Genomic DNA, 144,179 nt, shown 5'->3' on the forward strand with positions numbered 1-144,179 from the left:
AAGCAAAAACTCATACGCGGACTGCAATACAACCAATTTATTTTTATTGTTTCGACGTCATTCTGCTATACATAGAGCGCATTGAGACTAAAAAATGGGTTAAAACGACATGCATAGAAGTAGTTCTTTGGAGTTTGCGGTCTTAAGACTACCTGCGCGCATGCGCAGAACGTCTAAAAAGATACAGTGTTGGTAAATCTCCCTGCATTGTTTAGTTTTGTTGCTATTCTTTTTAGATCTGCTTTCTGCGGTTAACGGATCTTTATAAAAAATATTATAATTATCGAATAATCTTTTTAATCAGATTTCTTGTGTGTGAATATTTTTTTGTATTTGATTGTTACAATAGTGAACATAGCTAAAGGACATTTAAACATTGATTTTAATGTACTATTTAAAGCTTCAAATGAGGTATATTTTGAAATCCAAACGACCTTTTTGATAACTAATGATATCACAAGTCGTTTTATTTGTTTCATGAATTACTTATTGTCAAAATAGTTAGCACAGACGAGGATATTGAATAAGGAAAACCATTTTAATCCTATCAGCATTCTTTATTGTGCAATAACGGTCAAACAATAGTAAAACATCAATGTATAATAAACAAGAGCTGTCACAGTATGTGACGAATGCCCCAGAATGTGACATTGACCTACGAACAAGGTCAGTACATGAAAATTTGATATTTCCTTTACGTGTCAAATACATGTGGCAAGTTATTTTAAATTGCCTCTGAACATAAAAAATACCACCCATACTTGACAACCTACACTGTTATGTCCTTATATTCAGAATGCCCTTGTGAATAAACACTAGTGTATCTTTCACCTTAGAGGTAGGGACACGGGTCTTGCACGCGACACATGTGGCAAGTTATTTTAAAATCTGTCCATACAAGGGAAAGTTACAGCCCGGACACGACAACCTATACTCTATGTCCTTATATGCAGCACTCCATTGTGAATAAACACTAAGTGTGACCTTGACCATTGAGGTAGGGACACGGGTCTTGCACGCGACACGTCGTCTTGGTATGTGGAACACATGTGGCAAGTTATTTTAAAATCTGCCCATACAAGGGAAAGTTACAGCCCGGACACGACAACCTATACTCTATGTCCTTATATGCAGCACTCCATTGTGAATAAACACTAAGTGTGACCTTGACCTTTGAGGTAGGGACACGAGTCTTGCACGCGACACGTCGTCTTGGTATGTGGAACACATGTGGCAAGTTTTTTAAAATCTGTCCATACAAGGGAAAGTTACAGTGCCGGACGGACGGACGGACGGACGGTGCGATTTTAATATGCCCACCTTCGGGGGCATAACAATGAAGCATGTTCAGCAGTTTATTGACACACGTTCATCATCGCAATGATAATATATAGTGTCGATAGTTAATTATGCTGTTAACGTTATCGTTGTTAATTTGGGAATCTTCACTGCTCTGGAACTTTAAATTTATGGATACTGGATGAGTATTTCTAACAAGATTTGAGACAAATATTTCAGCTGGACTTGTTTTATTGAAATGTATGATAAAATCATGAAAACATTCAAGTTAACAACGATCTCGTTAATCACGTTGAAAACTTTATCAGTTTTTAACAATTGGCCAATTGTTAATAAGTGGCAACACGAGAAGTGAACAGTAACGCCTCTCTCAAAGTCTTGCAATATCGGCAAGCGACACTAATTACAGTTATGTTGAGCAGATATCAACAGGTGATCCACTGATTCTACAAGATTATATTCAATATCACACATCAAAATCACACATCAGTTTTATATATAAACTAAATATAATGTACATATATCTTAAGTTCATTTTGATCATATATCACATACATTCAAAATATTATATTTCAACCATATGTTTATATGTTGTATGTACATCAACGGGAGGGAATACATCTCAATTAGTAAACTCCACTATTACATACATTTACCACATGTTAACTAATATCACATACATTATAAATATTCATCCTTAAGTTTTTAAATATCACACAGTTACCAAATATAAGACACGCATTCCCATATAACAGAGTCCCAGCAAAACATCACACTTGACAATATCATATAAATCCCAATAGCACATGCACACCAATTGCGCATACATCACAATAGCACATGAACGCCAATGGTACATACAGCCCAATAGCACATCAACGCCAATGGCGCATACATCCCAATAGCACATGCACACCAATTGCGCATACATCCCAATAGCACATACAGCCCAACAGCCTATACATCACAATAGCACATACAGCCCAACAGCCTATACATCACAATAGCACACACAACCCAACAGCATATACATTACAATAGCACACACACCCCAACAGCCTATACATCACAATAGCACACACAACCCAACAGCATATACATTACAATAGCACACACACCCCAACAGCCTATACATCACAATAGGACAGACACCCCAACAGCCTATACATCCCAATAGCACATACATCCCAACAGCCTTATACATACCAATAGCACATTCACCCCAACAGCCTTTACATCACAAAAGCACATACATCCCAACAGCCTTTACATCAAAAAAGCACATACATCCCAACAGCCTATACATCCCAATAGCACATACATCCCAACAGCATATACATCACAATAGCACATGCATCCCAACAGCCTATACACCACAATAACACATACATCCCAACAGCCTATACACAACAATAACACATACATCCCAACAGCCTATATATCCCAATAGCACACACACCCCCAACAGCCTATACATCCCAATAGCACACACACCCCAACAGCCTTTACATCCCAATAGCACACACAGTCCAACAGCCTATACATCACAATAGCACATACATCCCAACATTCTATACATCACAATAGCACATACATCCCAACAGCCTTATACATCACAATAACATACATCCCAACAGCTTATACATCACAACAGCAAATTCACCCCCAACAGCCTATACACCACAATATCACATGCTATCTATGAGCTTCACCAGTTCTGTCTGTGACCTTATGAGCTTCGGTCCTTTTTTCTTGCTTTCGATACTTCTTAAACTGTTCATTTCCGGCAAATATTGGTCAACGTGGCAACGGTCTCCAAGTAACGTGGGCAACGAGGGTTTGTGTCCTAACAACAGCAGTATATTGTCAACTGTATCGCACAACTGTCCCTCGAATTTGTGCATACGCCTGAAATAATTTAGCATGAACTTCAGGCATTTTTATTTAAAGAATTCATAAAACAATTTATTGCAGATGAGAATTTAGAAAAAAAAAACACTGGCTGATTTTGCGCGTAAAATACATAGTCGAAACAAAGGCTAATCGAATACGGTGAAATTGACGTTTTCTTTTCTGTAAATTAAGAGCTACACCTTCTTGTGCAGAATTAAACGGCAAGAATGATTGAATAAAGGGATTTATTTTTTAAAATGTTAAGGAAGAACACTCTATTTTGTTTCACATTTATGTTCACAACTTACACGGTGAGTGAAGTGAGCTTCCTGTCGATTTCCCCCCATTCGGTCGCGCAGTCTGACTCCGTAGAGAGCCGACTTCCGGTGTAACTGGATACAGACAACGGTCGTCGTGCAACGGAAGCTGTTAGGAGATGATGAATAAATGTCGTTGTCATTTACATCAGACGATTTTATGTTCATTAAATGTGTTTCTACGAGAAAAATGATTTTAAACCTTCCTATTTTGTTGCAATTATATATCCACCTAAAATGTCGTCTTCATAAACATTCAATCGATGCAGAAAGGAGTGCTTGTTTCTTAGTAGCGAGTTCTGTTGGTAGTAGCAGTAACTGTACATGTATTAGAAATGCTAGTGGATGCAATACTTCTTAAAGCAGTCGACAAAGAAAGACAGTCCTGTAGAAACTTTAACAGCATTTATAGAGTAGAATTATGAGAAATATGAGTAACAATATTTTACAGTTATGCTTTAATACTAATGAGTACCGGAGTTTTCGTCACCCGCGTTTTTCATGAATATTCTGTTATCTATGATTTTAGTTCCGGTTGTTTGAGACTCCCGGAAGGAGACACGCTCCTGCTTCGGACGCCTGCATACCATAGGATTAACATCCGCCTTCGACCCTGCAACGATCCCATAGTGATAAGGTGTTGATAATGTAGTGGAAACTACAAGGACAAACATATCAGCGGAACGCTAGCTGGAATCTATTGACACCTAAACAGATTTTAATCCTTATCGTTTGCATGCTTACATGTACATTGGATGAACACGCGGAAAAAATGACAATGAAAGACTTTCATAATATTACAATGACAATGAGGAAAAAAAACCGTACCAGCCATGCTATGGTTTAACTGAATTTGTTGGAAACTATTTCAACTATTTAAGAAATGAAATGCGTGATTTATGTCATTATCTTTGTATGAACGCAGATGGCTGGGTTAAGTCTGTGGAGTCCGACTTTAATCAGACAAACTGCGTTCATATCCTTGATAATGACATCAATTACGCAACTCATTACATATATTTACACCAATAGTTCATTATGTATTTCCAGAATTGTTAATATAATACTTAATTTCATTTAAGAAAACTTTTTAGTAATTCTTTCTCATCCATACCGTACATATAACGACCCGACCGGTTTGCACATTATATTTCTACGGCCAAAAAAGTCCCAAAATAAGATCACATGTTAACGTAAATTTTAAACGCTTATGGCAACAATACATGTAACTATTATAAAATTACACTTTAAAGGGGCTATACACCCTATGATGAAATAGCGATTTTTTTTATCGAAAACTGACAAACTTGGTACCGATGTGTACAATGCACTGAAACTAACTAATTGAAGTACCACATAGTTTACAATTAATTTATTTTTGCAGTTTTTTCGTATTTTTCCATTAAAAAAGATTACTAGGTATGTCTATAAAGAATTGATTTTTATGCGTGATTGGCTAGTCGATGTTATCACGTGATAATTACCAAGTAAGGTATATAGCATAAATATACCAACGGTTTAGAGTAAGACATCGTAGCACAGTGGATACAACACTGGACTGCTATTTCGGCGACACCAGTTCGAACCCGGTCTTCGACTCGTTTTGGTATTATTTTTTTTTACAATTATGATATCAAAGAAGAATTAAACATTTTATTAAGTAACTGTGCCGAGATTAAAAAAAACTTTTTTTGGTGCCAATCTGGTGTATAGTCTCTTTAATACGTAAATATTCGCGATCCGGACATTTCCGAAGATGTCCATTGAAGGAATGGAAGTTGTGGTGTAAATATTGGAAATTCAGTACAATGTAGACCATTGAAGTAACAGACGTACTTTGTTCACTTCTATCTTCAAACTCTACATCAATGTCCGTGAACGCTTGCTGAGGGGATATTTCATGCACCCGAGTGACGGCCTCACCTTCTTCCTGTCGTGGGGCGTTCTGGTGTCGCCCCAGCCGTCGCAACCCCGTCCGCCCGCCGCGCTCTGTAAAATGATAATGTACACACAAGTGTGCATAGTTCACTTACTTGCTATTGTGCTTTTCACGATTTGCTTTAGCGAAAACGTTTTGCTAACACTCATTGAGACGAAGCTTCTAAATTATCCCGTATATACTCGTACATGCATAGCATAGTTAATTACGTAAATAAATTTTGCGTAATTACTGGTGATCCCTGCCATTGACGTTGTCCCTCGGAAAGTAGCTGATTAAAGCATGTTTTGCTCTAAATAATTGCACGGAAGACCTAAAATTAATTGAAATGAACTGACATGATCAAACGATCTATTCTCATTAACATAAATTATTAAATGTCTTTCAGGTCTGAAACATTTACTTCGTTGTGTACAGTGGCTTTACACGAATCAAGTTCATGTGTTCATCTCAAATATAGCATATGTATATTGCAGACATTATTACATCTGACGTGTTTTACCAGTGTAGTATGAAAGCTATAAAGTTCTCGTGTTTTACAGAGTGTAGTATGAAAGCTATAACTCGTGTTTTACAGAGTATAGTATGAAAGCTATAACTAGCGTTAAAACTCAGGTAAAAAGAAAATTTAGTATGAGGTCATGACCCATTATCTGAATCGACATAATCACGAAGTCTACAGGGAGCATCTAGTACGTAATCACGTTGTCTACGTGGCGCATGAACTACTTAAGCACGCAGTCCATAGAGAGCATCAATTTCTTAATTACGTACTCTACTGCAAGCATCAACAACTGAATGACGTAGTTAAAGGGAGCTTCTACTACTTAATCATGTAGTCTACAGGGAGCATCATCTTCTTAATCACGCAGTCTACATGGAGGTTCAACTACTTAATCACGTAGTCTATAGGGAGCATCAACTACTTAATCACGTAGTCTACAGGGAGGTTCAACTACTGAATCACGTAGTCTACAGGGAGCATCAACTACTTAATCACGCAGTCTACATGGAGGTTCAACAACTTAGTCACGTAGTATACATGGCGCATCAACTACTTAATCATGCAGTCTACAGGAGGCATCAACTACTTAGTCACGCAGTCTACAGGGAACATCAACTTTGTAATTACGTAGTCTACAGGGAGCATCAACTACTTAGTCACGCAGTCTACAGGGAACCTCAACTTCGAATTACGTTATCACGCAGTGTACAGGGAGCATCAACTACTGAATTACGCAGTCTACAGGGAGCATCTTCTACTTAATCACGTAGTATACAGGGAGCATCAACTACTGAATCATGCAGTTTACAGGGAGCATCAACTACTTTATCACATAGTCTACAGGGAGCACCAACTACTTAATAAAGCAGTCTACAGGGAGCATCAACTACTTTAACATGAAGTCTACAGGGAACATCAACTACTTAATCACGTAGTCTACAGAATTGACTACTTAATCACGTAGTCTACAGAGAGCATCGACTACTTCATCACACAGTCTACAGGGAGCATCAACTACTTAATCACGTAGTCTACAGGGAGCATCAACAACTTAATCCCGCAGTCTACAGGGAACATTAATTACTGAATTACGCAGTCTACAGGGAGCATCTACTACTTAATCACGTAGTATACATGGAGCATCAACTACTGAATCATGCAGTCTACAGGGAGCACCAACTACTCTAACACGAAGTCTACATGGAGCATCAACTACTTAATCACGTAGTCTACAGCATTGACTACTTAATCACGTAGTCTACAGAGAGCATCGACTACTTAATCACACAGTCTACAGGAAGCATCAACTACTTAATCACGTAGTCTACAGGGAGCATTAACAACTTAATCACGCAGTCTACAGGGAACATCAATTACTGAATTACGCAGTCTACAGAGAGCATCTACTACTTAATCACGTAGTCTATAGGGAGCATCAACTACCTAAGCACGCAGTCAATAGGGAGCATCAACTACTTAAACACGCAGTCTACAGGGAGCATCTACTACTTAATTACGCAGTCTACAGGGAGCATCAACTACCTAAGCACGCAGTCAATAAGGAGCATCAACTACCGAAACACGCAGTCTACAGGGTGCATCTACTACTTAATTACGTAATCTACAGGGAGCATCAACTACGTAATCATGCAGTCTACAGGGAGCACCAACTACTGAATTACGCAGTCTACAGGGAGCATCTACTACTGAATCACGTAGTCTATAGGGAGCATTTACTACTTAATTACGCAGTCTACAGGGAGCATCAACTACTTAATCCCGCCTCTACAGGGAGCATCAACTACTTAATCACACAGTTTACATGGAGCATCAACTACTTTATCACGTAGTCTACAGGGAGCACCAACTACTTAATTATGCAGTCTACAGGTAGCATCAACTACCTTATCATGTAGTCTACAGGGAGCACCAACTACTTAATTACGCAGTCTACAGGTAGCATCAGCAACCTTATCATGTAGTCTACAGGGAGTACCAACTACTTAATTACGCAGTCTACAAGGAGCATCAATTACTAAGTCAGGGAGTCTACAGGGAGCATCAACTACTTTGTCACGAAGTCTACAGGGAACATCAATTACTTAATCACGCAGTCTACAGCATTGAGTATTTAATCAAGTATTATACAGGGAGCATCACGTAGTCTAGAGCATCAACTACATTATCAAGTAGTCTACAGGGAGCATCAACTACTTAATCACGCAGTCTACAGGGAGCATCAACTTCTTAATCACGCAGTCTACAGGGAGGTTCAACTACTTAATCACGCAGTCTACAGGGAGGTTCAACTACTTAATCACGTAGTCTGGAGCATCAACTACTTAATCATGTAGTCTACAGGGAGCATCAACTACTTAAGCACGCAGTCTACAGGGAGGTTCAACTACCTTATCAAGTAGTCTACAGGGAGGTTCAACTACTTTATCAAGTAGTCTACAGGGAGATTCAACTACTTAATCACGCAGTCTACAGGTAGCATCACCTACTTAATCACGCAGTCTACAGGGAGGTTCAACTACCTTATCAAGTAGTCTACAGGGAGGTTCAACTACTTTATCAACTAGTCTACAGGGAGATTCAACTACTTAATCACGCAGTCTACAGGTAGCATCACCTACTTAATCACGCAGTCTACAGGGTGGTTCAACTACCTTATCACGTACTCTACATGGAGGTTAAACTACTTTATCAAGTAGTCTATAGGGAGGTTCAACTACTTAATCACGCAGTCTACAGGTAGCATCAACTACTTAATCACGCAGTCTACAGGTAGCATCAACTACTTAATCACGTAGTCTACAGGGAGCATCAACTACTTAAGCACGCAGTCTACAGGGAGGTTCAACTAAGAAATCACGCAGTCTACAGGGAGGTTCAACTACTTAATCATGCAGTCTACAGGTAGCATCAACTACTTAATCACGTAGTCTCCAGGGAGGTTCAACTACTTAATCACGTAGTCTACAGGGAGGTTCAACTACTTTATCACACAGTCTACAGGGAGGTTCAACTTCTTTATCACGTAGTCTACAGGGAGGTTCAACTACTTAATCACGCAGTCTACAGGGAGCATCAACTACTTAATCACGTAGTCTACAGGGAGGTTCAACTACCTTATCACCCAGTCTACAGGGAGGTTCAACTACTTTATCACGCAGTCTACAGGGAGCATCATCTTCTTAATCACGCAGTCTACATGGAGGTTCAACTACTTAATCACGTAGTCTACAGGGAGCATCAACTACTTAATCACGTAGTCTACAGGGAGGTTCAACTACTGAATCACGTAGTCTACAGGGAGCATCAACTACTTAATCACGCAGTCTAAATGGAGGTTCAACAACTTAGTCACGTAGTATACATGGCGCATCAACTACTTAATCATGCAGTCTACAGGAGGCATCAACTACTTAGTCACGCAGTCTACAGGGAACATCAACTTTGTAATTACGTAGTCTACAGGGAGCATCAACTACTTAGTCACGCAGTCTACAGGGAACCTCAACTTCGAATTACGTTATCACGCAGTGTACAGGGAGCATCAACTACTGAACCACGCAGTCTACAGGGAGCATCTTCTACTTAATCACGTAGTATACAGGGAGCATCAACTACTGAATCATGCAGTTTACAGGGAGCATCAACTACTTTATCACATAGTCTACAGGGAGCACCAACTACTTAATCACGTAGTATACAGGGAGCATCAACTACTGAATCATGCAGTCTACAGGGAGCATCAACTACTTTATCACATAGTCTACAGGGAGCACGAACTACTTAATAAAGCAGTCTACAGGGAGCATCAACTACTGAACTACGCAGTCTACAGGGAGCATCTTCTACTTAATCACGTAGTATACAGGGAGCATCAACTACTGAATCATGCAGTTTACAGGGAGCATCAACTACTTTATCACATAGTCTACAGGGAGCACCAACTACTTAATAAAGCAGTCTACAGGGAGCATCAACTACTTTAACATGAAGTCTACAGGGAACATCAACTACTTAATCACGTAGTCTACAGAATTGACTACTTTATCACGTAGTCTACAGAGAGCATCGACTACTTCATCACACAGTCTACAGGGAGCATCAACTACTTAATCACGTAGTCTACAGGGAGCATCAACAACTTAATCACGCAGTCTACAGGGAACATTAATTACTGAATTACGCAGTCTACAGGGAGCATCTACTACTTAATCACGTAGTATACATGGAGCATCAACTACTGAATCATGCAGTCTACAGGGAGCACCAACTACTCTAACACGAAGTCTACATGGAGCATCAACTACTTAATCACGTAGTCTACAGCATTGACTACTTAATCACGTAGTCTACAGAGATCATCGACTACTTAATCACACAGTCTACAGGAAGCATCAACTACTTAATCACGTAGTCTACAGGGAGCATTAACAACTTAATCACGCAGTCTACAGGGAACATCAATTACTGAATTACGCAGTCTACAGAGAGCATCTACTACTTAATCACGTAGTCTATAGGGAGCATCAACTACCTAAGCACGCAGTCAATAGGGAGCATCAACTACTTAAACACGCAGTCTACAGGGAGCATCTACTACTTAATTACGCAGTCTACAGGGAGCATCAACTACCTAAGCACGCAGTCAATAAGGAGCATCAACTACTTAAACACGCAGTCTACAGGGTGCATCTACTACTTAATTACGTAATCTACAGGGAGCATCAACTACCTAAGCACGCAGTCAATAAGGAGCATCAACTACTTAAACACGCAGTCTACAGGGTGCATCTACTACTTAATTACGTAATCTACAGGGAGCATCAACTACGTAATCATGCAGTCTACAGGAAGCACCAACTACTGAATTACGCAGTCTACAGGGAGCATCTACTACTTAATCACGTAGTCTATAGGGAGCATTTACTACTTAATTACGCAGTCTACAGGGAGCATCAACTACTTAATCCCGCCTCTACAGGGAGCATCAACTACTTAATCACACAGTTTACATGGAGCATCAACTACTTTATCGCGTAGTCTACAGGGAGCACCAACTACTTAATTATGCAGTCTACAGGTAGCATCAACTACCTTATCATGTAGTCTACAGGGAGCACCAACTACTTAATTACGCAGTCTACAGGTAGCATCAACAACCTTATCATGTAGTCTACAGGGAGTACCAACTACTTAATTACGCAGTCTACAAGGAGCATCAATTACTAAGTCAGGGAGTCTACAGGGAGCATCAACTACTTTGTCTTGAAGTCTACAGGGAACATCAATTACTTAATCACGCAGTCTACAGCATTGAGTACTTAATCAAGTATTATACAGGGAGCATCACGTAGTCTAGAGCATCAACTACATTATCAAATAGTCTACAGGGAGCATCAACTACTTAATCACGCAGTCTACAGGGAGGTTCAACTACTTAATCACGCAGTCTACAGGGAGGTTCAACTACTTAATCACGTAGTCTGGAGCATCAACTACTTAATCATGTAGTCTACAGGGAGCATCAACTACTTAAGCACGCAGTCTACAGGGAGGTTCAACTACCTTATCAAGTAGTCTACAGGGAGGTTCAACTACTTTATCAAGTAGTCTACAGGGAGGTTCAACTACTTAATCACGCAGTCTACAGGTAGCATCACCTACTTAATCACGCAGTCTACAGGGAGGTTCAACTACTTTATCAAGTAGTCTACAGGGAGGTTCAACTACTTTATCAAGTAGTCTACAGGGAGATTCAACTACTTAATCACGCAGTCTACAGGTAGCATCACCTACTTAATCACGCAGTCTACAGGGAGGTTCAACTACCTTATCACGTACTCTACATGGAGGTTAAACTACTTTATCAAGTAGTCTATAGGGAGGTTCAACTACTTAATCACGCAGTCTACAGGTAGCATCAACTACTTAATCACGCAGTCTACAGGTAGCATCAACTACTTAATCACGTAGTCTACAGGGAGCATCAACTACTTAATCACGCAGTCTACAGGGAGGTTCAACTAAGAAATCACGCAGTCTACAGGGAGGTTCAACTACTTAATCATGCAGTCTACAGGTAGCATCAACTACTTAATCACGTAGTCTCCAGGGAGGTTCAACTACTTAATCACGTAGTCTACAGGGAGGTTCAACTACTTTATCACACAGTCTACAGGGAGGTTCAACTTCTTTATCACGTAGTCTACAGGGAGGTTCAACTACTTAATCACGCAGTCTACAGGGAGCATCAACTACTTAATCACGTAGTCTACAGGGAGGTTCAACTACCTTATCACCCAGTCTACAGGGAGGTTCAACTACTTTATCACGCAGTCTACAGGGAGGTTCAGCAACTTAATCACGCAGTCTACAGGAAGGTTCAACTACTTAATCACTTAGTCTACAGGGAGGTTCAACTACTTTATCAAGTAGTCTACAGCGAGGTTCAACTACTTAATCACGCAGTCTACAGGGAGGTTCAACTACTTTATCACGCAGTCTACAGGTAGCATCAACTACTTAATCACGCAGTCTACAGGGAGGTTCAACTACTTTATCACGCAGTCTACAGGGAGCATCAACTAATGTATAAAGCTGTCTAGATGGCGCAAACGCTGGTAAATCGAAAAGTCTACAGGGACTATCGACTACTTTATCAAATGCCTACAGCATCAACTAAATCAAGTAATCTACAGCATCAACTACTTAATCACGTAGTCTACCGTAAGCATCACGTACTTTATCAACTAGTCTACAACATCAACTTCTTAATCACGTATTCTACCATAAGCATCAAATACTAAGTCAAGAAGTCTAAAGCATCAACTAGTTTATCAAGTAGGCTATAGCATCAACTAGTGAATCACGTGACGCAACAACTTATTTTTAAAGTAGTCTACATAAAGCACCAACTACTTAATCCCGTGATCTATATGGCGCATCAACTAGTTAGTCACTTAGTCTACAAGGAGCATCAATTTCTTTATCAAGTTGTCTAAAGTGAGAATCAATTACTAAGAAACGTAGTCTATAGGGAGCATTAATTTCTTAACATTGCAACCTAATACCACTTTCCTTCACTATATAGAACGCATTTCGAACAGTTTTTACTTGTTTTTTCCAAAGACCCTTTGTTCTACAAAAATGTTTGCTTGAGCAACTTCAAGGGCCTAACATCTTTAACGCTGCAGTATGTGATGGGGGAGGTAGCATACCTGCTTCTGGTCCATGGCGTCTCCCCCGGGACTGCATGTGTGGCCGCTTCTGCCGAATAAACTTGAGCGTCTCGTCATCAAGTTTTGAATTCCGATCGTGCTCATAAAGCGTTCCCTGTGGGATGATAATAATACAACGACTATATAATATAAAGATACGACTTATTTCAGCATGATTATAAACCTTTCATATGGGAGAATTAGAAAAACAACATTTTTTGCTTGCGAAAGCCTATTACATACAAATGTACATTGAATGTCCGTGTTTTAGATACTGGATTATAAGAATATTGATATACTGTACTATTTGATTAATATAATGATATTGTATATAGAGACTGGTTTTATTTATCTTTAAAACATGTATTCATCGTCGTTAATAATGAGGTAATTACCCTAAATTTTTTGATTGAGCTTTGCATAATTTAGCACATTTCACTGACACTAGTTTTATGCTCCAATTTCAGTAAAATTTGATCCATGATAAATGGCTTTTAATGGATTTATATTGTAATTTCAAGTATTTCTGTTTTTGCTAGACTAAATTTATATCTTATATCAACTGTTGTCAAATTCTATTATTTTCTTGATTTAGGTGTGAAACCATTTTATTGTTTTACAAAAGATATTATTTTTACAGGAAGTCACTTTCCCACTATGCATACTGAAACACATTTAGGGAATGGGTTGACTAAGATAACATAGTAGCCCTTTATCATTCTGATTCTAGGCTTTAAACTTATAAGGTGTACCTTTAACTTGAATGAACTAAACTTGCGTTACAAGACAAAGAATTAAATTGTGCTACAATACATAACTTAAATGTATTATAAGGTTTTTATTATCATGGCAAGTCGTACTACATGTAACAACACTAGAATCTAGCTTTGAAAGAGGCTCATACCCGTTTTAAGTTGAACGTGACCTGGATCTTGGACATAAACTCCTGGGCGAACTCCGGATACGTGGTTAGCGTCTCTCGGAGCACCGGAAGTTCTATCTTGTTAATGTCACAGTAGCTGAGCGCCCGGACGAAGTAGAGTGATTTGCCTGAGTTCGTAAGATCCTCGAGGTCACCGCCGAAGATATCGTCTTTACCTGTACACAAATACAAGGTACTTACTGAATTGATTAATGTGATTCTTTTGCTGATAAAAAGTACAATGAAACCTGTATTCTAATTCCACACGGTGAAAGACCAAGAACACGCTACCTAGTATTGCTATGACGCTGTTTTCCGTGACTATCTCGAGCGATCCACGCGCTATAAAGTAGAGCGCCGTGAGGATATCACCCGGGTGTATGAGTGTGTCCCCCGGGGGCGCATGCGTAGTCTTGAATTGCATGGACAGCGCGCGTAGACAGCCTATCGAATATACGAGTATATATGCATTTTGATAAATATTTTCTGAGTAGTCTTTGTCGAAGTGATTGCTGATTTACAGTAGCAATTCAAAATCTGCTAGTGACTATTTAAGTAGTTTTAGTACTGATAGGCCAGAAGGTCGACTTAGGCCACCCATGATTTGGAACATATTGGTAGTTTCAAAAATTACAACGATGTATGAAATACCTCTCAAAGAGTAAGGAACGAGATTTGCTTCAGTTTTTTTTTCTGTTAATTTACCAAATAATTACTGGTGTTGTTGAGGAGAAATACAATCCAAGCCCAGTATTACTGGATACGGATATGGTTCTTAAACGTAGCAAACCTGTGGACGCTTTCTGGAAGGCGGGGCAATTGCTGAGCAAGTTCCGGTTCAGGTGGAGGCAGATATCCGCCTGCAGGCACTCTGGGAAACCCTTCAGAACCTGAAACACGTCACTTCCACTAGTAAGCATGAATATCAAGTAGAAATGTGGTACAAGACCATTACCTGTATGGTCTAAGACCACAGATATTTTTATTATACGTTTCATATAGACACTAACCTGGCTTTTCACTTAAAAACAGTCCCAATTGAAAAACAAGTAATGGCTGCTGTAGAACAATCCAAGACACAAATATTAATCACCCGTTTCTTCTCTTTCATTCAACTTAAAAGAGTTATTGATACTTGTACACAAGCACTCCTTTTTCTGTATTAACATCCGGATCAACAGGGAGGGAGAGGGGGGCGAACGGGGGCGGTCAACGGGGGCAGATAACTGCGGGGTCAATGGGGGCGGTCAACAGGGGGTGGGAGTTCTGAGATAACTGTGGTCTTGAGCCATATGGCAGAAATTCACTTAACACGTAAGTAAGAATAGGCAAGAGATATAACGGCGTTAAGGCCGAAACTGTTTCTGTGTTAATGAACATACTTATATTTAATTGACAAACTTGACGTCTTAAATTACGTTTGCTGCAGTTCATAGCTAGGCGTATTTTAAAAACAATTCACGCATTTTATAGCTATCTATAAATTAATACTATATGCCTCATACGTTTTAGAAGGCGGAAAGAGTTTACAGTGGTACTAATGAGAACATGGAAAGGTTTTACAGTGGCTTATTAGAAAGCGGAAAGGGTTTACAGTGGTAATTAAAAGAAAGGTTTTACAGTGAATTATAAGAAGGCGGATATAGTTAACAGTGGAAATTATGAGAAGATGGAAAGGTTTTACAGTGGATAATTAGAAGGTGGAAAGGGTTCACAGTGGAAATTATGAAAAGACGGAAAGGTTTAACAGTGGATTATTAGAAGGCGGAAAGGATTTACAGTGGAAATTATAAAAAATGGAAAGGTTTAACAGTGGATAATTAGTAGGCTGAAAGAGTTAACAGTGGTAATTATGAGAAAATGGAAAGGTTTAACAGTGGATACTTAGAAGGTGGAAAGGGTTCACAGTGGAAATTATGAGAAAATGGAAAGGTTTTACAGTGGATACTTACAAGGCGGAAAGGGTTTACAGTGGAAATTATGACGAGATGGAAAGGTTTAACAGTGGATTAATAGAAGGCAGAAGGGATGTCGAGTTGGAACTATGATAAGACTAAAAATGTGTAACACTGGATTATTTAGAAGGCGTAAAAGGTTTACAATGAAAATATTGAGAAGATGGTTTTACAGTGGATTATAAGAAGGTGGAAATTGTTAACAGTGGAAATTATAAGAAAATGGAAAGGTTTACAGTGGGTTATTAGAAGGCGAAAAGGGTTTACAGTGGGAATTATGAGAAAATGGATATGTTTTACAGTGGATGATTAGAAGGCGGAAAGGGTTAACAGTGGACATTATAAGAAGATGGAAAGGTTTAACAGTGGATTATTAGAAGGCGGGAAGGGTTTACAGTAGAAATTATGAGCAGATGGAAAGGTTTTACAGTGGATCATTGGAAGGCGGAAAGGGTTTTCAGTGGAAATAATGAGAAAATGGAAAGGTTTTACAGTGGATTGTAAGAAAGCGGAATGAGTTAACATTGGAAATAATGAGCAAATGGAAAGGTTTTATAGTGGATTTTAGCAGGCGGAAAGAGTTAACAGTGGAAGTTATAAGAAAATAGAAAGGTTTAGCAGTGGAAATTATAAGAATGTGGAAAGGGTTTTCGTTCTCTCGAAGTTGTCAGCACCTCGAAATAACGAGATAACGAAACTTCGAGATATGTCCTAAAACAAGATATTGAGAAAAATCTTGATGCGCGGATATAAAATGTTTGTTGAGTTCTTTACTCATTTATATAACATGCGTTTTTCTCTTGGTTTATTCATCTTTCTTTTACTAAAATCATACAACACTGCAATGTTATTTTCTGTGTACACATATATATATAGATATACATGTAATACTAACAGTGTTCATATCGATGCCGTTCGTGTAGGACCACGCGTGTTGGAAAGACTCCTGGAGGCGGGCGGCCAGGTTTTTAGGCAGGTGGTGGAAGTTTATAAACTCCTTGATGGACTGGGTTTTCTCGTGGTACTCGTCCGTGCCCTGATATACTCGCATCATTATCGACGACACGTTCCCAAATATCGCAGCGCTGAGTAGCGCTGTAAGGGAAGAGATGTATTTTGGTCAAACTTAATTAGGTAAAGTAAAGGTGAACAAGAACTATCTTTCAAAAAGATAAACGGCGTAAATGAAAAGATGTTTTGGTTGAAATAGAAAAAATCAAACTCAAAATGAAAAACAAAATCTTGCGCAATCATCATAATTTGGTTGTCGAACAATCTTAATTACTCGGCTGTCTCAGGGAAACATCTATCAAAAGATTCGCTCTGGTTCGGAAATTCGTTTTAGCCAGAGGGATATGCAACAGCGTATGGCATATATTTCGACGTTACACTACTCACAGCTATGACATTCCTAAGGCGAATAATAAACTGCATAACTTGGTTATTCAAGTTGGCTGGATGGTTGAGCACCATTGTATAAAGTATCAATGGACTACATGAAGTAGTTGCTAAGCTATTAACCTATGTGTGCTTACATGAAAAACCTTAACCGGATTTTCTATGTCGAATAATGAAGGGCCATTATATGCAAAATAGAGTTATCTAACTTGGTTTTACAAGTAAATTGGATTACAGAGTACCGTTGTGCAAAGTCTCAGTGCAATACATCAATAAGTTGCTGAAATATTGGAACCTATGTGTGCTTTAATGCAACACCTTAACCAGAACGTCTATGTTGAATTTTAAAGGACAATAATTTGCATTATATTAAAGATATATTTGCCTATTTTAATATTTTAAGGAAGCTGGATGGTTGGGAACAAACGTCTAAGGTGGCAATGCAATACAATATGTATTTGCTGACATATTGACTTAAATGTGATTACATGCAAAACCTTAACCAGAATTTCTGTGTCGCTCGATTAAAGCCATTTTGCTGAATTCTGTTCAAATTAGTGTTATCTAACTTCGTTCGTTATGTAGGTTGTATATTGGGAATACATATCTTTAGTTTTAATGCCATACATGATGTTTTTGCTAAGATAATGACTTGAAGGTGCAAATACTTTACCAACGTGTGACGCCGCCGTCAACGCCGAAGCTATGGCGAGAAGTATAGCTCTCCTTACTCTTCGAATAAACAAAATAAATATCGTGCTGGAACGACATATGTCATTGAATATTAAGAACATGAATGTTGTGATGGCACGACATATGACATTGAACATTAAAAACATGAATGTCGTGATGGCACGACATATGTCATTGAATATTAAGAACATGAATGTCGTGATGGCACGACATATGTCATTGAATATTAAGAACATGAATGTCGTGATGGCACGACATATGACATTGAATATTAAGAACATGAATATCGTAAACATGAATGTCTTGATGGCACGACATATGACATTGAATATTAAGAACATGAATGTTGTGATGGCAGGACATATGACATTGAACATTAAAAACATGAATGTCATGATGGCACGACATATGACATTGAATATTAAGAACATGAATATCGTAAACATGAATGTCTTGATGGCACGACATATGACATTGAATATTAAGAACATGAATGTTGTGATGGCAGGACATATGACATTGAACATTAAAAACATGAATGTCATGATGGCACGACATATGACATTGAATATTAAGAACATGAATATCGTAAACATGAATGTCGTGATGGCACGACATATGACATTGCACATCAAAAACATAAATGTCGTGATGGCACGACATATGACATTGAACATTATGAACATAAATGTCGTGATGGCACGACATATGCCATTGAATATTAAGAACATGAATGTCGTGATGGCACGACATATGACAGTGAACATTAAGAACATGAATGGCTTGTTGGCACGACATATGACATTGAACATTAAGAACATGAATGTCGTGATGGCACGACATATGACAGTGAACATTAAGAACATGAATGTCGTGATGGCACGACATATGACATTGAACATTAAAAACATGAATGTCGTGATGTCACGACATATGACATTGAATATTAAAAACATGAATGTCGTGATGGCACGACATTTGACATTCAAAATATGTAAAAATGGATGTCATGTTGGCACAACATTGAACTTTGGACATTCAAAGCATAAATATTAAGCCAGGATGACATTAGACATTCAAAACTATTTAAAACAATATTTAAATCATGAATGCAAGACATTGGAAATGGAAAATAAAAGATTACCGTGCTGGCATTTTTGAATGTTTAGTGTTGTGCCAGTACGATCATTACTTTTTAAAGTCCAATGTTGTGCCAGAACGAAACTCATGTTTGAATGTCCAATATTTTTTTCTGGCACGACATATACCAATGGGAAATCAAAACATGAATGTCGTGATGGTACAACATTGGGCATTCAAAAATATTCAAAATATGAATGTCATGCTAGCACAACATCGGATATTCGACATTTAAAAATGAATGTTCTGCTGACAAGACATTGGGCATTCGCTGACAAGACATTGGGCATTCAAAGTTGAAAGCCGTGCTGACAAGTTATTGGAAATTCAAAAATGTATGCCGTATGTCGTGCTGGCACGACATTCATGTTCAATGTCGTATGTTCAGCTGACTTTACATATCTTATGAAATAGACGAAATTTCTTACCATGTTTTGTGTAAACACGCCGTTTACAACCCCAGCACTTGTTTCCGTTCACATTACATTAGTATTCGATAAAGACGAATGTACCGGAGGTATTCGACGATGGAGGAAACAGAGTCAATGCTTTTTTATTTTACTATTCAGCCTTGGCTTCATCTTTATGAAATTAAGGCTGAAAACATTTAAAAAGACAATAGCACCTTGAGCACAAATTGACTTGTAGACCCTCTATACTTTCGGGCATTTACTGGAGATTGAAATCCAGAAAACATGAGATGAATACTTACATCCAAGCATCATTGCAAATATGGAGAAGATTTTCTCGGCGTTGGTGTTTGGAGAGACGTTTCCGAATCCTATTGACGTCAGTGACGTGAACGTGAAGTACAGAGCGGTTATGTAGTACGTCCTAATACTGGGGCCGCTGTCGGTAACATTGGCGACGTAAGGTTCGTGAAGATTTGCCGCCACCGTGTCCAGCCAGCCTTGGATTTGTATCAAGATACACCTTTAGCTAGCGACTCACCAATTATAAGATCTATGCATATAAACAACCATATTGTGTCAAATGTAATTCTTGAGTGCTATGATTAAGAAACAAACAGTGACATGATGTTGCCAGGTCACTATAAGAATGTACATATTTCGCACACCCTAATGCTAATTCATTTAATTTCATCCTTCACTGGTATGCAATTGTTTGTTTTAGTTGTGTTTTTCAAAGTCTGTCCGCGACCATTGGCTGCATTATGGGTCGACCCCGTCGTGACGCCATCACTACTAGTGTTTAAATGCCATGAGTGACATGATTTAATTGCGTTTGTATTTTAATTCATTTTTGAAAAAAAAACATCCGAAGATCTGGTAGACGACTAGTAAGAATGCCACCGTAACGGGCCAGCCCAAGATCTAGTAGCCGACGAGTGGTAGTGTTACCATAACGCGCCAGCCATCGATCAAGCAGCCTACGAGTAAGAATGCCACCATAACGCGCAAGCCCAAGATCTAGTAGTCGACGAGTAAGAATGCTACCATAACGCGCCAGCCCAAGATCTAGTAGTCAACGAGAGGGAATGCGACCATAACGCGCCAGCCAAAGATCTAGTAGTCAACGAAGAAGAATGCCAGCATAGCGCGCCAGTCCGAGATCAAGTTGCCAACGAGAAAGAATGCGACCATAACGCGCCAGCCCGAGATCTAGTAGCCAACGAGAGGGAATGGGACCATAACGCGCCAGCCCGAGATCTAGTAGCCAACGAGGGGGAGTGCCACAATAACGCGCCAGCCCAAGATCTAGTAGCCGACGAGGGAGAATGCCAGCATAACGCGCCAGCCAAAGATCTAGAAGCCGACGAGAGGGAATGCGACCATAACGCGCCAGCCAAAGATCTAGTAGCCGACGAGGGGGAATGCCAGCATAACGCGCCAGCCAAAGATCTAGTAGCCAACGAGAGGGAATGCGACCATAACGCGCCAGCCGAAAATGTAGTAGCCGACGGTGGGGAATGCCAGCATAACGCGCCAGCCAAAAATGTAGTAGCCGACGGTGGGGAATGCCAGCATAACGATCCAGCCCAAGATCTAGTAGCCGACGAGTGGGAATGCGACCATAACGCGCCAGCCCGAGATCTAGTAGTCGACGATGGGGAATGCGACCATAACGCGCCAGACAAAGATCTAGAAGCCAACCCAAGATCTAGTAGCCGACGAGTAGGAATGTTACTTTAACGCGCCCTCCCAAGATCTAGTAGCCGACGAGTGGGAATGCGACCATAACGCGCCCGCCCAAGATCTAGAAGCTGAAGAGTGGGAATGCGACCATAACGCGCCAGTCCGAGATCTAGTAGCCGACGAGTAAGAATTCCACCCATCGCGCCAGCCCAAGATCTAGCAGCCGACGAGTAAGAATGCCATCATAACGCGCCAGTTCAAGATCTAGTCGCCAACGAGTAAGAATGCCAGCATAACGCGCAAGTCCGAGATCTAGAAGCCAACGAGGGAGAATGCCAGCATAACGCGCCAGCCCTAGATCTAGTAGTCGACGAGTGGGAATGCCACCATAACGCGCCAGCCCAAGATCTAGTAGCCGACGAGGGGGAATGCCTGCATAACGCGCCAGCCAAAGATCAAGTAGTCGACGAGGGGCGATGCGACAATAACGCGCCAGCCCAGATCTAGTAGTCAACGAGAGGGAATGCCAGCATAACGCGCCAGCCAAAGATTAAGTAGTCGACGAGGGGCGATGCGACAATAACGCGCCAGCCCAGATCTAGTAGTCGACGAGAGGGAATGCGACCATAACGCGCCCGCCCAAGATCTAGAAGCCGAAGAGTGGGAATGCGACCATAACGCGCCAGTCCAAGATCTAGTAGCCGACGAGTAAGAATTCCACCCATCGCGCCAGCCCAAGATCTAGCAGCCGACGAGCAAGAATGCCATCATAACGCGCCAGCCCAAGATCTAGTAGTCGACGAGGGAGAATGCGACCATAACGCGCCAGCCAAAGATCTAGTAGCCAACCCAAGATCTAGTAGCCGACGAAAGGGAATGCCAGCATAACGCGCCAGTCCAAGATTTAGTAGCCGACGAGGGGGAATACGACCATAACGCGCCAGCCCGAGATCTAGTAGCCGACGATGGGGAATGCGATCATAACGCGCCAGCCCGATATCTAGTAGTCGACGAGGGGGAATGCCACCATAACGTGCCAGTCAAAGATCTAGTAGTCGATTAGGGGTAATGTCACCATAACGCGCCAGTCCAAGATCTAGTAGCTGACGAGTAAAAATGCCAGCATTACGCGCCAGTCCAAGATCTAGTAGTCGACGAGGAGGAATGCGAGCATAACGCGCCAGTTCAAGATCTAGTAGGCGGCGAGGGGTAAAGTCAGCATAATGCGCCAGTCCAAGATCTAGTGGCTGACGAGTAAGAATACCATCATAACGCGCCAGTCAAAGACTTTGTAGCTGTTGAGTGTAAATGCGACCATAACGCACGACGAGAGTGAATGATACTATAACGCGCCAGCCCAAGATCTAGTAGCCGACGAGTGGGAATGCGACCATAACGCGCCAGCCCGAGATCTAGTAGCTGACGAGTGGGAATGCGACCATAACACGCCAGCCCAAGATCTAGTAGCCGACGAGTGGGAATATCACCATAACGCCCCAGCTCAAGATCTAGTAGCCGACGAGTGGGAATATCACCATAACGCCCCAGCCCAAGATATAGTAACCGACGTGTGGGAATATCACCATAACGCCCCAGCCCAAGATCTAGAAGCCGACAATTCGAATGCAACCATAACGCGCCAACCCAATATTTAGTAGCCGGCGAGCTTAAATGCGACCATTAAGCGCCAGCCCAAGATCTAGTAGCCGACAAGAGGGAATGCGACCATAACATGCCAGCCCAAGATCTAGTAGCCGACAAGAGGGAATGCGACCATAACATGCCAGCCCAAGATCTAGTAGCCGACAAGAGGGAATGCGACCATAACATGCCAGCCCAAGATCTAGTAGCCGACAAGAGGGAATGCGACCATAACATGCCAGCCCAAGATCTAGTAGCCGACGAGAGGGAATGCGACCATAACATGCCAGCCCAAGATCTCGTAGCCGACGAGTATGAATGCCACCATAACGCACCAGCCAAGAGGTCTAGTAGCCGACGAGTGGGAATGCAACCCTCACGCACAAGCCCAAGATTTAGTAGCCGACGAGTGGGAATTCCACCATCTTGACCTAGTAGCCAACGAGTAAGAATGCGACCATAACGCGCCAGCCCAAGATCTAGTAGTCGACGAGTGAGAACGGTTCAATAACGAGTCAACCCAGAGATCTAGAATCCGACGAATGAGAACGGTACCATAGCGAGCCAATCCAAGATCTAATTGCCTACGAGTGAGAACGGTTCCATAATGAGCCAATCCAGAGATCTGGTAGCCTACGAGTGAGAACGGTTCCATAATGAGCCAATCCAGAGATCTGGTAGCCTACGAGTGAGAACGGTTCCATAATGAGCCAATCCAAGATATTGTAGCCTATGAATAAGAACGGTACCATAATGAGCCAATCCAGAGATCTGGTAGCCTACGAGTGAGAACGGTTCCATAATGAGCCAATCCAAGATATTGTAGCCTATAAATAAGAACTGTACCATAATGAGCCAATCCAGAGATCTGGTAGCCTACGAGTGAGAACGGTTCCATAATGAGCCAATCCAGAGATCTGGTAGCCTACGAGGGAGAACGGTTCCATAATGAGCCAATCCAGAGATCTGGTAGCCTACGAGTGAGAACGGTTTCATAATGAGCCAATCCAGAGATCGGGTAGCCTACGAGTGAGAACGGTTTCATAATGAGCCAATCCAGAGATCTGGTAGCCTACGAGGGAGAACGGTTCCATAATGAGCCAATCCAGAGATCTGGTAGCCTACGAGGGAGAACGGTTTCATAATGAGCCAATCCAGAGATCGGGTAGCCTACGAGTGAGAACGGTTTCATAATGAGCCAATCCAGAGATCTGGTAGCCTACGAGGGAGAACGGTTCCATAATGAGCCAATCCAGAGATCTGGTAGCCTACGAGTGAGAACGGTTCCATAATGAGCCAATCCAGAGATCGGGTAGCCTACGAGTGAGAACGGTATCATAATGAGCCAATCCAGAGATCTGGTAGCCTACGAGTGAGAACGGTTTCATAATGAGCCAATCCAGAGATCTGGTAGCCTACGAGTGAGAACGGTTCCATAACGAGCCAACCCAGAGATCTAGAAGCCTACGAGTTAGAACGGTTCCATAATGAGCCAGTCCAAAATCTATTAACCAACGAGTGAGAACGGTTCCATAACGAGCCAATCCAGAGATCTGGTAGTCTAAGAATGAGAACGGTTCCATAACGAGCCAACCCAAGATCTAGTAGCTGTCGAGGGAGAACGGCTCCATAACGTGCCAATCCAAGATCTAGTAACATACGAGGGAGAACGGTTCCATAATTAGCCAATCCAAGATCTAGTAACATACGAGGGAGAACGGTTCCATAATGAGCCAATCCAAGATCTAGTAACATACGAGGGAGAACGGTTCCATAATGAGCCAATCCAAGATCTAGTCACATACGAGGGAGAACGGTTCCATAATGAGCCAATCCAAGATCTAGTAACATACGAGGGATAACGGTTCCATAATGAGCCAATCCAAGCTCTAGTAACATACGAGGGGGGACGGTTCCACAATGAGCCAATTCAAGATCTAGTAACATACGAGGGAGAACGGTTCCATAATGAGCCAATCCAAGATCTAGTTACCTACAAGGGAGAACGGTTCCATAATGAGCCAATCCAGAGATCGGGTAGACTACGAATGAGAACGGTTCCATAAAGAGCCAATCCAAGATCTAGTAACATACGAGTGAGAACGGTTCCATAATGAGCCAATCCAGAGATCTGGTAACCGAGGGAGAACGGTTCCATAATGAGCCAATCCAGAGATCGGGTAGCCTACGAGGGAGAACGGTTCCATAATGAGCCAATCCAAGATCTAGTAACCTACAAGGGAGAACGGTTCCATAATGAGCCAATCCAGAGATCGGGTAGACTACGAATGAGAACGGTTCCATAACGAGCCAATCCAAGATCTTGTAGCCTACGAGGGAGAACAGTTCCATAATGAGCCAATCCAGATATCTAGTAGACGACGAGTGAGAACGGTTTCATAATGAGCCAATCTAGATATCTAAAAGACGACGAGTGAGAACGGTTCCATAATGAGACAATCCAGATATCTAGTAGACGACGAGTGAGAACGGTTCCATAATGAGCCAATCCAGAGATATAGTAGACGACGAGTGAGAACGGTTCCATAACGAGCCAATCCAAGATATTGTAGCCTACGAGGGAGAACGGTTCCATAACGAGCCAATCCAGAGATCGGGTAGCCTACGAATGAGAACGGTTTCATAACGAGCCAATCCAAGATATTGTAGCCTACGAGGGAGAACGGTTGCATAATGAGCCAACCCAGAGATATAGTAGCCGACGAGTGAGAACGGTTCCATAACGAGCCAATCCAGAGATCGGGTAGCCTACGAGGGAGAACGGTTCCATAACGAGCCAATCCAGAGATCGGGTAGCCTACGAGGGAGAACGGTTCCATAATGAGCCAATCCAGAGATCGGGTAGCCTACGAGTGAGAACGGTTCCATAATGAGCCAATCCAGAGATCGGGTAGCCTACGAGTGAGAACGGTTCCATAATGAGCCAATCCAGAGATCTGGTAGCCTACGAGGGAGAACGGTTCCATAATGAGCCAATCCAGAGATCGGGTAGCCTACGAATGAGAACGGTTGCATAATGAGCCAATCCAGAGATCGGGTAGCCTACGAGTGAGAACGGTTCCATAACGAGCCAATCCAGAGATCGGGTAGCCTACGAGGGAGAACGGTTCCATAATGAGCCAATCCAGAGATCGGGTAGCCTACGAGTGAGAACGGTTCCATAATGAGCCAATCCAGAGATCTGGTAACCGAGGGAGAACGGTTCCATAATGAGCCAATCCAGAGATCGGGTAGCCTACGAGGGAGAACGGTTCCATAACGAGCCAATCCAGAGATCTAGTAACCTACAAGGGAGAACGGTTCCATAACGAGCCAATCCAGAGATCGGGTAGCCTACGAATGAGAACGGTTCCATAACGAGCCAATCCAAGATATTGTAGCCTACGAGGGAGAACGGTTGCATAATGAGCCAACCCAGAGATATAGTAGCCGACGAATGAGAACGGTTCCATAACGAGCCAATCCAGAGATCGGGTAGCCTACGAATGAGAACGGTTGCATAATGAGCCAACCCAGAGATATAGTAGCCGACGAATGAGAACGGTTCCATAACGAGCCAATCCAGAGATCGGGTAGCCTACGAGGGAGAACGGTTCCATACTGAGCCAACCCAGAGATATAGTAGCCGACGAATGAGAACGGTTCCATAACGAGCCAATCCAAGATATTGTAGCCTACGAGGGAGAACGGTTGCATAATGAGCCAACCCAGAGATATAGTATCCGACGAATGAGAACGGTTCCATAACGAGCCAATCCAGAGATCGGGTAGCCTACAAGTGAAAACGGTTCCATAATGAGCCAACCCAGAGATATAGTAGCCGACGAGTGAGAACGGTTCCATAACGCGCCAGCCCAAGATCTAGTAGCCGACGAGTTAGAACGGTTCCATAACGCGCCAGCCCAAGATCTGGTAGCCGACGAGTGAGATCGATTCCATAACGCGCCAGCCAAAGATCTGGTAGCCGACGAGTGATAACGGTTCCATAACGTGCCAGCCCAAGATCTAGTAGCCGACGAGTGGGAACGGTTTCATAACGCGCCAGCCCAATATCTAATAGCCGACGAGTGGAAATGCGACCATAACACGCCAGCCCAAGATCTATTAACCGACGAGTGGGAATGCGACCATAACGCGCCAGCCAAAGATCTAGGAGCTAACGAGTGGAAATGCCACCATAACGCGCCAGCCACAGAACTAATCGCCGACGAGCGGGAATACGACCATAACGCGCCAGCCCAATATCTGGTAGCCAACGAGTGGGATTGCGACCATAACGCGCCAGCCCAAAATCTAATAGCTAACGAGTGGAAATGCCACCATAACGCGCCAGCTACAGAACTAGTTGCCGACGAGCGGGAAAACGACCATAACGCGCCAGCCCAATATCTAGTAGCCAACGAGTGGGATTGCGACCATAACGCGCCAGCCCAAAATCTATTAGCCGATGAGTGTAAATGCCACCATAACGCGCCAGCCACAGTTTTAGTAGCCGACGTGGTAGAAAGCGACCATAACTCGCCAGACCAGGATAGTAGCCGACGAGGTAGAAAGCGACCATAACTCGCCAGCCCATGATAGTAACCGACTAGGTAGAAAGCGACAATAACTCACCAGCCCAAGATCTAGTAGCCGACTAGGTAGAAAGCGACCATAACGCACCAGCCCAAGATCAAGTAGCCGACGTGGTAGAAAGCGACCATAACTCGCCAGCCCAAGATAGTAGCCGACGAGGTAGAAAGCGACCATAACTAGCCAGCCCAAGATAGTAGCCGACGAGGTAGAAAGCGACCATAACTCACCAGCCCAAGATAGTAGCCGACGAGGTAGAAAGCGACCATAAATCGCCAGCCCAAGATCTCGTAGCCGACAGTTGGAAATGCGATCATAACGTGCCAGCCCCAAGATCTAGTCGCCGACGTGGTAGACTGCGACCATAACGCCCCAGGCCAAGATCTAGTAGCCGACGAGTGGGAATGCGACCATAACGTGAAGCAGGGCTTCCGCACTATATATATTTTAACGCGAACTCTCACCTATGGGATCCTCCAAGTGCGGCCGCTCCCAGTAGGCGATTGCGTAGAAAGCGCATGCTAGCCAATGACCCACCAGGGAAAATGTGACCATGAGGAGAAGCAGCACCGCCGCTCCGTACTCCGCGAACTGCTCAATCCTGCGGACGACCCGTAGCAGACGTAGGAGGCGCGCCGTTTTTAAGATACCAGCAATTGTCATCGTCTGAAGTAAAGGTCAAGTACAGCCATTTTGATTTAACTTAAATCAGGGTCTTTATTCAAGAAATATCACAAACAAGTTGTATTACTAACTTTAAGTGGTCGACAACATTCCGAGGAAAAGTGCATTGTATGCGTACACAGTTTATACAGCAAGAAGTTTTTAAAGTAACATGGATAAGACCGTATATTATATTTTATGTAAACACTCAAATGCCGGTATTTAATCCGCATATAGAATTTCTATGTGAACTTATTTAGTTGCTGACAAGGATAATTGCTTCAATATAGGCCATTGTTTTATTTTTGAATTTCAGCTTCTATTTTGATTTGACATTTTTCTTGAAACATACCTTTCTATTAGATGGAAATCTTTGGCCACAGATAAAAGTAAATATTCATAATATGTTAATATTTCTTAAATTTTCAGCTTACTCATTTTCCAGAATAAATAGCACAAACGCAAGCAATGTGTTTGTTAATAAACGAATGGTAATCAACGATATCTGAAAACAATATTTATGCCTGCTTTCCGCTAACGACCAATAAAAGTTCAATATCGGAAAGCCCCCGAGAAATTAACGCAATGTTTGTCTCTTATTTTATGCATCGCGGTCTGTCGGGGATCACACGGCGGACGCTCCAGGAAGCTATAAAGATGGACTTCGAGATTTCGCCAGACCTTGAAAAAGCATCGTTATTTTCATTTTCGCGCCTATCCAGATTTTGGGAGAATAAATCCTTGTCCATATCGTGTGACAATATCAGTCAATCTGGACGGGGCAGGCTTCGTATAGGATAAAACGATTAATAAGCTTAGGAAATGTGAATTGTTTGCAGTAAAAAAAGGTCATTCTTCTTGTCTATACATTAATCGATTCCATTCTATCCCATAAATGCAAATCCCTTGCACCAGCATGTAAGTTTAACAAAGTGTCACAAACACGTTTCATATGGGAAGCATTTGAGTTTTAAATCATACACCACAATGCATCATTTAGAACCAATGACTCGTATTACAATCTCCCGAAGCCATTCACCGCCTCTAAGCCATTCACCCCTCTAAGACATTCACCCCCTCTAAGCCATTCAACGCCTCTAAGCCATTCACCGCCTCTGAGCCATGCACACACTCTAAGCCATTCACCCCCTCTAAGCCATTCACCGCCTCTAAGCCATGCACCCACTCTAAGTCATTCACCGCCTCTGAGCCATGCACCCCCTCCAAGCCATTCACCCCATCTAAGCCATGCATCTCCTCTAAGCCGTGCACCCCCCTTATCCATGCATCCCCTCTTAGCCAAACACCCCATCTAAGCCATGCATCTCCCGGTCTAAGCTATTCACACCTGTACGTCATGCATCCCGTCTAAGCCATGCACCCCTCTTTAAGTCATGCACCCCTCTTAACCATTTACCCCCTCTGAGCATTGCACCCTCTTTACGAATTATCTTAGTCATGCATCCCCTATAAGCCATGTGCACCTCTTAGCCATGCAATCCCTCTAAGACATATACCCTTCTCTAAACCATGCACCCTTCTCTAAGCCATGCACCCTTCTCTAAGCCATGCACCCCTTGTAAGCCATGCGCCCCATCTAATCTATGTATTCCCTCTAAGCCATGTACCCTTCTAAGCTATGTAGCCCTCTAAGCTATGCAACCCCTCTAAGCAATACACCCCTCTCTAAGCCGGCACTATTCTCTAAGCCATACAACCCCTCTAGGCCATGCGCCCCCTCTAAGCTATGCATCCCCACTAACCCATACACCCCTCCCTCACTATGCACCCTTCTCTATGTCTTTCCACCCTCTAAGACATGCACCCTTCTCTAAGTCCCCCCCCCCCCCCTATAAGCCATGCACCCTTCTCTAAGTCATTTTCCTCCTCTAAGCCATGCGCCCTTCTCTAAACCATGCATCCTTCTCTAAGCCACGCGCACTCTTTAAACCATGCATCCACCCGCTCTAAGCCATGCATCCTTCTCTAAGCCATGCGCCCTCTCTAAGCCATGGCTTCCCTCAAAAGCCATGGCTTCCCTCAAAGCCATGCATCCTTCTCTAAGCCATGCGCCCTTGTCTAAACCATGCATCCTTCTCTAAGCCATTTGCCCTCTCTAAACCATGCGCCCTTATTTAAGCCATGGACCCCCTCTTAACCATGACCCCCCTCTAAGCCATGCATCCTTCTCTAAGCCATGCGCCCTCTCTAAACCATACACTCTCATCTAAGCCATGGACCCCCTCTAAACCATTCACCCGCTCTAAATTATGCATCCACTCTAAGCTATGAATCCCCTCTAATCCATGGACCCTCTCTAAGCCATACATCCGTTCTAAGCCATGGATCCCTCTCTAAGCCATGTATCCCATCATAATCATACACTTATTTGCATGTATAAAGAAGTGTTGTTGCCATAATCGTCCTCTTCATTTGCATATAAGTTAACGTTTTCTTGGCGTCGCCTAGAAGGCGCCTACTTTGGTCGTGATACTTTACATTTCGATGAATTCCTAAAATGTTGGTCGCGATACTCATCAATAATTCTCTAAATAAAAACAAGAGCGGTCACAGACAGCTATATCCCCCGCCTCATTGGGACATTTTTGTAAGGATAGCCAATCAATGATAAGGGTAGTTTCTCAGGAAAATAAGAAATGCGTAAAATTAAGAAAGGGCAATAACTCTTTCAAAAAAGGTCAACTTGCAAAAGCCTGACAATATGCGCTGCGTCACTATATAGTCATAAATGTAAGGAGTTGCGAAGAAACCAATTTTAAATGTATAATAAAGAAAGGGCAATAACTCTTTCTTTCAAAAATGGCCGAATCGACAATATACCTGCGTCACTATATAGTCATAAATCTGTGAAAGTTTGGTAGAAATCGCATGAAAAACGTAAAAGGATTTGCGAAGGAACCAATTTTAAATGTAAAATAAGCAAAGGGCAATAACTCTTTCAAAAATGGTCAAATCGCAAAAGCCAGACAATATGCGCTGTGTCACTTTATGATCATCAATTTGTGAAAGTTTGGTAGAAATCGTATAAAAACCGTAAGAATAGTTGCGAAGAAACCAATTTTAAATGTAAAATAAGCAAAGGGCAATAACTCTTTCAAAAATGGTCAATCGGGAAAGCCCGACAATATGCGCTGCTTCACTTTATGATCATCAATCTGTGAAAGTTTGGTAGAAATCGCATGAAAAATGTAAGAGGAGTTGCGAAGAAACCAATTTTAAAGTTAAAATAAACAAAGGGCAATAACTCTTTCAAAAATGGTCGAATCCTAAAAGCCCGACAATATGCGCTGCTTCACTTTATGATCATCAATCTGTGATAGTTTGGTAGAAATCGCATGAAAAACGTAAGAGGAGTTGCAAAAAAAAATGAATGTGGGACGAACGGACGGACGGACGCACACACACACGCACGCGCACGCACACGCACGCACGCACGCACGCACGCACACACACACACACACACACGGAATCGCGCCTATAATTACTATATCCCCTCGCCTTTTCAAGGCGGGGGATAAAAATCCGTTCATCTATAAATGCAAATTTTGCAAATAATGATTTAAAAAAAAATCATTTCAAGTGCACGTACGTATAGAATATCAAAAAGTCAGTGATTAAATAAAATGCATAAGCGATATCGTAAATGGATTAATATAAACAAATATTTACGAGTACTGTGTCCTCAGATGAGACTCAAGTAATTATTTAATAAACTATAAGAATAATAACATTTAGAGACCGAAGAGTCAAATGTAATGTTACTGAAGTATTTATTTGCGTGACATAACGAATACGCTATTTTGTTTCATATGACTTTTACCTGTCTTTTATCAACTGCGTCATTTTTGTAATACTGTTCTTGTTCAGGAAAAAACACAGTCTTAGGCGGTAACTTGCTTGTACGTTATGTTACTCTTGTTCAGTGTCTGTGTTGCTTGTACGTTATGTTACTCTTGTTCAGTGTTGCCTGTACGTTCTGTTACTCTTGTTCAGTGTTGCCTGTACGTTCTGTTACTCTTGTTCAGTGTCTGTGTTGCTTGTACGTTATGTTACTCTTGTTCAGTGTCTGTGTTGCTTGTACGTTACGTTACTCTTGTTCAGTGTCTGTGTTGCTTGTACGTTATGTTACTCTTGTTCAGTGTCTGTGTTGCTTGTACGTTATGTTACTCTTGTTCAGTGTTGCCTGTACGTTATGTTACTCTTGTTCAGTGTCTGTGTTGCTTGTACGTTATGTTACTCTTGTTCAGTGTCTGTGTTGCTTGTACGTTACGTTACTCTTGTTCAGTGTCTGTGTTGCTTGTACGTTACGTTACTCTTGTTCAGTGTCTGTGTTGCTTGTACGTTACGTTACTCTTGTTCAGTGTCTGTGTTGCCTGTACGTTACGTTACTCTTGTTCAGTGTCTGTGTTGCCTGTACGTTACGTTACTCTTGTTCAGTGTATGTGTTGCTTGTACGTTATGTTACTCTTGTTCAGTGTCTGTGTTGCCTGTACGTTATGTTACTCTTGTTCAGTGTCTGTGTTGCTTGTACGTTATGTTACTCTTGTTCAGTGTCTGTGTTGCTTGTACGTTACGTTACTCTTGTTCAGTGTATGTGTTGCTTGTACGTTACGTTACTCTTGTTCAGTGTCTGTGTTGCCTGTACGTTATGTAACTCTTGTTCAGTGTCTGTGTTGCTTGTACGTTACGTTACTCTTGTTCAGTGTATGTGTTGCTTGTACATTATGTTACTCGTGTGTGTTGCTTGTACGTTATGTTACTCTGTTCAGTGTCTGTGTTGCTTGTACGTTATGTTACTCTTGTTCAGTGTCTGTGTTGCTTGTACGTTATGTTACTCTTGTTCAGTGTCTGTGTTGCTTGTACGTTATGTTACTCTTGTTCAGTGTTGCCTGTACGTTATGTTACTCTTGTTCAGTGTCTGTGTTGCTTGTACGTTACGTTACTCTTGTTCAGTGTCTGTGTTGCTTGAACGTTACGTTACTCTTGTTCAGTGTCTGTGTTGCTTGTACGTTACGTTACTCTTGTTCAGTGTCTGTGTTGCTTGTACGTTACGTTAATCTTGTTCAGTGTCTGTGTTGCTTATACGTTATGTTTCTCTTGTTCAGTGTCTGTGTTGCTTGTACGTTATGTTACTCTTGTTCAGTGTCTGTGTTGCTTGTACGTTACGTTACTCTTGTTCAGTGTCTGTGTTGCCTGTACGTTATGTTACTCTTGTTCAGTGTCTGTGTTGCCTGTACGTTACGTTACTCTTGTTCAGTGTCTGTGTTGCTTGTACGTTACGTTACTCTTGTTCAGTGTCTGTGTTGCTTGTACGTTATGTTACTCTTGTTCAGTGTTGCCTGTACGTTACGTTACTCTTGTTCAGTGTCTGTGTTGCTTGTACGTTACATTACTCTTGTTCAGTGTCTGTGTTGCTTGTACGTTACGTTACTCTTGTTCAGTGTCTGTGTTGCTTGTACGTTACGTTACTCTTGTTCAGTGTCTGTGTTGCTTGTACGTTACGTTACTCTTGTTCAGTGTCTGTGATGCTTGTACGTTATGTTACTCTTGTTCAGTGTCTGTGTTGCTTGTACGTTACGTTAATCTTGTTCAGTGTCTGTGTTGCTTGTACGTTACGTTACTCTTGTTCAGTGTCTGTGTTGCTTGTACGTTACGTTACTCTTGTTCAGTGTCTGTGTTGCTTGTACGTTATGTTACTCTTGTTCAGTGTCTGTGTTGCTTGTACGTTATGTTACTCTTGTTCAGTGTCTGTGTTGCTTGTACGTTACGTTACTCTTGTTCAGTGTCTGTGTTGCTTGTACGTTACGTTACTCTTGTTCAGTGTCTGTGTTGCTTGTACGTTACGTTACTCTTGTTCAGTGTCTGTGTTGCTTGTACGTTATGTTACTCTTGTTCAGTGTCTGTGTTGCTTGTACGTTACGTTACTCTTGTTCAGTGTCTGTGTTGCTTATACGGTATGCTTCTCTTCTCCAGTGTTGGTGTTACTTGTACGTTATGTTTTTCGTGTTTAGTGTCTGCGTTGCTTGTGCAATGTGTTTCTTCTTTTTTCGATATATTTAGGCTTTAGCCTTATTCCATAAAACATTATTAAAATAATAACTAACCGGATAAAATTCTGTGACCAAATCACCAGAATTTTACCAAAGAATATTAATAAGTGTTATTTTAGTATAGCATAGGAGTTGCTCTTGGTCATTGCATAGGTCACTGAACTGCGAACCTATGTCATGGCATAGGTCAATTGACTGCGATTTTAGGCAGGTTTTTTTACTAAAATAATTTTACATAAAATTTTCAATATTTGTTGCGGTGATACCTTAAAAATGAGAAAGGGGACCACTGACACCTATACCACAGTATAGGCTAGGCCTCAACCTAGGTCATGGCATAGGTCAATCGGTTGTGATTTTAGACAGGCTCTGGGTTTTGGATATTTTAAGGGTATACCCTAAGCATTTTCCATCAAAATTTCATTAATGTGTAGCGTAGATACCTTAAAAATGAGAAAGGGGACCACTGACACCTAGACCAGAGTGTAGCCTAGGCCTTAGCCTAAGTCATGGCACAGGTCAATTGGCTGCGATGTTAGGCAGGCTCTTGGTTTTTTATGCTTTTAGGCTATTACCCTAGGAATTGTTTCATAAAATGTTCAATTATGTGTAGCGGTGATACCTTAAAAATGAGAAAGGGGACCACTAACCTAAGACATGGCATAGGTCAATGGGCTGCGAATTTCGGCAGTCTCTTGATTTTTGATACTTTTAGGCTTTTACTAAAATAATTTACATCAAATTGACACCAATTGACCTATGCCATGACCTAGGTTTAATCATAGGCTACACTGTGGTATATGTGTCAATGGCCTCTCATTTCTCATTTTTAAGGTATCACCGCTACAAATAAATGAAATTTTGATGGAAATTCCTAGGGCAATAGCCTAAAAGTATCAAAAACCCTGAGCCTGCCTAAAATCGCATCCAATTGACCTATGCCATGACCTAGGTTGAGGACTAGGCTATACTATTCAATAGGTGTCAGTGGTCCCCTTTCTCATTTTTAAGGTATCACCGCAAAAAATATTGAAAATTTGATGTTAAATTATTTTAGTAAAAGCCAAAAGCATCAAAAACCAAGAGCCTGCCTAAACTCTCAGTCAATTGACCTATGCCATGACTGAGGCCTAGGCTACGCTGTGATATAGGTGTTAGTGGTCCCCTTTCTCATTTTTAAGGTATCACCGCTACACATAATTGAAATTTTGATGGAAAATGCCTAGGGAAATAGCCTAAAGGTATCAAAAACCCAGAGCCTGCCTAAAATCGCATCCAATTGACCTATGCCATGACATAGGTTCGCAGTTTAGTGACCTATGACCAAGAGCAACGCCTATGCTAAACTAAAATAACACTTATTAATATACTTTGGTAAAATTCCGGTGATTCGGTGCTAGCACCGCGGTTGCGGGGATATTACCGCGGTGCTGCAGTGTTGCGGTGCTAACTTCACGCTCATGCACTCACAAAACATTTCGGTGATATAATCTGTGAACGTAAGGCGTCAAAAGTAAATGCATATGCAGATTTCTTCTAATTATTCATTTCTATGTACAGTTCATGTCATTTTGGTTTCACTCTATGAAACTGTTCTTTTAACATTTCAAAACATTTACAGGTAAAAAATGTAGACAACATTACATTTCGAAACCCCCTATTATATAAAGAATTGAATTCGTCTGGAAGACTATTGTAACTTAGAGAAGCAAAATCCCTCCATTACCGTTAACAGTCAATGTGGTCAGCGTACTAGTTTACGTACCAATAGGGTCAAAAGTCGCCTTTTATTATATGTTACGTGCACCACGATCTAATAATTATCCCTGCACGTCTATATTTAGACCTGTTGCTATGAAAATAGCGGTTCACCTCTACAATATACATCAATGCACCTCTATATTAAGAAGTGAAATTATTCGGCACAATCGGTTTTTGCCATTATAGGAGACTTTAACACAAATGGTACGCCATTACTAAATACTAACGTCGCTTGTTCCAGACCCGAAAAGCAGGAGATCACAAGGCAAGGCGGCGATGGTGTCGATTACAAACCAGCCCTTGAGGTAGTTGAAGGCGATCCGCTTCTGGTCTACAACAACCTCACCGTTGTGAACGTACGTCGTCCGGAAATTGATCAGAATGTCCGCTACAAGGTGCAATGGTCAAGCAAAATCTCAAGTTATATATATATATATATATATATATATATATATATATATATATATACGACAAGTGGACTATCTCGGGAGCTTACTTATACATAAACATGACGTTAACCGTGATATCAATGAGATATACATGTACTCGTATTATGACGATTTGGTTACTAGTATCTTGGGAGATTACCTACAAACATAATACCAACTACGCGATCTATGATGACGAGTGGATTGTTTTGGGGTATATGCCGAGTGCGTTATCTCTGGAGCTTACCTATAAATAGTTATTATGAGGTAAACTATGAGTTTTATGATGACGAGTGGGTTATCTAGGCAGCTTCAAAATGAGAATATTGTCAATTATGCGATAAAGAGTAGGATATATCGCGATCTTACCTACAAACATGAGGTCATCTATGTTATAAATGATGACGAGTAGATTGTCTCATGAACTTACCTATAAGCAATAGTTCATCTATGAGATCTACGGTCAACTATACGGTGGTAAGTTGGTTATCTCGGAAGCTTACCTATAAACATGATGTCAACTATGAGAACTATGAAAACGAGTGTGTTATCTCGGAAGCTAACCTATAAACATGATATAAACTATGAGAGCTATGAAGACGAGTGTATTATCTCGGAAGCTTACCTATAAACATGAGGTCAACTATGAGAACTTTGAAGACGAGTGTGTTATCTCGGAAGCTTACCTATAAACATGAGGTCAACCATTAGAACTATGAAGACGAGTGCGTTATTCTGGAAACGTACCTATAAGCATGAGGTCAACTATAAGAAAACTATAAGACATATGAAGACGAGTGCGTTATCTTGGAAGCTTACCTATAAACATGAGGTCAACTATGAGAATTACGAAGACGAGTGGGTTGTTCTGGAAGCTTTACCTATAAACATGAGGTCAACTATGAGAATTACGAAGACGAGTGGGTTGTTCTGGAAGCTTTACCTATAAACATGAGGTCAACTATAAGAATTATGAAGAAGAGTGCGTTATTCTGGAAGCTTACCTATAAACATGATGTCAACTATGAGAATTATGAAGACGAGTGCGTTATCTCGGAAACTTACCTATAAACATGAGGTCAACTATAAGAATTATGAAGAAGAGTGCGTTATTCTGGAAGCTTACCTATAAACATTATGTCAACTATGAGAACTATGAAGACGAGTGCGTTATCTCGGAAGCTTTACCTATAAACATGAGGTCAACTATGAGAATTACGAAGACGAGTGGGTTGTTCTGGAAGCTTACCTATATGCATGAGGTCAACTATAAGAACTATGAAGACGAGTGGGTTATCTTGGAAGCTTTACCTATAAACATGAGGTCAACTATAAGAATTATGAAGAAGAGTGCGTTATTCTGGAAGCTTACCTATAAACATGATGTCAACTATGAGAACTATGAAGACGAGTGCGTTATCTCGGAAACTTACCTATAAACATGAGGTCAACTATAAGAACTATGAAGACGAGTGCGTTATCTCGGAAGCTTACCTATAAACATGATGTTAACTATGAGAACTATGAAGACGAGTGGGTTGTTCTGGAAGCTTACCTATAAACATGAGGTCAACTATAAGAACTATGAAGACGAGTGCGTTATTCTGGAAGCTTACCTATAAACATGATGTTAACTATGAGAACTATGAAGACGAGTGGGTTGTTCTGGAAGCTTACCTATAAACATGAGGTCAACTATAAGAACTATGAAGACGAGTGCGTTATTCTGGAAGCTTACCTATAAACATGATGTTAACTATGAGAACTATGAAGACGAGTGGGTTGTTCTGGAAGCTTACCTATAAGCATGAGGTCAACTATAAGAACTATGAAGACGAGTGGGTTATCTTGGAAGCTTTACCTATAAACATGAGGTCAACTATGAGAATTATGAAGAAGAGTGCGTTATTCTGGAAGCTTACCTATAAACATGATGTCAACTATGAGAACTATGAAGACGAGTGCGTTATCTCGGAAACTTACCTATAAACATGAGGTCAACTATAAGAACTATGAAGACGAGTGCGTTATTCTGGAAGCTTACCTATAAACATGATGTTAACTATGAGAACTATGAAGACGAGTGGGTTGTTTTGGAAGCTTACCTATAAACATGATGTCAACTATGAGAACTATGAAGCGAGTGCGTTATTCTGAAAGCTTACCTATAAACATGATGTCAACTATGAGAATTATGAAGACGAGTGCGTTATCTCGGAAACTTACCTATAAACATGAGGTCAACTATAAGAATTATGAAGACGAGTGCGTTATTCTGGAAGCTTACCTATAAACATGATGTCAACTATGAGAATTATGAAGACGAGTGCGTTATCTCGGAAACTTACCTATAAACATGAGGTCAACTATGAGATCTATAATGACGAGTGGGTTAGCCCGGGAGCTTTCGGGACTCTCTGTCCGGGTGGCGGCATCCTTGTTCCTCGTCATTGTGGCGTCCTCTTCGTTCAGGAGGAAGGCGGTCTGGTAGGGCGTGAAGACCGCTGTGTACAGGACTAGGATAAGCACGACCCAGTCCCAAACGGCTTTGAACGGACTGTTGGTAGGATACGACACAATTAAAAAGATGAACAAGACAAAGTATTATAGAGATACAAGTGAAGTAGTGATTGTTTTTAAAAATGTAACTGTAAAATAAGGTTTGTACAAACAACACTTCACCATAAATAAGAGATAAACTATAAAACCTCTTTTAAGCAAACTTAAATGCGGTATACATGTTTGCTGAGATTTCCCACCAATCCCCGCCCGTTTGGAGTTATGTTTATATAAACAATGTTGGCTCGACCAGGCGTTAAACTAATTACGGTTTATGTAAACTTAGTAGGGGGTAACCTGTAGTGGAGGAATATGAACTCCGGTTGACGTCGTGGCATAGAGGACTCCAGATCGGCTTTATCCAGCGTTGAGGTCCCCTCACTGCCTTCTTTGATCTCGTCCGATCGCGAGTCCTGCGTTAAAAACAGACATTGTAAGGATATGAGTGGTATATAACAACATGTTCGTAACACTTTGGATGCGTTGTCAATTGAGATGCAGAGCTCCGCGCGAAATGTATTAGAAACCTGTGAAATATATATATAACCTAGATAAATTACAGGGTTTGTTCAAGTAAGTTGAATGAATTAAAATGAGTTCTGACAGCGGCGTGAAACCAGTGTAAGATTACAATTGAATTATGGTGTCTTAAGTCTGCATATGACAAAGGAGTGAATTGAATCCACTCAGAACGACATAAATTTATGAGTGTGAGATGTATCGCCGCCGATCATGATATTAACATGCAGCCGTCTCGCCCGATACGTGACCTCGACAGACGTGATATAATTCAACTCAAAAGCATGCTATCGTAATATTTATTTTATTATTTGCCTCCTTTGATTGACTCCACGTTTGAACGCACTGTTCGTAGTCTTAACCAACGAAACTGCACTTTGCTTTTACACGACATTTCCCGGAATTTTCATTCGAGAAATAACGGCTTAATTCTTTTTTTTTTCTTGTTGAGATCTCGAGCACCGAGACTTGAGTGTATGATTCAGACCCCAACAGCGGCTTGATTCAATTACATGGATGATTTAGTTCATTTTCTTGAACAAACACAATTCAGCAGTTGAATTCCTTCTGAATAAAATGAAATAATAACATTTATATACATTATTATAATCATTTGAAAGGTCTTCAAAAATGCAGAGCAGTAGTTTTTAGGTATGAAACTATGTAAATATTTGTTTTGTTTTGTCTAAAATACAGAATTCTACCGTTTTCTGAAAGCTAAAATATCCAGCATCATCTTCAAATCTTAAGTACCAAAATACGTTTATATACATTGTTATATATAATTTTACAGGTCATCAACTATCGATATAAGTTATCGTGAACATATTTAGTGTGTTTTTCACTGCTGGATATTGGATACATATAACATAATGTCATTGCAGTGTATTACGTTGATTTAATGGTACGTTTGACTTAATGTGTACGTTTGACTTAATGTGTACGTTTGATTTAATGTGCACTTTTGATTTTATGTGTACGTTTGTACGTTTGATTTAGTGTGTACGTTTGATATAATGTGTACGTTTGATTTAATGTGTACGTTTGATATAATGTGTACGTTTGATTTAATGTGTACGTTTGATATAATGTGTACGTTTGATATAATGTGTACGTTTGATTTAATGTGTACGTTTGATTTAATGTGTACGTTTGATATAATGTGTACGTTTGATTTAATGTGTACGTTTGATTTAATGTGTACGTTTGATATAATGTGTACGTTTGATATAATGTGTACGTTTGATATAATGTGCACGTTTGATATAATATGTACGTTTGATTTAATGTGCACGTTTGATTTAATGTGTACGTTTGATATAATGTGCACGTTTGATTTAATGTGTACGTTTGATATAATGTGCACGTTTGATTTAATGTGTACGTTTGATATAATGTGCACGTTTGATTTAATGTGTACGTTTGATATAATGTGCACGTTTGATTTAATGTGCACGTTTGATATAATGTGTACGTTTGATTTAATGTGTACGTTTGATATAATGTGTACGTTTGATTTAATGTGTACGTTTGATATAATGTGTACGTTTGATTTAATGTGTACGTTTGATTTAGTGTGTACGTTTGATTTAATGTGTACGTTTGATTTAGTGTGTACGTTTGATATAATGTGTACGTTTGATTTAGTGTGTACGTTTGATATAATGTGTACGTTTGATTTAGTGTGTACGTTTGATATAATGTGTACGTTTGATTTAGTGTGTACGTTTGATATAATGTGTACGTTTGATTTAGTGTGTACGTTTGATATAATGTGTACGTTTGATTTAATGTGTACATTTGATATAATGTGTACGTTTGATTTAATGTGTACGTTTGATTTAATGTGTACGTTTGTTACGTTTGATTTAATGTGTACGTTTGATTTAATGTGTACGTTTGATTTAATGTATACGTTTGATATAATGTGTACGTTTGATTTAGTGTGTACGTTTGATTTAATGTGTACGTTTGATTTAATGTGTACGCTTGATTTAGTGTGTACGTTTGATATAATGTGTACGTTTGATTTAATGCGTACGTTTGATATAATGTGTACGTTTGATTTAGTGTGTACGTTTGATATAATGTGTACGTTTGATTTAATGTGTACGTTTGATATAATGTGTACGTTTGATTTAGTGTGTACGTTTGATATAATGTGTACGTTTGATTTAATGTGTACGTTTGATATAATGTGTACGTTTGATTTAATGTGTACGTTTGATATAATGTGTACGTTTGATTTAAAGTGTACGTTTGATTTAATGTGTACGTTTGATTTAATGTGTACGTTTGATTTAATGCGTACGTTTGATTTAATGTGTACGTTTGTACGTTTGACTTAATGGATACGTTTGATTTAGTGTGTACGTTTGTACGTTTGATTTAAGGTGTACGTTTGACGTTTGATTTTAGGTGTATGGTAACTTAAACAAACCTGGCGACATTCTAAAACCAAACTGCATACACGTACGACTTAATGCAAATTACTAGTAACTGCATCATATCATTTCGTACACTGTGTTATAATCATCACTTTGCATTTGTCAAAATATTAGCAATTTCGAATATGAAGTTATGACTCATCTAGCATTCAAAGCAAAACTGCGTCGTACCGGAAACTCCAGAAATATGAAAGAAATCTCTACTGGTTGAGAAGCAGTTTCCGACGGAAAGCAGTTTCCGACAAATCGCTTTTTCGCGTACCTTCCTTAGATCTTCATAAAGAATGTACTGCAATTCAGCTATATGGTAACTAGGCAATCAAAAGTTGAAATTCTTACCGAGACACGTAAGAAACTTTTATTATTATTTAATGTTTAATGTTTATTTTTCATTTTGTACACAAACTTGCACGTGGGGGATCTGCACGCGCAGCGTATTTGCGCATGCGTGTGAACCTAATTTGCATATCTATGAATAGCTACAAGGTTTTCCTTAATTGACTTATACAAACGATGATCATTGTGTACATATTTGTGAACACTGGTGTCATGCTTGTTTCGCATCCACATTCACTTAAATGTATACAAACACAAGTTTCCATCAGAAATGAATAAAAAAATCATTGATATTCAGTCTCTGCCTGATTTCGAGTATGAATTGAATGTCGTAAATTTTAAGGTTTAAATTTTTTGTAAATGCTGAAAAATTAAATAACATTTCTCTTATTACAGTCTTATATTTAGTTTATTAAATAAACGGATAATACAAACACACAACAGGCACCTCAAATATGCCCCGCATTCAAATTGTCGGAAACTGCTTCTCATTACAAGCTAATCAGAACAACGTAAGTACCCACTTTGCGCCCCTATTAGATACACTATATGTGACGTCACACATGTTAGAAATATATCGACAATAGCAACTTGAGCTGTAGTTATATAAAATGTGAACACTTTCAGTAGATATTTAAACACGTATAAATAATTCAATAAAAACGTTTAAAAACTGTCGGAAACTGCTTCTCAACCAGTACAGTAGCGTTTATCAGAAGTTTAACTATAAGGCGCGCACATAAGGTAACGAGAAAAAGTTTGATGCATAGCATCAAGTCGGCGCAATAAAATTAGAAGAAAAACGTATATGTAGATAACCAAAAAATGGTTATTATTTTAATGGTAATATGTTGGGTATACATATGTTCGAAGGGCAAATTATAATTATGATTGATAATATTGTTACAATAGTTTAAGCCCGGAATTATAGATATTCTGTTTTTTTCCAAGCTATTCCTCCGGTACGAACTAATTATACTAAAATATACACACGTTTCTTCGGAAGAAATAAGAGGCATTGGTCTAATACATGAATTTCAATAGCATGAAATTCACCTTTAATTTGTACCGGCATGTTATGTGAATTTCTGGCTTTATATATTGTATATGTCTTTCTAACACATTTTACTCTTATGAGTCAATAGAACGGGGATTAAAATACTATACATTAAGAGGGAATTATCTGGAGTTCATTCTTTCGAACGACATTTTTAAAACAAACAATTAAGTTCATTGTTAATTTTTCAAAACTCGCCTTTTTGCTTTAATCAAGGGAGATTACTGCGTAGGAGGTTTATAAACATGAAGGATATTGTAATAGTACCGTGTAACCTTCATCTATTTGGAAGGAAGTTGGATTATTTGAATCATCTTCCTTATTTTATTCTAAAATACTTTTCATGATATGCTGATATGTTTGTTTGTTTTGTTTTTATTGCTGTTCATCTTCATATTTATATTTTTTCTTGCTGTTTTATGTTTTGATACATGTTTTTTACCTCTCATGCCCATGTGGACCAAGAGTATGAATAAAATTTGAAAAACTTGGTATCAATCGGAACACCTCGGCCTGTATCTATCTCAAGTTTGTCGGAGATGGCCCAGTTGTTATGATTGAGTTGGTATTTAAAATCAAAATTTTCAAAATGATAAGCAGGGCTATTATAATTTAAGGTTTCATTATCAATTAAAGTGTAAAGTTTTATAAAACATACGAAACTTCACATTTTATCATGCAACGTGGAAAATATTGAAAGCATTGTTCTGCAATTTATGAACTAGTCCCTTTGTTGGAATAATTCTAAAGTAATATAAAATATAGTCGGCGCCGACTAATAATGGCTAGTTATGCTTGTTTAGTTATAACTCCAGTCCAATACAGTCCCGATGTTTTGCGGAAGGGTTGCCGATAAATGTTTGCTAGTTTCGAGAACCGTTCGGGATCATTAATCAAATAATAATGGGCGAAGCCTTGCCATCGGGCCCGTTCGGCATGTATTCGCATGTATACGCGGAGTAGCATATGAAAGATTGAAGGTTGAGTTATAAACGACGACACCTATCCGAAGTAACCGATTTGCGGAACAATGCCGACAGTTCGGAATTGGCTCCCGAATGTTTCCTGATCATGCGGATAGGTTGCATTAACCTTGCAGAACATGCTGAAAATCTGCCGAATCGTTGGCGATAAAATTCTGGAATGTTGGATAGGTTGTCGAGTTAATTGCGATGGTTTCTCGAACGTCCCAAACAGATGCCGAGGATCCTGAAACCATTCCGAATAAAACAAAAGTTTTAAAATTTGGGTGCCGAAGTTTTTTCGATCCCGATTTGGCCCGATTCGGCGTTTTTTTCTTTCTAAAACTACAATTTACTGTCTATTTATATCATTTGAAGGCATACAATGAAAAGAAAAAGTTTGTTTCAGAGTAAAATCGCAATTGATTTTACCGAGTGAGCACAAAAAACCTCGAGCCACGAGATACATATTGTTTCATTTACTTTTGGTGTTCACGAGTTGTTTCGGTGTTATCCTCTATATATTAATCTCTCACGAGTTTTGTACCGAAACAAGGTAGGAAACACGTTTGTCCGGCTCTTTTACTACAAACCAAACTTACATAAGCCATAATTTGTGACTACAAAACAAATTCACATACGCAGAAGCCGAGAATCGAAGTTTGTTTATTTGAGTTTTACATAATGGCTTGAAGAAACAGAGTGAGATACAAGAGATCCAGGTTCGAAACCCTAGCTCTTTGCGAAGAGACCTTTTGGTTCTTTAACGTGCTCGGTATAAAGCACTGAGCATTTTCCCATAACTTCCGTTTTAATGCCAAGCGTCAAGCAAGGGAGCTACTGGTATGATATGTTAATACCATATGTTGACTAATGTGTTAACTTCTTTCGGTTTGACACGGACCAGTGAGCTTCCGGGGAGGTGAGGTCAGTCATTTGCAAATACCCCGGAGTGACGTCTGAGTTTAGTTTATGACCACAAAACTCTGTGATTGAGAAACCTTGGTATTTTACAATGCAATGGAGTGTTTCAGATGGGTTGTAGCGTGTTTATGGTCTTCCGCATGCGCATATGTTTTTTTTTAAATATTTCTTTCGACAATAAAGAAAACTGTTCAGTTCAATACAGCACATATTTTGACAACAAATCGACACTGGCTGCCATCGGCGTTTCGACCCTTCACATAAAGGATATATTTTAATCGGAAAATGAATATTATCAGTCAAGACTGCAATAACCAATGATATATAAAGGCAGATATACCAATATCAGATCTTATTTTCCTTTATATCTGATATATGAGGAATGTAGAAGAATTAATGTTTGTGAGTGAATTTTTAATAAAAGTTACAACATTACGGTGCGGACAAAATAATAATCGGTTTTATTCACCTGTCTTTATTGACCGCTACTGCCTCCTGAGCTCATAAGCATAAGTAGTAGTTTCACCATCCGTGACCGCTACTGCCTACTGAGCTCACAAGGCATATGAAGTAGTTCCACCATCCGTGACCGCTACTGCCTCCTGAGCTCATAAGCATATATAGTAGTTTCACCATCCGTGACCGCTACTGCCTCCTGAGCTCACAAGGCATATGTAGTAGTTTCACCATCCGTAACCGCTACTGCCTCCTAACCTTACAAGGCATATGTAGTAGTTTCACCATCCGTGACCGCTACTGCCTCCTAACCTTAAAAGGCATATGCAGAAGTTTCACCATCCGTGACCGCTACTGCCTCCTGAGCTCACACGCATATGCAGAAGTTTCAGCATCCGTGACCACTACTGCCTCCTGAGCTCACAAGCATATGCAGAGATTTCACCATCCATGACCGTTACTGCCTCCTGAGCTCACAAGCATCTGCAGAAGTTTCACCATCCGTGACCGCTACTGCCTCCTGAGCTCACAAGCATCTGCAGAAGTTTCACCATCCATGACCGCTACTGCCTCCTGGGCTCACAAGCATATGCAAAGGTTTCACCATCCGTGACCGCTACTGCCTCCTAACCTTACAAGGCATATGAAGTAGTTCCACCATCCGTGACCGCTACTGCCTCCTGAGCTCATAAGCATGTGTAGTAGTTTCACCATCCGTGACCACTACTGCCTCCTGAGCTCACAAGGCATATGTAGTAGTTTCACCATCCGTAACCGTTACTGCCTCCTGAACTCATAAGCATATGTAGTAGTTTCACCATCCGTGACCACTAATGCCTCCTGAGCTCACAAGCATATGCAGAGGTTTCACCATCCGTGACCGCTACTGCCTCCTGAGCTCACAAGCATATGCAGAGGTTTCACCATCCGTGACCGCTACTGCCTCCTGAGCTCACAAGCATATGCAGCGGTTTCACCATCCGTGACCGCTACTGCCTCCTGAGCTCACAAGGCATATGCAGTAGTTTCACCATCCGTGACCGCTACTGCCTCCTGAGCTCACAAGCATATGCAGTTGTTTCACCATCCGTGACCGCTACTGCCTCATAACCTCACAAGTCATAAGAAGTAGTGTCACCATCCGTGACTGCTACTGCATCCAGAGCTCACAAGCATATGCAGTAGTTTCACCATCCGTGACCGCTACTGCCTCATAACCTCACAAGTCATACGAAGTAGTGTCACCATCCGGGACCGCTACTGCCTCCTGAGCTCACAAGCATATGCAGTTGTTTCACCATCCGTGACCGCTACTGTCTCCTGAGCTCACAAGCATATGCAATAGTTCCACCATCCATGACCGCTACTGCCTACTGAGCTCACAAGGCATATGAAGTAGTTCCACCATCCGTGACCACTACGGCCTACTGAGCTCATAAAGATATGTTGTAGTTTCACCCCATCGGTGACCACTACTGCCTCCTGACCTCACAAGGCATATGTAATAGTTTCAACATCCGTGACCGCTACGGCCTCATAACCTCTCAAGGCATATGTATTAGTTTCACCATCCGTGACCGCTACTGCCTCCTGACCCTACAAGGCATATGTAGTAGTTTCACCATCCGTGACCACTACTGCCTCCTAACCTCACAAGGCATATGCAGAAGTTTCACCATCCATGACCACTACTGCCTCCTGAGCTCACAAAGGCATATGTAGTAGTTCCACCATCCGTGACCGCTACTGCCTCATAACCTCACAAGGCATATGAAGTAGTTTCACCATCCGTGATTGCTACTGCCTCCTGAGCACACAAAGCATATGGTGTATTTTCACCATCCTTGACCGCTACTGCCTCCTGAGCTCACAAGCATATGCAGAAGTTTCACTATCCGTGACCGCTACTGCCTCCTGAGCTCACAAGCATATGCAGAGGTTTCACCATCCGTAACCGCTTCTGCCTCCTGAGCTCACAAGGCATATGTAGTAGTTTCACCATCCGTGACCGCTACTGCCTCCTGAGCTCACAAGGCATATGTAGTAGTTTAACCATCCGTGACCGCTACTGCCTACTGAGCTCACAAGCATATGCAGTTGTTTCACCATCCGTGACCACTACTGCCTACTGAGCTATCAAGCATAATATGCAGAAGTTTCACTATCCGAGACCGCTTCTGCCTCATAACCCCACAAGGCATATGTAGTATTTTCACCATCCGTGACCGCTACTGCCTCATAACCTCACAAGGCATATGAAGTAGTTTCACCATCCGTGACCACTGCTGCCTCCTGAGCTCACAAGCCATATGTAGTATTTTCATCATCCGTGACCGCTACTGCCCCCTGAGCTCACAAGCATATGCAGAAGTTTCACCATCCGTGACCGCTACTGCCTCCTGAGCTCACAAACATAATATGCAGAAGTTTCACCATCCGTGACTGCTACTGCCTCCTGAGCTCACAAGCATATGCAGTAGTTTCACCATCCGTGACCGCTACTGCCTCCTGAGCTCACAAGCATATGCAATAGTTCCGCCATCCGTGACCGCTACTGCTTACTGAGCTCACAAGGCATACGTAGTAGTTCCACCATATCTCCATAACAACAAAAGATATCGTATTGATATCTTAAACATTACTAGATAATGTATTTAGTATACATTGAAATCGCTCGATTCAGTTTTTATTCTGATTTTCAATTTGACGTTTTATGTTTGAAATCGTACCACATAAATCAACATTTGTGAGCGATTATGCAACTTTCTGCGAGAATTGGGCTGTTATACAAAAGAGGAGACACATTTCCATCATACTCGTATATTGCACAGGATCAAGTTATTCAAAACTCTTCGATTTTGATAAATATATTTATCACTTTTTGAGCTATATCCGGTGTCCGTTCCCACACAGTGAGGAGGCCCAATTGCGAAATACGTAAATGAAAAGCTATTGTATCACAGACGAATTGCTATCACATCGCAGACTTTCACTCAAATATAATTCTTTATAAAGTAAGCGTCCATTGTATATTCAAAAAATAATAAAACGGGGTCATACTAAACATTTTTTAGTTGCTAAGAACGAGTTTTGAAAAATAATTTCGAGCACTATGCTGTTAAAACTTTGTTAATTTGTTTATTAAACTTAAGCGGTCGCCCAACATCAGCGCTGTGCCTGCAAATAGGCCTTGTCACAATTACATTGGCATATGCATATAAACAAACATTAACCAGCCTTTACTTGGCAGTACGAGAAAAGAAATGCTAACATCCTAACTAGCATCGGTGTTAACGGTATTCTATTTAAGAGTGACAACAAGACGAATTTTGATGCAAGACATCAAAGACGCGGCTGAATATGTTTAAGCGTTAATATATATGTTTGTTATCATAATGACAGTAAACATACGTTTAAATATTCTAACAATTGTTTACATTCCGAATAAACACGGACATAGCCGAACTATGACGGTTTAATCAACTTTCTAGATCGTAGTTACTCGGTCGTCTCCGGCATTCGTAAATTATTTAGACCTTGCATTATCACAGATAAAATTATTGGTGTCGGGTCGATTCGGCCGAGATATCATTTCGGCCTGATCCTTTTCGGCCTACTTTTATTCATTAATGTTTGTTCTAAATCGTGTGAATTACGCTTTGAACTTTCATCTAATATCACTTAAATTTAAAATAGTCAATTAATGTCGTGTTAAGGCACTTATCTGTGTTATCAAATGCATAATTTAAACTAATATTCACAATATGCCCGTAAATTCTCACATGCTTATTTACTACCACAGAGTGTATATAAATCGTTTTCACAGAAAGTAAATTTCTAAAATAACGAACTCGTGTGACCGGCGACCAGTCAATACAAAAACACAGAGAATAACTTTTTTAAATTTCCTGTTTTAAACATTAGGCTTATACGGTGCTGTTTTGTTTGTGGTGTGTCCGTGTTGTTTTGTAAGCGGCATGTCTCTGGTGTTTTGTGTGTGGTATGTATGTGCTGTTTTGTGTGTGGTGTGTCTGTGTTGTTTTGTGTGTGGTATGTCTGTGGGGTTTGTTTCTGGCATATCTGTGGTGTTTTGTTTGCTGTATGCCTATGCTGTTTTGTATGCGGCATGTTTGTGGTGTTTTGATTGTGATGTGTCTGTGCTGTTTTGTTTGTGGTGTGTCTATGCTGTTTTGTATGCGGCATGTTTGTGGTGTTTTGATTGTGGTGTGTCTGTGCTGTTTTGTTTGTGGTGTGTCTATGCTGTTTTGTTTGTGGTGTGTCTGTTCAGTTGTGTTTGTGGTATATCTGTGTTGTTTTGTATGTGGTATTTCTGTCTTATTTTGTATGCGGTATGTTTGTGTTGATTTTATCTTTGGTGTGTGTTTTTGTTGTTGTTGATTTTTCTGTGTTGTGTCTGTGTTGATTTGTCTGTGGTATGTATGTGTTGTTATGTTTGTGGTATGTCTGTTTTGTTTTGTATGTGTAGTGTCTGTATTCATTTGTTGTTTTGTTTATGATATGTAAGTGTTGCATCAAGTGTGGTATGTATGTGTTGCTTTGTCTGTGTTATGTCTGTGATGATTTGTTTGTGATATATCTATGTTGTTTTGTATGTGGTATGTCTGTGTTGTTTTGTCTGTGGTATGTCTGTGTTGATTTGCCTTTGGTATTTCTGTGTTGTTTTGTATTTGGTATGTCTGTGTTGTTTAATAGGTGATATGTCTGTGTTGTTTTGTTTGGGGCATGTGTAACCAGGTGTTAAATTATAAGTAGTGCGAGTGTTTCTCAGGCGTGTATGTTCCGTTATATATGATTAGCTTGAGTGTGAATACTAATTATCCTGTCATGGCAGTGAACACCTTTTACTTACATAATTGTTGTATTCACGGTCTATGCACAATTTATTAAATCCTTTTCCCCCTTTGTCCCTTTCCTTTCTTCTTTATGTCATTTCACATTTGCTTCTCGTAAGAGACAGATCGTATTTCTATACTAAATTTGACTATATTATAAAAAACATCATAGCTGTCCTGATAAGCTATTTATCTTTTCAATTGTCTTAAATTCCATTAAGCATGTCGTTCGTAATTGTGTATTTTGTATATGCGAATTATTCTCTTTAAAATGTCTCTAAAATACAATTTGTTTGTTATAGGTTTTTTCTCCATATATAAATAAAATAAATATCGAACCCATCAAGGCGTTTACAAAGTGAATAAGCACGAAAGGTTACACATGTCTGCGCGTTTTTGTCTTTGGTATTCTGTCTTGATTTGTCTTAAGTATGTCTGTGTTGTTTTATATGCGTTATGTCTTTGTATTTTTTCTTTGGTATGTCTGTGTTTTTTGACTATGGTATGTATGTGTTGTTTTGTCTGTGGTATATATGTGATGATTTGTTTGTTATATATCTATATTGTTTTGTATGTGGTATGTCTATGTTGTTTTGTATGTGGTATGTCTGTGTTGCTTTGTCTGTGGTATGTCTGTGTTAATTTGTAAGTAAATGTATGGGTTGTTTTGTCTGTGGTATGTCTGTGTTTTTTTGTCTTTGGAATATCTGTGTTACTTTACACATCCTTGTTGATTTGTCTGTGCTATGTCCGATAGTTTTGTCTGCAGTATGTCTGGGTTGTTTTGTTTCTGGTACATCTGTGCTGTTTTGTATGCAGCATGTTTGTGTTGATTTGATTTCGGTATATTATGTGTTGATTTGTCTTTGGTATGTTTGTGTTGTGTTGTCTGTGGTATGTCTGTGTTGATGTGTCTGTGGTATGTCTGTGTTGTTTTGTATGTGGTATGACTGTGTTGTTTGTAAGTGGTATTTCTGTGTTGATTTTTTTTCTGTACGTCTGTGTTTATTTGTCATTGGTATGCCTGTGTTTTACTTTTTGGTATGTCTGTGTTTTGTTTGTGGTTGTGTGTCTGTGCTGTTTTGTCTGTGGTATGACTCTGTTGTTTTGTCTGTGTATGTCTGTGTTGTTTTGTTTGTGGTATATTTGTGTTGTTCTGTATGTGGTATGTCTGTGTTGCTTTTTATGTGGTATGTCTATGCTGTTTTTATGTGGTTTGTCTGTGTTGTTTTGTTTGTGGTATGTCTGTGTTGTTTTGTATGTGGTATGTCTGTGTTGTTTTTTATGTGGTATGTCTGTGCTGTTTTCATGTGTTATGTCTGTGTTGTTTTGTCTGTTGTATGTCTGTGTTGTTTTGTATGTGGTATGTCTATCTTGTTTTGTTTGTGGTATGTCTGTGCTGTTTTATGTGGTACGTCTGTGTTGTTTTGTTTGTGGTATGTCTGTGGTGTTCTGTCTGTGGTATGTCTCTGTGGTATTTTTTATGTGGTGTGTCTGTGTTGTTTTGTGTGTGGTATGTCTGTGTTGCTTTTTATGTGGTATGTTTGTGTTGTTTTGTCCGTGGTATGTTTGTGTTGTTTTGTCGGTGGTATATCTGTGTTGCTTTTTTATCTGGTATGTTTGTGTTGTTTTTGTTTGTGGTATGTCTGTGTTGTTTTATATGGGGTATGTCTGTGCTGTTTTGTTTGTGGTATGTCTGTGTTGTTTTGTTTGTGGTATGTCTGTGTTGCTTTGTATGTAGTATGTCTGTGTTGCTTTGTATGCGATATGCCTGTGTTGTTATGTATGTGGTATGTCTGTGTTGTTTTGTATGTGGTATGTCTGTGTTGTTTTGTATGTGGTATGTCTGTGTTGCTTTGTATGTGGTATGTCTGTGTTGTTATGTATGTGGTATGTCTGTGTTGTTTTGTATGTGGTATGTCTGTGTTGCTTTTTATGTGGTATGTCTGTGTTGCTTTTTATGTGGTATGTCTGTGATGCTTTGCATGTGGTATGTCTGTGATGCTTTGCATGTGGTATGTCTGTGATGATTTGCATGTGGTATGTCTGTGTTGTTTTGTCTGTGCTGCGTCTGTGTTGCTTTGTATGTGGTATGTCTGTGTTTTTATGTTTATGGTATATATGTGCTGTTTTGTTTGTAATATGTCTGAGTTGATTAGTCTGTGCACATTCACATCAGGAGCATATCGGATCGAAAATATTTTGCGAGCCTTTATGGCCACGATCACAATTTTTATTAGGTGTATCAACATTATATATAAAGTAATAAATTAAAAAAAAAAACAAAAAAAAAAAAATCAACAGTTTTTAATTTATGTTTTCTGTTATTTTCTATCCTTCTCAAACCTTTAATACAATAGAGACAATTCGATGTTTTCATAGATCACAAACATATATATACTTAGCAACGAGAAATTAGTATAGTCAGACCCGTCGGCTATGACGCTTGCTATGCTATACTCAGACAATTGCGCTAATTTCAGATTGTCGTTGCTTGTATCTGGCAAATTAGAATCTGAATAAGTATAACTGTTCATAAACTTTTAGTAGGATCTTCTTTCGCATCAACGACATATTTTCCAGGCGGTCGAAATAGTTAATTATCGATGAACTATATTCACCGAGTTCAACAGCAAAAAAGACTAGTTTGGACTCGTCATAACGATTATTAGCGATAACCTCAGGTAAAGCCGATTTGTGCAAAACGATGTTGTTCGTTTTAAATATTAAGGTACTTCATGTGCATTACAAAAGCTCTAATTTTGGATGTAAACAAAGCGTCATTTAATCCTGATTTAAAACTACAAGTAAAGGACAATAAGTTACTTGTTCTATGTTGATAAATGTTTGCATTAAACGAAATGAACTCATTCCGAAAGGTAAACATCATCCATTAAGGCGCTCCCGAAATGGATTTTGGGATAATTTGGCCAAATACAAAATAAATCAAGAAAACTCGACTTTGAAATTGAAATGGCACTGTGTTGGAAATTGTATAAATAAGCAATAAATCTCCACCGCTTGTCGGAAGGTCGGATTTTAGAGTTGGGATTATGCTATGCCGCGAATATTAGGTAATTGCTATTGAAGCTCGTTGGACAGATTCCATTTAGAGACCGGTCTCGGTAGAAATAACCAAACGAATTGCTATTGTATTGTAGGCATTCATTTTGACGTCTGTCATTCAAAACCGCGGATATTGTGTATGTTTATCTTTATTCCTAGGATTCGGAGCTACTCTAATAGGCTACATGCCGCCCTTACACATTTATACAGCAAAAGACACGTTTCACTAAATTGTAAGAAACGTTCAATCCAGTGCAGACTATTACAACCAAACATATCCTTTAAAGGGGTCAAAAACATTGCAATTAAAAGATAAATTAAATAGACAAAGATATAATTTGCATGTCCACAGGAAATGACCAACATGTGTACATCACAGACGTTATTCCTGTACGGCTGTGTACTAGTTCTGGAATGAATATTTTCAGTGCGAATCATCCTATCCATATCCTATGTAAATAACTTTACAAGATACTTTACCGAAATGAGTTTTGCGTCGCCAATTGCAATGAGAAATGCGGACATGGATGCCGTTCTCCAGCACCACAATTCATGGCAAACCCAACATTCAGTGTCCCGCCAACTTGATGTTTCAACAATGGTAAGCAAGATGAGTGTGGCTGAATTTTGTCTTGAAACTACACATTTACCACTGAAACTACTTGTTAATAGCCATATCTATGCCATATAAAAAACCTTCTGTGTCAATGCTTACGCTGTTTTGACAACAAATCGAAAACGAATGCCATCGGCAATGCAATTCGGCTCACTGACCACAAAGAAGGGTTAACTCAGGAATATTAATGTTGTCTGTCACATCGGCAATAACCCATGATATATACCCACAGATCTGCTAATATCGGATTGACAATACTTGTATCGTTTTCCGTTTTATTTGACAGATGAGTAACTAAACGAAAATAACTATTTGGTGGAATTCTATCTTATTTATTACATATTTACTAGACGGGTCGTAACAAAGACATTTTAAATTTTGACAAGGAATTTCAAATTCCTTTGCGATTTGGATGCAGACGATTCTGATTACAGAATGGAAACGCGTGTATCTTCTTCGGTGGACATGCCAGATTAAATACACAACGAAACGAGACTAATTTTGATGAAACGCATCAAAGACGCCGCGAATGTTTTTGAAACATGATTAAAAGGAAGCAGATGCAGTTACCAGCATACCACGTTAGAAGAACCTGGATACAAACTTTATTCAGCAATTGAACGAAACCTGATTTTTAGCGCAAGGTCAACAAACGACCTTGACTAACTGGCGTCAAAATAGTTAAGGTGCTGGTCATGTTTGAAGAACCATTTCCAAATTCGTTGTCTCCAGGCCTAGGCGTTTTCAAATTATCGGTAGGAAACTGCGCATGTTCACCTTACGGTCATAACAATCTTGACCTTTTACCCACATAATATAATGACATTTGCACATAATATAATAAAGTATGGACATAATATAATAAAGCATGCACATAGCGTAATAAAATGTTTACATAATATAAATATGTATCCGCATAATATAATTACAACTGGCATAATATAAGTACAAAACCACAACATATAAAGATAAACTGACATAACTGTGTTTGTACACCATGTAAAGCACTTGGTACATAGTGTAATAAGAATCAAACACAATAATAAAGTTTTTGGACTACGAAAGACAGTGCCGGCGTTCCATAAGTCGTTCCATCGATTCCGACACATGTATCTTTTGCATTTTACCAATTCGAAATTTACAAGGGTCTGTCTATCGTGTCAGTCCTAGTAAATTTAAAAAAAAGAGTCGACATATTTATCTGTACTAATCACGTGACTTTCACAAGCTAAAGATATACACGATAAACTTGGAAACCGTAATCTTGATGTTTCATTGCTCTTTAATCAGTTTATACAATTGTTTGTTCGTGAAGTTTGCTTTTTTTATGAAACATATTTTATAGTTTTATTTTACAAAAAGATATGTTGGCTGGTCCTTTTTTATCACGTGACTCATGGTAAATCATTGAAACACTTCAAAATATCTCGAAATCGAGTTTGATGAAGCAGTTCCTCATCAATTTGCCTCGACTTAACCATGTTAACACTGCAGGTAGAAAGAGTGTTGGTTTCTTAACATTTCGCCTCGATCTAACACGGCAAGTAGAAAGAGTTTTAGTTTCTTAACATTTCGCCTCGACCTAACACGGCAAGTAGAAAGAGTTTTAGTTTCTTAACATTTCGCCTCGACACGGCAGGTAGAACGAAATTTAGATTCTTAATGTAATGTTTATTATTAACTAAAAACATCTGAGTCACATTGTGGATTTATCTCAATTTTATTACAAGTAAAAGAGTAATTAAGGCAATGACGACAGTGAGCTAATCAAAATGTCTTCAACTATTTTCTCCTCACTTTTAAGTCGCAATCAATTTGTACCATAGTTTTTTCTAATGATCGTCGTATTGAAAACTAAATTCAAATTTGTTGACGAGACCTGAATACACTTGCATATCAAGCAGGCATCCATTGCGAAGGAACACAACTCGCTGGCAATTCAGTTTGAATCGCGATATCTGTTCTGTATTTAAAGAACAGTAATGTTCTTTTTAAAGTAATTGCAGCGTTTGAGCCAATGCGAAATGATGTGTAAAAAATTGATTTGTGAGACAATTAAGCCAAATGGAAAATAAGAGATATTAGAAAATTTTGATTTTAAGCTGTAATGGAAGTAGGTCTAGCGGTGTAACACCGCATAGTGGCATAGCCGCATAAACGTGTTTTTCTGTTTATGCGTTGATTTTCAACGCATAAACAAGGCGACCACGTTTATGCGTCGACGCTCAACGCATAAAGCAGAAGTTGCTTTTATAGGTCGCAACAGTGCCTTCTTGCCACATAAAGATGATTAACTTAACCATTTATTATAAAGCTAAAAAATAGAGTTCTAATATTTCAACAAAAACGATGGTGATGACGTTGATGATAGTTGAAAATAAATTATTACTCCCCATGGAGTGTTCACATCTACATTTTCTTGGTTACAAATGATTAGTGCATAAAAACACAATCAATGAAAGAAAGACGTCCATGATGACCCTATATCGGTCATCTGAGTCCTCTTTTTCAAGTGCCCAAAACTAATGTTGTGTTGATTTTTTTTGGAAACAATCAAACTTTCAAAAGTTTTCATTTCGTCGCCCTTGTAACCAGAGATATACGCTGATGACCTAGACCTGAATAAATTTCACAATCGCACAATTACCAGTTGTTCTTGACAAGGAAATAATTATTAGCTAATCTGAGCACAAAGAGCACATGTGGAGCTGTGAGGATTGTTGGATTTCTGTTTTTGTCCGTCGTTAACAATTGACTTTTCTAGAAACGTTTGAAATGACGTTGAAATTTAAGTGCACAATGTCCAGGGCACATGCCCGTCAGTCTGACAAAAAGGCGAGAATATATGTTACGTCATACGACGATTCAATTTTCTGATTGTCCCAAGTGACGGTGTTTTGCGTTGTCGTAACATATATTCCGCCTTTAGTCGGGCCAAACGTCATTTCAAACGTTTTCGCAGAAATATCAGTTGGTTTGGTTCACATTTAAACCGATCTTACTTAATCGTTGTCAGAATTTACGTCTCTAAAAGTCTAGTTCACAGATTGGTTAAGTGGACGTAAAAACTAAGTCCGATCTTGATGAAACATCAACCACAATTGTACTAGTATGTGTTTTAATTGTTTTTATGCGGCGAAAGTGTGCCTTTTGGCCACATAAGAAAGTCCTGTTTATGCGTTGAAAATCACCGCATAAACGTGGTCGATTTCGTTTATGCGGCGATTGTATATGGAAGTCTTTCGTCTGGCAGGATTCCTTAATTGCACTGTAATGCCTCATCACTACGGAGTGTCGTTAGGGTCATCGCCTGTGAATGTGTTGATCTGAAACGCGATACTCGAAAGTTCGATGGTAAAAGCGCGAAATCACGAAACTATGATGGTGAAAAGCAACCGTACGATGATGAAAACGCATAGAAAGATAAAATAATAATTGCGTTTTGAAAAAAAGTTGTGCCGTAATAATAGCATCTTTTATGAAATCTTACAAAGCGTACCTTTTTGTGAGACCGCATCCATCTTGTTTTGTTCTTGTGCTATTCACGTGAAATTAACGCGACGTCTTTATTGACGTCATTAACGTCATTACAATAGCTATCCCACCATTTTCGTTAACATTATAAATTTTATGCAACTTTTTATATCTTGCATTAGACCGCCTTGTAACATCTTACAGCGTCATTTTGGCACGTTCTATCTGTTCAACTGTTCATCAATACTCGTTGTCCTCAACTAATTTATAAGAAAAAATATATAGAAATAAAGGCCAATTAATTTTCGTTACAATAGTATTAATCTCATGATTCGCATTATAAAAATGACTGAAATCTATGCAAAACAGTGCTGACGCGAGGGGAAATCTAATGTGACCCCAAACTTTTGACGTTACGTCTATAATACGACAGTACGATGAAGATATTGCGATAAACTATCGTGTTTTCACCATCTTACTGCCGCGTTTTCACCTTCGTAGTTTCGTGATTTCGCGTTTTCAACATCGTCGTATCGTACTGAGCTAAGAGCTGGTCACATTATAATCAAATGTCAAATATACATGCAACTATATTTTAACATTTTCAGAGATGCCCGAATTGGACCGGAACCTTCGACCCTTACTATTTTTAAGTATTTTATGAAGAATAAGTGATATGATACAGTGTATATTTTTATATAATTTTTTAAAGATTCATTAAAATTATTGTTATTGATCGATAAAACTTATCGTCAAACATGCACGCAACTTTGCTTTTCGCGACTTACAGATAACGACAAAACTTGTTTGCATCGATGATTTTTGTTTTACTGATTGCAGACTTAGTTAAAAACATCTTTTTGCTGGTCAATTGTAAAATCACGGATACATGCATATTAAGTATATTAAGTATTCGATGCTATTGAGAATTTTGATGTTTTATATGTGAAATTTCGAAATATTTTGTGCCACAACAGTCGCTAACATGTTTGATCGCACCAAATGACGGTTATGATGTTGAATGGCGACCGAAAATAACGAGAATCTTGCGAGAAAGCGAAGACAAGAGGAGAAACAACAGTTCTATGACGGGACGTTTCTTCGTCGTAGTTACATGCATTCATAAGTCTGAAAGAACAACTGGTGTTTTAAAAGACATTTTAAACATTATCGTTTATTTACTACTTGTCATCTGTTATAATAACAGAAGTAATAACATATCATAGGTCGAAACACAAACAACAGGGGACAACAAAAGTTGACGTTACACTGGCGTCGCAATATCCATTAGTCAGCAATCGCAGCCAATTAGCTACGACCCACGTTCAAATAATCCTGACACTTTGCCGCGGAAACCTTCAATCACAGTCTGATTTTGCTGAATTAATGAGCTTAACTAAACCAAAAGATCTCGACTCGATCTGTATTGAGGAAAGAAGGAATCCTCTTACGAATGAAGCTCAACCAGGAAGTCCCTACTCGGTCGGTATTGAAAAGAGAAAAAAACGCTTGCAAATACGACTCAACAAAAATGTCTCTACTCGATCTGTATTGAGGAAAGAAAGAATCTTCTTGCAAATACGACTCGACAAAGAAATCTCTACTCGATCTGTATCGAGGAAAGGGAGAATTTCTTGCAAATACGACTCATCAAAGATGTCTCTACTCGATCTGTATTCAGGAAAGGAAGAATCTTCTTGCAAATACGACTCGACAAAGAAGTCTCTACTCTATCTGTATCGAAGAAAGGGAGAATCTTCTTGCAAATACGACTCAACCAAGATGACTCTACTCGATCTGTATTCAGGAAAGGAAGAATCTTCTTGCAAATACGACTCAACCAAGAAGTCTCTACCTGATCTGTATTTAGGAAAGGAAGAATCTTGCAAAAACGACTCAACCAGGAAGTCTCTACTCGATCTGTATCGAGGAAAAGGAGAATCTTCTTACGAATACGACTCAACCAGAATTGTTTTGCATATACGACGCAACCAAGAAGTCTCTACTCGATCGGTATTGAGGAAAGGAAGAATCGTCTTGCAATTGCGACTCAACCAAGAAGTCTCTACTCGGTCTGTATCGAGGAAAGGGAGAATCGTCTTGCAAATACGACTCAACCAAGAAGTATCTACTCGATCTGTATCGAGGAAAGGAAGAATCTTCTTGCAAATACGACTCAACCAAGAACTCTCTACACGATCTGTATCGAGGAAAGAAAGAATCGTCTTGCAAATACGACTCAAACAGATGACTCAACTCGGTCTGTATTCAGGAAAGGAAGAATCTTCCTATGAATACGACTCAACCAAGAAGTCATTACTCGATCTGTATTGAGGAAAGGAAGAATCTTCTTATAAATACGACTCAACCAGGAAGTCTCTACTCGATCTGTATTGAGGAGGGAATAATCTTCTTATAAATACGACTCAACCAGGAAGTCTCTACTCGGTCTGTATTGAGGAAAGGAAGAATCTTGCAAATACGACTCAACTAAGAAGTCTCTACTCGATCTGTATTGAGGAAAGGAAGAATTTTCTTGCAAATACGACTCAACCAAGAAGTCTCTACTTGATCTGTATATATAATATACGCTCGGGTCGGAATGAACCTATCTTACATTCTCGGCCATGGAAGATACTTATATTCATGTACGTGAAGTTAGCGGCCTAGCGGCCTAGCGGCCTAACGGCGTGAAGTTAGCGGCCAAGCGGCCTAGCGGCCTAGCGGCGTGAAGTTAGCGGCCTGGCGGCCTAGCGGCCTAGCGGCGTGAAGTTGGCGGCCTAGCGGCCTAATTATTTTTTCTATGTCCAAGCAATTGTTAATGCGTTTTTTTTTAAAACAATGATAAATCAAGGTTTTTTATTCATATAGTTACATAGCGGCCTTAAATTGTTATCTATTCAGAATATTTTTCTTTATCTTTTATTCTAAAACAATTTTAAATTAACTGTTTTATGCACATAATATCACTCTGAAGCGTTTTTCAACTTTTTTTCAAAAAAGTCGATCGAGCACTTCAGCGGCCTAGCGGCCTAGCGGCCTAGCGGCCTAGCGGCGTGAAGTTAGCGGCCTGGCGGCCTAGCGGCCTAGCGGCCTAAAATGGTATCCTATTTCAAAGCATAAATACATGCATTTTCTTCTAAAACAATGACATCTTAGCTATTTTTATGCACAAATTAACACTTTGAAGCTATTAGCGATTATCAACATTTTTTTTTTAAAAGCGTCGATTAAGCAGTCAGCTATTTCAAATCATTAAACATGCCTGATCTTCTAAAACAATGATATATTTACTGTTATTATGCACAAATTATCACTCTAAAGCGTTTTTTATTTTTTTTTCAAAAAAGTTCATCGAGCACTTCAGCGGCCTAGCGGCCTAGCGGCGTGAAGTTAGCGGCCTAGCGGCCTAGCGGCCTAAAATGGTTTCCTATTTCAAACCATGTATACATGCATTTTCTTCTAAAACAATGGCATATTAACTGTTTTTATGCACAAATTAACACTTTGAAGCTATTAGCGATTATCAACAGTTGTTGTTTTTTAAAAGTGTCGATAAAGCAGTCAGCTATTTCAAAGCATTAAACATGCCTGTTCTTCTAAAACAATGATGTATTTACTGTTTTTATGCACAAATTATCACTCTGAAGCGTTTTTCAATTCTTTTCCAAAAAAGTCGATCGAGCACTTCAGCGGCCTAGCGGCCTAGCGGCCTAGCGGCGTGAAGATAGCGGCCTAGCGGCCTAAAATGGTTTCCTATTTCAAAGCATGTTTACATGCATTTTCTTCTTAAACAATGACATATTAACTGTTTGAATGCACAAATTAACACTTTGAAGCTATTAGCGATAATCAACATATTTTTTTTTCAAAAAAGTCGATTGAGCAGTCAACTATTTCAAAGCATTAAACATGGCTGATCTTCTAAAACAATGATGTATTTGCTGTTTTTATGCACAAATTATCACTCTAAAGCGTTTTTTTTTTTCAAAAAAATTTGATCGAGCACTTCAGCGGCCTAGCGGCCTAGCGGCCTAGCGGCGTGAAGTTAGCGGCCTGGCGGCCTAAAATGCTCTCCTATTTCAAACCATGTATACATGCATTTCCTTCTAAAAAAATGATATGTCAACTGTTTTTATGCACAGACTATCACTCTGAGGCGATTATCAACATATTTTTGAGAAGGATAGGCATGTTCACATGCTTTGAAAAGCTGACTGCTTGTTCGACTTTTTGAAAAAAAGGTTGATAATCGCCTCAGAGTGGTAGTGTATGCTTAAAACAGTTAATATATCATTGTTTTAGAAAACAATGCATGTATACATGCTTTGAAATAGGATGCCATTTTAGGCCGCTAGGCCGCTAGGCCGCCAGGCCGCTAACTTCACGCCGCTAGGCCGCTAGGCCGCTGAAGTGCTCGATCGACCTTTTTGGAAAAGAATTGAAAAACGCTTTAGAGTGACAATTTGTGCATAAAAACAGTACATACATCATTGTTTTAGAAGAACAGGCATGTTTAATGCTTTGAAATAGCTGACTGCTTTATCGACACTTTTGAAAAAATCGCTAATAGCTTCAAAGTGTTAATTTGTGCATAAAAACAGTTAATATATCATTGTTTTAAAAGAAAATGCATGTATACATGGTTTGAAATAGGAAACCATTTTAGGCCGCTAGGCCGCTAGACGCCAGGCCGCTAACTTCACGCCGCTAGGCCGCTAGGCCGCTGAAGTGCTCGATCAACCTTTTTTAAAAAAAAAAAAAAAAAAAAAACGCTTTAGAGTGATAATTTGTGCATAAAACAGTAAATATATCATTGTTTTAGAAGATCAGGCATGTGTAATGCTTTGAAATAGCTGACTGCTTAATCGACGCTTTTAAAAAAAAAATGTTGATAATCGCTAATAGCTTCAAAGTGTTAATTTGTGCATAAAAACAGCTAATATGTCATTGTTTTAGAAGAAAATGCATGTATACATGGTTTGAAATAGGATACCATTTTAGGCCGCTAGGCCGCTAGGCCGCCAGGCCGCCAGGCCGCCAACTTCACGCCGCTAGGTCGCTGAAGTGCTTGATCGACTTTTTTGAAAAAAGTTGAAAAACGCTTCAGAGTGATAATTTGTTCATAAAACAGTTAATTTTAAATTGTTTTAGAATAAAAGGTAAAGAAAAATATTCTGAATAGATAACAATTTAAGGCCGCTATGTAACTATATGAATAAAAAACCTTGATTTATCATTGTTTTAAAAAAAACGCATTAACAATTGCTTGGACATAGAAAAAATAATTAGGCCGCCAGGCCGCTAGGCCGCTAGGCCGCTAGGCCGCCAACTTCACGCCGCTAGGCCGCCAGGCCGCTAGCTTCACGCCGCTAGGCCGCTAGGCCGCTAGGCCGCTAACTTCACGCCGCTAGGCCGCTAGGCCGCTAGGCCGCTAACTTCACGTACATCTTATATTCTTGTTTTTCATGCACATAGTACATCGGGCATCGATCTGTCTTTCACCTTAATTTATGTTTCATACGTTTCACACACGAGAGCTGTATAAGAAGTTTGTTAACTCCGTGACATCAACTTACGAACGGAAACACTTCCTGTCGATGGGGAAACATAGGATCCAGTTTGCAAATTTTGCTGTCTTAATCCAAACAGTTAATTTCCTAAGTTTGTCTTCCGGACCTCGCGGTGCCGGGTGAATGCAGTGTTTTTATCTTCGCGCCAAATATAGCGGGGAATGGGCCTTACCTAGGGTCCCTTGGATGCGGGGGCAGCTGGCGGGGATTTTACCATCAGTTTGTTCCCGTAGGACGGTGATTTTACTCGGGCTTGGTTGGACCGAAAGTCAAAGTCCCCGCTATTCCCCGGACCTGGGGAGGGGGGGGGGGGGCGTGGTAACAATTGACTAGTGCATAATCCCGACTGTCGGGAATCACCTAAAGTTTTGCGATATTATCGTTAAAGGGATATTTTAAGTAAAGGAGTTAGAAGGTGGCCCGATATGGGATATACGGGGCAAAGGAAACAATATGGAGTGAGAGCGAACCTCGAACCCGATACCGGTTTCTTGCGCCCCGTATATCACCTACTAACCCCATAACTCATATATCACGTCGACAACCCGTTAACATGTTTAAATGTTTCATTTATTCATCGGAATATTCATCGGAATTGGAAAATAGACGCCATTTTGGTACAATATAAATTTGGTGTCACCGCGTAATCAGTCTTGGAGCAATGGCGTTGCGTCATCTATGTTGGAAGCGTGATATACTGCGATACAGAACATTAGAAATAGGTATTCATCCGTAGGGGCACTCATTTTGATATTTATTTTTGCGTAATATCAAATTTGTTTTCCCCACTTTGAATGTTTATTTACATTTCCTGATAATGATAATCATTGACATGTTTATTATAATGAACAACATAATCATTTTATATTTAAGAAATATTACACACCACCGAGGGTCATATGACATTATAATGACCGGCCAGTCAGCCACCAAAGGTGTATATGGACCGAGGCCTTAATCCGGTCCTTATAATGCCATATGACCCGAAGTGGTGTGTAATATTTCTTATATTATACCGAACACTTTTCATTACAAGACAAAAAAAATAAAGCGATTTAAATGTGCTTTATTTAACAATCTGATAATGTTTACTTGCGACAAATTTTCGCCGTTGTGAAAATAGCAAGCCGCACTAACCAATCGTATGACGTCAAGTCCATATTACATTTTTGGCGAGGTCCGGACCGGCCCAAAATATAACATGGACCGCTGACGTCATAAAACTGGATTTTCATCAAAATACAGTGATATACGGACCGATCGAGATTGTATACATAAAGAAGGGACAAATTGATGTGAGGTATAATAAAATTATACAGTAAGAGATTACAGTAAAGTATTTCATTGGATATTGACGTCATACCATTGCAATTTCTGCGACGTAACAAAGATGCAAATCCGAACGAAGATGTATATTGTTTATATAGATTATCTTTAGAAAAAAGGCGAAAACATAAGATTTATGTATCAATGACCAGTTGGTGATTGTTGGTGGTTGTTACCTTATCTAGGTATAGTATCTACAACTGATGGATAATTTAGTCAAACTTTTAAAATCTATCAGGACAATTTCAAGCTAGAAGGCTGTGCTCAAGCTTAATTAAGATTCGGTGTATCAATGACTTCCTGTCTTTGTTTGATGTACAAAATATTCCGATGTTGTACGATGACTGTGAAGTATGGTGTTTACATGATAGTATTGAAATAAAAATTGTTCATTTGAAGTTTTGTACGGACAATCTAGGTGTTAGAACTCAAAGCAAAAATAACTTTGATCATGGTGAACTTGGTAGAACACCATTTATCACAAGAAGAGTTGTATAATTATGTAATAAAGTATTGGCCGGTCCTTATAAAGCCATATTGCCTAAAATGGTGTTTCATATTTCTTCAATTTAATTGTTTTAGATTAGCGAAAGGATGAATGGATATCGAAAGCAATGGTTCTTATGAAGGAAACCGTGTTTTATTTGAAAGAAAGGTGCCCAAAACACGATAATAAGGACCCACAAGTCATTTAATAGTTGTGCGTTTTCAGCTAATTAGTACACGGTTACAAACTTGTAATCAGTAATCAGCCAAGCCCGGGTAAAATCCCCGCCCTGCGCGGACAAACTGATTGTAAAATCCCCGCCAACTGCCCCCGCACCCCAGGGACTCTGGGTAAGGCCCATTCCCCGCTATATTTAGCGCGAAGACAAAACCACCGCATTCACCGGCACTGCGGGGCCACCTAGAAGGTAAATACACGGCCCATTTCCCCGGCTATCCCTGGTATGCCCCCGGACCGGAGGGGGGAGGGCGTGGTTACACAATTGACTGGTGCATTTAAAATATCAACTTATGTTTACTTAGACAATATTTCACCGTTGTGAAAATCGCAAGCCGCAAACAGTTTTATGTCATCAGCGGTCCATATACTATTTTTGGCGATGTTTGGACCGGCCAAAACTATGATATGGATCGCTGAGGTCATATAACTTGATATGAATTAAAAAAATAAACATAGATATGCAGGCCAATCGACCTTTGCGATTACATATCGTGATACTCTGATTAAATATCGTGATATATCGCGATACGTTTTTGCCAACGATACTCATCCCGAGAATCACACAATGGTATGTTGTTTTATAAGTGACTTCATCTTTAAACGAGTTTTCCTCTAAAGATTTTACTACCACAAGTGTGTTTTTTTTAAATAAATATTGACATTCACTTTAAATCAAAGTTCAACTTATATGATCAGGATATTGAGGACATAGTTTAGCTAGTGCGTGGACTATAGGTATGTGTGGTGAAGTTCGGTCTATTATACGGCAACTACTGTTGGTATACCACAATGCTCAGTAATTTGCTGTTCATCCGATAGTCATCAAACTTCAACTTAAAGAAGAAATGATAAATACGGCTCACTTCTGGATATACCCATTAAGATATCAACCGATAATCCAACTTTGATCAACACACAATACATCTATATACTCTATCTATGCAATCGTTGTTGGATATACAATAAGACATTTCTATTTTTGAACAACTTATCCGATAGAAAATAATAAATACAATCATTCCCTTGATGTATTCTTCTTATGAATTCCGATCCAAAACAAGCTGTTTTTTGATAACCTCATTAACAATGATGTTAAACCTTGATGCCCGGTTTATCATGTTCGCTATCACATTGAACGACAATGGCTTGCTGATCAAATACATCATCATAAATACAGTTATCAACATGTGTAGTCTTGCCTAAAATTGAATTGAAATTACATGACAAAACAGTCAAAAAAGCATGTTATTTTAGGTATAACATGTGTATATATGTATAATATATGTATAGATATCTTCCAAATAATTCCTAACTAATCTGTGATCACCGGGCATTGGAAAACCTATATCTTGTATCGGAAACATTCAAATTAAATCGTCTTTTAAGAACAATACTTTTTATTAATTTTGTTAAAGTTAAATCTAAAAGATTTAGATCGGAATCGCTAAATGGATCAATCAAATACAGCAATCGCAAATGAGCTGCTGGGAAGTGATTCAAATAAGAAGTAGTAACTTTGAAATGGCCGACATTCTTTCGTCTGTATTGTGATCAATAAGCAGACCTTTGAGAAAGGTACGTTTTCCAGGGAAACACAGTTTATATATGATTATTTAAAATTATCGTCTTTTGCTAAAAAAGATATTTTTTTAACATCTAGTGCTTGACAATTACTACACCCATATCTAATAAGCCAAGTGTTATCGCATTTCAGACAGCCACTGTGTTACAGCAAATCGACAAAACGGCTTTTTGACTCAATGTTTACAAAACATTTTTTTACTCCAACATTTACAGACAGAAACCATTAATATGGGCGATATTACATATAAATTACGCTTTCAGCATTTTATCGAAATCCGGGTGCAAGAAAATGGTTAAAGGCAAATTAATGAAATGTCATGACCACCGGTCGTTGATTGAATTTTAACGATACATGAGGGTGATTTTTTTTTATCCTTTCATCTACGTGTTTGAACCCCAAAGAAGATGCTACCAAAGACTAATCTATATTAATAAAACCATCAGCATGCATGCAATGTTTCGTTGAACTTAATAATTGAACGTCAAAACAAATTACATGTTACATCAACAATACTTATATTCGTCACCGATTTCCTGATCCATGCATAGAGAAACGACCTGAAGCTGCCAGTTCGATGCATCCTCACAACAACAGCAACTGCTTATGGTTAGCATGGAAACACACCGCCACACTTGTTAAGCAGCAAAACACAAGAAAACAGTTGACACGTCTACCATTTACGGCTTTAATCAACGTAAAGCTTGTAGGGAACGCTATAAGGATGAGTATTCGTAAAGATGAAAGCAACTGTTTCAAACAAATTATGCAACCTATATGTAAAACAAACGTGAATGTATTTGAATTCCGTCTTGAATTACTATGAAACACTTGACCATCTTCTAAAACCCTTACGATGGACAACTACTGTTTCTCATGGCACAACCCTTGACCAACTATCCTCGAGTTCGCAGTCTGTAGTACATGTTCAAGACAGTCTGTACCATGTTCAAGCCAGTCCGAACCATGTTCAAGCCAATCCGTACCATGTTTAAGCCAGTCCGAACCATGTTCAAGCCAGTCCGTACTATGTTCAAGTTGCAGCATTACTTTATAATTTTACAATTCAATCCATGTATTTTAATAACGCCAGGGTGACAACCTAATGGTATGAATATATCATAATATAATTCATCGTTACAGTAAAGGTATATTTTTTCTAACAATATAACACAACATTGTAAATCCTAACACTTTTTCCAGTGAGTCAAAACAACACCAACCAATAAAGCATCAACATGCATGTAGTGCTTAGTGTGTCGATAGCTGAACTGTCACTGCACATATCCAATACTCTCTTGTTCTCTCCTTCGTACCGTCTCTTCTTTTTACCGTTCATTATTGTTAAAAGAATTGGCTCATATTCAAAATTATGGAGATTTACAGACCCGTATCTGTCCTGAAAGGAGCTCCAAGGAACGTTGACGTAAAAGAACGCCGAACGTTTATAGAACGTTAAGGACGTTACTGATATGGAAATACAGTAACAATCACGGCATGAACGAACGTTATTATATGCTTTATTTTTTCCAGTTATTCACTAGTTAACGTGTTATTTAATCAAATGAGGACTGTTCCGTAATGGTCATAAGGCGATAATACGTAAACTACATAACCAGTAGATGCTTTATAATTCAAAATATAGTAACGTCTGAAACAGACTACTGCACACTAAACCGTCCTTAAAATGCGTAAAAAGTAAAAGCCAACCGACGAGTAGTGACGGACGACCAACGGCCGCAGCGGAAAACGGACAAGTATCGATCACACCTAAAGTTGAGGCTGAGGAGAGATAATTAAAGCTTACTTTTAAATGCACGGATAAAACATGGGGCTTATAAATTGTTTAGAATGACGCACTTCAATAGTTTTATTTTATTATTCGACTACTAGTTTAGCAACAACTTTGTCACACAATTTCCAATATTGTCTAAAGTTCGGTCAGATTTAATTATTGTTATATTTCAGGATTTTAATTTGTCGTCTTATATCATGTCTGATCGCCACGTTTCGTATATTGTTTCAACTCAACTTTTGACAGAAAACGAAATTACAACTGAATTTCTATTTCAGGACTTAACTTCTTTAAGCTTGGCAATACTGAAAATGTTCTGCAACAATTAAGCCATTCAGAAGAATATGTATTGTTGCAGAAATGGCAATTAAACTCCACCCACTTTTTGGGGTTTCGATTTACTTTAAAACAAACATAGGTAATAGTGATTTTTATTTATTCACAAATCATATGCATTGGTTTTTTATTATTAATGTCTACTGTACATTTACTAAATAATGTCGTTATTGAAAATATCAGTTACTGATAACAAGATTGTAACCATGTGTTTAATAGTTGAAAATGCACAAATGTTAAACCATCACTCTGGTTAATAAGTTATTTCTTGAAGTGTGTCCCCTGTTTAAACAGAGAAAGCAACAAACAAACAAATGGTTGCGTCTGCAGTTTAGTTTTGTGAATACAAGGTGTGTAATAATGCACCAGTCAATTGTAACCACGCCCCCCCCCCAGGTCCGTGGAATAGCGGGGACTTTAAATTTCGGTCCAGCTGACCCCGGGTAAAATCCCGCCCTGCGGGGACGAACTGATGGTAAAACCCCGGCCAAATGCCCCCGCACACCAGAGACTCTATATAAGGCCCAATCTCCGCTAAATTTGGCGCTAAGACAAAACCACCGCGGTAACCCGGCCCTACGGGGCCACATGGAAAGTAAAAACACGGCCAATTTCACCGGCTATCCCCGGTATACCTCCGGACCTGGGGGGGGGGGGGGGGGCGTGGTTAAATTGACTGGTGCATAACATTCATTCAATTCATAAAACTTGACAAACAATACAAATTCAACAATGTGCTTCTTGGTTCGGGTTGTTTTCCTCAAAGGATGCCAGTGTCACGATGTGATTAAGGAGCGACCTGTTTTTGAAGTGACTTAGATTTGGTGGTTAAAGGGTCTTGCTCGTGTTTGTAAAATGCACTTTTGATGACGAAATGGTGTGGCAAATCATTTGGATTGTTAAAACTAAAATACTGACGGCTGGAACCTTTCAACAAATGTTAATAAATACTCAAATATTTCATTTAAAGTCCACGATTTGAATAGCGTACGTGACGCTTTGCAATGAAAGGCTTAAAGCTGCACTCTCACAGATTTACAACTTTTTTATTTTTTGTCTTGGAATGAGCAATATTTGCGTAAATATCTGCAAACCAGTGATTAAAGACTACTGACAAAAGATCATAACGCAGATTTTCATATTTTCGTTCCAAAATTAATAGTTTATGGCTAAAACCGTTATTAACGGTTTAAAAAATGCATAAAACAGCAATTTTTTAACTTAAATATAACACATTTGCAATCTACTGTTTTGTCAGCAGTCTTATATGGTTTACATGAATTTTCGCATAAATTGGCTCGTTCCAAGACAAAGAATAAAAAAGTTGTCATAACGGTAAATCTGTGAGAGTACAGCTTTTAATGTTAAAATTTCCTTGAGATAATTGAAGAGTCCTCGTGGGCAAACGGTTTTGTTGACATTTTCTATTTCACTGTTTCGGCGTGGGTTCGACTTAAACCAGTGTGGGTGGGAATATACTATAATTGTATTTTATCTGCAATTCTGGTATCAACGAGTAATTACTTTACCATATTTTGAACATTCTGATATGGTTTATAAATGATTATGTTTTTAGAAGAAAAACAAACGGTACAAATGTTTTCTTTTTTTTAAAGAATTTGTGGCCAAGAAATGTAAAAAAAAACATGGAAACGAGCTGCATTACAAACTCTCGTTGTTGTAATTAATACTAATCTTAAAGAAATAAAAAACTAAGGCGGTGGGGCGGATTTTTCATTGGGAGGAACAAGAAGAAGAAATAAGGATTATGAACGGGGAGAGAGACATCTAGGGGTTTTTGTTTTGGGGGTGGGGGTAGATTAGAGTAGAGGGGTATTAAAAGAGAGGGGGAATGTGAGAAGGGGGAAGAAAGAGTGGGGCGGAGACGAGGGAAAGGCGGATGCTGAGGAAAGCAATGAGAGGAAGATGATGAGAGAGAGCGAGCGCGAGAGAGAAAGTATGCGATAAGGGATAAAGTGTATGAGGTAAGGAGAAGCAGCTAAACGGATACTAGGTAGGATATAGGTGAGAGAGAGGGAGGGGAGAAAGAAAGAGAGATGTATGGGAGAGAAGAAAAAGATAGGTTAAGGAATTGAGGAAGTCGATTGGAAAGTTCTCGTTACATACGCGACCATGTACGCATGTACGATGCTGGCTCTAAGAGCCAACGTGAAAGACAGAAGAGAGAAGACAGATCTCGTACCGTGCACGACCACATGTACGAGCGGTGGCCCTGTCTGAGCCGAGCGCGAGAACCACCATCGCCAGTTTCCGTACAAATACAGTTTTGGACGTGTTATCACTGTTGGGGTTAAATGAAAGAGATCTTTATCACTTTCCGGGGAAGTAATAACTTGTATAAATGCAAGCAGTCGTCGACAAAAGCTTACATGAGATACTATTTTACTTTTAGAGTTATGTTTTGGAACAATTGTTCATTGAAATTGAGTTAAACGTTATATTAAAGAGATTTATGAATAGTTGTATTGACTTCCGTTTTTTTGCGTAAGCTTATTTATATTACAGATTACTATTTTATTTATACACATATTATTACAATAGCAATGCTTTACTGTAGCGAGTAGAAAGGTGCGAAAATAGGTCTATGAATAAAAATAGCATTCCGGCTTTTCAGCATCAGACAGTTAATGCTACATAGACGGATCGACGAAAATATTGAGCTTCTCAAATATCGGCCTTCTTTAGAAAACTTAAAATACAGCCAATGAAATTGCTGACAGGCAATCATTAAGTACTAGGCATTAAGAATTTCAATTTTCGCGGGTGTTTCAAGGTATAATCCCACCACAGATTGATAATAATCTCAAGTGGCATTCACAGACAGATTTTGTCTGTAAAAAAAAAAGTAAACTCAAAAATTGCATTCTTAAAAAAAGTTATCTATTATCTGACTGATAAAATGAAACATATGTTCTATAACTCATATATACTTCTGCTATTCGATTACTGTTGTCATATTTGGGGCAAAGGCAATGGCTCAAATGTAAATTAAATAAACATTGTACAAAGAAGAGTGGCTAGAATAATATTTAAAAGACCAAAGTGATATTCATCTTGCGGACTGTTGCACGAGTTAAAATGGTTATTAACTATAACAGATAGATGTAACGATCATACTGCCGTACTTGTATATAAAACCATACATGATATGGTATCAACATACATGTCAGATCTTTTAACATTTTCAAATGATGAATACTATACTCTTAGATCAGTTTCAGAAAAGGACCTTATTTACAATATGTTGCCTAGAACAAATTATCTCAAGGATTCCTTTTCATATAACAGCACATATGGAATGAAATACATATAGAAGTAAGAAATGTCCATAAATCGGCAACGTTCAAATTTAAGTATAAAACTTTCCTTTGAATAACCATTTAAACATAATTACATTCAATTGTTTAAATATATTCAGTCGGAGTTCAAGTCTTTGAACTCCGACTGAATATATTTAAACATTTGTTTTAACGTTATCTTCATTATTATATTTCTCACTTATTATAAATTAAATTGGTTGTTTGTCGGTAAGGGCTTGAAAATCGCTGAAATGATACATGTGTTTACACCGGTTTATTATTTATTACTGCTTCATATGATGATTTATTTTTTATACTTTTTGCTATTTGAATGATAGTATACATGGGTGAATTGTATACATGTGTATAACATAATTACAATGTTTAATTATGCATTAATACTTTATATGACTTGTTGTTCATCGTCTTTGATGATATTTTAATAATAGTATGTATACATGTGTGATTTGTGTCAAGATGTCATTATGTTTTGTTTTAGAAGGCCATGTTGAGAATATGATGTTTTGTAGTTGACACTTTAATTATGTTATAATGTGTTACCTTCTTAAAATAAAGATGTTATTATTGTTATTATTATTATCATTATTATACCACTGGTTTTAGTGGGGAACAAACCCACGCCGGAACAGTCAAATAGAAAACTGTCAACAAAACCGTTCGCCCACGAGGACTCTTCAATTATCTCAGGGATGTTTTTTTAAGAATCAGCATGGAGTGAAGAAATTTGATACAGGCGCTCGTAAGGAAGATTTCTGTGAAATTAGTTTAACTCGGGCCAAAGGTTTCCGAGAAGAAAATTTTCAAAGTTTTTTTTCCTTTCAATGAGTAGGAACTTCCGAATCGGTGTAATTTGCCATTTAACAGTTTGAATTAGCGGTACAGCTGTGCACATGAAGAAGTGTATGTGAAAATTAGATGTAACTTAGCATATTGATATATTTTGAAGTATTGTTACGCCAAAAACAACCTTTCCATTTAAATGTTCCGCCTATGTTCCGCTCCTTACATGTACATGTCCTTTAAAGTACTTCATCGTTTAATAATCTTAACACATTGTTAGGTGACATAGATTCATTAAAGTAGACTATGTTTTTCCTAAAATATTTTAAGAATGTATTTATCAGAATTTTAGAAAGTTTAGAAAGCTCTCAAAGTTTTCTACTTTCATGCATAGAAAAAATAAGTTACGACATTTGATTTATATAGAATTTGAAAGAAAGCTTGTTGTATGTCCTGAAACATTTTTTTTGTTTTATAAAAGTTTCACCAGTGCTAGAACATTTCTAAAATCATGGATTAGATTAATTATTATGTGAAGATTACATTTCAACCTTTTGCGGGAATTGTTCTGAAAGTGTTGTTGGACTTACAGTGACACTCTTATTCAAAATCAGTACATATACACATGTATAACAAACATCAATTTTGAGTGGTAAAACTTTAACTACTTACTAAATAATGCATTTATTTAAAATATTAATTACTGATAACAAGATTGTAACCGTGTTTTTAATAGCAGAAAGCGCTAAAATAATAAATGATTGGTGAATGCTAAAAGATTTACTGTGGTCTACCATGGATCATAAGGTAGAAATATCGTGTTTTATGCGCATTTCTTTCAAATTAAACTCGGTAACCTTTATTAAAAACATTGTTTTTGACGTTTATTCATCCTTTTTGGATCGTTAAAACAATATTATTAATTGTGGCAATTCTTATTTGGGAGTAAGAGTGCATCTTTAAATAGTGTTTGTATAGATAAGTGTGATTATATCACGAGGACATAAAAATACCAAGATCAGTTAAGACATTTTTTGGAGATTTGGAATTTGAAAATTATCCTTTATTCTGGCTATTTCATCCTCGGCACCCCAGCGTGTCATAGCCTCATATAGGTTATGATACATTGGGGTGCCGAGGATGGGGTTTTTAAAATTAAGCATGCCTTCTTTCATTTTTCTTTGTAAAACTGTTAGAAAATCAAAGTTGTCGTTAATAAAAGAGTGTTACTCTGTTGCGTTCGGTGGTTGTAAAACTGCTGAAACCATATCACATTAACATGTATTAGTTGGCATAATTTATGCCTCCTACTTCATCCAAGTAGTAAGTAATCAAGACGCGCGTCTCTTTAATAGAGAACTTCATATCAGTCGCGCCAAACGACAACTGCTTCAAATGTTTTGTGATCCGCTGTAAATTATGATGGATGTAGGGATAAATTGATCAGGGTAATAAATGGATTTAAGAAGAATGATACGATATATTTCTAAATTGTAAATGTAAATTTGCTAAATGTATAGGAAAGAATGACATTTAAACGGCAGTTGGTTTAACAATGCTGTGCATTCAGCCGAAATATTAAAGTCTGTAAATCCTATAGCCTTTTGTAAAATCAGATTTCAATACAGAAATGTCGATAATGTAATAGTAAGATGACGTTAAGTAAATACTTAATTATTAAGAATGTGCGGAATTATCGTAGCGAACGAGTCCTTCTTAATCATTAAGATAGTACTTCATGTCGTCTAAGTTACTAAAATACAATCTCATTTGCTGACACATTGTAAACGCAAAATCTGACGGAGTGTGTATCGGATGAGTAGCAGTAGGCGGACCATTAAACACCCGCAGAAGTTAGAATTCTAAATGATTGTGCCTCAGTAGTATTTAATGATATCCTATTTGCAATTCCATTGGCTGAAAATATATGTTGAATTTTAAAAACAATTTAATAACTGTTCCGTGCGATATGTAAAGATAATTTGTCAATTTAAATTACATTGTGTACTTCTATTTTAAGGTCAATGACTTTTCTGTCTTGCTTTCATACATCAGATGGTACCGTTAATCGGCTATATTATGTTGGATTTCCGAAGAATTTTCACCATCCAGGATATACGAAGTTAAAATATGTGAGAGAGATTCTGACCCTTGTTGTAAAGATGACAAATTTTTCATGTAAATGGATACTAAACAACAGCATCAACAAAATATCATCGTGCACCAGACGACAAATATACAACAGACGGAAATAAAACTTGTGGGTATCGTCCATTATTCGGCAATCACAGGCAATCAGCGACGCGCGTTCAAGTCTTCCTGACACATTGCCGCGTATGGAAACCTTCAATCACGGTCTTGTCTGAATTCTGGAATTAATAAGCTCACCTCACTCAACAGATCTGCTCGATTTGTATTGAGGAAAAGGAGAATCTTCTTGGGAATTTTGCTATTCGCATTTTAAAAAACACACGTCCTTTTCAATGTTTCGAAGCGTTTTTATTTCAATTTGTTCTTTTAAAAAAAACAAAAAAACATGTTATTTAGGCTACCATCGGCATATCGATATTACATTTTAAACATTTGAGGACTTAATGCGTGCATGGGCGTATCAACCCTATCGGTGTTTGATCTACGGAGGTCAACGACCTAATTTACATTACCAATCTGCTGTAAAACTCACATAAAAGCTACATCTGCATTCCGCATGAATAGCTTGCTATATGTGGCGCTGTAATGAGTATTCATAATACATTGTGCGGTTATTATAGTGCGAGTAAGCCGCGTTTTAACGTAGTTATGCAATTAAAAGCATAGAAAACGTAATTTAATTAATATCGACGAGCTACAAAATGCAATATAAAAAGCAGAATACGAAGAAATTACCTTCCAACCTATTAAGTCAATGTCAATATTATTTGGCCACAATAGACCAAATACAATTGAATACAAGGAACTGTTAACTTGCACAAATGTTAAACTACTGACAAAAGTAGCTTTATTTGTGAAACATTTAATACGTAATGTCAGTCAACCAGTATAAATTCCTCTCATTTTGTTTAATTCAAGCAATCATATTGGGTTCCCTCATACCGTTTGTAACTCATTTATACCAGGCACAGTGTTTTTAATCTGGCACTCCACTGTATATCCCTTTACTCTGTAAATATATATAAAATATCTATCTCCCTCTTTTCTATGATAAGAGACATATTTCATTCATATACAACTATAAAAATACAATAAATATTTCCGCCACTCGAGACAAAGTCATCCTTCTTCGTATTAATATTATAAAGCTCTAATTGACACTGGTGTCTAATCTCATTTGTCCTCATGTTGTCATGTATGTATGACTTGAGTGTAATAAAGATATTTGTATTTGTATTGTATTGTCACAAAAAGGAATTTGTCAATCAATAATTTATGTGAAGTAAAATTCAGCTAGGCCAAACCCTTTTGACTGAGTTTTAGTAAACAGGGTACGTGTAATAGAAACATTTTCTGAACAGTGCCTTAATGAGCCATTAGCGGTTGACCTGAAGCGAAGTCGTTTGGACTCGAAAGTATGAAGTAATAATAATAATAATAATAATAACAACAACTTTATTTAACGAAGGTTAAATACTAAGTGTACAATCATTACAGACATACTACTTATTTCCAGCATGGCCTTCACACAAAAAGTATTACAAAAACACATATACTAAGTTACATATTAAGCAACATACAAAACATGCAATCACACTATCATTATCATACATTTCTTCGACAAACACAACTCAGTTTAATAAGATGATTATAAATTACAATAATTTCATATTGTAAATAATGTAGATATATTCAGTAAAACCACATTCAATCAGTATATTTTCAACATTTACATATTTGGTAGTATCCATTACAAGTTGTTGCAAGAATGTCATATACGTACATTTACACAATTCATGTAAACAATGAACTATTTATTATAATGTGAATTAAATAAAGTGTCAAGATTTTTTTTTCATGTGATAAAATTATTCTGCCAATAAGTAGCCTTTTAATGCATGTTTAAAGGCTGGTAGCTTATCTTGACATTTAATGTATGTAGGAAGAGAATTCCAAATTTTCATTGTAAAAATATGTAAAATTCCTTTTTGTATAGGCAAATGTATTTTTGATATAGTTTGTTCTAGGTTTTACAACAAAAAGATTCTTGTTTTCTGAAGAACGCAAGCTATAGTGCTCATTTTTGGCAAATGTTAACAATTCTGTGAAGAACGAATGAGTCAAACATTTCATGTTTTTGAAAACAAGTAATGAAAGATGATAATAGCACTTGTCTTCAAAAGATAGCAACCCTGACTGTTTGAACATGTTTCCACAGTGGCTAGTTCCCGACTTCATTATTAGCTTAATCGCTCTTTTCTGAATATTAGTGATTTTTGTGGTATCTGAGGAATGTGTAAGTCCCCAGACACTACAACAGTACTCCATGTTTGACATGATATATGCATTATAATACAATTTTATCTCGTCTGTTAGATAATTAGCTATTCTTCTAAGAAGTGCCAATTTTGAATCAAGCTTATTCACTACAGTCTTGACATGTGTATGCCATGACAATGTCTGATCAACATGCACCCCGAGGACCTTTTGACAGTTCACGTTTATTACTGACAATCCATCTATTGATAGTTCAAGTTGCAATGCATGTTTTGCCTTATAATTAGTACATAGAATCATTTGGTTTTTGATGGATGGATTGACATATTTTTTGTCTTACACCAATAGTTCACGCTATTAAGATTTTTTTGTAGATCTGATTGAATGCTCAATATACTTGGACCTATTTTGTATAACGTGGAATCATCTGCATATAAGTCAATACATGAATTGGAAGAAATTAAAGGCATATCATTGATGTATATTAGAAAAAGTAAGGGACCAAGTATTGATCCTTGAGGGACACCCGACATAGTTTTCATTTTCTCATAATTAATGTTGTTCCCTTTCACAAATTGCATCCTGTTAGTCAGATAGGACCTAAATAACTTCATAGACCTTTCTGTGAAGTGATAAAGTTTGAGTTTGTGTAAGAGTATTTCATGGTCAACTAAGTCAAATGCTTTTCGGAGATCGAGATAAATGGCCCCTACATAATAACCACTGTCTATACCCTTTAACCATGTATCTATAAGATGGGTTAATGCAGTCTAACATGAGTGATTTGGACGGAAACCCGGCTGATTTTTGTGTATAATATCCGTTCTCTTAAAAAACAACTGAGACGCAATATGTCGTTCAAATATCTTTGATAAAGTATTGAGAATGGATATAGGGCGATAGTTTCCCGGTTCGTACTTATTTCCTGATTTGTGTATCGGGACAACAAAAGCTTCTTTCAATTTGTCAGGAAATATACCGCTTTCTATACCGTTATTGAGCTATGAGTTTAACAAAAGGCAGGTCCTTTGATAACTATTTTTCAAGTCTTAGGACATATAAATATGCTAAAAAGATTGACTGTTCCATATATTCTCAGAATATCTAATCGACACCTGCGGTAACACGGTAATGAAGATCCAATGAAAATAAACGCTATGGCAGTTTGACCACTTATAAGCTTAAGACAGGAATGACAGAGATGAATGATGAATGGCGAGGGCCATTGTGTTTACACATGTTTGAAGTGTAGAGTAGATTTTACTAAAATATGCCTTACTCCGTCGCAGTACATTGTATATGATAAGGATTCATATGCAATTGAGAATAACTCTGTACCTTATTATTTGGACATTACACATATTAAATGAGTATTTCAAGTGACTGATAGATACTACATGGAAATCAAGAGCAATCATACACTCTATTTAGTTGTTTTATGTTAATTTGTCTTACAATTTCTATGATTATACTTACAAAACGTTGCAGGCCGAACACCTTCCAACGCTTAAAGCGCTTTGATTTTAACTTTAAATATAGTAAGCAGTAGATAGTTTGATCAGTAACTGCCAAACGCCGAAGCGCTGTCAGTTCGCTGCATTCTCAGAACTACTGGGACTGCTGATGATAATAAGAGTTATTAACTTTGATTTTTATCGCGGAAATAACGCACTGTATTTGGTGCTTAAATCCAACGTAAAGCATTTATTCATCCATCGTCTATCACTCTGAAACGCATCACCATTCTCCAGTATCTGTCTAGCGATGCTGCGCTACAGTCGTCCTGTTCGACCAAGTCGATATCATTGATATGCAAGTTTTAATACACAATAAGATATATGTACATTTGTACCACTTTAGGGTCACAATGCAATGGTCATGTTTATATTCAACTTAAGTGTCGTGTCAGAAAACGTTAGATTTATACAGTTAGATATACATATTCATGGTATACTGTATCGCTACAGTAAATGTACATTCTTTTTCTTGCAATATAACACAACATTGTAAATCCTAACACTTGATCCCGTGAGCCAAAACAACACCAAATAATCAACCACCAACAAGCATGCGGGCAAGACGGAGGCCAAAAATACATCATTTTACATGTTTTAAATGATAAACGCACCTATCATGTTTCTCATCTGTGTTTCACCGCTTAAAAATAGCGTATAATGATTTCTGCCGATGATATGATATCTGTTTAGGAGTGCAGATAAACATACCAACGCTAAGTTTATACTTACTGGGATTCACGTGTTCAACAAGCCCAGTATATTTCGAATTGGAAAAATGAGCAAAAACTGCTACTGTACAATACATGTGTCGTAAGCGATGTGATGCATCCGTATTAAAGTAACATTCAATGCGTTGTACACAACTATGCCAATTTTATGTAAGTTTTTGACATTTTTTTCTTTTTTTCTTGTATTTGTATCATCTGGTGTCTAGTCTCTTTAACGACCCGTACCTGTTCTGTAAGGTGGGCCAATTCCCAAGTACGTAAATTAGTAACGATCACGTGATGGTCAAACGGTAGTGCATTAGGAAGTTACGCATTAATTTTATTTGTATCCAATAACAGTTTTATTATGGTTCTGTCTTTTTTGCAGCAACTTTCAATCCAAATGAATTACATGTACAAATAGTATCCAAGAGATTAAATTTAGACCAGCAATCTCGAAGATTGTGATGTTTTTGTATTGTGGCCATTGATATTGACATTAATTTGGTTCGTTTTGTGTGTTCATTTCTAAAATTGAAACACTATACTTTCATTTAGATCCTTCAGTAACATTTAATATTCACAGAAACGCATATTTATGCATCTGACATTTTTCTCTGAAAACTTAAGCACTAATATATGGCGACCTTTATCATTTATGAATGAACATAATTGTACAATTAACAGTTCTGCCACTACCTTTCTCGTAAACTAAACATAAATATACTTTAAAAGAAAAAAAATGTTACAGGCAAATTCAAATTTTAATGTATTTGTCGTATTTTGACATTGAAATGACCTTAACATTGAAGTGGTTAATGGGCTAATTCGGTGATGGGTGAAGTAATATCCATATTTACTTGTATATATATTTAATAAAAATATACATGTTTAAACATTGCATTTTCACTGAATTTGCACATTATTTTGGCCATCTTGGGCGCCGTCTTGGAAATTTTGTTCCGCACCACGTGTTTGCAATTTAAGCCGCACGTTACATATACTTCAGACTTTTCCGAAAAATGTGGTGTATACTATTGCTTTTTCCACTTTCTATTTCCATTTATGCTAAAAGTGAACTTCAGACATCCCAAGGCACAAATATTCCATGAAACGCTCATTACAAGTAATATACACAGATATTTTTAGGGACTATACATGTAAGTAAACAGCAGGGAGCCGTCGCAAAATTTTCGCTATTGTAAGATTTTGTCTTCTTAAAAGAAAATATAGAATATACGATTCTACAATGTCATATACAGGATACTGTCCGTTGTTGTTCGATATTACTTTTAAAGGATTAAAGGGTTTAATGTGCAGCAGTCTGTTTCAGACATTACTTTATTTTGAATTATTCTGCATCTACTAGTTGTGTAGTTAACGAAGTAGCGGCTACCATAATCGATTAATTATCACAAGTTATTGTAAATTTGAAGCTTTCTGCTGCCATTAAAATAATATTGTTAAGCAGAATATATGGCTCCTATGTCCTCCCATGTCTTAACTTAACGTTCTGTGACATATGGCATGCCTTGTTGTTGCAAATACACAACAATATCAGAAAAGAAAAAGAAAGTTTACCTATTTCCGAACAATTGATACATCACAAATCCTTTTCTGATAATTTGATATCTTGTCCGAGATATACTCCTGTTCGAGAGCTACACAAAACCCAGATTTACTCCTGTCCGAGATCTACACCTGACCGAGATATACTAATGACCGAGATCTACTCCTGACCGAGATCTTCTCCTGACCGAGATCTACTCCTAACCGAGATCTATTCCTGACCGAGATCTACTCCTGGCCGAGATATATGACCGAGATCTACTCCTGACCGAGATATAATCTTGTCCAGGATATACTCCTGACCGAGATCTACTCCTGACCGAGATCTACTCCTAACCGAGATCTACATCTGACCGAGATCAACTCTTGTCCGAGATCTACTTCTTACGGGATCTACTCCTGACCGAGATCTACTCCTGACCGAGGTCTACTCCTGACCGAGATCTACTACTGAGCGAGGTCTACTCCTGGCCGAGATCTGACCGAGATCTACACCTGACTTACATATTGTCCTGACCGAGTTATGACCGAGATCTACACGTGTTCGAGAGCTACTCCTAGCCGAGATATATGACCGAGATCTACTCCTGACCGAGATCTACTATTGTCCAGAATATACTTCTGACCGTGATCCACTCCTGACCGAGATCTATTCCTAACCGAGATCTACATCTGTCCGAGATCAACTCCTGTCCAAGATATACTCCTAACGGAGATCTACTCCTGTCCGAGATCTTCTTCTGTCCGAGATCTTACCGAGATCTACACCTGACCGAGAACTACTCCTTTCCGAGATCAACTCCTGTCCGAGGTCTAACCGAGATCTACTCCTCTCCGAGATTTACTTGTGACCGAGATCTACTCCTGACCGAGATCTACTCCTGTCCGTGATCTACTTCTGTCCGAGATCTACTCCTGACCGAGATCTACTCCTGTCCGAGATCTACTCCTGACCGAGATCTACTCCTGTCCGAGATCTACATCTGACCGAGATAAACTCTTGTCCGAGATCTACTTCTTACGGGGATCTACTCCTGACCGAGATTTACTCCTGACTGAGATATACTCCTGACCGAGATCTACTGCTCTCCGAGATCTACTCCTGTCCGAGATCTACTCCTGTCCGAGATCTACTCCTGTCCGTGATCTACTCCTGTCCGAGATCTACTCCTGACCGAGATCTACTCCTGTCCGAAATCTACTCCTGACCGAGATCTACTCCTGTCCGAGATCTACTCCTGTCCGAGATCTACTCCTGTCCGTGATCTACTCCTGTCCGAGATCTACTCCTGACCGAGATCTACTCCTGTCCGAAATCTACTCCTGACCGAGATCTACTCCTGTCCGAGATCTACATCTGACCGAGATAAACTCTTGTCCGAGATCTACTTCTTACGGGGATCTACTCCTGACCGAGATTTACTCCTGACTGAGATATACTCCTGACCGAGATCTACTCCTGACCGAGATCAACTCCTGTCCGAGATCTACTCCTGTCCGAGATCTACTCCTGTCCGTGATCTACTCCTGTCCGAGATCTACTCCTGACCGAGATCTACTCCTGTCCGAGATCTACATCTGACCGAGATCTACTCTTGTCCGAGATCTTCTCCTGTCCGAGATCTACTCCTGACCGAGATCTACTCCTGACCGAGGTCTACTCCTGGCCGAGATCTGACCGAGATCTACACCTGACTGACATATTGTCCTGACCGAGTTATGACTGAGATCTACACCTGACCGAGATCTAATCCTATCCGAGATATACACCTGATCGAGATCTACTCCTGTCTGAGATCGACTCCCGACAGAGATCTACACCTGTCTGAGATCTACTCCTTTCGGAGATCTACACCTGACCGAGATCTACTCTTATCCGAGATCTACTCCTTACCGAGATCTACTCTTATCCGAGATCTACTCCCGACCGAGATCTACTCCTGTACAAGATCTACTCTTGTCCGAGACCTCGTCTTGTCCGAGATCTACTCATGACCAAAATTTACTCCTGTCCGAGATTAACTCCTGTCCGAGATTTACTCCTTTCCGAGATTTACTCCTGTCCGAGATTTACTCCCGACCGAGATCTACTCCTGTCCGAGATTTACCCCCGACCGAGATCCACTCCTGTCCAAGATCTACTCCTGTCCGAGATCTACTCCTGACCGAGATCTACTCTTGTCCGAGATCTACTCCTGACCGAGATCTACTCCTGTCCAAAGTCTACTCCTGTTCGAGACCTTCTCCTGACCGGGATCTACTCCTGGCCGAGATCTACTCCTGACCTGGATGTACTCCTGACCGAGATCTACTCCTTATCGAGATCTACTCCTATCCGTGATCTACACCTGACCGAGATCTACTCTTGTCCGAGATCTACTCCTGACCGAGATCTACTCCTGTCCAAAGTCTACTCCTGTTCGAGACCTTCTCCTGACCCGGATCTACTCCTGGCCGAGATCTACTCCTGACCTGGATGTACTCCTGACCGAGATCTACTCCTTATCGAGATCTACTCTTATCCGTGATCTACACCTGACCAAGATCTACTCTTGTTCGAGATCTACATTTGTTCGAGATCTGACCGAGATCTACTTATGTCCGAGATCTACACATGTCCGAGATCTACTCCTGGCCGAGATCTAACCAAGATCTACTCCTGACTGAGACCTTCTCCTGACAAAGATCTACTCCTGGCCGAGATCCACTCCTATCCGAGATCTACTCTTGACCTGGATCTACTCCTATCCGAGATCTGACCGAGATCTACTCCTGACCGAAATCTACATCTGACCGATATCTACTCCACCCCGATATCTAATCCTGACCGAGATCTACTCCTGTCCGAGATCTACTTCTGACCGAGATCTACTCCTGTCCAAGATCTACAACCGACTGAGATCTACTCTTCTCCGAGGTTTACTCCTGTCGGAGATCTACTTCTGACCGAGATCTACTCCTGTTCAAGATCTACAACAGACCGAGATCAACTCCTCTCCGAGATTTACTCCTGACCGAGATCTACTCCTCTCCGAGATTTACTCCTGACCGAGATCTACTCCTCTCCGATATTTACTCCTGACTGAGATATACTCCTGTCCGAGATCTACACCTGACCGAGATCTATTCCTGTCCGTGATCAACTCCTGGCCGAGATTTACTCTTGACCGAGATCTACTCCTGTCCGAGATCTACAACTGACCGAGATCTACTCCTGTCCGAAATCTACTCCTGACCGAGATCTACTTCTGACCGAGATCTACTCCTCTCCGAAATCTACTCCTGACCGAAATCTACTCCTGACCGATATCTACTCCTGACCGAGATCTTCTCATGACCGAGATCTTCTCCTGACCGAGATATACTCCTGACCGAGATCTTCTCATGACCGAGATCTTCTTCTCTTTGAGATCTACTCCTGACCGAGATTTACTCCTGACTGAGATCTACTCCTGACCGAGATCTACTGCTCTCCGAGATCTACTCCTGACCGAGATCTACTTCTGACCGAGATCTACCCTTGTCCGAGATCTACCCTTGTTCGAGATCTACTCCTGACCGAGATCTTCTCCTGAACGAAATCTTCTCCTTATCGAGATCTACTCCTCTCCGAGATCTACTCCTGACCAAGATCTACTCCTGACCGAGTTCTACACCTGACCGAGATCTACCCTTGTCCGAGTTCTACCCCTATCCGAGATCTACTATTGGCCGAGATCTACTCCTGACCGAGATCTACTCCTGTCCGAGATCTACTCCTGACCGAGATCTACTCCTGAACGAGATCTACTCCTTACCGAGTTCTTCACCTGACCGAGATCTACCCTTGTCCGAGTTCTACCCCTACCCGAGATCTACTTATGACTGAGATCTACTCCTGTACAAGATTTACTCCTGTCCGAGATCTACATTACAACTGCGGTATGTTTTTGGGGTTGACAAAGTTACACTTAACCTTGTTGTTCATGAACTGTTTCAAATAAATCCGAGACTTCTGCCTTAAGATTGTAGAATGATTGTATGATCACTCTGCTTAAATGTATTTTTAACCAAGTGTCGTGGTTGTCTTTCATCTGACATTTAGTGCATCAGCAATATGGAAACGAACAATTTTTCCTGTTTCAGTTTGCAAAATATACGGTAAACGGTATTCATAAAACGAATTTAATTTGATAAAGCCATGGAAAGATCTGTCGCGTAAACCGGACGAATAACAATATACTTCATGTGACATGAATGACCTTTTCCTTGCTCACCTAAAGTATCCATTAATGAAAAATGATATAGAAAGCGCAATTTGTACATTTCACAAAAAGCACGTGCGGCGTTTATTTTCACATCCGCACCGGAAACATGTTAAATAAACTTCTGTTGTCTGGAATGAAAAAAAAAATATCTGTAAAAACATAAAATATTTTGTCGAATGTTTACTGGAAGACAGATTCGAATGTTCGATATACCCACGCCTGATTTCTGCGTCATTTGTAGTTCTGTATAATTTTGTGTGTTTATAACTTGCTTTTAATGGAAATATCTTTTTAAATATGTGGACCGTATAGAAGGGAAATCAATATCCATTTGAAGATGATTGTGAAAGTTCCTGAAGCACGAAAGTCGACATTATATTTCAATATATGAAATATGATGATAGCTGACCTTCTGTGTCACGTCGAGTTGGCGAGGAACACTCGTTACCGTCGAAATCGCGTAGCGGTCGAGATATACCCAGCCAGACGAGATATACCCAGCCAGACGAGATATACCCAGCCAGACGAGATATACCCAGCCAGACGAGATACAAGTCCTCGGAAAATTGTCATTTCGTAATATTCTTTTTATTATTCGTCTGTTTGAATTGTTTACCTGTTTTAATACACTGCTTACAGTAAATACAGACGAAACTGCACTTATACAATTTTTGCAGATTTTCTATTCCGGAAATATATAAACCAATTGCAGCTCATGATTTAGTGTATTTTCTTGAATATAAACACAAATTAGCAATTGAATACATTCGAATTAGTTTCTGCAAAAAAATAAAAATAATACGTTTCTAAAAATAAAAACAACAACAACTTATTAGATAGTAAGTTATACTGTAAACACTTAAATAAACACCAGTTTAATGTAGCACTCAACACATGCAAACACATATCGCTAGTATAACGTTGTGTGAAGGCTGTGGCATGATAAGGTGTCACAACGTTAGTGTCAAAATGTATTTGTAACTAATTGAAACTAATTAACATTCTAATTATGAGTTATGGTATAAATCATTCAAGGCAAGCAGCTAATAATGATTGGTAACTGTAAAAAATGACAAAGCAATTGTTGTGATAGGAGGACGTTATGTTATCGTTGTACTAACGTTGTCCAGGTCGTTTTGCTAGACGCAGTTTTGATTAAAGAAAAAAGTCATAATATGAGATCATACTCTTGATTTATAATCTTAATCGAATATTATATATATCCGTTTGTTTGGAGGAAAAAAACCGTAAATAATTCGAATCAATAACCTTCTGAATCATGCACTGTATATTGCTAGAACGGACATGTGCAAGGCGTTAAGTAGAATAAAGTAAAATCATCCTGGCCACAATTCAATTATTTTTATCAGGAACTTGCGCAATGTGAATTCATCAAACAAGGGAATACATTACCCGCTATGTTTGTGCTTGAATACATTACAACCGGTGAACACGTGATTAATTTTAGAACGAAACTTTTCACTGGATCACAGTCATATACATTCCACTCGGTGTTTTGTTATATAGAAAGTTGTCTTTTATCAGTTTGTTAACGTCGCATGGAAACACGACGTCAGTTTCGAATAGGTTTCAATTAAGGAATGAATTGCGGGGTTGATGTCATTATCGGGGTATGAACGCAATTGGGCTGGTCTAAGTGTGTGGAGTCCGAAGGACTCCACGCGTACTTTGACCAGCCCAATTGCGTTCATATCCCCGATAATGACATCAACCCCGAAATTCATTCCTTATATTTACGCCAATAGCTCATTATTTTATTAAAGAAACAATAAAAAAATACTTCATTTCATTTCGGATTACCTTTCAGTAATCCTTTCTTACCCATTCTGTAAATAGGACGACCCAACTGTTACCGGAAACATTTTTTTCAAATGACGTCACAATAACGCGGGAAAAGATCAACCACTTGAAATCACCTTTAAACGTAAAATTGAAACACTTTTGGCAACAAAACGTTTAAAATATAATAACTTAGCACTTTCTAAAATGTTGATTTATATTTTACGGGACCTGCTGACAAACAATAACAAGATCAATAGTTTTCATGTATATTGTTATGCGATGAATTGCGATCCGAACATATCCGAAGATGTTGATTGATGAACGCAATTGCCAAAAGGCAGTTCATTTAAGGAATGGAAGTTGAGGTGTAAATATTTAGGAGTATGTATCATGGAGGGCGACGTGTAAACTATGTTTGATGAAAAAAGCAATCATTTATGACCAAACAAGTGTATACACGGATGGGAGAAAGAATAACATCAAGATACAAAAGAAGTTATCTTATACTGTAATTACAACTCTTTGGACACATGTTAAGGGTATTAAAAATCTTGTCCCAAAACTCGTAGTCCAAGCACGACTTTCATTTTTAATGTCCAATGTCGCAGAAGCACGAAATTCATTTTTGAATGTCTAATGTCTTCCTGGCACTTGGCTCATTTTTGAATGCCCAGTGTCCATTGTCGTGCTAGCACGACTTATTTTTTTAATGCCAAATGTCCATTGTCGTGCTAGCACGACTTATTTTTAATGCCAAATATCCATTGTCGTGCTAGCACGATTATTTTTGAATGCCCAGTGTCCATTGTCGTGCTAGCACGACTTATTTTTGAATGCCCAGTGTCCATTGTCGTGCTAGCACGACTTATTTTTGAATGCCCAGTGTCCATTGTCGTGCTAGCACGACTTATTTTTGAATGTCCAGTGTCCATTGTCGTGCTAGCACGACTTATTTTTGAATGTCCAATGCCCTAGCACGACCACTCCTTGAATGCCCAGTGTCAATGTCGTGATAGAGCGACATTCATTTTTGAATGCCCAATGCCATACTGGCACGACATTCATTTTTCAACAAAAGAAAATGCCCAGTTCTTGCCAGCACGACTTTAATTTTTGAATGTCCAATGACGTATATTTAGCTAACACGGCTAAATTTATTTGCATATACGGTAATATGGCATGTTAAACTCGCTTCACACAGCTTAAATTTTATTAGTATATAAAACTACGGTATGCATTGCATTAAAAAGTCACATGATATGCAAATTTCGTAGTGACGTTGTGCGCGATAACTTTAGACTATATTTTCGGTTTAATGGCATGTTTGTTATTGCCATAAATGCATTTTTGTTATCATATCGGGGGTTAAAAATGTAAAAAGATAATTTTGATATACATACATTTCGATTAGTTTACATTACTTAAATATACTGGGACTGGGACTTTAAACATATAGGATATGCGAGATCAAATTTAGATAAATAAATGAATATTACTATTGTTCCTATGCTAAAGGAGTAGAAACATCTTGGAGTTCTAATATGAGTTCTGAAATATGATATGAACTTTATTAATTTTGAGTGGGATCAGTTGAAAATAGGTCTACATTCAATATCTGAGTAACGCTTTGACTAATGGACCTCAAACTTGATAGTATACTTGGTCATGCCCAGCATATGAACCATATTCTTTTTGAGGTCAGTAGATCAAAGGACAAGTTGGCGATGACCTTAAGCTAAATTTCGGTTTCCGATCAATATCTGAAGAACGCTATGGCCAAAGGACCTCAAACTTTGTAGGCAGCTTGGTAATGACAAGCAGATGAACCCTGTTATTTGAGGTCAGTGGGTCATAGGCCAAGGTCGTTGTGACCGTTAGCTAAAATACCCAGTTTCCTATCAATTGCTGAGCAACGCTTAGTCCAAGCGGTCCCTCAAACATGACCAGCACCCTAACTTTTTTGACGTCAGTTTGTCCAAGTTCAAGGTCATGGTGACATTCAGCTGAAGATCCGATTTCTTTCAATAACTGAAGAATGCGTGCATCCAGGTACTTCAAACTTTGTATGCTTGTGAACTGCATCTTCGTCCTTGATTCAAAAACATTCGCGGTGTCTTTAATGCTTTGTATTAGTCTTGTTATACGAGGTGCAGTCAAAAAGTTCCCGGACTGGTTTTATATTGCACAATTTTGACGTATGACTATACTTGTCACACATAAATCATATCAACATTTTTACATTAAGCAAAATTAGTTACATAGTTTCAATATTTTGATAGAAAAATATGTTTATTATAGTATATAACATACGCTACGGATCACTTTGAATTTTTAACGATTACAAAATTGTTTTCCCTGTTATTGACGCTAGATAAGCAACATTTTGGCGCCGTTTTATCATGTAAATTTACATGACGTCACATCAACGTCATTTCTAAACAAAACAAACCACAGGGGCCAGAAACAAATTATTTTTGTTTATTTAAGCCTATATGTATATATATATATATATATATATATATATATATATATATATATATATATATAGAATATTCTACATATATATACATATAAGAAAATAATTTGTTTCTGCCCCCTGTGAAAACAAACATAATCGCTTAAAAATTATTGAATAAGTATGCATTGTTTGAAGCCATGGAAGAAATCGCTGGTGTAGAAACGTCAACGTCAACCGATTGAACGGAGCAACGGACAGTCATTAAATACTGTGCGAGAGCAGGAATGACACCAACGGACACATGGGCATTTATAAATCTGGTGGATGGATTACGTAAATGTCCCTTGGCATTCGTATTTGATTGGCACAAGCATTTCTAGGACGGTTGTGACGACATAACTGACAATAAGAGTGGCCGTTTCGACAAAATGCAGCCCGTCATTTCGGAAGATCAGCGGGAATCGATCGACGATATAGCGGATGTGTTGGATTAAGCCATGGAAATATACATAACATCATGACAATTATTTATTTCTAATTGATTCCAGGCATTTCTTATGATATGATTTGGGTTCATGTTGAGTTTTCATATGTTTGTGACATTTAAGACGCGCAGAGACATCTCACGAACGCATTAAGAAAGAAACGTCCAGACTGCGAAATTCGATCTGTCACAAAGACAACGCTCCTGCACTTCGGGCTGAAGAAACATTACTAACAATAGATTTTTGGGGCTATGAAATACTGCATTATCCGCCTTAAAGTCCCGACCAAGCGCCTTTGAACTTTTGTGTATTTCCAAGATAAGAGGCCGACTTACGAGGTCGCAGATTTGAATCTGAAGATGAAATGAAAATTCCCGTCAGGTCGGCGGTATGCAGCTACGAAAAGTGGTGACCAGGACGCAGACATTTTTAATAAGTGGGTAGATTGACATAGAAAATGTATTGAAGAACAAGGGAAATATACTTTGAAAAAAAACAACATTTACTAGCATACAAGCATACCTACACTGACGTAATTGCATTAGTGAACGTTAACAGTTAATGTCATTTCCGTACGAAGTGATCCGTACAATGTGAGTAATGTTTATAAGCTTTGTAAAAAAATGATTGTTTTATGATGTGCGTGAAGTTAGCACCGTAGCACCGCAACACCGCAGCACCGCGGTGCTATCACCGTACCCACGGTGCTAGCACCGAATCACCGGAATTTTACCAAAGTATATTAATAAATGTTATTTAAGTATAAAATAAGAGCTGCTTTTGGTCATGGCATAGGTCACTGACCTGCGAACCTAGGTCATGGAATCGGTCAATTGGCTGCGATTTTAGGCAGGTTCTGTGTTTTTGATATGTTGAGGCTAACATCATAGGAATTTTCCATCAAAGTTTCAATAATGTTTAGCGGTGATAATACGTTAAAAATGAGAAAGGGGACCACTGACACCTATACTACAGTGTAGCCTAGGCCTTATCCTAGGTCATGGCATAGGTCAATTGGCTGCGATTTTAGGCAGACTTTGGTTTTTTTTATACTTTTAGGTTAATACCCTATTAATTTTTTGATGGAAAATGCCCAGGGTATTAACCTAAAAGTATTAAAAACCCTGAGCATGCCTAAAATCGCCGCCAATTGACCTATGTCATGACCTAGGTTGAGGCCTAGGCTACACTGATGTATGGGTGTCACTGGTCCCCTTTCTCATTTTTAAGGGATCACCGCTACACATAATTGATTTTTTTGATGGAAAATGCCTAGGGTATTAACCTAAAAGTATTAAAAACCCTGAGCCTGCCTAAAATCGCAGCCCATTGACCTATGCCATGACCTAGGTTAAGGCCTAGGCTACACTGTGGTATAGGTGTCACTGGTCCCCTTTCTAGATTTTAAGATATCATCGCTACACATAATTCAAATTTTAATGAAAAGTATTATTGTTTAAGCCTAAATGTACCAAAAACCCTTAGCCTGCTTAAAATCGCAGCCCATTGACCAATGCCATGACCTAGGATAAGGCCTGGGCTACACTGTGGTATAGGTGTCACTGGTCCCCTTTCTCATTTTTAAGGTTTCACCGCTACACATAATTGAATTTTTTGATAGAAAATGCCTAGGGTATTTACCTAAAAGTATTAAAAACCCTGAGCATGCCTAAAATCGCAGCCCATTGACCTATGCCATGACCTAGGTTGAGGCCTAGGCTACACTGATGTATGGGTGTCACTGGTCCCCTTTCTCATTTTTAGGGTATCACGCTACACATAATTGAAATTATCATGGAAAATGCCTAGGGTATTAACCTAAAAGTATCAAAACCCCAAAGTCTGCCTAAAATCGCAGCCAATTGACCAATGCTATGATCTAGGATAAGGCCTAGACTACACTGTGGTATAGGTGTCAGATGTCCCCTTTCTCATTTTTAAGGTATCGCCGCTACACATAATAGAAATGTTGAAAAACAATGCCTAGGGTATTAACCTAAAAGTATCAAAAACCCAAAGCCTGCCTAAAATCGCAGCCAATTGACCTATGCCATGACCTAGGTTAAGGCCTAGGCTACACTGTGGCATAGGTGTCACTGGTCCCCTTTCTCATTTTTAAGGTATCACCGCAACAAATATTGAAAAATTGATGTAATATTATTATTGTTTAAGCCCAAATGTACCAAAAACCCTGAGCCTGCCTAAAATCGCTGCCAATTGACCTATGCCATGACCTAGGTTGAGGCCTAGGCTACATTGTGGTATATGTGTCACTGGTCCACTTTCTCATTTATAAGGTATCTCCGCTACACATAATTGAAATTATAATAAAAAATGCCTAGGGTATTAACCTAAAAGTATCAAAAACCCAAAGTCTTCCTAAAATCGCAGCCCATTGACCTATGCCATGACATAGGTTAAGGCCTAGGCTACACTGTGGTATAGGTGTCACTGGTCCCCTTTCTCATTTTTAAGGTATCACCGCTAAACATAATTGAAATTATCATGAAAAAGGCCTAGGGTATTAACTTAGAGGTATCAAAAACCCAAAGCCTGCCTAAAATCGCAGCCAATTGACCTATGCCATGACCTAGGATATGGCCTAGACTACACTGTAGTATAGGTGTGTCAGTGGTCCCCTTTCTCATTTTTAAGGTTTCACCGCTAAACTTTGATGGAAAATTCTTATGATGTTAGCCTCAACATATCAAAAACCCAGAACCTACCTAAAATCGCAGTTAATTGACCGATGCCATGACCTAGGTTCGCAGGTCAGTGACCTTTGCCATGACCAAGAGCAGCTCCTATTCTATACTTAAATAACATTTATTAATATACTTTGGTAAAATTCCGGTGATTCGGTGCTAGCACCGTGGTTACGGTGATAGCACCGCGGTGCTGCGGTGTTGCGGTGCTACGGTGCTAACTTCACGCACATTGTTTAATGTGTGGTTAAAAAGTAATATATGTACAGTCTAGCAGAATATAGTTTTTGCTTTAGTGCAATTTTGTTTTTTCTAATCCAAAAACTGACAGAAGAACAAAGGCAGTCCGGGAACTTTTTGACTGCATCTCGTATATCGATGGAGACCATCAAATGCTTCTGACTACTAGTTCTCATCCATCCGAGGTTTGATAATGACAAATCTAACTGTGGTACGCATAGCATCATCACTCGGTGTACGAGAATGAACAGTTAATATTACATGTTTTAAAACCAGACCACGAATACATTGAAATCATTGGAGCCACAACATTTTGCTATAGGATAAAATTGTTCCAACGCGTTTCCGCTGTAATGCCAATGAATTGAAAATGGACGTAAACGGTATGTACAATCTCTTATTCTTTGCAGAAATCAGTTTTAAAGCGCCTCTTTCAAAATCCGAATTACGCATCAAAAATAATATCATGTTCTTCACAAAACTTTTCAACAGGCTTATTTATTAATGATTAATATTTTTGATAATAAAAGTATTTCTCCTGTAATTATTAACATGAGATTCTGAACCTTATTATACGAGGGGGGGGGGGGTATATAGGGGTAATAATACCTTCTATCCATTGTTCGGGATAATGACCCGAATTCAATATATTGTTAAACCAATCACATAAAGGCGAAAATAATATAGCTACAGCTTCGATAAAATATTCATTTTACATAGTATCACTGCCGTAGACATTACATCGTTTTAATGACATTAAAGCATTAAGAGTTTCGTGTGCAGATAGGTTCATCCAGTTCTGGAAAAAAAAACCTTTTGGTTCATCAAAGTCATTATTATTAAATTATTATGTATCGTAATTAGTACCGCCAAATTGTGTAATTCCTTGCTGGTGTTTCAAAATATTCACGATATTCGGTAGTCGTATTTTGTGTGATCTGTTAGAGGATTAAGACTTAAATTTTTTCCAAAACTCTATAGGTTTGCTCTGCCTTAAGTTTTCAATATCGCCATTTTTCTTTTTTATAATCAATATTCTACTTTCTACGGACACTATTCTTGTAATAAGTTTTCCCATCACATAAACTCGATCTGATGCATCTGATTTATCAATGTTGAAGTTTCTAAGTGCTTCTAATACCGGTTTCGTGCAGCAATCATGGTCAAACATTGTATAGTTTCAAAATATACATCACCTGTATAAAAACATTATTTAGAAAACAATGGGTCGGCTACACTACGTATTGCGTTTTTAAACATTAATAGCTCACTATTAACAGAGTGCAATCTGCACAATTGACAATATTATAGAAAGCAGGTAAATAAGCAATAATCCCGGACCGAAACTGCTCCCTTTAGGAGACATTCCAAAAAATTTCTGAGTAGTTTAGAAGTATTTATCATGTGTTTCCGGTACGGATAGAAAAATCCGACCCGAGGGCACGCGCGTAAGCCGGTAACGAGGCTTGCCGAGTTACCAGTCACGCAGCGTGCCCGAGGGTCGGACCGGAAAATATGATTGATATTGTTTCTTGCATACCTAAATTTATGAGTTTGTGAAAAATTTGACGTAGAAAATGCACTTTTGTACATTTCACCAAAAAGCGCGTGCGTCGTTGTGTACTGACGTCATAAAGCGCAGTAATTTTAAATCACTATCGACGTTTAATAGTTCCTTTAAAAATTGCGCTTTTACGATTATTTATTTTCAATTTTAAATAAAAGTATTGTATACTTATATTTTTGATTCCGCTTAATAGAAATTGCATAATAACCTTTTCATAAACCATACAATAAAAGAAATAAGAACTGGCGCGTTGTTGCGCGTGACTCATCTTAGATGGGGGGTGTAAGATGAGTTTTTCCTGCACCGGTCACATGACCAGAAACACACGTCCGGTATGCATGTATGTAGTATCAGGTACAATACTATTACATAGAAACGGAACATGGTCATTACATTAATTGAAGGAATCTAAAATCCTTCATCTGTGAAAAATGATAACAACTAGAACAAAGAACAGCCGTTATGTGATTGGCCGTTAACAATGCAAACATTTGACCCTTTGTCAAGTTGATCAGGATGGATGGGTGGATGGGTGGTTGTATGAATGGGACAGGGTGGGTGGCTGGATTGATGGGTGGGACAGAGTGGGTAGGATTATGAATGGATGGATAATTTTTCGTCTATTGATTTTTATATTTTCAAAGTCTTTGTTGGTGGGTTCGCCACCGCCTCCGTCATCTTGTCTATGCCCAAAATCGCCACAGGAGTGTTGTTGAAAACTTAACAGGTGCTGTCTCTACAAACAGAATCGTTCGTGTCCGAAAACAATACATCACAACTGTTTCCCAGAATCTCACTAACCGAAATGTTTGTATCTAAGTCATCGAACGGGCTGTTTGGTCACATTGTTTTACTTACAATGTCCGAAATATTATCATTGCTATTTCTATCCTTTCTCTGTTTGGTCATGAATATAAAGTCTCATATTTAACCCGTTAGTTCAAAGGTTACTTTATAATCCACAACATTTTACGTCAGCTCGGACCATATATTGAAATATAACTAATACATCCCAAAATTTAAGAGGCGTCCATTACGCGCCATTTCATGTCATATCATTTTGACGCATGTAGTGAGAAAATAACAAGTTTATATTAAATAAATTAAGTCGTTTTAAAAAAAAATACTATACACTTCTGAGTGGCATTATTTGATTGAGCATTTCTTTGGGGAAAATATATCTATCTGTGTCTCTAACATTTGCTATACAAAGGAACAACTGGTAACTCTAAACTTGAATTGTAAGTCGAGGGTTTTGACATTCGTGCGAAAGGAAAAAGGGGTTTCTCTTCAGAAAGAAATAATTGCTCTCAAATCTACCTAGGATTTAGAAGATGGATCAGCACCCGGACATGTCCCTCTTGTAAATGCTCAATGTGCAAATGATCTTTTATAACTTCAAAAAAGAATTTAATACGTATGTCTAAACGAAGAAAGAGTTTTGTTTTTAGTGGAATGGTTTATACCCAATGGACAAAATGTGGTATTCAAAAACCAGAAAAGATTTCACCGGGCATTTTGAATATTAATTATCAACCTTAAATTTCAAGAGCTAATGTTTTCTTTTTGTTTGTTTCAAAGTGCTAAATTATAAACATTTATTGAACACAGACATATCCTTGTGAGTTCTTTTCAGCAAGTTAAAATAAGGTATTGGTTGGTATATACAGTGTACATAATGCTACTTCCTACTTAAAATGTGTGCTTTAAGTATCCTTATTTTTATTTTTGTAAGAACGAGCAACAATATACAATGTGCGTGTGGACTGGCCGTACAGCCGGAATTACTAGTTGATGGTATTATTGTATACAGTGGGAACCGTGTGCGTGTGGACTGGCCGTACAGCCGGGGAAAACTAGTTGATGGTATTAGTGTATACAGTGGGAACCGTGTGCGTGTGGACTGGCCGTACAGCCGGGGAAAACTAGTTGAAGGTATTATTGTATACAGTGGGAACCGTGTGCGTGTGGACTGGCCGTACAGCCGGGGAAAACTAGTTGATGGTATTATTGTATACAGTGGGAACCGTGTGCGTGTGGACTGGCCGTACAGCCGGGGAAAACTAGTTGATGGTATTAGTGTATACAGTGGGAACCGTGTGCGTGTGGACTGGCCGTACAGCCGGGGAAAACTAGTTGATGGTATTATTGTATACAGTGGGAACCGTGTGCGTGTGGACTGGCCGTACAGCCGGGGAAAACTAGTTAATGGTATTATTGTATACAGTGGGAACCGTATGCGTGTGGACTGGCCGTACAGCCGGGGAAAACTAGTTGATGGTATTAGTGTATACAGTGGGAACCGTATGCGTGTGGACTGGCCGTACAGCCGGAATTACTAGTTGATGGTATTATTGTATACAGTGGGAACCGTGTGCGTGTGGACTGGCCGTACAGCCGGGGAAAACTAGTTAATGGTATTATTGTATACAGTGGGAACCGTATGCGTGTGGACTGGCCGTACAGCCGGGGAAAACTAGTTGATGGTATTAGTGTATACAGTGGGAACCGTATGCGTGTGGACTGGCCGTACAGCCGGGGAAAACTAGTTAATGGTATTATTGTATACAGTGGGAACCGTATGCGTGTGGACTGGCCGTACAGCCGGGGAAAACTAGTTGATGGTATTAGTGTATACAGTGGGAACCGTATGCGTGTGGACTGGCCATACAGCCGGGGAAAACTAGTTAATGGTATTATTGTATACAGTGGGAACCGTATGCGTGTGGACTGGCCGTACAGCCGGGGAAAACTAGTTGATGGTATTATTGTATACAGTGGGAACCGTGTGCGTGTGGACTGGCCGTACAGCCGGGGAAAACTAGTTGATGGTATTATTGTATACAGTGGGAACCGTGTGCGTGTGGACTGGCCGTACAGCCGGGGAAAACTAGTTGATGGTATTATTGTATACAGTGGGAACCGTGTGCGTGTGGACTGGCCGTACAGCCGGGGAAAACTAGTTGATGGTATTATTGTATACAGTGGGAACCGTATGCGTGTGGACTGGCCGTACAGCCGGGGAAAACTAGTTGATGGTATTAGTGTATACAGTGGGAACCGTATGCGTGTGGACTGGCCATACAGCCGGGGAAAACTAGTTGATGGTATTATTGTATACAGTGGGAACCGTGTGCGTGTGGACTGGCCGTACAGCCGGAATTACTAGTTGATGGTATTATTGTATACAGTGGGAACCGTGTGCGTGTGGAATGGCCGTACAGCCGGGGAAAACTAGTTAATGGTATTAGTGTATACAGTGGGCACCGTATGCGTGTGGACTGGCCGTACAGCCGGAATTACTAGTTGATGGTATTATTGTATACAGTGGGCACCGCGTGCGTGTGGACTGGCCGTACAGCCGGGGAAAACTAGTTGATGGTATTAGTGTATACAGTGGGAACCGTGTGCGTGTGGACTGGCCGTACAGCCGGGAAAACTAGTTAATGGTATTAGTGTATACAGTGGGAACCGTGTGCGTGTGGACTGGCCGTACAGCCGGGGAAAACTAGTTGATGGTATTAGTGTATACAGTGGGAACCGTGTGCGTGTGGACTGGCCGTACAGCCGGGAAAACTAGTTGATGGTATTAGTGTATACAGTGGGAACCGTGTGCGTGTGGACTGGCCGTACAGCCGGGGAAAACTAGTTGATGGTATTATTGTATACAGTGGGAACCGTGTGCGTGTGGACTGGCCGTACAGCCGGGGAAAACTAGTTAATGGTATTAGTGTATACAGTGGGAACCGTGTGCGTGTGGACTGGCCATACAGCCGGGGAAAACTAGTTAATGGTATTATTGTATACAGTGGGAACCGTATGCGTGTGGACTGGCCGTACAGCCGGAATTACTAGTTGATGGTATTATTGTATACAGTGGGAACCGTGTGCGTGTGGACTGGCCGTACAGCCGGGGAAAACTAGTTGATGGTATTATTGTATACAGTGGGAACCGTGTGCGTGTGGACTGGCCGTACAGCCGGGGAAAACTAGTTGATGGTATTAGTGTATACAGTGGGAACCGTGTGCGTGTGGACTGGCCGTACAGCCGGGAAAACTAGTTGATGGTATTATTGTATACAGTGGGAACCGTGTGCGTGTGGACTGGCCGTACAGCCGGGGAAAACTAGTTGATGGTATTATTGTATACAGTGGGAACCGTGTGCGTGTGGACTGGCCGTACAGCCGGGGAAAACTAGTTGATGGTATTAGTGTATACAGTGGGAACCGTGTGCGTGTGGACTGGCCATACAGCCGGGGAAAACTAGTTGATGGTATTATTGTATACAGTGGGAACCGTGTGCGTGTGGACTGGCCGTACAGCCGGGGAAAACTAGTTGATGGTATTAGTGTATACAGTGGGAACCGTGTGCGTGTGGACTGGCCGTACAGCAGGAAAACTAGTGGATGGTATTTATATTGTAAACAGTGCTCTAATCCATCATTCTTTGAGTAATTGAAGGCATGAAAATAAATTGCTCTTTTAGATATTTTTTTCTCGTGTGTAGCCTATTTAAATCTATATACGTTCATATCCAGGTCAAAAATTCATTATTATGTATTGTTATGTTATTTATGTTGTTTTTTATGTCGGAAAATAACTCATTTGCATTGGACAGGCGTAATATATTATTCCGGTCATGCGTAAAAACTTTAAAGTCACTATTTCGCAATTGATAACAATCAAAATAATCAGGATATGCGTCTCCATATTGCGAAAAATGATAGCATAAAAAGAATTATGGTTGCAGGGACATTATCAAGTTGTCCATTATCATCGGAATGGACACTAAACACACGCATCAATCGATCACCGTGCAACAGATGACAAACAAAAGGGCGCCATTTGGACAATTATTCGGCGAAAACGGCCAATAGCAGCGACGCCCACATTCGAGTAAAACGGATACAATGATCACTAACCGTGACGATGAGATTGCACTGGTGTCGCACGGTCAAGTATCAATCGGCAACCCGCGTTCAAGTATTTCACCCATATTGAACATGTCATTTTACTGAAAAAAGAGCTCTTTCATCAAGAGGTCTGCACTAGATCTGTGTTGAGGAAGGGGACTCATCCAAGAGGTCTGGGTTCGATCTGTGTTGAGGAACAGGACTCATCCAAGAGGTCTGGGTTCGATCTGTGTTGAGGAACGAGACTCGTCCAAGAGGTCTGCATTTGATCTGTGTCGAGGAACAGGACTCATCCAAGAAGTCTGCATTTGATCTGTGTTGAGGTACGGGACTCTTCCATGAGGTCTGCATTTGATCTGTGTTGAGGAAGGGGACTCATCCAAGAGGTCTGCATTTGATCTGTGTTGAGGTACGGGACTCTTCCTAGAGGTCTGCATTTGATCTGTGTTGAGGTACGGGACTCTTCCAAGAGGTCTGCATTTGATCTGTGTCGAGGAACACAACTCTTCCAAGAGGTCTGCATTTGATCTGTGTTGAGGTACGGGACTCTTCCTAGAGGTCTGCATTTGATCTGTGTTGAGGTACGGAACTCTTCCAAGAGGTCTGCATTTGATCTGTGTTGAGGTACGGGACTCTTCCAAGAGGTCTGGGTTCGATCTGTGTTGAGGAACAGGACTCATCCAAGAGGTCTGCATTTGATCTGTGTTGAGGTACGGGACTCTTCCAAGAGGTTTGCATTTGATCTGTGTTGAGGAACGGGACTCATCCAAGAGGTCTGGGTTCGATCTGTGTTGAGAAACGGGACTCTTCCAAGAGGTCTGCACCCAAGAGGTCTGCATTCGATCTGTGCTGAGGTACGGGACTCATCTAAGAGGTCTGCATTCGATCTGTGCTGAGGTACGGGACTCATCTAAGAGGTCTGCATTCGATCTGTGTTGACGTACGGGACTCACCCGTGGGGTCTCTTCTCGATCTGTGTTGAGGAACTGGACTCACCCAAAAGGTCTGCGTTCGATCTGTGTTGAGGAACGGGACTCACCCAAAAGGTCTGCGTTCGATCTGTGTCGAGGAACGGGACTCATCCAATAGGTCTCTTCTTGATCTGTCTTGGACAACGGGACTCATCCGAGAAGAAAGAAAGCAACACACCTGAATTTCATTACGGCCATGGCGTGTGTATATATTGACATACCATTCGTCAATGGGGCTGCATGCATTTGAAGATACTGCACAAAAACAATAAGTTCCGGTACATTTTAGAAAAATGAACTTTAAATCTGCCTACCTCATCTGATCGTAACGGTGTCCCCTCGTCGATGTCACAGCTAACATTACTTCCGGTTTCGGTCTTCCGGTACTTCACGATCGTCTGCACACGTTTTATAAGACGGTTCATTTTCTGTTAAATCTGCAATAAACACGAGTATTGTTTTAACCTGAGTTTTTTGGGGAAAAGAAAAGTCGTAAACGACGTGATTTGTATATTGCATGTGACGTGAATATTATTACTTTAATAATCATGAAATAAATTATTAAAATCATTGAAGTGGCATATGCGTATGAAGACAACAGTGTCCAAATTTCAAACCATATATTAAATGCATTGGACATTCCTTAACATTTGGATAGAACAAAAAACTAATCTATTCTGTGACGGTAAAGTTAAATGGTAGTTGTTAGTTGGAGATTCGAATATTTAACTACCTGCTAATTGCCAGTTAGGGAATCAAATATTCAACTACCTGTAGTTGCCAATTGGGGATTCGAATATTCAACAATTAGCTACTAGCTAGTTGCTAGTTGGGTATTCGATTATTCAACTACCTGCTAATTGCCAGTTGGGGAATCAAATATTCAACTACCTGCTAGTTGCCAGTTGAGGATTCGAATATTAAACTATTAGTTACTAGCTAGTTGCTAGTTGGGGATTCGAAAATTCAACTACCTGCTAGTTGCCAGTTAGGAATCCGAATATTCAACCACCAGCTAGTTGCCAGTTGAGGATTCGTATATTCAACTACCAGCTAGTTGCAAGTTGAGGATTCGAATATTCAACTACCAGCTAGTTGCCAGTTGGGGATCAAATATTCAAATACCAGCTAGTTACCAGTTGGAGTCAGTTGAGGATTCGAATATTCAACTACCTACTAGTTGCAAGTTGGGGAATCGAATATTCAACTACAAGCTAGTTGCCAGTTAGGGATTCAAATATTCAACTACCAGCTAGTTACCAGTTGGGGATCGAATAGTCAACTACCAGCTAGTTGCCAGTTGGGAATTAGAATAGTCAACTACCTGCTAGTTGCCAGTTGGGGATCGAATAGTCAACTACCTGCTAGTTGCCGGTTGGGAATTCGAATATTAAACTACCAGCTCGTTGCCAGTTGGGGATCGAATAGTCAACTACCAGCTAGTTGCCAGTTGGAAATTCGAATAGTCAACTACCTGCTAGTTGCCAGTTGGGGATTCGAATATTCAACTACCTGCTAGTTGCCAGTTGTGGATCGAATAGTCAACTACCAGCTAGTTGCCAGTTGCCAGAATAGTCAACTACCTGCTAGTTGCCAGTTGGGGATCGAATATTCAACTACTAGCTCGTTGCCAGTTGGGGATCGAATAGTCAACTACCTGCTAGAGCGCAACTAGTGTTGTTTGATCTCCTGGGTTATGAGAGAACTGCGTCCCTAAGACAGAAATTCAGGGGATTGACTGAATTCGAGAAACCCCTTGGGTGGGACGGTCACTTCCATTTGGATAGTATGGCCAGTAGGGCGCGTCTTGCTGTGATGGACATTACTACCGTACTAGAGTGTCAGCCCTGTGGTAGTGACTTTGCCATTAAACTGCAGGGGGGCGTGGCTGTATTTTGCGTCCCGAAGTCGTATCCAAGTGCAGATTTAATAACTACACTTATGAATAGGGGGATCTGGAATGCCATATGGATACACCCTAATTCAACCAATAGTATGTCGGAGGACGATTGGAACAATTTTGAAAAGTGTTTGGCTCTTCCTGGGGTACGCGCACTCAGAGAAGTAGTGTTGGACTATACTGTGCCGCCGAAAAAATGGAATACGCAACATCGAGCTATTGACAGGGCACTATGTAAATTGAGAGGGGATCAAGTTCTGGTGTTGCATGCACGGGCGAGGGAACAGGAGGACAACCTGTGGCAGCTGCTGTATATGCTGAAGAGACGGGTGCAGCGAAGCCAACGTAATCATCTTCATTGTTTTACGGGTAATCGTGAAACCGTGGATTTGTGGGTGACGGAGATCCCCAATGGGTGCTTTGGTTACACAAGTCTGATAGCTAGTTGCTCAGAAGCAGCTAAGGAGGCACTACGAGCCTTGGATCTGAGTAGGCTGCTACTAGAGACCGACTCTCCATTCTTCAAAGCGAAGGCAGCTAAGTTAGGGAGCCCACTTCACCTGGGAATCATGGCCAATGCCGTGGCGCGGTGTCGTGGCAGGAAATATTACAGCTAGCTTGCTCCAATGGCCAGCGTCTGTATGCTCCCCCACAGTTGCCTCTTCTCAAGCTGGGTGAGGGGAGGTGAGAGGATCATGGTGTTACAGTGACTATCATGATGGCCCAACAGTGGAGTCGTGGAGTAGGCGGTTCTGGGACCGACTGCTGTGGAATACAAGGTAACACTTCTAGTTTTTAAAAAAAAATGGGAGTGGGGGTGTAGTGGTTGTTCCTCAGCAGGAACTGTGGAGTGCTCCACTGGAGTAATAGGAGGGACGGTTCCCGAGCGGGAACTGTTGTGTGCAATAACTGTACGTATCTTAGATTAGTTTTACACAAGAAGGCAAGTGCACAAAAGGTCATGTACATGCATACAGTTCAGTTATTGAATAAATGAAGAACATTTCCATCATGATTTTGTCTTTATATCTGTAAAATAGCACTTTTACATACAGTTGACAGAATATTTTCAGTGATATAAACATTGGTCCGGGTAGAGCAATACATTGCCATTGTATCATCACAATATCATTTTATGGTTATCATTATCACAATTTTTGTCATTAACAATTATCATGACAGTATTATCATCACATAACATGAAGGATGGTAAAATAAAAGCTTCATTAAACATGGTTAAATTATGTTCAAATTAAACGTTTTCTTATGTGGTCTGTTACGAGCATCTTAGAATCGTTGTGTCTGGCCCGCTCCCAGCGCACACCAAGGATGCCCTTCTGTAACGCATTTCTGTTCACCGAAACAGTCCCATACTTTACTGTACTCCGACTCTTTGTATCAAACGTGTGGTTCCTGTAATGTGACATAACTACAGCTGTTCTAAATGTTGGAGATAAACATTTAACAAGCACTGTTTCGTTGCATAGTAATTCGACTCTCTGTATACCACCGGTAACTCCTTAGTATGAGATGCCTACGTGCGTTTGCCATTTTAGGTAGACTACGTGCGTTTGCCTCCTAAAAATGCCAACGTGCGTTTGCCAAATTTAAAAAGCTTCAGAGAATGCATTTTTGTACAAACTGCATCGCACCAAATATTCACAAAACAAATAAAAACCATTATTGAGCAATTAAAAGGAATACATTTGAAAACAATGTGGCTTTCTGTCTAAAGCTATGGTATTTTAACACTAGCTACGTGCATTTGCATTCCTGGACATTATTTGTATCGAAGTGGTCTTGGAAACTATGCAAACATGAATGGTGACCAATACACCGATCGAAAGATAAAACAATGCATTCTTTTTTGCGCTATTTCACTTTTAAGAATTATCCCGTATAACAAAAATATCGATAAGAAACTTACCTGGATTGACGATCAATCGAGCCAAAATACAACTTGCGTTTGCATTTGAGGTCACGTGACCCTTTTGTTCAACCCCGGTGTGTTTACTCATTCTTTAATATACTGCAAAACAGCTAACTAACGTTTTTCACAGGTTATGAGTTGGAATGCAATGGCCGCTCGTTTTATATATAGGATTCCGGCCCTGTTTGAGTACCTAGATATCCCGCCATCGTAAATAGCGTTGTGTACGTCGCAGGTATCTTCACCTGATCTACTTTTGCAATTAAGAACAAGAAAATAGGAAATGATGAAAGCCTTTAAAATGATTGTCTTCGGATATATCCAGACACACATTATATATTATTTGTATTGAACATTGTCAGGGCGGGTAATCGACCTGCACCATACCATTCCAAATTTAAACATAAACCGGCCATCTTGGATGTAAAAAGGTAAGTTTTTATCATTTCCCCGTTTTTAGAATAAACTTTATGCAGAAATAAAGTTATGAACCTGCTCCTCACTTTTCAACATCTTTTGGTACCTACGTCGAGTAGAAAGTCATTTTAGAACAAAAGTTACATGTGCATGGGAAATTGAATCGACGTGAAATGAACACAATTTGACAGGGTAAAGTGCAGTGCATTTTGCTATTTCTCACTGTTTTTTTTGTTTAAGAAAGTTATTTTATTGGTAAACTCTCCAAATATGTAGTGCCATTATATATTTCATGTTCAATGACAAAGTTCAAAATCAAACAAAGCATTATTACTAAGTAAAATGGTCGTATTTCATTTTTGGTGCGGCGCAGTGCTATAAAATAAATGGTAGAGTGCAGTGCATTTCGCTATTTCTCACTGTTGATTTTTCAATAATTTCATTGGTAAACTCTCCAAATATGTAATGCGATTTTTCATTTCATGATCAATGACCAAGTCCGAAATCAAAACACTATTATTCAGTAAAATTGTCGTATTTCATTTTTGGTACGGCGCAGTGCTATCAAATAAATGATAAAGTGCAGTGAACCTCTTCCCCGTATAACCGAATGACATTGTCGTCGTCTCTTGCAGACTTACTTTACGCGCAGACCAGCACCAATCGCCAGTAACTGACCATAAACACACATATATATGATTTAAACAATTAGAAGCAATCATTAAAAATACTCCTTTAAATAAATAGCCAATATTTGTATTTTATAAATTTCAATGCGGAATTGATGAATTGTTTCTCTCCTTAGTCCACCCTGGTTAGCTATGCCGTCTAGTGTTAATGCCTGCAGATCACACGAATAACATTCGATTATATGCCTTGAGTTGATTGTTGACACATAATTTTAGTCCACATGCATGCCTCTAATATCTGTATAGGCCTATATGCGGGTACAATTTATTTTAGAGTGATCATCTATCTATTCGACGCTACTAAAAGATAGCGCCTAGGAGGCCGTCGAAAAACGGACCATGTGCAAGCTGAACGGAATGCGGTTTTGAAGGGTATCCTGTGATTAAAATGGGACATAGCAAGGTGTAACATGTCGAAGATCCTGCTATGCAAGCGCATGGTATTACCCGACAATTAACTAACTTTGTGAAAACTTTGTCAACTTTATGAAACGTTTTAAATCACTCGGGCAAAATGGTATTTTAGTAAACCTTATCACAATAGTACTCACCAATGTTAGACTATTCCAAGCATGGACAAAACATAAATCAACAACAAAGTATACTACAACACTATAAAAAGATAACATAACTTTGAACATGCTGACAATTATATACATATTTACTAACTCCTAAGTTTGATACTAGTAAACTTTAAAAATGAATAAAATAAAATTCATAAAAACTCAAGAATGTTAACGGATGATTCCAAACAAAGTCGAAAAATGTTTAAATCTCAGTAGCATTGTTTTATTGCGCGGGCGCATCGGCGCCCGGCGCATATATTGATTGTTTTAGAAGTGTCCCTGGTGCAATGGGCTTGCGCATGCGGCGTTTTCATTTTTTTGATCGCGCATGCGCCGTTTCTTACCGTCCGCTCTCGGATAATTCCGAAGCAGTTCGCCATTAGACTAGTTCCTGTTCGATTTTGCAATAGAAGATTGGTAATCTTCTAATATGTGAAGCTTTGAAAATATAAGGCAAATTAAAACCAGAGATTTTTTTAAATAACTCTTTTAGAGAAAAAATATCATAAATGCACAGTTGTTGAGAAAACTTCTCTTTTTTATTTAAATATTTTTACATAAAAGAATAAACCACGAATGCGCAGAATGTATCTTACAAAAATCTTAGAAAATCGGTGAACCAGTCTATTATCTGATTACTCGGTTATGACACGTACGAGTCAGATGCAAGTGTCCAGTAGACTAGGGATATCGAGGTCAACACGCTGGCGGTTGGGGAAAGGTATTTTCATTTTCTTTTTACGTACATTTGTAGTGAACTGAAAAACTATTGTTATTTTATATTTATCATTTTAAACGCAGGTTTCGTGTCTTTCGATTTAAACAGTAGCACGTTTTTTTTTACGGTATTCCTACTTTCATTTTGGACAACATTTGAAGGCTTTTCCAAATTGCATCATTAAAACCAGGAATGATAGCCGTCCAATGAAAACGCTTCTTGCATTTCAGACATAGGCGAGTGTGCGGTCAAGGTCAAAATTGCGAGAGGGTGATTCGAAGTGAAATACCGCAACAAAAACGTTTGATTTGGACATTAACGCGTCTAACTGAATGAGTCACAATGGTAGGGATGCTATTTCAAGCCCTTCTTTGTAATGCATGCGCAAAGTTTGCATGTCAGTCTGTATGTAACGAGTTTAAGGTGATTTGTTCGTAGTCATTAAATTTTTGCATCGTTTTCATTATGCACCAGTTATTATTTTAGACTAATGCATCAGTCAATTGAAACCACGCCCCCACCCCCCGGTCAGGGGAATAGCGAGGACCCTGACCATAGGTCCAGTCAACCTTGGATAAAATCCCGTCCTGCGAGGATGAACAGATGGTTTAATCTCGCCAAATGCCCCCGCACCCCAGGGGCCCTAGGTTAGGCCCATTCCCTGCTATATTTAAAGCGAAGACATAACCATCCCATTCACCCGGCAATGCAGGGCCACCTGAAAGTTAAAAACATGGTCCATTTCCCCGGCTATCCCCGGTATACCCCCGGACCTTGGGGGTCGTGGTTACAATTGACTGGTGCATTAGTTTAAAATAATAAACATGTTTTACGGGATTCTGTCTCAATAAAATGTATATTTATATTTATCATCCTACATTCCAATTTCTACCACAATAGTTGTAAATATTGAACAGATAGGGCTTCATCTTCAAGATGAAAACTGCAAAAAATGGCCACCAACAATAATGGGCCAGGACTGAGGAGTTCCAAGAAATGAGTATTCTTCAGCCTACAAATATCAGTGCTGCCCCGCTGCCCAAAACCAGGTTTGTTCTCTTTCTTAGTTTCCTGTTAACTTTATGGTTTCAGAACAATAGCCAGTATTCATATTAAAAATGAAATCCCAAACCTTCTGCATTTTGTGTTGTTATGTAACACAACTAAAGCTAGGCTAGTTTTTAACTGCAACTTTAAATAACATTGCTTTTGGTATTAACATTCAACCTTTAATAAAACAAAAACATATGGATGTTTCAATGCATTTCAATTAATAATTGAATGTATTTACAATTATTCACAATTTCATATAAAGTTTAAAAAAAAATAACTCTACATGCTTACATTATTTCACAATATAATCATTTTTTAGATATCATTTTGATATTTATTTCGCACAAAATACATGACCTATAAACAAGCCTTCCTAAAAATTAATAACATTTTTTCACTTTTTCTAACAAAATTGCTTAACTCAATAGCTGAATAAAGTAATGAAATCATTACTTGTATATAAATACTTAATCTTAATTATTATTCTGCAATCCATGCATCAATGTTTGATTTGTATAACCTGATTCAGAATTGACATCAAATTGCAAATTACCTGTCAATTCACATTTCGAATAAAGCTTATGAAATCAACCTTGAAACCTAACAAATTCACCTCAGTTTAATGTTTAGAGTTATTTTATTTCTCATGTTTCATGTTATCAGGTCTTCAGTGCTACATTCACTTATCATGATATCATAACAAACTCCTTTCATATCTTTTTAGAGCAACAAGCAACTTGTGGCAACAAGTAAATGGACCTTGACAAATGTCCTCTATGTTAGAGCCAGTCCCTCACACAAGTGGCCTACTTTTGCACAGCTGAAGTTGTTATCAAACGCAGCAGTAGGTATGAAATGCGGAAACTGTTCCAACTTGATCTTCAATAGTTGAGTAACTCCTCATCACAATACCTGAACTGAAAACAATCGGTGACGATCCTGCACTACCTCAAAGTGCTTTTCCCTATAAACACTAGAGGAAAGTTTGAAAATGAAAAACTTGTCATTGCAAGTGTGAAAGGACCAAATTTATTCTTAACGAAACAACCTGCCTCAATGCTTTAGCTGACACTACATCAAGTCAACACAAGGCAATTTGTTTTTCTCGCAACCTGAGCGGTATGTTGAATCTGATCAAAATTGTACACAACCACTGGTCAAGAATATAGAAATACAAGTTGTATGATCAGTAACCTAAAATATTCTTGAATATTTGAACATAATAAAAGAGTATTTGTTAAAGTTATACATATTGTGTGTAGTGTAGGTAAGATCAATGTCAAGGTTATTTTGGCTAAAAAAAAAAGGAAAAATGAGTCTTGATTCATAACATCGATGAAATAGCAAGCCTTAAGTATTTTCGATAAAGTGATACATATATTTTGTGGTGATGTCATAACCTTGTTTCACTGTTTTTAAAGAGAAAACACATGTTATAAATATATTATCACATTTGTGTTTTTTTAGCTCGACTATCTTAAGAATAAGGTGGGCTATACTATTCGCTCTGGTGTCTGTGTCCGGTTCAAGTTTTAGGGCAAGTTGAGATTTTCACTTATTTCAGTCCAATACCCTTCACTCAATTGACTTAATACCTCACACAGTTGTTCAGGGCCATCATATAATGGGAATAGATAACTCCTTTATACAAGTTATGGCCCCTGATTGACTATCAAACCTAGGGTAAAGTTTTAGGGCAGGTTGGGATATTTATTAATAACTTCTCTACCATTCGTTCATTTAACTTAATACTTGACACATTTGTTCAGGACCATCACACAATGAGGTTACATAACTCTGTATTATCCTTAATACAAGTTATAGCCCCTGATTGACTTAGGTTAAAGGTTTAGGGCAGGTTAAAGTTATAGAACAAGTTGGGATTTTCACTAATAAGTCCAATACCCTTCATTCAATACACTTAATACTTTACACAGTTGTTCAGTGCCATCACATAATTAGGTAAGATAACTCCATATCATATTTTATACACATAATGGCACCTGATTGACTATGGAACTTAGGTTAAAATTTTAGAGCAGGTTGATATATTTATTGATAACTTCTATACCCTTCATTCATATAATCCTTAATACAAGTTATGGCCCCTGATTGACTTAGGTTAAAGTTTAGGGCAAGTTAAAGTTTTAGGGCAAGATGGGATTTTAATTAAAAAACTTCTATAAATTCATTCAATGCCGTTAATACTTCGCAGATTTATTGACAACCATCTTACACTAAGGAACATAACTTAATGTTAGCCCTAAATACAAATTATTGCCCTTGAATGTTTTTTTTTTCTTTTTAACTCTTCTTTTAATTTCTTTTGAAAGGCACATTTTTATATTCCTAACCACATTTTCATAAAGGGAAAACAAGATATTTGAATGACCTGTGTCATTGTTCGGGCGGGCTGGTGTTAGAGCAGCATCAAAGTCACCTTATGTATCGAATAATTTTAGCTAGGTTTGACATAAAGAGACCAAACTTGGTATATGCAAAGAGTTTATGGAGACCTTTCATGGGAATGCGTTTAAGGCCCCTATGATCAAGGTCAAGGTTACTATTAATAGAAAAAGGGTTGGTTTTGAATAACTTAAGTAAGGGTCTTCTAATTGGTACCAAATTTGGTATATAGGAAGAGTTTATAGAGACCTTTCCTGAGATTGTTTTTTTGGCCCCGAGAGTTATAGTCTAGGTCAAGGTCAAACTATAATTATGGTAAGTACTGAATAACTCAAGTAAGGGTTGACATAGTGTGATCAAACTTGGTATATAGGACAAGTTTATGCAGAACTTTAATGGATGCTTTTTGGCCTCCTAGGGTCTTTGTCACTGTTACTAAAAATAGATTACTGTTTCAGTTAAGGCTGATATACTGTGACCAAACATGATATATGTAGGAAGAGTTTATAGCGCGGACACGAGTATGTGTACTCTGACATTTAAATATCTCGTGTGACTTTGATCTTTGAGTTATGGACCCTGGTCAATGTCACTGCTCATCGTCTCAATGAGGACAACATTTGTACCAAGCAAGATGGTAATCCATCAATGCATAAGTAAGTTATAGCACGGACACGAAATGTTACAGCCAGACGGACAGATAGACTGATGAAGTGTTTCTGTAATCCCCTCCCCACTCTGTGGCGGGGGATTTGAAATTTGATATTTATAAAATAGTGTACTTCCATTTTTATACGCCCGAAGGGTCGTATTATGTTATATGGCCTCCATCGTCCGTCTGTCCGTCCGTTAGCAATTCCGTGTCCGGGCCATAACTTGGTAACTAATAAAGCGATTTTCAAATAACTTTATACAAATCATCACTACATTAAAAGGATGTGTCGCGCGCAATTTCCAGGTCCATACCTCAAAGACTAGAATCACCATGGGGGTGCGTTAGCAATTCCGTGTCCGGGCCACAACTTTGTCACTAATAAAGTCATTTTCAAATAACTTTATACAAAGCATCATTACATTAAAAGGATGTGTCGCGCGCAATTTCCAGGTCCATACCTCAATGACTAGAATCACCATGGGGGGGGGGAGTTACAACTTTGTCACTAATAAAGTCATTTTCAAATAACTTTATACAAAGCATCATTACATTAAAAGGATGTGTCGCGCGCAATTTCCAGGTCCATACCTCAAAGACTAGAATCACCATGGGAGGGGCGTTAGCAATTCTGTTTCCGGGCCATAACTTGGTAACTAATAAAGCGATTTTCAAATACCTTTATACAAATCATCACTACATTAAAAGGATGTGTCGCACGCAATTTCCAGGTCCATACCTCAAAGACTAGAATCACCATGGGGGTACATTAGCAAATCCGTGTCCGGGCCACAACTTGGTCACTAATAAAGCGATTTTCAAATAACTTTATACAAATCATCACTACATTAAAAGGATGTGTCGCGCGCAATTTCCAGGTCCATACCTCAAAGACTAGAATCACCATGGGGGTGCGTTAGCAATTCCGTGTCCGGGCCACAACTTTGTCACTAATAAAGTCATTTTCAAATAACTTTATACAAAGCATCATTACATTAAAAGGATGTGTCGCGCGCAATTTCCAGGTCCATACCTCAATGACTAGAATCACCATGGGGGGGGGGGAGTTACAACTTTGTCACTAATAAAGTCATTTTCAAATAACTTTATACAAAGCATCATTACATTAAAAGGATGTGTCGCGCGCAATTTCCAGGTCCATACCTCAAAGACTAGAATCACCATGGGAGGGGCGTTAGCAATTCTGTTTCCGGGCCATAACTTGGTAACTAATAAAGCGATTTTCAAATACCTTTATACAAATCATCACTACATTAAAAGGATGTGTCGCGCGCAATTTCCAGGTCCATACCTCAAAGACTAGAATCACCATGGGGGTACATTAGCAAATCCGTGTCCGGGCCACAACTTGGTCACTAATAAAGTCATTTTCAAATAACTTTATGCAAATCATCACTACATTAAAAGGATGTGTCGCGCGCAATTTCCAGGTCCATACCTCAAAGACTAGAATCACCATGGGGGTGCGTTAGCAAATCCGTGTCCGGGCCACAACTTGGTCACTAATAAAGTCATTTTCAAATAACTTTATACAAAGCATCATTACATTAAAAGGATGCGTCGGGCGCAATTTCCAGGTCCATACCTCAAAGACTAGAATCACAATGGGGGGGGGGGGCGTTAGCAATTCTGTGTTCGGGCCACATCTTTGTTACTAATAAAGTGATTTTCAAATAACTTTATACAAATCATCACTACATTAAAAGGATGTGTCACATGGAATTTTCAGGTCCATACCTCAAAGTCTAGAATCACCATGTGGGGACGTTAGCAATTCCATGTCCAGGCCATAAATCAAAGACTAGAATCACCATGGGGGGCGTTAGCAATTCTGTGTCCGGGCCACATCTTTGTAACTCGTCCGTTAGCAATTCCGTGTCCGGGCCATAACTTGGTAACTAATAAAGCGATTTTCAAATAATTTTATACAAATCATCACTACATTAAAAGGACCTCGAGCCGAATCTTCTTCGGGCGTATAATGCTCCGTTTCGCGATGCTCTTGTTGCCATTGTGTTTTACCATTATGTCAATATGTTAAGTTACAGTTGTGCCAATATCTTACAGTCTCCATATATGACTTTACAGAATCGTAACATTATTTAATAACCTCATCATAATGATACTTATCTTCCTATTGTTTTCTTAAATGTTCTGCAATTTCAATAATTATTTACAAAACATGTTCCTAAAATCAGAGACATTTGACAGTATTATAGGACTTCTCATTCAAGGTTTTGTCTATCTGAACACTGATGTTGACATAATGCTCTGTAGATATCACTATGCTTTTGCTAAGTTTAATTCCCATTAATGTTTAAATTAATGTCTTATATGTACATATATTTAACAATGTTCTGTTTTTCAACATCTCACTTAAACAGTTACAAAATGTTAATTTACAAGAAATACTTGTATTTATATCACTATGTTATTTTGCCATGTCACCCTTCTTTACTACCTATTTTGCTTAAAGCTGCACTCTCACAGATTTACCATTTGTACAACTTTTTTTATTGTTTGTCTTGGAAAGCGCAAATTTTGTGTAAATATCCGCAAACAAATGATTAAGATTACTGACAAAAGATCAAATCACAGATTTTCATATTTCCATTTGAAAATTAATGTCTTATGGCTTAAGCTGTTACTAACAGTTTAAGAAAATTGCATAAAACATTTTTGAACTTAAGTATAAAAATCTGCAATCTTTTTTGTCAGCAGTCTTATATAACTGGTTTCAATGGATTTTCGCAAAATATGGCTCGTTCTAAGTCAAAAAATGAAAAAGTTGTCAAAACGTTCAATGTGTGAGAGTGCAGCTTTAACTCTGATGAATATATCATTCAATGTCTCTTTTATAGGCACTGACTCTCCATTTACAAACATTAGAATTCATAATGCTTAAAAAAGTATGCCTGTTTCAACTTCTCAACTTACCCTGCTTTTTTTTGCATGACCCTTAACCATTCTATTGTGTGTTGTTGTTTTTCATTTTCGTGATTTATGACTTTTCAAACTTTAAAAAATAATGGCCTTTTGGCTATCAACCATATCAGCAATGCTTATACTGATAATATAAAACTCCAGGCATATCATTTATAGTTTTGGGTTTGATAACTTTCAACTTTTAAGTTAGTAAATCGTTTACTTGTGTTTCTATTGACTGAACTGGCGGGGTTCCCTCGCTACTACAAACAGTGGTTTACTACATTAATTGTATTTTTTCTGCAATTTAGGTATCAGAGAGTAAACTACGTTTAATATAGGTGTTTTTTTGATGCAGGAAAACTGATTTTTAGTGCCAAAACATAAGCGAGCCCGTTTAAAGTAATATATAAATCGGTGCTTTTTCTATCATTTTATACACCGAATAGAGGTTTTAAAGCGTGTCGAGTGTAATAAACATAATCAGTCTTTTTCATTCAAGACACGTATTAACATGAAAATACCTTAAAGTGCTCCATTGTTCACTATCACATAAACTAATTCCGCTTTCACCCTCAAACTGTTGTCAATATCTTCAGAAAGGTTCGTATATTCAGTGATATTGAAATTGTACACCTTTTCAGATAATCGTCAAATGGAGTGTTTACGAAGTGTTCACAATCAATGATAAGCAAACAAAACTTTTCAACTAAATATTCATTAGCCGTCTAAATGTATTGCTTTCTAATTAGCTTCCAAATACATCCTTTGTAAGGTATTTTTCTGTCAATGATATGATCGCGGTGTTAAAAGATCACAGGTTACAATATATTTGGCAATATCACACACGCACGCGCACGCGCACTCACACACACACACACTCACACACACACGCACACGCATGTATTTTAATAGCCTATGCTTCTACTTACCGTACTTATAGTATTATCTGACGTCACTATACTCAGTTATTCAGTGAAAAAGGTCTAAGTGAGAGCGCAGACCGAATAATCGAGGCCTTCCATTTTCAGTAGAACTTCAAAAGTATATTTTTGGAGAATGCACTGTGCAGTAAATAAAGCCGAAGGCGCATCTGCATTGAGATATATAAGAGAAATACTTATACTGCGTGGTAAAATGAATACTTTTTAGTGCATGCAAATCTTGGTGGAACAATGTAAGTCGAGGTTTATTAAAATTTCGGTGTCACAGCATAAATGTTTTTAAGCGAACTTTTCAGTAGAGGACTCATCGGAAGCGCTAAGGATTACTGATAACAAGAAACGCTGAAGATTCGAATCTCGTTAAACCCTAACACATAATTCATTTACTTAAATCCATAAAACGAGACTTATTTGAATCCTGTAGTCAGTGACGAAGTGTTCTATTGAAAATAAACAAAATAAATATAATGCTCAATTTGCTTTGGTCTACAAACAAGTGCATAGACTAATGAAACACGAGTTTGAACATGTCATGCACAAGTCAATTGTAATCACGGCCCTCCAAGGTCCGGGGGTATACCGGGGATAGCCGAGAAAATGGGCAAATAGCGGGGGATGGGCCTTACCTAGGGTCCCTGGGGTGCGGGGGCATTTGGCGGGGATTTTACCAGCAGTTCGTCCCCGCAGGGCGGAGACTTTACCCGGTCTTGGCTGGACCGAAAGTCAGAATCCCCGCTATTCCCCTGACCTGGGGGCCGTTGTTATAATTGACTGGTCTATTACGAAACCTATAATGTTAACCCGCTATTAATACAAGTTTGTTTCCCAAGAACATAAAACATGTAAGTTACCTGCTTATTAATGCTTAAATTATTCCACTCTGAATTTATGTCACGAAAGTGACGTTATTAATCACGCATGAATTTGTATCATAAAATCAGAAAATAATCAACTAAGTAAAAGATTGTTAGTACTTGATTAACACTTATCCATATGCACATGATGAAAGAAGTTTCCCAACTTTTCTTCAACAAGAAAGCCGATATGGATCTTATAACCAATATCTACATTTGGATTGGTTTGGTCTCTTGGTGTGTATGTATATTTATATAGGCGCAAATGTCCCGGCAAATTCTGGCGTTAATGAGCAAATTAGGAAGCGGTTCTGTCGCACAGTCTCTTGCCTTTTGTCGGCAATAATGAAAGAAAACGCACAAGGCAGAACTAAACACATATTTTTTAGGAATGATTTCGATACTTTTGTTATTTCAATATTGATTTAAACAAGCTTTTCTTTGAACTATGATGTTCTTGCTCGTTCATCACACTCATACTCTGAAAAAATATGTTATTTGAATAAAAATGCAAGATCATATATATATATATATATATATATATATATATATATATATATATATATATATATATATATATATATATATATATATATAACGAAACAGTCAGCGGCTAGCACTCTCCTATATGGTTAAACCAATTCCTACAATACATCTAGTTTGGCTTCTTATGCGTGTGTTTGAGTTCCCTTTCCTTCTTAGCCATGTAAGTATAATCAGTTTATATCAACACACTTTCAGCAGTCTTTTGATGGACATTGAATTATCGTCTGGTTTAAGGATCCGAAACCTACAATGTTCTACCGAAAAAAATGAACTTACAGCGTAAAGTTCAAATGGTTTAAACAAATGAGACAACTAGACATAATTTCTTCTCAGCGTTGACCTTAAACATCTCGTCATGCATGACCTTGACAATAAGGACAGAACGTCGCGATTAAATGTGACCTTGGTCGTAGCCGTTATCATCGAGAAGGCTGTCTTCAGAAACGATGCTCCGATTAATTCGTCTTTAAGCTTGTTGATGGCAGTTTCTTCTGAAAATACAAAAAAAATTCGTTTACATGGATAACGGCTTGCCTTTTTCAATATTTATTTAAAGTGATTCGGTTTCAACGTCATTCATAAACCCTAATCAGAATATACACTAACCAAATGTTATTTACAGCAAACATCCTTGGGCAACACAATTAAATGAACTGCTCCGCGTATTCCGTTTATGGTCTTTTGGGTTATGATACCTTCAAGTTTACATTAATTGATTTTATTATATGGGTTGTTTGGGGACTATCACCTTTCCGTAAGTAAACAGCCGTCTCAGTCGCGTGTGTCCCCTCGCTAGACAAGCTGGGTCCCAGTATGGGGCCATACCACACCCACCCCTACTCTATTATTAAGGTATGAGTTCGATACCTATAAGCGTTATCATTAACTGTATTAATCGAACTACTATAAGGCTTAAGACGGAACTGCCGTTTAAGTTTTAAATGCAATACTTTAAAGCTTCAGGCGCAGCTACCTTAAATTTTAAACGTACTACTTTCAGACGGAAATTTTAATACTATTTTGAGGTTTTAGATGGAGCTACCTTAAAAATTTGATGTACTACTTAAAGGTTTTACACGGAGCTACTATAATAGAATGAATTAATTTTAGATGAAACTTACTTAAAGTTGAAATGTACTATTTTAAAGCGTTTGAATAGCTCCCTTATCTAAAAAAGTATCCTAAAATCATGGTTCTGAGGATGACCAGAATTACTTCTTGGAGAGCTGGGTGAACTACTTTGAGGCTTAAATAGGCGCTACCTGAAAACTAAACGTTATAACCAGAGAAAACGCTTAGTTATTAATGAGCTTCAGAACTCATATCATCGGCCTTGAACTTAAACGCATATTCTATAGCTGTCAATGACCAGTTTATTATGCTTCGATTAATGCTTTTTTATATTAAATATTCTACAAATGTTTTTGTTTCTTAAAGCATTTATTTCGATACAGATCTTCCCTCCGAGAATAAGAATGCAATCCAAGTTGCTGAAATAGTGCTTTAACCCGCCATGCCAAGAAACCCGGAATGATTTCCCGTGATGAGTGCCATCATTTTAGAGAATAAATAAAAAATGGAGAACCAGCCTCAAACAGATGACAGGAAAGTTTCATTTTTCTCGGGATGGATGTTTTTTTTTTGGATGAAAACACTGCCACTACGTTAGTGAAACCAAAGTATGTGTAAGGGAAGGCCTCAATCCAGGTGCACATTACTTTCCGTGTTCTAGTATGTAAAGCAATGGACATGAAAAAGCCCCTCCCGACCTACCGCGGGAAAGGCCGGTTTCAAATTGCAATCAGTGCTTCATCTGCGATAGGCCTAGAGCTTCTTACATGCAAGACACGAGCAAGCTTAATCCCGTGGCAAACATGATTCAGCCTCTCCATCTGGCCAAACTAGGTACAGACTATCTTAGTTCTGTCAATTCCTACACCAATCGCATGCGCGCAGGTAGTCTTAAGACAGCAAAATCCGAAGAACTTCTGTTCATGTCGTTTTAACCCATTTTTGTGTCAATGCGCTTTATGTTTAGCAGAATGACGTCGAAACCATAAAAATAGATTAGTTGTATTGCGGTCCGAGTATGACTTCTTGATTGGTCGGCTATTTCCGTGCTGTATTTCTGTATCCCGGCGTTTTATTTTTAGCAGAATATAACTATTTTTAGATCGCTATATTTATCAGATTAATGTGTGACCATGAAGCACGTTTATTTGTAATGGTGTATTTTTGATATAACTTTTAAGAGATAAGAAACAAAACTGATTGTCTGAATGTCAAAATAGTTGTATCTCAGGTTTCGAGTTGCTAATGCTTCAAATACTATGATTTGCCTGTTATATAATAACAAAATACTATGCATTCTATGACTTTAAGGCGTATACTTTTCTAACAAAATGTTTTCTTTTTTGCATAAAAAGCTTCGTTCCGGTGTATTCTTGGCATAGTTATAGACATTTGGCTTTCAATTTATATTACCCTTATACGACAGTGAGTTATGCATACGTTTGGTCAAGCTGTAGCAAATTTGGGCCGAGCGATACATTGTTAAACTGTTGTCTGCTGCTTTTACAGTAAGGTTTATATTTTTGCAATTGTAAACTTTCACTTTCGTTTTGAATAGTTGGAAACCCGCTATTTTTTCAATCATCTTAGAAGTTATTATTTCATTGGCAAATACGTTTCGAAAGAATATGAGGCTAAAGGAAATAGTAATTAGTCATAAATAAATAGTATTTGAAATACTAATATATTTGATATTTGACATAATTTTATATGTGTCTATGAAAACTGCAAATATTCCAATCTTTGTTGATTTATCATTGATTGAACGATAATTGTTTTCACTATCTAATCATTTTAAATAATCATTAGTGCAAATTATTTGGCAAAGTAGCCAAAGAAGAAAATCTTATATATATACAATTTGAAAGTTAGCCCCGGCACGTTACAAAGCAAAGTAGTTGGGATTAAACCTGTAAAACATCCAAAGAGTGCGAAGCATTCATTACAACACTTGTACTATTTCTACAAAGATACTTACATAAAACATAAATAACATTAATTTATCAATAAAACTTGAACACACTCATATTCTCATTCTTAGAACAGACAATTTCCGATAATCTAAAAATAGTTTCTACATACATTAACTGACCGATAATCTAAAAATAGTTTCTACATACATTAACAGACCATATGTTTTTCCTCACCGCGGGAAAACGACCATCTGAAAAGCTCTGTATTTTGAAAGGAATTATTGCTAAAATTGTTCGTAAAATGAAATTATTTTCCTTAAACAATTAAAACGTGTATGTTCATAAAACTTGCCTATCGTATGATATCTAATTAAAGCATCGAAAAACCTTTAGAAGCGATTGAAAGGGGCATACAGTATAACCTTAAATACATAGGGATGGGGGATACGTTGACTGAAGTGATAAGCCACATGCATTTTGAAAGGAATTATTGCTGAAGTTGTTTGGAAAAAAATGATTTTCCTTAAACAAAACGTGTATGTTTATAAAAGGAAATCATATATATGATTTATTATACTTTCCTGTCGTATGATATCTAATCAAAGCAACGAAAAAAAACTTAAGAAACGATTGAAAGGGGCATGTATTGTAACCTTAAATACATGGAGATGGGGGATTACGACGAAAGAAGTGACTTTTACATAAACAAAATGACACCAGACGCCATAAAACAGTTACCGATATGTTTGTTCCTCGCTCAATGTGGGCACAAGCGCTCTTGGCCATTGGCACAGTTTTCACTTTTATCTATGTGCCCTTCATCCCATTCCCATTGTTCAATTTTTTTTTGCAACTCTCACATATTTCCCGGAAAATAGTCTTTCAGCGCATTCGCGCTTTGATTCTTCCAGTGTTTGTTCCGTTGAGGAATCTGTCGATCCTAACATAGTTTCATCCTGTCATGGTTAATCACAGAAACAGAATGTCGTAGTTTCATAGGAACAGACACTCCGACAACTGAGCTGCAACAACAACTTACAGGGTTGGTGGAGCTTACGACGTTTGCCTTTCAGAACGCCAGTGTTTAGTAGATAAACTACATCCCCTACTAGGTAGCTTCGTTCAAGTATTCGAAGGTCATAAATACTTCATTAACTCGGGTGTGGTTGTTATGACTTTACGAGCAATGTCATGAGCTTTTTGCTTTTTTAACGTAAGTCTCCGAATCAACATGCTTCCTTGAATAATGCGGGACCATGAGACTAGCCAACCTCTTAGCGTAACATCAGCTTATATGCAGTTAAACTGGTCATTCTGTTTACCGATGAACGTAGAATGCCTGCTATTTGATGCAGTTACAAATCTCACACATATTCTGAAATCTATCAATGAAACACCGGATCGTGTCAGTGCGGTTAAACCCTCCAACCTGGCCATTGACAGAAGTCTTGTAAGGCGTTGTTCTTGCCTTGCGTGTCTCAAACACGCTTCAAACATCTGTGAACAATTTGAAAGGGAATACTTATTCTGAGACGAAGTGGTCCACAGCAGCTCTTGTCCTAGTCTATGTGGTCTGTGTGGGTATAGGTATATATTCTACCTACTTGGTGAATTGATCCACCGGCATTAGTTTGTGGGATAAACACCACTATACATACACTACCAGCCAAAACGTTTCATTTCTACGTTCCTTGGTTTGATCGGCTACCTGATGTCCATACGAGAGCAAGATATAATATAAAAACAAAGGCAGGTCAACTAGATTTGGCTTTAACTATATTTCTACTAGGTGCCTTAAACTCTACCTCCCTTAACACAGGAGGCTTATGACTTGATGATTGATATACCTTATCTGATATAATTTTACCTGGGCATCCGTATCAACCACAGCAGAAACCAGCGTTTCGCCGACCTGTGCTTCCATAGTGAATGGCGTAGTTGAGCTTTTTTTCAAACAACGACAGACTCGGAGAGCTGAGGCTGAACCTTATCTGCAGCCAGAAGAGATTTAGATCAGCTCTTGTTGAGCGAAGAATGACCTACTCTGTCGCCTCAACCCGACTTTTTCATAAGCTTTGGACATTCTTTACTTAAATGGCCTAGTTCACCACCTTGCTGACGTAATAAGAATATCTTAAACAATTAGTTTACTGTTCTTCCAAGTCAACAAAGAGATTCATGGGTATTTGATCCCCAGGCGTTAGAGTGCTAACCTAGACTGCATCCTTTGCTTTACCTACAGCGGGAACATCATCATCATCATTTAATATGAATAGAAGAAATAAAAAATAATACCGTCAAAAATTTGACCCCTAGTCTCAGTGTTGGCTTTATTGTCTTTAAGTAAGACTGGGTTTATTCCTTTCGAGATAAAGACTTTGACCTTGAAGTGCAAATACTTTCGCTCCCTACGTATACATTTCGCGCTGTTTCTACATATTCATTCTGTACCCTGCACGTTTAATGCATCTTATGGCTTCTTGTACTACATTTGTATTTAAGTTCTTATGAAAAACGACATAAAAGATAAGCGGACGTTATGAGATCACAATTTACCTTTACTCTAATAATTTGAAATAGATTTTATAAACGGTATTAGTTTTGTGCAGTATCTAAAAGTCAGATTCTTCTTGCATTGCGTAAATAACAACTTACGCATGCTGACTAAGCTATTGTGTGATACGGTATCAGAAAGCTAAACAGTGTGTAGTGCGGAATCTCTTTCCGATGTCCATATTTTGTGTTTCGTAATATTTCAGACGGAAATTTAACAGTTACGAACTAAAATAATGTAATTTTAACTCTAACTTATTGAAACGAGTTAAACTCCTCATGTTTTTGTAAAACGCACTTTTTTGAATGACGAAATAAAGTGTGGTAAATCATACGGATGGATTGTCAAATTAAGATATTAAAGGCTGGATCTCTTCAAAAATGTTGATATATGCGCACATTTTGTCTTTGAAGTTAGTTACGCGATTCAACGAAAGGCTTTAGGCTTAAGTTATCCTAAGTCACGGTATGAGTAGTTTTGTTGTCAGTTTTTTTCTCTCTACTTTACCGGCGTGTCTTCGCTACCCACTAAACAGAACATGTTTTATACTTAAAGTGTATTTTTTCTGCAATTTTCGGTAGCAAACAGTAAAATAGATACAAGATAAGTATTTTTAGATGCATTAACTTGAAAAAATTTGGTGCCAAAATATGAGCGAGTCCCAAAAATATATGATTTTATTAATTAGTCGGTACAAAGCTTGTTACTTAATAAGTAAGGCGAAATGACTTAAATGTCAATTTATATTAATACACGAGTGGAAAGTGCGCGTTTATCTGACAACTAGTTACATGTTTATATTTTGGGCATACAATAAACAGATTACACAATGTTGCAATATACAATATGACAAGGTCACAACTGAACAGAATAGACATCTTAATAAAGAGAAGCTATTTAACTACCATTTTGTGAACGTTTTACGATCAAATACTAGTGCCAAATGCCAATTTTAAGACATAGGAAAACGGTAAATATCGTTTTGAATGTGAACTCACTGCAAAATAACGTATCGTTAACGTATTGCTATACACGTGTTTGATAATAGTATTTTGGGTCACCAGATCAAGGCCTTATGCGCCTGTCACACTGTCCCGTAATTGGAAATCCCGAATACGATAAAAATAAGAAGCGGTCCGATTGTCCAAGGAAGGCAACACGACTACTCGAAGCCCACGCAATGCCGTCGTATAGCCATCATAAAGTCATCGTTATTATAGTACGATGTCATTGAGATGGGATCAGGGTGCAAGCGAAAGTTTTTATTTACTCTTTTTCTATTTTCGAGCGTAGGGGTAACGGAGACTAAGAAGTAAACCAAGGTCTATGCGGGTCAGGAAATGGCTGTTTCACCAAAGAAAAGAAAGGTATGTCCAATATAGCACTCTACTAAACGAGCTGAAGACAGAAGATGAGACTAACTTCTTCAGCTACACAACACTTCCCAGAGGCTTCTATGACGAAATGCGAATGGTAGAAGGCAGAAGAGAGAAGAAAGACTGTCACACATGATTCAGAAAGTCGATCCCTCCTGGTCTAAAGCTGTCCATAAGTCTAAATTTGTCATACAACTTCAAAGTTGCTCCGAACGCCATCTCCCTCATCATTAATGAAGTATGCGATGCCATCAAAGCCGAGTTTGCTGCTGAGGTGATGCTAAGCTGTTTAAGAAGAGATGGCAATTTTTACACTGCCGTGGTGCTCTAGATCATATGGTGGTTACATGTGCTTGAAATACTGGCTCTATGTACAGCAACTACAAGGTGTTTTTCACCATTGTCCTCATGGCCCTGGTCGACGTTGACTATACATTTCTCAGGATTTATTTCGGCTCTGATGGTTCAAACAACGATGCCACTACCTACAATGGGTCCCAACTGAAGGAATACCTGGAGACTCCGAACAGAATATTTTATATCCCTGAAGAGAAGTCTCTACTTGGAAATGGTGTTCCCGTCCCGTACTTCATAGTAGGGGACGATGCTTTTGAGCCGAATTTATACAATCGGGAGTTAAAAATCAGAATACGCAAAAACATGTAGTTTAAAAATGAATGCGTAGTGAATCAAAATAAATGCATGTATGCGTATGACTCTGTTTAAAATTTGGCAGAAATCGGGGATCTAGATACTATCAGTTAAAAATAAAATCTGGGTCATCGGATTCGGACAGGTTTATTCCACGGAAATTTACCCGAAAAACTCGGAAAAGACATTTATCGTATTGGAGATACAATTAAATGCTTATTCATTATGATTAAGTTGTATCATTAGTTGTTGCTTTCATTGAGAAATTCACTCTCTACACTAATTTTATACCCCATATTAAAAGTTAAGCATTGGGTGCATATCAAATATATTAGTAATCCAAATACAATTTGTTTATGACTACTTACTATTTCCTTCAGCCTCCTGTTCTTTCGAAACGTATTAGCCAATGAAATAATAACTTCTAAGATGATTGAAAAATAGCGGGTTTCCTAACTATTCAAAACGAAAGTGAAATATCAAAATAGCAAAATCCTATGCCTTACTGTAAAAGCAGCAGACAACAGTTTAACAATGTATCGCTCGGCCAAAATTTGCTACAATTATTTCAATTTAACAGCCTTTAAACCTTTTTAAAAACCGATGATTTTCTTATTATAACTCCTTCCATCTCCTCCTTCGGAAAATGTAGCTCGACGTATGATAATGTTCTATTGATGTCGTGAAGTGTTTTCCCATTTATATTATTATTTTGCTTTATTTGTTCACATGAACTGGCAAACGAATTAGTCAACGAAGTACAAAAAAAGTTATAAGGAATTCTACAGATATCGCAGCTCCAGGGTCGAGGTTTTGAAATTTGTCTTATTTTCCTGGATGTGCCCCCCCCCCCTGACTTTAGGCGCAGAATACATTTTTCACCTAAAACCTACTGCGACAGTGTTTCCAGAAGAGGCTGAATGGCTGATTCTGTCACCATTCGGAACTCCTTGGCCATTTTCCATCGAAAACAACCTCGGGTGTATATGTACGGTTTTCAATGTCAGAAATCTTAACATCAGTTGCTGCAAGTAGATTGCGTATTATTCAAATATAGCAGTCAAACTTAATTTTGTATTATTGCATTTGACTTATGCAATAATACACTTCAATGGAACCAATTTAAACTTCGTAATACACAATTCACGTTTAAATACTACAATCAATTAATACTATTATTTATAAGTTTACGAAGTCCTTCTACAGATGTACCGGCATACGTCCGAGGTTGTTTTTGATCGATTGATTCTATCACTGTATTCAAGAAATTTAGTGCCTTGTAACCTACTGCACAAATTTTCCAAAACAGAACTTCACACGCATGCGCAAAGTTTATTTCGAAGAACCGCAAGTTGACTATTTAGTCATTACATCAATAAACAAGATAATTTACGTGATAACAACTTTAGATTGAACTTGCAAGCCATTCTTGTCCACAATGGCGAGCGTATCATATCATATCGCCAATCTTCTTGAGAAGGTAAAAGGCAGAAATTCGCCCAAACTTTTACCCCACCCACCGTTGATGAAGTGAATTTTTGTGTTCACTTTTAGTTTATTTCCTCACATTTTGGGAAAACCAAATGTCAAAGCTCTTCAACCTAATGAAGCCATATATTGCAAGACGAAGAAAAAGTAACAATTTGCGACAGCGTGGTATAACTGAATAAAAAAGCATTCAAGAAATAGTGTAGTGTGTGTGTGGGTAAGAACCAGCCGCCCGGTTAGTTCAGTTGGTTAGAGCGCCGTGCTAGTGTTACAGGGGTCGTGGGTTCGAGGCCCACACCGGGGGCACTTTTCCTTCCAGGTTTACTTTACTGGTGGCAGCGGTAAATGGCAGTAGTGCCTCCGTCGGCCTAAAAAGTTAATGGGGGGAGGAGTGTAGTGTGTGTGGGTAAGAACCAGCCGCCCGGTTAGCTCAGTTGGATAGAGCGCCGTGCTAGTGTTCCGGCGGTCGTGGGTTCGAGCCCCACACCGGGCGCACTTTTCCTCCGTCGGCCTAAAAGGTTAATGGGGGGAGGAGTGTAGTGTGTGTGGGTAAGAACCAGCCGCCCAGTTAGCTCAGTTGGTTAAAGCACCGTGCTAGTGTTCCGGCGGTCGTGGGTTCGAGCCCCACACCGGGCGCACTTTTCCTCCGTCGGCCTAAAAGGTTAATGGGGGGAGGAGTGTAGTGTGTGTGGGTAAGAACCAGCCGCCCAGTTAGCTCAGTTGGTTAAAGCACCGTGCTAGTGTTCCGGCGGTCGTGGGTTCAAGCCCCACACTGGGCGCACTTTTCCTGCCAGGTTTACATTAATATAACGGTCTGTATACTGTCACGGACCTATAAACCATGAATTGGCAACTGCCCGACATCGTAGTCCAAATAATTGTACGTTGACGGATTTTTTTAAGATTTTTTGATAAGGCAAATCCTTCACGTACAAATTGTTAAGTATCAAAAGTGGGTAGTTGTTCCGATCAGGATTCCGGGTTAAAGCATATAGCGTCTATAAAATATCATAAAAACAAGAAATATTACCAGATAATGTTATTTTACATTAGTTCCATACACAAAAAATAAATATCCAACTTATAATTATGAGTTTGACGGCATTTCTTCTTTTCATTCTGTCAAAACATAACGATATATACATGAAAGGCACCTGCAAGGCTTCTGGGCACAGTTTTAAATCGCTCGGAACATTTCGGCCATGGCCGAGTTGTTACGATTGTATAACGAGGTCTTTCTCGAAGCTTTGTCGGAGGCGGCAGAGTTCTTACGATTGTAACGAGTTGTCCCCCTTCGCATAATTGTTGTCAGTGTCAGTCAACTTTCGTTTTGTTGGAAAGGTAAACAACTTGTTTTAATGCATGAAATGCTTGTTTAATGCAAAATAACATTTCACTTACATGGTAAAATATGAATATAACTCTTTATGATCAATTTCAACCATAAAATACTTCACTTAAAACAATTTCAATATTTTTAAAACACCCCCGTTTTTTGCACATTCCCGTTTAGACGTTAGGGATTGGAAGAATCCCGTATAACACGTCTATTTTTTTAGACTACCCGACATCGGTGAAACGATGAGAAATAATAATTTACCCACAATCCTTAGCGCGTGCTTGGCAAATGTTGGAAAATTCCACCGAATCTCCGATCAGTGATTAACGGTTATTTCCGCCAGCTCTGTTGATAATTATTTTTTACCACCGACTACAATCGCATGTAACATGTTTGAAGTTTGTCGTTATTGTATTGTCTCTAATTATCAGTATTAATCAGGACCTAATATGTACCGCGCATTTGAGTAATTTAAGTTAATGTTTTCCTACATGTATGTATATATATATTCGGCCGATGTCGAAAGTGACCACACGATAAGATTTCTGAATGAAATCGCGCTGCACGCGTGAGTTTGAGCCAATCGCATTAACACAGACAAGAGTTGCCAATCCATCGTTTATAGGTCTGTGATATCGTCTAGCCAAAATAATGCGCATATAGGGAACTTCTTTTAACATTTGGATATTCATTTTGTTCCCAAAATGCCACAAGTTGACTGGTTCATACCAATGTGTAATATATTCTTCAACTATTAACTCCTCAATATTTAACACTAGCACATAGACAATTGGCCAGATTACACCTCCCAGTCAATAGCCATCTTACTGATAAGCAGTCCTTATCTGTATAGGTACTTTTCAGGATATTCGAAAATGAGCAAATGAATACAGCAGTATGACCTTAAAATCAATATCCAAATAATTGTTTCCAAATCTTTTTTATGTGAATACATTTTTTATAGGTAATTAATTTATCTAATAAATGGTGTCAATGATGAAATATAAAATTCTTTTATTTCATCTGTGAATGCATTTCCAAGATGGAATTGTAGCATTTCTTTGAAATGTCATAATTGCATTAAATCAAAGGGTAATAATATGCTGGGATCGATCTTAATTTTATTACCCCTATCATAAAAAAGACACATCTGGATTAAAAAGCCGACAATTTATGTTCTTGTGTATAATACACAGAAATGTGGCAGGAATATCCGGTGTCATCCAGCTGAGAGATCCAGTCCAGAGTGTCTGTTTAACTTTATTACCCCCTCATAAAATTCTTTACAAAAAGAAAGCCGATAAATGTTTTCCAAGTAATGAATAAAAAGATCTAGATCATCAAACGCTTGCACAAATGTTGTTTACTTGACTTATTTTACGACCGGAACCATGCTGGCCATCGATTAGCTCAGCAGAAAATTTACTCATCATTATCTCAGCTACTTATTGTTTCTATTGTTTGTAACACAAAATATTATCTACAAATAATTATTATCTTTATTGTTTTCAATGGTAAATTAAACTGACATAATAATTTCATTGATTTACGCATCAATGTTTTGGGGGAAATTCCATACTGTACAGTACTGCCATTCCTCGAGGTTTTATTACGTTACAGTAGGATCTCACACCTGTGATTGGCAGTATAAATAATGACCTTCAAGTTTTAGCAGACGACATTTTCGAGGGAAAATCAATACACAAAAGGTTAATCTTCAGCTTTATAAACATCGGGGATATTGTTTACAAAAAGAAAGATGCAATATTGAAGTATTGAAATGACCCTATTGAAATATGCGGGAGATGCGTTTACATCCAGTAGTGTATAGAGTCGGCCAAATGCGTTTACATCTGCTAATGAGCTATGTCGGCCTATCTCGTATACATGCGCTAAAGGGATATAGGGAACTTTTTTTAACATTTGGATATTCATTTTGTTCCCAAAACGCCACAAGTTGAGGCCATCCTTAAAAAATTGTATGTTTGCTGTAACGCTACCCATCATTTTTACAGTGAGTAGGTAGGTAGGGATTTTTTTTTTTTCCCATTGTGTGCCTTAAATTACTCAGTAAATAAGTTTCTTATCATTTCAGAAACTGAAAGACAACACAGTTCTGGATACTTTTTTATTCATGTCAGAATATCCTATCTATTAAAATGCCCGAGTTGTCTGCAAATTGATTTTTTCTACATAATTAGATTCTGTCTTGTACTTTGTATTCTGAAACAATTAAAAATGCCAGGCGAATAATAAATGACTGCCGGGAGTGATCCCCGCCTTAATAAATGAATATACCTATCGAATCAGGGTATATCAAGGCGCATATCTAACGACAAAATTCCCTAGCCTGAATCTGCCGAATCAAGACAGATGGTACTAGCCAAGCTCTTTATGTATGTAATTCAATATAAAACCAATATTAAAGACTAACTTTTTTTGTCTGGAATCAAGTATAAAACATACCATTGAACCTGGGTTTATCCGTTGGAATTTTTGAAGATTTTTTTAAGATAGGATCAGTCCTCATCAAGATATCAAATGCATTGGCTTGAAGTGCTGGTGCAGAAGCTGAACACTGTTCTTCCTGTTGTGGTGTAGTTTTAATTGTGATCGTGACATACTTCAGAGTCTTGTCAAAGTCATATAAGACACTTATTTTATCGTAAGTATCTGGACTGAATTGTGTAGGATTGTCCAGATTCGAGGACACCTGCACCGACGCAATTTTCTCAAAATGTTCATCTATTTCAGGGTCAATTGCGACATTTTCAGTTAAAGCGGAAAAGACATCAAACCAGGACTCGTTTGTGCTGAATTTTCTAATGGAGTTTCGAGCATGGAATATGGTTTCAGGCCCCTTTTTCTCGATAACTGTAACCGCAAAGGTTACACGCTCGCCTTCGTCGGCCATTTTGTCGATAAAAAAAAGTCAACCGCATGACGTAATATAAATGAGCCGAAGGAAAATAATGAGCGGAAAGAAAATATAATGAGCGGAAAGATTATTTTCCGTACGCTCGGAGATGCGAAAAAAAATATTTCGTCCTGGAGGGCCTAAAAAAAAGTTGAGTCGCGGTAATTTCGTGAGTCGGTCGCGTTACAGCAAACATTCAATTTTTTAAGGATGGCCTGACTGGTTCATACCAATGTGTAATATATTCTTCAACTATTAACTCCTCAATATTTAACACTGCATTGTTAAAACCCCCCCACAAAAGGTAAACATAAATTATATTTAGCCAATACCTTTCTCTAATTACACAAGTGTTTTATGAAACACAAATTTAGATCGATCTGTCGACGAAGCATCGCCAATTTTTAACTATCTAGCAGATGTCCGTTATCTTACTGCTCAATATACTTAGTGCTGGGATCTGTCATTCTTGGCTAGGAAAACAATAAGTGGGATATGGGCGCGTAGAGTTGCCAAAACAAAAATCATCAAAGACTCAGAAGCGGCTGTTTATATGGACTATATACCGTCTACAAGTGTAATGTGAAACTTGCCAAATATTGATCACATGAGCTGGTATCTGCACATTGGATTTCTTACATTCCCTTGCGAAATCTGTCGGCCACAAATGTTTGAAGATTATGTTGTTTTTATTGGACATTTAACAAAGTTTAACATGTCTATAATGAAAACACCGACTTATATTGTTTACAGAATCATGCCGGTTTTGATGAAAACAATAAGTCTCTGTTTGAAGATGTTCAGGAATAATATATTTTCATCACTGACATCTTAAAAAACTCATATATATCCAAAGCCTTACATTAATAACATGTTCTTAACATTTGTAATACAACAATATTGCCCAACTGTAAAGCACTGCAGACTATACATAAGGCCTTAGAATTACAGGCCAGTCGGTTTGGTAAAATGAAAAATTTAACCTACCTGAACCAAAGTTTACCAGATGGAATACTTAAATAAGATTTTCTTTGCCATTGTTACCAATTTTGATCTGGTTCATAGTTCAAATTGCTGTAAGAAGCAGAAGTTTTATGTAACTATTTGCTTCTTGATCTTCACCGAGAATACATATTCCGTATTTTGAAAAGATCTGTAATTAGTAGGGATGGCAACGAGTAGTAAAATTAATACTCGAGTACTCGGACGATCGTTCGATCGGGTACTCGATTACTCGGAAAAATTGAATATGTGTTCGCAATGACAAGATTGTGTATACATGTATCGTTAATGACGTATATTGTGCGTTGGTCGTATTATTGGTCATTTTCGCCTTTAAAGTAAACTTTCATTACGTATTTTAACAAAAAGGATATAAAAAGAAAACAAATGTTGTTTCAGGTTTTTAATTTGTCTTATTCGTTTCATTTTATACAAGTATGCACTGCAGAAATGAACAACAATCAGAATTACAATGAACGGAATGGCATACATAAAAATACTGAACGAAATTCAATACGAAGTTCAGTTGTTTACTCTACATATTTTTTTTAAATGATAGTTTTTCGTACTGTTTAATTGTTGTTTACCTCATTAATAGTCATAATTCTTGATTTAAAATATCAACCAATCAATTGTGATAATCATTGCAAAAAAAGTTAAAATACGCCCATTAAGAAATCAGTTCTCGTAACGGCCGATTCTCTTTCGCTCGTTAGCGTCCATTGTTTGCTGAAAGGTCTCTAATTGGTATACAATAGAATTGTGTAGGTGAAAGTACCACTATCAAAACTTCGCTAATTGACATCAGTGTTAATTTGAAATAGGGGTCCTTTGTTGACAGTTTGCAACTATCACAACAACTGTCAACTAATTGATTGAGGTCAATTGTATACACAGCGGGGATTAGAGGGACCGTAAATTGCCCACTTGGCAACTTACCGGATCTGATATTTTGTCTGTAAATCGTGTAATTGGTGATTTTTATAGATTTTTTTTTAAAATCTTTCGAGTACCCGAGTAGTGATTTGGTACTCGAGTACTCGGACGTTCGATCGAGTACTCGTTGCCATCCCTAGTAATTAGCCATGTATCACCTATTTCAAAATGGCCACCAAAAGTTATCATTTTTCGGACATTATTATAACCCGGACAGCAGACATCGCGAAAACCGTCAGTACCTTCTGTTAATCAGTGGGCTTAATGGTTTATTATGCCCCCTTTTGAAAAAAGTGGGGTATATTGTTTTGCACATGTCGGTCGGTCGGTCTGTCTGTCTGTCGGTCGGTCGGTCGGTCGGTCGGTAGGAATACCAAATGGTTTCCGATCAATAACTTGAGAACGCTTTGACCGAGGGACCTCATACTTGGTATGTGTATTGGTCATCACCAGCAGATGAACCCTATTGATTTTGAGGTCAGTGGGTCAAAGGTCAAGGTCAGTGTGACCTTTACATGAAAAACGGTTTCCGATCAATAACTTGAGAACGCTTTGACCCAGGAACCTCATACTTGGTAGGTGTATTGGTCATGACCAGCAGATGAACCCTATTGATTTTGAGGTCAGTGGGTCAAAGGTCAAGGTCAGTGTGACCTTAACATGAAAAACGGTTTCCGATCAATAACTTGAGAACGCTTTGACCCAGGGACCTCATACTAGGTAGGCTTATTGGTCATGACCAGCAGATGAACCCTATTGATTTTGAGGTCAGTGGGTCAAAGGTCAAGGTCAGTGTGACCTTTACATGAAAAACGGTTTCCGATCAATAACTTGAGAACGCTTTGACCCAGGAACCTCATACTTGGTAGGTGTATTGGTCATGACCAGCAGATGAACCCTATTGATTTTGAGGTCAAAGGTCAAGGTCAGTGTGACCTTAACATGAAAAACGGTTTCCGATCAATAACTTGAGAACGCTTTGACCCAGGGACCTCATACTAGGTAGGCTTATTGGTCATGACCAGCAGATGAACCCTATTGATTTTGAGGTCAGTGGGTCAAAGGTCAAGGTCAGTGTGACCTTTACATGAAAAAACGGTTTCCGATCAATAACTTGAGAACGCTTTGACCCAGGGACCTCATACTTGGTAGGTGTATTGGTCATGACCAGCAGATGAACCCTATTGATTTTGAGGTCAGTGGGTCAAAGGTCAAGGTCAGTGTGACCTTTACATGAAAAACGGTTTCCGATCAATAACTTGAGAACGCTTTGACCCAGGGACCTCATACTAGGTAGGCTTATTGGTCATGACCAGCAGATGAACCCTATTGATTTTGAGGTCAGTGGGTCAAAGGTCAAGGTCAGTGTGACTGTAAGCTGAAAAAAGGTTTTCTGATTGTCCATATTTTTTTAATGCATGCACAGATGATTGGGATTGATGTATAAATGTTTGTATAGAAATGATTTTCTTTTATGTTACTATTTTAGTTGGGCATTTATTTGCCTTCTTAAGTTATCATAAGTAGATGACCTGCCTCATATGCATCCAATGACAAATCAGCTGTCATTTCAGTCCATGCATATTTCATTCAATTGTCCAAATATTTCTGGCAACTTGTTTTTTTTATTTTTAAGCACCTATTCATAGAGCAGGACATATTATAGTTTCACCTACAATATACAGGCGGGTGGCATCCAGTTAACTGTCCATTCAATAAGGACAAAAACTTTAAAATTATTAGTCCAATCCTCACCAAATTTGGTCCAAATGTGTATGGGCATCATACATCAGACGCTTTCGATTACTAGTAAAATCTCTGTAGTCACCCGAAATTATTGCCCTTTGATTATAAAAATGTCTATAGCATCATTAGTTTTACCGAGGCAAGGGATAAAGGGCCATCAGCTTTTGTTATGCCCCGCCTTGAAAAGGCGAGGGGATATAATAATGGTAGGCGCAATTCCGTGCGTGCATGCGTGTGTGTGTCCGTCCGTCCTACATTCATTTCTTTGCATCTTCTCTTACATTTCTTGTGCGATTTCTACCAAACTTTCACAGATTGGTGATCATAAAGCAGGGTTTCCGCCAACCCTTTATGGCTTGTCAGGCCCGACGTGCCTTCCGCTGGCAAGGCTAATTACCGACACGCGTTAATTATGCCGACATGCTTTAATCCGCGTAGCGACAACCCTTATCAAAACAATCATCAGTTTTGGCAATACACAGATTTGTTGCGATTGCAACGGTTGACTGACAGCCTGAAGGCGTGTCGGGGACTATTACGGCATTCAGGATCGACGACAGCATGAAGGCCTGTCGGTGAGGTTCAACGGTGCAACCAAACTCCTCCTATTCTTTATCAAAATGGGAATGTGTGAAAATAATAGCTGTTGCAGCTTTAAATACGAATACACCCACGAGCAGTCGCTATGCTCCTGGCTCTTTTGTGTTCCAGCTAGCGTGCTTTACACGTTTTGCTGTGACGTCAACGGTGTCAATATGAATAATACCCGCACTAAATGAGACATGAGTCGATCGATATCGTCGATATTGTTTTGTCGGAAAACTTGAGAAATACCAATAATTAATGAAGAGAAACCATTAGACCTTTTCACAAATATTTCTAATGTTAATCGGACTTGAGTTGGTAATTCTAAATCATAGGAACATAACTGTAAACTTGTTTAAAATGCAGGAAATTGCACCATTTTGGATATGAAAAAAAAAAATCAACGTCAGGAGGGGACACCCCAAACCCTCCCCTCCCGACATGCCTTATGAAATTCCTGGCGGAAACCCTGATAAAGTGAAGCAGCGCATATTGTTGGGCTTTCCCGATTCTACCATTTTTAGCTCGACTATTCAAAGAATAGGTGGGCTATACTACTCGCCCCAGCGTCGGCGTTCGGTTAAAGTTTTAGGGCAAGTTGGGATTTTCACTTATAAGTCATATACCCTTCATTCAATTGACTTAATACTTCACACATTTGTTCAGGGCCATCACATGATGAGGTTAGATAACTCCATATTATTCTTTACACAGATTATGGCCCCTGATTGACTATGGAACTAAGGTTAAAGTTTTAGGGCAGGTTGGGATATTTATTAATAACTTCTATACCCTTTGTTCAATTGACTTTATACTTCACACAATTGTCAGGACCATCACACAATGAGGTTACATAACTCCGTATCTTTAATACAAGTTATGGCCCCTGATTGACTTAAAGGTTAAAGGTTAAAGTTTTAGGCAAGTAAAAGTTAAGGGCAAGTTGGGATTTTAATAAAAAAACACTTCTGTACTGTTCATTCAATGCACTTACTAAATTCAAAATTACAACAAGAAACATAACTCCATTTTAACCCTAAATACAAATTATGGCCCTTGATTTTTTTTGATTTTTTTTAAAATTTCTTTTGAAAGACATATTTGTACATTCTTAACCACATTTTCATAATGGGAAGTCAAGTTATTTGAATGGCTTGCGTCATTGTTCGGGCGGGCTGGTGGGAGGGCAGTATCAAAGTCACCTTGTGTATCAAATAATTTTAGTTAGATTTGACATAAAGAGACCAAACTTGGTAATAATACATCATTATTGTATTCACTTCTAAGTCAAAGTGGCGTAGTCGAGTGCGCCGACGGCTCTTGTTGAAAGAGTTATTGCCCTTTGCTTATTTTACATTTAAAATTGGTTTCTTCGCAACTCCTTTTACGTTTTTCATGCGATTTCTACCAAACTTTCACAGATTGATGATCATAAAGTGAAGCAGTGCATATTTCGGGCTTTCCCGATTCGACCATTTTTGAAAGAGTTATTGCCCTTTGCTTATTTTACATTTAAAATTGGTTTCTTTGCAACTCCTCTTACGTTTTTCATGCGATTACTACCAAGTTTTGACAAATTGATGATCATTAAGTGAAGCAGCACATGTTGTCTTGCTTTTGCGATTTGACCATTTTTGAAAGAGCTATTGCCCTTTGCTTATTTTACATTTAAAATTGGTTTCTTCGCAACTCCTCTTACGTTTTTCATGCGATTTCTACCAAACTTTCACAGATAGATGACTATATAGTGACGCAGCGCATATTGTCTGGCTTTTGCAATTCAACCATTTTTGAAAGAGTTATAGCCCTTTGTTTATTTTACATTTAAAATTGGTTTCTTTGCAACTCCTCTTATGTTTTTCATGCGATTTTTACCAAACTTTCACAGATTGATGACTATATAGTGACGCAGGGCATATTGTCGGGCTTTCGCGATTCAGCCATTTTTGAAAGAGTTATTGCCCTTTTTTTTTAGATTTAAAATTGGTTTCTTCGCAACTCCTCTTACGTTTTTCATGCAATTTCTACAAAACTTTCACAGATTGATGACTATATAGTGATGCAGCGCATACTGTCGGGCTTTCGCGATTCAACCATTTTTGAAAGTTATTGCCCTTCTTTTATTTTACAATTAAAATTGGTTTGTTTGCAACTCCTCTTACGTTTATGACTATATAGTGACGCAGCGCATATTGTCAGGCTTTTGCAATTTGACCTTTTTTGAAAGAGTTATTGCCCTTTCTTAATTTTACGCATTTCTTATTTTCCTGAGAAACTACCCTTACCATTGATTGGCTTTCATTACAAAAAATGCCCCCATGAGGCGGGGGATATAGCTGTCTGTGACCGCTCTTGTTTAATTTGAAATGCATTTTTGTATATATTGTGGATAATAGTTTGGTTTTAAAAATAAAAAAATGCAAGGTTTGGGATGTCATTCATGTATAAATATGTATTGTATTTGGATCATTTGTCCTTTGTGGGTGTAGTAGGCTGTTACTTTACATCCTTAGATTTTTTGTATGTTGTTTCAGATGACATCAAATGATAAAGACTTCAGGTTTATGGCTACTAACGACTTAATGACAGAGCTGCAGAAGGATTCAATCAAGCTTGATGATGACAGCGAGCGTAAGGTACATATACTACCGTGGCAGGGTGCGATGTTATGCCACACCTCTTTGGCAATGCCCCTCTCCTCCGAATTATCAATTACTAAAAAGGCAAAATTGTTCCCGGACTTATAGATAACCATAGGGGGACTGTTATGTTCTAAATCACAAGAATGATATTTTTTAATTATATAATTCTCAGGCCTTGACATTTTTTGGCTTACTCCATCTGCAAGGAGATTGACCCTGAATTTTTTCTTTTTTTCTCGCCTGAACAAAATTTACCCGCGCTACATTTTCATGCACAAAATATAGTAACACTGATTGAACATTTGCTTGTTTTACAGCCACTCAGCTTGAAAACATTAATTTCAATACGATAGAAACTTGACATTTATGATTGTCTTTAGTCTGAAACCAAGGACAACTCCTGGTCAACAACTGTAGGTTTCTTAGGTCCTGGTCATGTTTTTTGGATTGCTCGTCTCGCCTGGAATTCCTGGAGTGCAATCACAGCATACCTTATAAATGCGAACTAGTGTTGCAAGTGAGTCATACTGTAGGCTGGTTTTCTTGTCATTTTTATTAAGTTCATTTGACTAAACCCATGTTTACACTTGGTTACGTAGGGATATGGTGAACATGATTCGCACAAGAACTGATGTTTTTGATGTGATCTGACAACATGTCTCTTGAAACCCCTTCAATATCACCCTTGTGTCCAGTCTAGCATGAAAGGAAGGAATATCAGGAACCTTTCAGTTGTGAGGTTCTTCGCCTTGTCTGAATTCTCATCTTTTCCTGAAGCAAGTGATAAATAGCAGTTCTTTTATAGTTTTCTAGAAGTGCTTTCAAAGTCTGACTTTGACACGCCACCCATCTTATTTACTGAATTCCACCATAACTTTTCATATCTTTGTCAAAGTTTGAGGCAATTTCAATTCCAGTACTGCGTATTTGAGGTTAAACTATTCAAATCATTCTCTTCAATATATTTCATGAAAAACCTGGCCATCTTCTTAAAGCCCTTATTTGCTGGTACCAGGTGTTAGCCCTAGATGTCCCCTACATGCCAGTATCCAGTCTTCAGGCGTCATATCACCTCTTTCTAGTAGTACAACCCCAAATCCAAAGTCAACATACTGGCTTACAGTAGCAAAAAATGTTTGTTTTTTTACCTTTTACATCAATTTTAGTCAACATAACCCCAAGCAGACCCTTATTTGCTGGGTCTTATTTTCGGGAAAGCGGCCATGTTTTTGCATTTGGATACTTACGTATTTAATGGCAGTTTCTTTTCACTTGGCAAATAAGGGAAGAACCGGTATATTATACTATAGGCCTTTGTATCACTTGTGATCCAAATACTTAAAAGTTCATATGTATGTCATATTTCTGTTTTTATCATTATCATTGGTTTTCATGCTTAACAAGGTGTCATTATTAAACAGTGTATATATGATGTTCCTTTCTGTGATATGAGTATATCTACTGATGAAGGCAAAATGCAGAAACGTTTAGAGGTCAGAGATTGAAATATCTGGGCTATATCATTACTATACCCTTTAGGATTTTCAAAACAGTTGCCATGTCAAGGTTTACTATGATGAGATGTGAGTGTCACACACAAAACACAGGTCCGTATCACAAAGGTTAAGGTCACCCTTAGAGGTCAAAGGTTAAAGTGATCCTTGTCTGGGCTGTATTTTGACCATGCATTATAGGATTTTCAAAAAACTCACTATGAACTGGTTCACCCAGATGAGATGGCGTGTCTTGCACAAGTACTCACTCTTTATCCCAAAGGTGAAAGTCACACTTAGAGATCAAATGTTGAAATGATCCTTTTCTGGGTTGAATCATGACCATGCATTTTAGGATTTTCAAAACACTTGCCATGAAGGTTCGTCATATACTATGGTTTGTATCTCAAAGGTGGAGGGGTCACGCTTAGAGGTCTAGGTTGATATATGTCTGTGTCAAAGGCTCTTTCAATGCGCGCAACATGTCACCTGTTGGTGTCTAGTTTGTATATAATTTATTAATTAATTTTGCTGGAATAGACATTTAACTTTATTGAAACTTTGTAAAGAGCTAATGTTAAAGACACATATTTTCTGGAAAAGATATTGTATTTATGTCAGTATCCTATGAAAATGCATTGAAGTGTGCTTTTTAGGGGAGAAATTTAAGGCATAAACTCAAGTAAAACTGGATTTATGATAGGATGAAACATGGAAGCAATTAGTTATTATTATTATTATTATTATTATTATTATTATTATTATTATTATTATTATTGAACATATGACATTGATGCTAAGTAATATCTTTCTTAGGTGGTGAAGATGTTGTTGAAGCTTTTGGAAGATAAAAATGGGGAGGTGCAGAATTTGGCTGTGAAGTGGTAAGTACACAAAATGATGCAAATTGTATATTCCTGTAAGTTTCTGCCAAATTTTTGCTTGTTATGGCAGAGTGAAATCATGGCTGTTTTGCTATTTTTGGAACATGATACATGCCCATCAAGTACAGAATTTGGGTGTCTACATGATTGTAAGGAACTGGAATATTTAAACTTTACAATGAATTAATGGTATAAAAAGGGTATGACCCAAACAAGGTTTCCAAAAACCCAAAATTTGCTGGTGTGGACCACACCGGACCAATTTCACTATCAGAAAATGATAAAAAAATCGTCTGAAATTTGTTCATTTTTTTATGTTTTGGTCTGAAACTGCTACATCTCGAAAAATTTGAACACTGAAACCTGGCTTGTCTTTCACCCCCCCCCCCCCAAAAAAAATGCCCCAATAAAAGTGACATGTTAACCACAAGATACACGCAGCCAGCTTTGTTTTGCTACCATATACACCCAATACCTTCTAATTGGCAGACGCTTGTAACCACAGGCTGTCCAGCAGCCCTAAAGTTTCTAAAAATTCCTATTTTTTTCCGGTTTTGCTAAAATTCCTAATAAAACTCAAAATTCAAAGAAAATTCCTAAAAAAAGCCCTTGTTTTTATATGTCAATTCCTACTTTTTTCACTTGTCTTCTCTAATTGCCTTAACAGTTTTGAAAATATAAACTTATAGACTCACTATTTCATGTTCAATGTGTCTTTAATGTAAAAGAACAGCTGAGATAATGGAACCCTGGTGTATTATTATGTCATTCCTGTACTTATAGTATGTGAGTTTATTTCTTGTTAAATTTGCAGAGGTATGTCGATAATGATGTTTACAACCACCATATTTAGCCCTTAAATTCCTAGCCCTATTTTAGCCCTAAATTAGCCCTAAAATTTCTTGGCAAAAAGTGCTGGACAGCCTGTAATCAGTCCAAACACGTGGCAGTTCACAAGAGACAAATTTTTCCGAATATATAATGCAAATATTTTAGATAATGTTCGCCTTTTTATTTTTTCCATGTCTGAAATAAAACCTACTTTTTTCTTACAACCAGGTGCTGCGTTTATACTGGTAAACGCTAAATGGCAGGTTTCAATACACATTTCATTTATTGCTACATTAATTTATAAGCAATTATCAATGGTTATTATTCTATGCCTAATAACTAGTGATGTTCCGATGATCGATTATAATCCAAAATCGATTGGTTGGGCCTGAAATCGGCGACAATCGATAGTATTTAGTTAGTTTAGTTTAAACATATTTATTTTACAACGATTGTGAAACAAGTTATTAGAACATTATATTTATCACTCTCGTTGGCCCGATTTTATGCGAGAGTGTGGTCTTATGTTGTGGGGGAACCCAGAGAAAACCCACTTGTCCAGCTTGGTGACCACCAACCAAACTCACATGCGCCCGAGCCGAGAATAGAACCCGGATCGCCTAGGTGAGAAGCGAGTGTGTTAACCACTGCGCTAACCGGACAACCGGTATTTAGTTATAATCGATTATCGAAAAAAAATAAAAAATTAGGAAGTGTTCAGATGTTATCTTTAACAAAATGGCTGATGAAAGCCACAATGAGCATGTAAATGAACTATTTTTTATACAACCACACTTTATAACTTCAATCATAGACATAAGGTATATGCATATAATGATTAGGAGTTTTACTGTACATGAATAAAACTACAACTCAGGTACTATCTAGTATTTTAAAAACCGATTGTACTATCGATAATTGGTCACTTGAGTGGAACCGATCATCGATAGTAAAATTGCAACTGATTACAAACACTTCTAATAACTGTAAGTCCCATCAACTGCAATCCCAACTAACACCTGCCAGTGCTTAACCTACATGTATTTACACATGTATTGAAATATGTCAGCTGCTAATCAAACAGTACACTGTGTGGCGTTAGAGCATGAGCGGTGAAGAGTTTAAAGGTGCATGGTAATGTATTGCGACAAAGAAGTGCGATTTGTCGGATGAAAACTTAAATCGTTCAGTCGAATACCATATGCGCCCATTTTACTCTAGACTGGTTAACCAACTATCTTTTTTACCACTAATTTGTCTAGGCTGATTAGTTAATACCATACGATCGGGAAATAATAATCGCTAATCGTTGTTTGAGAACCATTAAATCATGGCCGCAATCTTTGATTTCACTACAAATATGAATAAACCATTGAGTGTACAGAAATAAGGAATGCAAAATAAATTATTGATTATAATAATTATGTGTGTCGGAATCATTAGTGTCAGAACTTTCAGTGTTTTTTTTGGGGGGGGGGGGGCATGAAATGAATGATATTAATGTGTTTATCTTTCAAGGATTTGTTTTTAACTATGGTAAAAAATATCATCTAGTCATACTTTAGAAATATTTAAGACAGGCTTGATTCTTATTTCAAAGTCAATTTATTCTCAGGACAGTCATTCCCATCCCTTTAAAATCCTTAATTCTTAGGCCCTCCTGGACCCCTAGCCAGAGCTTCGCCCTGGACCCACCTTGACCCACCAGACCCTGGTCCGCAGACATATTTTGCATGTTTTTTCTTCATTGATAGAAGATAAGTATTGGTTATTATTCTGGAAATGTTAACAGGTTCTTAATCAAATGCCTATTTTAAGATTTTAAAACTGTAAGTATGTTTTTTCCTATTTAAGTTTGGGCCCCCTTGTGAATAAAGTGAAGGAGTTCCAGGTTGAGACGATAGTAGACACATTGTGCAGTAACATGCTATCGGACAAAGAGCAGCTACGTGATATCTCCAGCATTGGTAATGTATCAGTCCTATTTATGCTGTTAATGCTGATGTTGCGTTTCTTTTAAAAGTAATTTTAAATAACTGATACTGCTTGACACTCAAGAGGCTAGTTTGAGTGTATTTTTAAAAATGTCAAGTTTTAAAACTTTCTTCACCAACAGTTATTATAAACTTAGATACTTGAAACACTGAATAGATTTTTAACCAGGTTTTCTGAAGGTTTATTAATTAGGTTATGTTGGTGTGAGCTGTTGGTGTCAATAGTTTGTGTTCATGGCTGGATCTATGCAATGCATTTCAAAATAACTTGTTAAAAATGTTCACCATGAGAAGACAGTGTGTCACAAACAAAACACAGGGGTGTGATCATGAAATGTCAATGGCCAAAATACTCTATTTAGTGTTTGATTGGGGTGCATGGAGGGATTTTAAAACAACTTGACGCTTATGTTCTCCATGACAAGGTCATTGGTCAAAATGCCTAGTATTTTGGCTTGCCCAGGCTGTTACTTAGTCATGCATTGAGAATAATAACCTGGCATCAGGGCTTCTAAAAACCAGCAATTTGCCGGAGTGTACCGATTTTGACCAAGCCAGACCGATTTCAGTTTCAAAAAGTGTAAAAAAAATCAGTCCGAAATGTTCCTATTTTTTTTATAATTTCAGTTCAAAACGACTAAGTCAGTAAAAATTGTAATACACAAACATTCTTGGGTCATTCACACATTCAAAAATACCCCCAATAAAAGTGTCCTAGTAACCATCAGACCAATGTGACCAGCTGCTTTTTCCGCCACGCTGACTACTATATAGCCTTTATGTTAATTAGCAGACACTTGCAATTGGTCCAATCAAGTGTATTAGTTGGTGGCAGAAGACACAAACACACTATGTGTTAATTATGTGCTTGCAGCTATCCTTATTAAGTGTTAAAAATCGGTCCATATTTTCACATGGCAATATGCTATGTCGTCGTCGATCATTACATGATATATCCTTTTGTTGATTACCAAACTGTTAAATTTAAATTGTAATAATGAAGCATTGCTGGTTAAAAACAGTTTTAAAGAATGCAATAAAATTCCGAATTAATTAACCTAGTCATATATAGGATATCAACAGCGACACGCTTGATTAACTACAGAGTCTGAAAGCTGAGTGCGCCACTTACGTCATGTTAATTCGCAGAAAATAAAAATTTGTTGTCGATATTAAACTTATAGCTTGAAGCCCCGATTATAAATCTAGATATGTTTTATTATTATTCAAGATTATCAGTTGAATGTTAACCCACTGTAGAAGCATTAAGCAAATAAATCATTCAATAATACTGTTTCACTTGTTGTCGTCTGACCCATTTGGAGCTCCTCGGCCATTTTTATCGAAACAACCTCGGATGTATTTGGTTTACATACTCATAAAGAGGTACGTTTAAGTCCGCTGCAAATAGATCGCGTAGTAATTCTATTTAGCAGTTAAACTTCATGACTTAACTCATGGTAATCTTAATTATGTTTGCAATAATACACTTCACTGGTAATCAATTTAAAATTAGATCAATAAATACAACTCTGAACCACTACATTTAATTAATGATATAATTAACCCTTTAGCACATAGACAAGTGGCCAGATTACACCTCCCAGGCAATAGCCATCTTACTGATAAGCAGTCCTTATCTGTATACTAGGTACTTTTCTGGATATTTGAAAATGAGAAAATGAATACAGCAGTATGACCTTAAAATTAATGTTACTCCAAATAATTGTGTCCAAATCTTTTTTATGTGAATACATTTTTTATAGATAATTAAATTATCTAATAAATGGTGTCAATGATGAAATATTAAATTATTTTATTTCAGCTGTGAATGTATTTTCAAGATGGAATTGCAACATTTCTTTGAAATGTCATAATTGCATTAAATCAAAGGGTAATAAAATGCTGGGATCGTTCTAATTTTTATAACCCCTATCATAAAAAAGACCCATCTGGATTAAAAAGCCGACAATTTATGTTCTTGTGTATTAATACACAGAAATATGTCAGGAATATCCGGTGTCATCCAGCTGAGAGATCCAGTCCAAGGTGTCTGTTTAACTTTATTACCCCCTCATAAAATTGTTTACAAAAAAGAAAGCCGATAAATGATATTCCGGTATGAATAAAAAGATCTAGATCAAACAAAACGCTTGCACATGACCTATTTTACAGCCAAAACTATGATGGACATTATATAAGCTTCACAGAAAATTTACCCATCATTTTCTCATTTACTAATTGTTT

The 144,179-nt window shown here is 38.5% G+C and overlaps 3 protein-coding genes across 3 annotated transcripts in view; 2 read left to right on the forward strand and 1 right to left on the reverse strand.

Annotated features, from left to right (window-relative positions):
- Window positions 1-1,057: 1,057 nt before the first annotated feature.
- Window positions 1,058-67,586, reverse strand: LOC128206161 (potassium voltage-gated channel subfamily H member 7-like). Its single transcript, XM_052908458.1, has 15 exons — window positions 67,556-67,586; window positions 39,406-39,521; window positions 38,898-39,106; window positions 36,349-36,509; window positions 28,091-28,292; window positions 20,009-20,206; window positions 16,961-17,160; window positions 14,901-15,000; window positions 14,402-14,554; window positions 14,093-14,286; window positions 13,189-13,303; window positions 5,346-5,498; window positions 3,985-4,122; window positions 3,501-3,618; window positions 1,058-3,207 (listed from the first exon to the last, which is right to left on the reverse strand). The coding sequence occupies exons 2-15, from the start codon at window positions 39,444-39,446 to the stop codon at window positions 2,988-2,990; spliced, it is 2,202 nt and encodes a 733-aa protein (XP_052764418.1). The 5' UTR covers window positions 39,447-39,521; window positions 67,556-67,586; the 3' UTR covers window positions 1,058-2,987.
- Window positions 67,587-102,677: 35,091 nt separating this feature from the next.
- Window positions 102,678-103,406, forward strand: LOC128204735 (putative deoxyribonuclease TATDN2). Its single transcript, XM_052906139.1, has one exon. It carries the CDS (start codon window positions 102,678-102,680, stop codon window positions 103,404-103,406), a length of 729 nt encoding a protein of 242 aa, XP_052762099.1.
- Window positions 103,407-125,397: 21,991 nt separating this feature from the next.
- LOC128205466 (cullin-associated NEDD8-dissociated protein 1-like) overlaps window positions 125,398-144,179 on the forward strand; it is a 107,029-nt gene continuing 88,247 nt past the window's right edge. Inside the window, exons 1-4 of the mRNA XM_052907116.1 lie at window positions 125,398-125,555; window positions 136,623-136,724; window positions 139,040-139,107; window positions 141,793-141,905. Coding sequence (XP_052763076.1) covers window positions 125,514-125,555; window positions 136,623-136,724; window positions 139,040-139,107; window positions 141,793-141,905 — 325 coding nt within the window. The 5' untranslated portion in view covers window positions 125,398-125,513. The remainder of the gene's footprint in view (window positions 125,556-136,622; window positions 136,725-139,039; window positions 139,108-141,792; window positions 141,906-144,179) is intronic.

The sequence above is a fragment of the Mya arenaria genome, chromosome 10, assembly GCF_026914265.1.
Source record: "Mya arenaria isolate MELC-2E11 chromosome 10, ASM2691426v1".
NCBI classification, from domain to species: Eukaryota; Metazoa; Mollusca; class Bivalvia; order Myida; family Myidae; genus Mya; species Mya arenaria.

Coding starts and splice junctions, on each gene's coding strand:
- LOC128204735 (XM_052906139.1), top strand. CDS start 102,678: ATGGCCAGTAGGGCGCGTCTTGCTGTGATGGACATTACTACCGTACTA.
- LOC128206161 (XM_052908458.1), bottom strand. CDS start 39,446: ATGCCACGACGTCAACCGGAGTTCATATTCCTCCACTACAG. Junction 28,293..36,348: donor TCGGGTCTGGAACAAGCGAC/GTTAGTATTTAG, acceptor CCTTTACTTCAG/ACGATGACAATTGCTGGTAT. Junction 13,304..14,092: donor TCACGTTCAACTTAAAACGG/GTATGAGCCTCT, acceptor ATCATCCCACAG/GGAACGCTTTATGAGCACGA.